The 122,118-nt window shown below is 45.5% G+C and overlaps 5 protein-coding genes and 1 pseudogene across 11 annotated transcripts; 3 read left to right on the forward strand and 3 right to left on the reverse strand.

The window, feature by feature from the left end:
- The first annotated feature begins 1,144 nt into the window (after positions 1-1,144).
- On the forward strand, positions 1,145-26,638 carry LOC105868823 (uncharacterized). Its single transcript, XM_012759976.2, has 6 exons — positions 1,145-1,202; positions 10,114-10,209; positions 10,446-10,572; positions 10,829-10,942; positions 12,943-13,005; positions 20,481-26,638. Exons 2-6 carry the CDS (start codon positions 10,168-10,170, stop codon positions 21,803-21,805), a joined length of 1,671 nt encoding a protein of 556 aa, XP_012615430.1. The 5' UTR covers positions 1,145-1,202; positions 10,114-10,167; the 3' UTR covers positions 21,806-26,638.
- On the forward strand, positions 26,636-31,477 carry LOC142871913 (cyclin-dependent kinases regulatory subunit 2 pseudogene; annotated as a pseudogene).
- A 3,222-nt stretch (positions 31,478-34,699) lies between these two features.
- LOC105868822 (uncharacterized) lies at positions 34,700-48,345 on the reverse strand. 3 transcript variants are annotated; one of them, XM_076004898.1, is made up of 7 exons: positions 48,271-48,332; positions 46,828-46,872; positions 43,814-43,862; positions 43,173-43,259; positions 42,822-42,948; positions 42,240-42,359; positions 34,700-39,833 (listed from the first exon to the last, which is right to left on the reverse strand). In XM_076004898.1, the coding sequence occupies exons 4-7, from the start codon at positions 43,203-43,205 to the stop codon at positions 38,467-38,469; spliced, it is 1,647 nt and encodes a 548-aa protein (XP_075861013.1). In that variant the 5' UTR covers positions 43,206-43,259; positions 43,814-43,862; positions 46,828-46,872; positions 48,271-48,332; the 3' UTR covers positions 34,700-38,466. The 3 variants fall into 3 exon arrangements, with proteins under 3 accessions (XP_075861013.1, XP_075861014.1, XP_075861012.1); XM_076004899.1 differs by lacking the exon at positions 48,271-48,332 and adding an exon at positions 47,909-48,225; XM_076004897.1 differs by lacking the exon at positions 46,828-46,872 and having other exon boundaries at positions 48,271-48,345.
- Positions 48,346-50,710: 2,365 nt separating this feature from the next.
- On the reverse strand, positions 50,711-53,640 carry RPL8 (ribosomal protein L8). Its single transcript, XM_012759973.2, has 6 exons — positions 53,531-53,640; positions 53,159-53,306; positions 52,937-53,078; positions 52,460-52,678; positions 51,100-51,215; positions 50,711-50,904 (listed from the first exon to the last, which is right to left on the reverse strand). The coding sequence occupies exons 2-6, from the start codon at positions 53,294-53,296 to the stop codon at positions 50,746-50,748; spliced, it is 774 nt and encodes a 257-aa protein (XP_012615427.1). The 5' UTR covers positions 53,297-53,306; positions 53,531-53,640; the 3' UTR covers positions 50,711-50,745.
- A 28-nt stretch (positions 53,641-53,668) lies between these two features.
- ZNF517 (zinc finger protein 517) lies at positions 53,669-67,112 on the forward strand. Of its 4 annotated transcripts, none has more exons than XM_012759967.3 (5): positions 53,669-53,719; positions 61,322-61,401; positions 62,135-62,261; positions 62,638-62,751; positions 63,633-67,112. In XM_012759967.3, the coding sequence occupies exons 2-5, from the start codon at positions 61,369-61,371 to the stop codon at positions 64,847-64,849; spliced, it is 1,491 nt and encodes a 496-aa protein (XP_012615421.2). In that variant the 5' UTR covers positions 53,669-53,719; positions 61,322-61,368; the 3' UTR covers positions 64,850-67,112. The 4 variants fall into 4 exon arrangements, with proteins under 4 accessions (XP_012615421.2, XP_075861015.1, XP_012615417.2 ...); XM_012759963.2 differs by lacking the exon at positions 53,669-53,719 and adding an exon at positions 58,340-58,666; XM_076004900.1 differs by lacking the exons at positions 53,669-53,719; positions 62,638-62,751 and adding an exon at positions 58,338-58,666.
- A 14,556-nt stretch (positions 67,113-81,668) lies between these two features.
- Positions 81,669-87,031, reverse strand: LOC105868818 (nuclear pore membrane glycoprotein 210-like). Of its 2 annotated transcripts, none has more exons than XM_076004662.1 (4): positions 86,921-87,031; positions 86,488-86,592; positions 86,284-86,385; positions 81,669-82,743 (listed from the first exon to the last, which is right to left on the reverse strand). In XM_076004662.1, exons 2-4 carry the CDS (start codon positions 86,530-86,532, stop codon positions 82,645-82,647), a joined length of 246 nt encoding a protein of 81 aa, XP_075860777.1. In that variant the 5' UTR covers positions 86,533-86,592; positions 86,921-87,031; the 3' UTR covers positions 81,669-82,644. The 2 variants fall into 2 exon arrangements, 1 of the variants encoding a protein (XP_075860777.1); XR_012920021.1 differs by lacking the exon at positions 81,669-82,743 and adding an exon at positions 85,414-85,577.
- Between the last annotated feature and the right edge of the window lie 35,087 nt (positions 87,032-122,118).

Here is a 122,118-nt window from a genome sequence, read left to right on the forward strand (position 1 = left end):
CACTCCACAAAGTGGGAAACCCTTCCCCTAATTGCTGTTAAGACTCATGGAAGCACCAGCACAGGGCTTGGCACTTACCTGGTGCATGGTAATTACAGGATTGTCACCACATCCTCCAGTTTCCCTGCTCAAATATAGGCTCTCCAACACCACAGTCACAGCACCCAGGGTCAAGCCCACACACCTTCCCTGTTGCCCCCAGCCCAGTTCTAGTTCTTCCTGAGATATTCTGAGCTCCAGGCCACACGTGCCAGATGGACAGTACAGTACACTGACCTGTGCTTCACGATGGGGAGGGGTGTGTAAAATATCAGAAAGTAGACAAGATAGCCAACTTTCTCTGCTCCCCTATCCCTACTGCAAACCAGCCCTAGGGCATTCTGGTCCTTGGCTGTGCCTGAAGCCTCTTTTTGTAGTGCGGGTGCGTCTGCCTCCCTGTGACTCTCCCCCGGGTGCATGGTTTAAACACAACCAAAAGGCCCGTAGACACCAGTGCAGAGTGGACGACGGAGGCAGCTATTGCTCATAAACTGACAACCACATACCAGGGCCATGCTGAGTCCCAGGGTACAGCAAAAAGCGAGACCGAGCCTCTGTCCTTGCAGCGCCCACCGTCCTAAGAGAGCGGAAATAACCATACTCAAGTAACCAAACATGAGCATTTCAGAGTGTCATGATAAAGGAAAGGGGCCTCTGAGATGACAGTTGAGGTGACAGCAGGGACAAGGTAGGCGGGGTCAGTGGAAGATCGTTTCTGGCAGCGGGGACAGCAAGGACAAAAGTTAGGAAGCGAAAACGAGCTCAGACGGCTCTAGGACAGCCAATACCAAGCGCGAACCGAACAAACAGGGATGATCTTCGGCTTCCGCCAATTCGCCCGGAAGTGCGTCTGGGGACGCGCGGGCTGGCCTACTCCAGAGCCCAGTGTGGCCCCTCTAGGATCCGCGGAGGCCTGGGCTCTTGGTGGCTTCGGAGAGCTGCCCAGCAGTCTGTCACAGCTAAAACCTCCTGGAGGGATAGGCGGGGCCGACAACCGCCGCTAGCGGGCGTCGCGCTCCAGGATTGGTGGCCCAGGTGGTGGGGCGGGGACTTAGGGGCAGGGCCCCCAGGGATTGGCGACTGCGCAGACGGGGCGGGGCGGCCCCTTTGTCTGAGGCGCTGCAGGCTGTCGCCCCTTCACGCACGAGCCGGCTGAGTGGACGGTGAGTGGGGTGCGTGTCGGCGCCAGGCCGGCCGGGACCCTCTCCCCTCACGGACACCACCCGGGCGAGCGCGTCCTCCACACCGATGGGACGCTTCCCCGCGGGCACGCGCTGCCGGCTTCGCTAGCGCTGGTCCCCTTCTCTCACGGACACGCAGCGGCCTCCTCCCCTTGGCCAAGGCCGCGCCCTCTGGCCCGCTCGGGGTCCCCACTCTTTCCCTTCGCCACGCCCCGTACCCCCGCGGGCCCTGGTGCACCCCTAGCCCCCTCCGACCCTCCCGCGCCTCCTCCTGGCTCGGACCCCCTAAGACCTTCTCGCGCCCCGTTCTCCTTCCCCCGGCGCGGTGGGTCATCTGGAGTCCCAGGCGCGCGGGCCGGGTCTCCCAGGCCGCCTTTCAGGCCGCGTTCGGCAGGATCTGGAGGGAGAGGATGGGGCGCCATGGCCCCTGGCGGGAGGGCTTCCTCAAAATGTGAAAAAGGAGGTTTTCTGCTACATGCACAACCTCTGGGGCCCCACAAGGACCCGGAGCGCCTCTATTTAGCAATAAAAACGTTTTCCCGCGTGAAAAGAAGGGTTAGCTGCTTTCGTCTCAGCAGTTGTCGGCCGAGGGTACTACTTCCCAAATTTCTTACCTTCTTCCATCATTCCACTGGTGCTGTCTTTTTCCTATTACTTTGTAAGAACCCTATTTTAATCAATGAGACCGACCAACGTTTTTGCAACATAGCAAATATTTTCCTTATCATTGGCTTTTTAATTTTTTGTTTGTTTGAGGCAGAGCCTCGCTCTGTCGCCCGGGCTAGAGTGCCGTGGCGTCAGCCTAGCTCACAGCAACCTCAAACTCCTGGGCTCAAGCAATCCTACTGCCTTAGCCTCCTGAGTAGCTGGAACTTCAGGCGAGCACCACCAAACCCGGCTAATTTTTTCTATTTTTAGTAGAGACGGGGGTCTTGCTCTTGCTAAGGCTGGTCTCTAGCTCCTGAGCTCAAGAGATCTTCACGCCTCGGCCTCCCAGAGTGCTAGGAGTACAGGCGTGAGCCACTGTGCCCTGCTCGGCTTTTTAATTTTTAAATAGAAAATAATATGCAATAGCATGTCATAAAAATGTAGAAGTCACTCTCCAACAACACCCCGCCAGTGTACGCAGAGGTAAGCACTGTGGACAGTTCTGTAGAACCTTTTCTGAATTTTTCTGTGCAATTTACAGCTCTGCACGCACGCGCGCACACCCTTTTTTCTGTTATTAACATAAAAGGTGAACTCTCGGACAGCAGAGGGCGCAGAACTTGCCCCCTGCCCGGTAGATACTTGCAGATTTTTCAGTTACTAGTTCAGTTTCCTGTTCCCTGGGCTCTGCACGCCCTGGGTTTCTCTGTTCTGGTGTTGCCATCGACCTCTCCACCCGGTATAGGGCTAGAGTCCATGCGGTCTTGCCAGGTCGACGTCTTAATTTCCGTTCTAGATTATTGGTGAAGTTGAAATCTCTTCGTTTGTGTTTTAGCCATTTGTATTTCTTTGTGACTTGCCAGCTTGTATTATTTTCCATATATGTTAAAAACATACTTATCAGTTTATCCGTTTGACTCCAATTATGTTGCTTTGCCCTGGTTTGGTTTTTTTTTTTAGATAAAAGATTTTAAGTTTTTAATGGTCAAAAATTTTTCCTAAAGACTTTGAGCTTTGTGCTGCGTTTTAAAGGGCTTTCCTCATTCCAGGATTATTTTTAAAATAAACTCTTGTTTTTCTCCAGTACTTGTAAAATGTTGGATACATCTGGAATTTATTTTGGTGTGGAGTGAGTTTGGAATCTAGTTTCATGTTTTTCTTTAAATCATAGCCATTTCTAACGCCACCTATTGAATAATTCTTCTCTCCATTGATTTGCAAAACTATTTCATATACTTGAATTTTAATGTCTTTAGGTCCATTTCTGGAGTTTGTGGTGGCTTTGATGTGCATAAAGTTTTGATTTATAAGCTGCAGATCTGTGGATCTCTGTCCCCAAGATTTCTGCTTTTGGTATTTTGGTTAGAAAGGCCCTTCCCACATAAAATGATAAAAATTTACCTGTATTTTTTAAAAAATTCTTTCTTTATTGACACATAATAATTGTATATATTTACAGAGTAAACAAGTCATATTTTGATACATGCATACAATGTGTAATGATCAAATGAGGTAATTGGGACATCCATCACCACAAACATTTATCATTTTTTTGTGTTGGGAACATTTCAAATCTTCTGTTTTGAAATATACAATAAATTATTGTTAATTATAGTCACCCTGCTATGCAATCGAACTCTAGAATTTATTCCTTCTATCTAACTGTATGTTTGTATCCATTAACCAACCTCTCTTCATCCCCCAGCCCCACCCTTCTCAGCCTCTGGTAACCATCATTCTACTCTCTGTCTCCAAGAGATCAATTTTTTAGTTCTCACACGTGAGTGAGAACATATGATATTTGCCTTTCTGTACCTGGCTTATTTCACTTAACATAATGACCTCTAGTTCCATCCATGTTGCTGCAAATGACAGGATTCCTTCTTTTTATGGCTGAATAGTATTCCATTGTGTGTATGTACCATATATATATATTTTTTTTTTGAGACAGAGTCTCACTTTGTTGCCCAGGCTAAAGTGAGTGCTATGGTGTCAGCCTAGCTCACAGCAACCTCAAACTCCTGGGCTCAAGCAATCCTTCTGCCTCAGCCTCCCGAGTAGCTGGAACTACAGTCATGCACCACCATGCCCAGCTAATTTTTTCTATATATATTAGTTGGCCAGTTAATTTCAAGACAGGGTCTCACTGTAGCTCAGGCTGGTTTTGAACTCCTGACCTTGAGCAATCCACCCACCTCGGCCTCCCAGAGTGCTAGGATTATAGGCGTGAGCCACCACGCCTGGCCTATTAAATATTTTTAATTTTTTAGGAACCTCCATACTGTTTCCCGTACTATTATAGTTGTACTATTATAGTTTACATTTCTGCCAGGAGTGTACTAGCATCCCCCTTTCTCCATATCCTCACCAGCATTTTGTTATTTTTTATTTATTTATTTATTTTTTTGAGACAGAGTCTCACTCTGTTCCCCAGGCTAGAGTGCTGTGGCGTCAGCCTAGCTCACAGCAACCTCAAACTCCTGGGCTCAAGCAATCCTTATGTCTCAGTGTCCTGAGTAGCTGGGACTACAGGCATGTACCACTATGCCCGGCTAATTTTTATTTTTTATTTTATTTTATTTTTTTTTTTGAGACAGAGTCTCACTTTGTTGCCCAGGCTAGAGTGAGTGCTGTGGCATCAGCCTAGCTCACAGCAACCTCAATCTTCTGGGCTCAAGCGATCCTACTGCCTCAGCCTCCCGAGTAGCTGGGACTACAGGGATGCACCACCATGCCTGGCTAATATTTTGTATATATATTTTTAGTTGGTCAATTAATTTCTTTCTATTTTTAGTAGAGATGGGGTCTCACTCAGGCTGGTTTTGCACTCCTGACCTTGAGCAATCTGCCCGCCTCGGCCTCCCAGAGTGGTCTCCAAGAGATCAAAAAACTATATTTTTAGTTGTCCAGCTAATCTCTTTTTATTTTTAGTAGAGACAGGGTCTTGCTCTTGCTCAGGCTGGTCTCGAACTACTGAGCCCAAGCAGTCCTCCTGCCTCGGCCTCCCAGAGTGCTAGGATTACAGGCGTGAGCCGCCCCGCCTGGCCCTAGATAGATTCTTGTTATCAGCCCTTTATTGGATGTGTAGAGAGCAAATATCTTCTCCCATTCTGTAGGCTGTCTATTCACTCTAATGATAGTTTCCTTGGCTGTGCAAAAGCTTTTTAATTTGATCAGATCCCATTTATTTATTTTTATTGCTGGTGTGATTGCTTTGGGGGTCTTCTTCAAAAATTCTTTTCCTAGGCTGATGTCTGAAAGGGTCTTCCCCACATCCTCTAGAATTCTTAAGGTTTCATGCTTTAGGTTTAAGTCTGTTATCCATCTTGAATTGATTTTTGTGATAGGTGAGAGGTGGGGATCCAGTTTTCTCAGCACCATTTATTGAAAAGAGATTCTTTTCCCAGTGTATATTTTTGTCTGTTTTGTCAAATATTAGATTACCATATGTGGATGGTTTCATCTCTGGATTCTCAGTCTGTTCCAAAGGTCTATGTCTCTGTTCTTGTGCCAGTACCATGCTGTTTTAATTACTATAGCCTTGTAGAACAGCTTGAAGTCTGATAGACTGATACCGCCCAGTTTGTTCTTTTTACTTAAGATTGCTTTGGCTATACAAGGTCTTCTCTGGTTCCATACAAAGCACAGAATTATTTTTTCTAGATCTGTATTGAATTTGTTTCTTGATGCTACTTATCAGTAGAGTCTTTTTATCCTTTCATATTTTCTGATTGTTGTTGATGTATGGGAAGGCTATCAATTTGGATAACTATTTCTGATCATTTTCTCTGGGGAGGTTTTAGGTGGTCAAGTTTAACAATGTTTTGCTTTGCACTCACAGGTGGCTCAGAAGCTGCCTCCTTTAGAGTGCTTCCACCCTGGAGGGCAGGGGCTTCATGGTGGAGCAGGGCGTCTTAGCAGAAAGTTGAAGGAGTGAGGAGGAAGGGACAGCAGTGGCTCTGGGGGAGATCCTGGCAGTTCATCCTATACCAGGAGACTCAGAATGTGCCTGTCTCCGTGTGTCACCATGTGCAGGGTCCTCTGGAAGGACAGGCATGGTTGCTTTGTCACATCAAGACTGTCAGGAATTCCAAAAAGAGCTATAGGTTTCTAATGGTTAGCTTACAAAACAAAAAATTAATAAATGTTAAATTCTAACCTCTTTGTGTAATTGTGGTCCCTTTTTAGTTCCTGACCCTGTGATCCTGCTTCACAGTGATCAAGAGAGCCAGACCCCTGCTTGGCAGAGAGTATCTCACTGCAATGCAGCTTCTTTCAGTTTTCTTTAAATGACCTTGCTGCTGAGAACATTGATCTATTCTTGTTTTTGTTTTGGGTTATTCCCTAGGGAGATTGATTGCCAAAAACTGAAATTCCTGAGTCTGAAGAAGAATCTTCAGTTTGATGCCTTTGTCACCTGTGGGTGGGTGGGGTCATTGCTCAACCATGGCCCTGGGTGGGTACTCTTTGTATTTGCCCAAGTGTTAGGGTGTGGCCTAGCTTCATGAGGGGGCTCCTCAAACTCCATTTCTGGTACTCTATAGTGGTGATCCCTGGCCTGTCCCAGCCCCTGGCCCTGGGGCCCAGCATCTGTACAGCGCTTATTATAACCCATCTGTACAGGGCTTATTATAAGTCTTTAATTTTTAAAAACTGTCCACACCATTCTCCTTTCCTGCCTGAACTCCTATGTTCTTCTCATGGAGCAAAGCCTGGAAGTAGGCCTCAGAATTCTGGGTGCCTGGGGGGACAGGTTAAAAGCCAGTTTCTGGTGCCCCAAATAGCTCTCCTTTCCTGCATATGAGTGTGAAAGGTTTAAGTTGAGGCCCACAATGTTTGCATATGTTTGCATCCTTGTCACAGGCTTGTTCCAGGAGACCCAGACCTTTATCTGCCAAAGTGCAAGTAAAGAAAAATTTATCTGTACCAAAGGTATGAGAAGAAAAAAGTAAAACAAATATAAAAAAAGAAAAATTTAAAACTAGTTAGTACCACTTTTTATTTATCTTGTTCATTTTTCACCAGACTACAACCATACTTTTTTTTCACTTGTCGATATGGGAAGGTCATCCCTAGGTAAAGACTTTACCTGATGTCGCCTTTTGTTTTTATGCATTTCTAAGACTCACCCCAGGTGGCAGTCTTTCTCTTTCTCTGTCTTCTTGCCACACATATTGACAGCCTGATACTGTCCTTTGGAGTTTTTCCCTGTGTGTTAATTTAATCAAATCAGATAACACCACCTCATCCAGCTACAGCAGACTCTGAGCCAGGCCTGTTCTGAGCACTCTCCTCTCCCTAACCATGTCATCTTTGAGGCCCTCAGAGGAATGTGGAATGTGTCATCTCCCAGATTTACAGGTGGGTCCTTAGTGCAGCTGGCAGAGGATAAAGCAGGCAGGCCAGTCCTAGGTCCCTAAGACACAAATACCCTTGGGGGGTTGGGGTTATAGTTTACAGAGTGAGAGCATTATCCACACACTGACCTCATTCTACATTTTCACTCACTCGTCTGGCAGCCTGGCATAGTATAAATCTTTCTCTTCAGCAGGTGCATGACCTGTGTGTGGAAGGACCAAGGTGGCATTTGCCAAGGCACCATCCTTAAGTCTTCCCTTACCTGCATTCACCCCTATAGACCACTGTCCAATGGCATATCTGATTCACCTAAATACTGCCAGATGGCCTTCCTGAGAATGAGTATGAGAAACTCCACTTTCTCATCCCTGCCAGTGGCAGGTGTTGATTCCTTACATGTTGCTCTTCCAAAGGGTATAAAGTGTGGTCTCATTGCTCCTTTCATTTCATTTATTTATTTAGCAAACAGTTAACCACTGGCTGCTCTGGGCCTGCTTCATGGCTTGCTGGTGCAGCAGGAAGGGATAGAGTGAGAGCTGGGTGGGGGCACAGGCCAAGGGGTAAGGGGCTGTAGGGCTCTGAGGAAGATCAGAAACATCAGGGCAGCCTTGTAGGAGCTGGTGGGGGTCTGGAAGGACCTTGAAGCAGAGGACAGTCACCATATTCCAGTGAGAGGGCAGATAGGAGGGCTGGGCAGACAGCTCAGGAATGTGCCAAGGGCCACCAAACAGCTAGGGGTGGTGGCCACAGGGCAGGGAGTGTGGGGTGAGCAACACGGTCAGGTTCTGGATGTGCTTGGAAGGTGGATGAAAAGTGGGGTGTGAGAGTGAGGAGGAAAGGAAGCTTATGTGCAGGTTTGCAGACTGAGCTGAGGGCAGAAATGATGGTGGTGGCGGTATTCAGTTTTGGATGTTAAGAGTCTGAGATGCTACAAGACATGTACATGGAGATGTTGAGTCAGAGGGAAGGGGATTGCCAGCTCAATGGCACCAAAAAGGAGCCTCTTGGGCTCAAGTGAATATTCAGACTCACAGGACGACCACACCTGGTGCTGGGCTCATGGAAAAAAGCTGGCCGTGCCCTGCAGGCATCCAGGAGTACTTGGGTGCACAGACACAAGATGCAGACAGGAGCAGGAACCAGCCTGGCCCAAAGCCTCTTGGTCACCCAAGCCAACACCTCCTGTGTTAGCAGTATGGGGTGCAAGACCTGCTCAGGAGGCTCTGAATATGATTCCTGTGGGTGTTCATCATTGGGTTCTGCCCAGGTGTGATGGGGGCTATAGTGTGAATGACTGTCCACCTCTGCCAGGTTTCCAGGAGACCAGAGCTACATTCACCAAAGGTCAAGTTCATATGCAGGCAAATATGGAAGGGTTACCCAGCAATGTGGATGAGGAGGGGAGTGGTAGAGGAAGGCACACCGAGAAAACGCCGCTGAGAGAGAGCAGTGCTCAGGGGACCAACTGTGTCTGTGTCTCCACTGCTGAGAGTAACAAGGACTGAGGATTAACATTGGATTTGGCCACATGGAGATCAAAGGAGACCCTAACCCAGGGCTACTTCCTGGCTGAGAGAGGGTGACATCCTATGAAGATGTTGTACCCCGCAGAGGAGAAGAAGGGAATCGAGATCACAGGGGAGAGTTCTCCTCTCCCACAGGGAGATAGCTGGACAAAGTGTGGTCCCCAAATGGCAGGTCTGTGTGCTGGTGGGTGACGCATACAGAGGGGTAGGGTGTGGCAGTAGAGAAGGCTCTGCTGCACCTCCAGGGTGGGCACATGTGGGATACAGGGACTGGGAGGGCAGGAGGCAGAGAACCTGAGGCCACTGTTACCGTTCACACTTAATCTTTACTTAATTCAGAATTGGTTATTGCATATCCCATCTGGATACACAAAAGTTGCTAAATGAATGATTGGTTTCCCACTGAACTGATATTTATAGCTTTTGACATCTTTTAATTTCCCACACATGCCTGTCTGGCCTCATCTGTTCTGGCAGCTTGCTGGTTTGATTATAGCAGCTTCCTTACTGTCTTTGGTTCTGATATCAGGCGGTCCCCACTCTGTTCTTTCAAATTTCTTTCTGGTCTCTTCTCCAGCATCCATTGTTCATGTAAATTCTAAGGTAGTTTTATTTACTCCTTTAAAAGACTTCCACTGGAATTCTAATTGCACTGCACTTACACATGGAAACGTGCATACACACATTTGGGGGGAATAGACATTTTTGGAGAACAACAGGACAGGCAGGTTGGGAGTCAGCCTCTCTCCACACCCAATCCCCCTGTTGTATTCTTCATAAGCAGCCATTTTTAGTTTATTATGTTCTTCCCAAAAGTTGTCCATCCAAATAAATGCACATATCTGATGTTTTATAAAGACAGTGGGAAGTAGTATGCACCTGTAGACCCAGCTGCTCAGGAAGCTGAGGCAGAAGGATCAATTGAGCCCAGGAGTTTGAGGTTGCTGTAAGCTATAATGATGCCACTGCACTCTAGCCCAGAGCCCTTGCTGGCTTCCCCCACAGAGGTGTGATCAGCCAACCATGAGGACTCCAGGTGTCTGGATAGTATAAAGGCTTGGGACCTTGAGCCTTCAGCGGACAGCAGGTGCCCTGCACTTGGTGTTCAGAGTCCCTTGGCACTTGTTAAATGGGACCTTCTTGGGATAGCCCGAGAGCCCAAGAACCATGTGGTTCCAGATCAGAGTTCCACAGGGAGGGGAGGGCAGAGCAGGGCTGTGGTGTCTGCTGCTCCTTGGGTGTGCGGCATGGCCCTCACTGACTCTCTGCAGGAGGCCCAGGGATCCCTGAGGCTCCCCCAAGAAGTCAGGGTCTGCCAGGGGCAAGGTCAGGCCCCTCATGTGCCCCCTTCTCTTCCTCAGCTCCACAGGCTCCTCTGATTTCCGTGGTTCTCAGAGGCCCCAGGAGACCGGGTAATGGCAGCAGCTAGGCTCCTGCCTCGGCCGGCAGGACCCCAGGTGAGCTATCCCCAAGGTCTTTGCAGTGCTCCAACTAGAGCCCCTGTGGCCCCTCCCACACCCAGGGCTCCCAGCAGCAGCCTGAGCATTACTGCATCTCCTGAACTCTGTGGCCCTTTCCATTGCCCTCTCAGTTCACAGGGCCCTCCATTCCCAACTGCCCATATTGCACACGCCCACTCCCCTTCACAGACATAGCAATTCAGTCTTACCTGCAGCAGCCCTTGTCATTCCAGGCTGAGGTGACCTTCGAGGATGTGGCTGTGCTCCTCTCTCAGGAGGAGTGGAACCGCCTGGGCCCTGCTCAAAGGGGCCTCTACCGAAACGTGATGATGGAGACCTATGGGAACGTGGTCTCGCTGGGTAAGCCCCTCTGCAGGCCTGGTCTGTGTATGTGTGAGTTGGACTGGGGTGGGGCTTCCCAGGGAAGGGGCTCCTCTCCCAGGTGGGGGCCTGGGGCTGCCTGGTACTAGAGACTCGCTCATCACTCCTTGGGTGCTCAACTCCAGTAAGAGGTCAGTCCTGTCTATCTTCATGTCCCCATAGGTGGCATGAGCAGGGGTATCAGGGCTTGCTGATAAATGTTATATAAACAAAGGACTTCCCTCCCCATGATCAGGACTTCCAGGATCCAAGCCCCAAGTGATCTGCCAGCTGGAACGAGGGGAAGAGCCATGGGTCCTGGACAGGAAGGGAGCGAAGAAAAGCCAGGGCCTGGGGAGTGGCCACTCAGGTGAGTGAGGGGAGCTGGCCCCTGCTTCACTGAGGGCTGAGCAGGTTCTGAGCACAGCTCTGGGCCTAATTCAGACTGTGCGACTGATAGGGAGTAGCTTCCACCTGGGGTGAGACCAGTAAGGCCTCACCTGGCGAAGGAATCTGTAGGCTGAGGTTGCTCAGTCGGGCAGCAGTCTGTGGCAGGAAGTGAATGTAGCAATGAATCTCAACAGAGCCATGCAGAGGTGAGACTGGGGCACGGCTATAGATTTTGTTCCTGACCAGAGGGACAAAGACTGGTTAAGCAGGTTCGGACGTTCAGATTATCTGAGGGTTACCTGATTAATTTAGAAAACAAGAACAAAGCCTCCTAATTGTAGAAGGGAAGTTTCTCAACCTGATACTCAAGGTGAAGGGCTAAAAACTCACTGTTTCCGGTCAAGAACAAGACTAAGGACCCTGATGTCCTCACATCCATATAACATTGTACTGGGGGTACCGTGTGTGAAATAAGGAAAAATAAACGAAGCAACAAAACTAGAGCTATAAGAATTGGAAAGGAAAAGAAAAGTGTTGTTTTCAGTTCATGTGATTGTCAACTTAAAGATTGATTAGAATTCACAAGAGAGGCTGAGTTTCTGGCTCACACCTATAATCCCAGCACTTTGGGGGGTGGAGGCAGGAGGATCACTTGAGGCTAGGAATTGGAGACCAGCCTGGGCAACATACAAGACCCTGTCTCTGCAAAAGATTAAAAAAAAAAAATTAGCCAGGCTTGGTGGCATGCAAGGTAGAAGTTGCAGCTACTTGGTAGTCGCAACTACTCAGGGAGGCTGAGGCAGGAGGATTGCTTGAGCCCAGGATTTTGAGGCTGCAGTAAGCTTGGTCATGCCATTGCACTCCAGTCTTGGTGCCAGAGTGAGGGCCTGTTTCTTAAAAAAAAATTCATAAGCGAAATTACCAGTGTTGCTAGATACAAAATCAGTCATATTTCTATTTCTCAGCATCAAGCAAAGGTGTAATTTTTAAAAAGATAATAGTATCAGGAATATAAAGCATCTAGGAATTAATCTAACAAAAGATGGGCAAGACCTTTATGGAGAAAATTATATTTAATAAAAGGGAAGATGGCATAGGTACGCATAGATCCTACCCTAAAGACTGTGCTCATGGTTGCTTTAGGCAAAGAACCTCTGACTCCAGAAAGGTGACCTCAGTCAGCCTGTCCAGCCAGAACATACCCCCCACACCCCGAGGTGGGTGGGAATGGCACTGGCAACACCTCCATTGGCTGATTGGCTTCAGCATCTCAGATGTGGTTGTTTTCTCCTTTAACGCTCTCCTTGTTTCTAGAGAAACAGGAACAAGGACACCAGGTGTTAATCAGATATCCTGAGAGGAACAATGGATATACTAGCCCCTCAGATGAATTTAATTTTCCAGTGGCCATGAACAAGAAGACACAACATCATGTTGTGGAAATCTCGCATAGTACTTCTGTTTGTTGACTGCAGCCATAGGAGGCAAGAAAACATGGAGAGTGTTTTGCAGCCAGTGCCAAACCAGACCTGGGCTCCCTGGTGGCCAGCTGTGCACTCACGTGATGGAGAGCGTAAATTCCCTTTAAGTGCCCTTTGAATTTGTTGCCAAACAGACTGTGAACTTCTCTGAGAACATGGTAGGTTGGAGATGAGAAGTTTTTGCACAGAAGCACCTGGTCACCCCACCTCCAGCACAGGCCACCAAGACAGATGAGACTGAGTGAGCTTTAGATTAATGATGTGAATAGGTAGCAGAAGCCTTATGCCTCACCGCTGCTGATATCAGAGCCATCCAGGAGCAGAGTGTGCCAGGTCATTGTCCTGGCAGTTCCTCAGGATAGATAAGTGTCTGCACCAGCCCCACCTCTGCTGTTTTTAACTCAAGTGAATTGCACTTACATGTTATAATGGTAGTGAAAGGATTTTTCTTCTCAAAGAGGTGTTTTGTTATCACTTCAACTCTGTGTTCCTCTTACAGACATCCTCAAATGTGACCGAACTACAGCCTGCATGCAACAAGACAGTTTATCTGATCCATGGGGTAAGTGTATGTCTGATCTTTTAAATTCAGAACAATCCCTGAAGGTGTTAATGCTCATGTGTCACCAGAATGTAGAGATTCCCCAGGGTGCTATGAAGCTTACTATATGACTCACACAATCCCTAGAAAACACTAGGGAGGGTTTTTGTTTTTAATTAAAAATCTATTTCAATGGAATCACTTTTTCTCCCTTTATTTATTTTGTCATGCTTAAAACATACTTCCCTACTCTATACTTAAAACAACAACTGAAGCCATCATTCTAAAAGCAAGTGGCTCTTGGCTCAAGCCCAGCTTCTGTATAGCATGGATGCAAGGTGCAGGCAGGTATGGCCTGCCGCCAGACTTCACAGCAGGTTGAGTCTATCTTGCAAACAGTCATATAATGCTTTTGTGCCATGGATAATTAAGTAACCTCTTATACCGTTAATTAATTAATTAATTAATTAATTAATTTTTTAAAGACAGAGTCTCATTCTTTGCCAGGGGTAGAGTGCCATGGCGTCAGCCTAGCTCACAGCAACCTCAAATTCCTGGGCTCAAGAGATCCTCCTGCCTCAGCCTCCCGAGTAGCTGGGACTATAGGCATGTGCCACCATGCCTGGCTAATTTTTTCTGTATATTTTTAGTTGTCCAGCTAATTTCTTTCTGTTTTTAGTAGAGACAGGTCTTGCTCTTGCTCAGGCTGGTCTCAAACTCCTGAGCTCAAATGATCCGCCCACCTCAGCCTCCCAGAGTGCTAGGATTATAGGTGTGAGTCACCGCACTGGGCCAAGTAAAATTATTTAGAGATAAAACAATTTTTTTAAAAAAGAGCATCTACTTCCAGTCAAGATGGAGCATCAGGGACCAGAGTAACCCTGCCTCTTAAAACAACTGAAAAACTGGGCAAGAGATATGAAACCATAGATCTCAACATGTTGGCCATTAGAAATCAGTCAACAAAAGAAAGAGATCCCTGAGAGACAGAAAACAAAGTGAGCCCTACAATTGTCTCAACTCATGGCTTAAAGAAAGTTGAGGTACAGGGAGGGGGAACCCTGGCAGAGCTTATTAGTCTTCCTTGAATTGAAAAGACAGCTGAGAGGTACATGGAGGAGTAATAAAGAAATCGGTTTAACAAAGAGAATTCTCGGCCGGGCGCTGTGGCTCACGCCTGTAATCCTAGCTCTTGGGAGGCCGAGGCAGGTGGATTGCTCAAGGTCAGGAGTTCAAAACCAGCCTGAGCAAGAGCGAGACCCCGTCTCTACTATAAATAGAAAGAAATTAATTGGCCAACTGATATATATATAAAAAAAATTAGCCGGGCATGGTGGCGCATGCCTGTAGTCCCAGCTACTCGGGAGGCTGAGGCAGGAGGATCGCTTGAGCCCAGGAGTTTGAGGTTGCTGTGAGCTAGGCTGACGCCACGGCACTCACTCTAGCCTGGACAACAAAGTGAGACTCTGTCTCAAAAAAAAAAAAAAAAAAAAAAAAAAGAATTCTGGAGATCTGCAGAGTCTCCCTCAAATATTTAGTTGAGTACTGATTAGCACATGCATGTCAGGAAATTATCCAAGGACAAGAAAGAGCCACCAGTCCAGGCATGGTGGCTCACACCTATAATCCCAGCACTCCAGGAGGCCAAGGCACAAGGATCGCTTGAGGCCAGGAGTTTGGACGAGCCTGGGCAACATAGTGAGACTCCATCTCTACAAAAAATAAATAAATAAATTAGCTCTGCATGTTGACGCACACCTATAGTCCCAGCTACTTGGAAAGCTAAGGCAGGAGGATCACTTGAGCTGAGGAGTTGAAGGCTGCAATGAGCTGTGATTATGCCACTGCACTCCATCCCGGCCAACAGAGCAAGACTCTGTCTTTTAAAAAAAAGGAGAGTTCTTTAAATCTGAATCTAAAGGTCAGAGACAGAGGAGTCAGAAGTTCAAAGCATTAGAAGGACTTGATGCATCATTTCTACCTTGAAGATAGAAGGGGATATGTGGCAAGAAATGGGGGCAGCATTTAGAAGCTGAGAGTGGTCCAGCTGACATCCAGCAGCAAGGAAACAGTCACCCTGGTCTTACAGCTACAAGAAGCTAAATTTTGCCAACAGTAAGAATGAGCTTAGAATTGGATTTATCCCCTGAGCCTCCACATAAGAACTGAGACTGGCAAACGCTTTATTTCAGCTTCATGAAACCCTGAGCAGAGTACTTAGTTATGCCATATGGAATTCTGGCCAACAGAGCTATGAGCTAAAAAATAGGTGTTGTTTTAAACTGCTAAATTTGTGGTAATTTGTAACACAGTAATAGCAAACTAATACAGTGCCCCGAGCTCACACAAGCCTGGTAATATTGTCTGTTCCTAACAGCCAGAGTGGAAAACCACATAATTCACAAGGCATTAGAGTACTGAGAAGGGTCTTGCCTCAGTAGTGGGAAAAACAGCCCCCACTACTCTCTGCTCCTACTTAACACAGCTTATGAAACAAGACCCAAAAGAACCGTACTATTACCAAGTAACTTAACTGCATATTAGAACAAGATCAAGAAGATAGGAATACAAAAATACCAAGTATGGGACTGCAAACTAGTTCAACCTCTGTGGAAAGCAATATGGAGATAACTTAAAGCTATACAAGTAGATCTACCATTTGATCCAGCAATCCCATTACTGGGCATCTACCCAAAAGAACAAAAGTCACTCTATGAAAAAGACATCTGCACTCGAATGTTTATAGCAGCTCAATTCACAATTGCAAGATGTGGAAATAATTGAAGTGCCCTTCAGTACATGAATGGATTAATAAAATGTGGTATGTGTATACCATGGAGTACTATTCAGCTATACAAAACAACAGTGATATAGCACCTCTTATATATTCCTGGATAGAGCTGGAACGCATTCTATTAAGTGAACTATCCCAAGAATGGAAAAACAAGCACCACATGTACTCACCAGCAAATTGGTATTAACTGATCAACATATAAGTGGACATATAGGAATAACATCTATCGGGTGTCAGGCAGGTGGGGGAAGGGAATGGGTATATACATACATAACAAGTGTGATGTGCACAGACTGGGGGATGGACACGCTTGAAGCTTTGACTTGAGGGGGGAGGAGGGTCAAGGGAAATATACGTAACCTTAACATTTATACCCCCATAATATTGCTGGAAAAAAAAGAAAAAAAATTCAATAAACAGTTATAACCTTAAAAAAAAAATACCAAGCAAGAAAAAATCTACAGTGTCAGGTATCTAATACAAAATTCTAAGGCATGCAAAGAAGCAAGAAAATACAACCATAATTAGAAGAAAAACTAATCAAGTGAAACTGACTGGAAATAGAAAAAATGGTAGAATTAGAAGACAAAGACATTGAAAGAGAATAAATTTACTCCTATGTTCAAGGAGCTAAAGGAAATATTGAACATACTAAGTAGAAACTTGGAAGATATTTTAAAAGACTTAAATATAATTAGGTCTTTATTTGAAAGACAGAAAAAATTCACTAGACAGAATTAATGGCAGGTTAGACATTGCATAAGAAAATATTAGTGAACTTGAAGACAAAGCAACAGGAACTTCAAAAAGGTTGGGGATTGCTGATCTACAAAATATGTACACATGGCTGGGTGCGGTGGCTCACGCCTATAATCCTAGCACTCTGGGAGGCCAAGGCGGGCAGATTGCTCAAGGTCAGGAGTCCAAAACCACCCTGAGTAAGAGAGAGACCCCCATCTCTACTAAAAATAGAAAGAAAATTAATTGGCCAACTAAAATATATAGAAAAAATTAGCCGGGCATGGTGGCACATGCCTGTAGTCCCAGCTACTCAGGAGGCTGAGGCAGTAGGATTGCCTGAGCCCAGAAATTTGAGGTTGCTGTGAGCTAGGCTGATGCCACTGCACTCTAGCCTGGACAACAAAGTGAGACTCTGTCTCAAAAAAAAAAAAAAAATGTACACCTAACATAACAGTTAATGGTAAAATATTGAATGCTTTCTCCCTAAAATTGGGTATATGAGTGTTCATTCTATCATTCTATCTTTTTATTTTTTTAAAACTTTTATTTTTGTTTTTCTTTTTGCTTCAAAGTAAAAGTCATTGAAACATTATATCTTTTTTTTTTTTTTTTTTTTTTTTTTGAGACAGAGTCTCGCTTTGTTGTCCAGGCTAGAGTGAGTGCCGTGGCGTCAGCCTAGCTCACAGCAACCTCAAACTCCTGGGCTCGAGCGATCCTTCTGCCTCAGCCTCCCGAGTAGCTGGGACTACAGGCATGAGCCACCATGCCCGGCTAATTTTTTATATATAAATCAGTTGGCCAATTAATTTATTTCTATTTATAGTAGAGACGGGGTCTCGCTCTTGCTCAGGCTGGTTTTGAACTCCTGACCTTGAGCAATCCGCCCGCCTCGGCCTCCCAAGAGCTAGGATTACAGGCGTGAGCCACCGCGCCCGGCCCATTATATCTTTTTAAAACTGAAAAATAAGAAAACACTGCTTAAGATATATTTACATACCATACACTTCACCCATTTAAAGTGTACCATTAAATGGTTTCTAGTATATTCAGAGTTGTACAACCATCACCACAATCAACTTTAGAACATCTTAGCTGTGCATGGTGGCTCATACCTGTAGTCCCAGCACTTTGGGAGGTTGAGGCAAGAGGATTGCTAGGTGATGGATTCAAGAAAAGTAAGGATTTTGTAGATTGTCTGGCTTTTTTCTATTGTTGGCATGGAAGTGATGCTCTTTCCAGCTTTCTACCTCCTTGGGGAAGCAAGTTAATATATAATTAATAACAATAATAACATTATTTTACATCATATATAATACAATAATAAAAGGGATACAGGATGTGCAAGTGAATTGTTCAATGCAGCCACAAGGTGTTGCACACCAAGTTGGCGGTTGTGTGCTTCTGTTGGTCGTGGTGAGGAGCCATTCAGTGCCTATGACTGACCAGGTAATATTGAGGATGAGAATAATATTGACTGGATGGACAACAGTATGCCATAGGCTGGTGGTCTGGTGACAGAAACAAGGGCCTAGATGCTGGTGTGGGAAAAGAGGGAGATAAGGAGTCAGAAGAGAGAGGCAAATTCTGAAGGCCCACCAGCTACAGGAGGAGGGGCTTGTTCTAGAAGGAGGGAAGAGGTTCCTTTCAGATGGAGAGGTCTGGCAGAGCACAGAGGACCCTGAGACCTGGAGAGCAATGGGTGTTGCCATGTTGAGAGGAAAGCTAAAGCTTGCAGTGGGTGTGGTGAAGTAGGTTAATCAGGCCTAGAATGGGACCCCAGCCTTGTCACCACCACCATGGGAGTCCCTTGCCCTCAGTATTATTTCTGGACAGTATCCTTGAGGAAGTTTCCCCACACACACACCTGCTTTCCCAGATGAACCTTCACTGAGGGCTTGCAGCAGTCTGTCCCACTTCCATCCTTTTGCAAGAAGTGTTAGCATTTGGTATGTCCTAGTCTCTCCAAGGTAACCATTCCTTGGATGTCAAAAGACATCACAGATCAAATCAAACATGGGTTTTATTTATTAGCCACCTTCGCTCAAATCTTTCTCCAAACACCTCAGTCATAAAGCACTTCATGGATGTTTCTGTCCATCTTAGAAGGTCCCTTGTCATTTCGGATGGACTTCTTAGATTCTGAGTCTCTTATTTTACAAGTGTGTTTTTGGAGTTTGAGGAGGCCCATTATACACCACTTGTCTTCCCAAAGCAAGTTCTGAACCAATAAAAAAGTAAAGCTTATATCTCATGAAAGCTGTTACCAAACACACATATACACAAAGGCTGATGGGACATGAAAATATCATTTACAGATTAAGCACAACTGGAAAATGTGATTTATTGCCACTCAAATGTGCTTCCCAATACAGAACTCCAGAATAAGACAGACTCAACACCAGGTTCAAGCAGTGAGGGATTACCATATGCTCCCCGGTATTGGGAGCCTGCCTCTCTAGGTCTTTGAATGTAGGCTCACGAGAGCCAGGCTAGTCCCCTGAAGTGGCTGAGCTGAGACTGCTCAGTTCTTACTCAAACTAACCAAAAAAGTTAGTCCACCTCCCCTGGAGATAGGGAATGGGAAAGAAATGATCCCCTATACACATACACACACACACACACACACACACACACACACACACACACACACACACACACACGCACACGCATGCTTTGATGCTGCGTAGCCAATGATCTCTTGTTTCTGAGCCAGAGTTTGCTAAATCTGCACTTTCCCACAGGGGTTGTTGACCCCACTGGCACCTACAACAGACCCCAGGAGTATCCTTCAACAAGAGAAAAGAAAGAATTGCCTTCTTGGATCTTTCTCTACCACGGGACTTCTCATCCTGCAATGTTACTTGAGTATGACAGTTCATTCAGGGAAGTCCCCAGCAGAGGCTTCAGAGGTGAAGCATTGAGGGTAGGGCTGGTGTCCTGAGCCCCAGGGCTGAGATTGGGCCCCCCTGTGCACCCTAGAGCCTGTGGCACTGGAGGCTTGGCTGTCAGCCTCTGCTATAGAAGAGGCCCACGGCCCTTTTGCCCTCAGGAAACAGAGGGGCCTAACACATCCTGTTGCCATGTGGGTTCAGCCTCTTCCTCTGCCCTGAGGTGGGACCAGGTCCACATATTGAATGTCCTTGATGGAGTGCACTCCCTGAGAATAGCCTGTCTTCTCAAAACAGCACCTGTCTCCATGTGAAGTCTTGATCTGGGTGGCATTTTGTCATTTCAGTGGCTCAGTCTACAAGATTTAAAACTATTGTCTTCCTCCACTCACATAGACTCCTTGACTTAATCCAAAAACATCTCTACCTCCACCTTTCCCACCATCTGTGCTCCCCTCCCCACAGGCCCCATCTCTGCCCTGAACCTGGCAGCAGATTCTCATCACATTCCCCTGTGCCTTCAGTCTTGCCCTTCCCACCCATGCCCCTGCTAGTGCATTCTCCACTAGAAATTGTCTTCCACAAAGAGGTCACAGCACCCCCACATACAAGTTTATTAGCCCCTAGACAGCACCTCCCACTGTTCACAAGAGCTCATTTGTCCCTGCCTGCCCTGCAGGGCTCCCACAGTCACAGTGTGGTCCTGCACTTTTTCCTGCTCCACATGGCCTCTCTGGATGCTCAGTCTACATGAGGACTCTGGGGAGGGCAGGGCTCAGGCAGCACTGGGCTGTGTCCCTGCTGCTGTGTGCACTCCATGCAGGGTTATGACCTCAGACTGCATTTACACCTTTCTCTTAAACCTCGCTATTAGCCTTCACATGTTCCTGTTTGGAAACATGTCTTCTGAGTTCTAGTTTGACATTGTTGTGACATTGTCCGGTCCCTCTGCAGCTCACACGGCCATGTGCATTCAGGGACCACACCTTAATCAGCAAAGCCAGTTTCAGGGTTGCACTTGCTCTTCAGTTTTGAGTGGTGTTAACCTTTTCATTTTGGATTTCTTCTTTCAGAATATGAAATCAAGGGAGAAAAGCAAAATGCAGACTTGAGTCTGAAGCCATTAATTTCAGAGGAAATAACAGCGATTCTGGGGAAAACACCCTTGGGGAGGATTGATCAAGAAAACAATGAAACGAAGCAAAACTTCTGTCTGAATTCAAACCCTGCCTGCCACACTGAAGTTCAGGCCTTAAGCCAGACGGTGCCACTCACTCAGCATCAGGCCGTTCCTAGTGGAGAGAGACCCTACATGTGCATCGAGTGTGGGAAGTGCTTTGGTCGGAGCTCCCATCTCCTTCAGCATCAGCGTATCCACACTGGAGAGAAGCCCTACGTGTGCGGTGTATGCGGGAAGGCATTTAGCCAGAGCTCAGTCCTTAGTAAACACAGGAGAATTCACACAGGTGAGAAGCCCTACGAGTGTAACGAGTGCGGAAAAGCCTTCAGAGTGAGCTCAGATCTTGCTCAGCATCACAAGATACACACGGGAGAGAAGCCTCACGAATGTCTCGAGTGTCGGAAAGCCTTCACTCAGCTCTCTCACCTCATTCAGCATCAGCGGATCCACACGGGAGAAAGGCCGTATGTGTGTCCTTTGTGCGGGAAAGCCTTCAACCACAGCACCGTCCTGCGGAGCCACCAGAGGGTGCACACAGGGGAGAAGCCTCACGGGTGCACCGAGTGTGGGAAAACCTTCAGTGTGAAGAGGACGCTTCTGCAGCACCAGAGGGTCCACACTGGCGAGAAGCCCTATGCGTGCAGCGAGTGCGGGAAGGCCTTCAGCGACCGCTCGGTGCTCATCCAGCACCACAACGTGCACACTGGGGAGAAGCCCTACGAATGCGGCGAGTGCGGGAAGACCTTCAGCCACCGCTCCACCCTGATGAACCACGAGCGGATCCACACGGAAGAGAAGCCCTATGCGTGCTACGAGTGCGGGAAGGCCTTTGTTCAGCACTCACACCTGATCCAGCACCAGAGGGTACACACCGGGGAGAAGCCCTACGTGTGCGGCGAGTGCGGGCACGCCTTCAGCGCGCGCCGGTCTCTGATCCAGCACGAGAGGATCCACACGGGCGAGAAGCCCTTCCAGTGCACGGAGTGTGGCAAAGCCTTCAGCCTGAAAGCGACTCTGATTGTGCACCTGAGGACCCATACGGGCGAGAAGCCCTACGAGTGCAACAGCTGTGGGAAGGCCTTCAGCCAGTACTCGGTGCTTATCCAGCACCAGCGGATCCACACGGGCGAGAAGCCCTACGAGTGCGGTGAGTGTGGGCGCGCCTTCAACCAGCACGGGCACCTGATCCAGCACCAGAAAGTGCACAGGAAGCTGTGACTTGCGACTGACACAGAATCTACCCTCTCAGAAACTGCACATGGAACCACAGGTAGCCTCCAGCCCAGAAGCACCTTTGACCTCTACAGGAGGCCCTTCTGTGGTGAGTCAGCGTCACCAAGTAACTGGAAAAAGAAGCACTGGGCATGTTCTTCCCATGGAAAAACTTCAGAGAATGCCTGTTTGATTTAACTCAATATCTTGAGGTTATATTGGAGAGCAATCATACAATTATAGTGAATTTTGGTAAAGACAGCATATTTCTTTAACATTACATAGTTTATTTGAAGTAAGTAACTAAGGGAAGTTGAGGCATAAGAACTAGTGTCCCCAAAAAACTTTCTTATATTTGAGATAAAATTCTTTTTCCTAGGAAACTACATGCCTTTCCTAAATACAATTAATTATTCTAATTATTGCACTTAGAATGTTGACTATTTTCAGTATTATGTTAAAACACTCAAGTGCTATGTGGATGAAGTGATATAAAAAGAGATTGTCACCAAGTATCATGTAAAATGGCTGGAAATCCTAAGTATGTGGAAACATCAGTTTTGTATGAAGTAAAGGAAGAAGTCTGAATATATGTTAGTGAGTAATGATGTAAATTTAGAAAGCTTTTTTTTTTTAGACAGAGGCTCAATGTGTTGCCCTGGCTAGAGTACAGTGGTGTCGTCAGAGCTCACTGTGACCTCAAACTCCTGGGCTCAAAGGATCCTCCTGCCTCAATGTCCCGAGTGCGCACCACCGCATCTGGCTAATTTTTTCTATATGTAGTAGAGACAGGGTCTTGCTCTTGCTCAGGCTGGTCTCGAACTCCTGACCTCAAGTGATTCTCTTGCCTCAGTCTCCCAGAGTGCTAGGATAACAGGTGTGAGCCACTGCACCCAGCCCAGAAAACCCTTTGGTGCTTTAACTTTATCCAAGATCAGAAGGAGTATCTTAAGTTTTTAGTAAAAATTCAACTTAAAAATGAGTATTTTACTGAAAACCTGCCCTTATAACCTACAGATCCTGTGCCCCAGAGACTGTAGGATGTCTCAGATCTGTAGGTCCCACACAGGCCTAGGAGGGAAGCTCCACACTCAGAGCAGACCTCATAGCTGCTACACACAAGTGGGTGCCTCTTTACACCTGTGATTTTTTTTTTCATTTTCTAGTCACCATATTTGTTAAAGGTATTTTTTTTTAATTACTAAAAATATTTCTCTCATGCTTTTGTGTGTGTGTGTGTGTGTGTGTGTGTGCGTGTGTGTATGAGACAAGTTCTCACTCTGTCACCCAGGCCAGAGCACAGTGGTGGGATGGATTCAAGCGATCCTCCCCGTGGCCTCGCAAAGTGCTGGAATTACAGGTGCGAGGCACTATGACTGGCCTGATGCACATTTTTACAACATAAAGTTCTCAAATTCAGATACCTCTTTTTGACTATCTCTAATATTTCTATCCCTATATTTGAGGGTTTTTTGTTTCATTTTTTTCACTCCTGGTTCAAGAGAATCTAGTATCAATTGCATATTACTGTGATGAATCTTGTTTATTCATAATTAAAAATTTGTGTTTAACTTATTCAAAATTATTTGTTCTAAGGATACAGTTCTTGAAGGTGAATTTGTATCAGAGCCATATCTAGTAGCATCCAGTTGCAAAGGAAACACATTGTATGAGATTCAAGCCATTTCAAACCCTCTTAAACATGTTAAGTGCCTGAGAGAGAGCAGGATTCTGTCCACCCACCCCATCCTAATGTCTATCCACTTCTTGGGGAAAAACAGGCACTAGGGCATTGATCCTTAAGTCCATAGCATTACACCATGATGCAGATAAAAGCATCTCCCCATTTCTGTGTAGACACTGGTCTAAGGAACTGATAACATTAATGTATTATTAACTTCAGAGAAGAACTGGTCACTGATGTGTTGAGAAGGGAGCTGGGATCACTGCTGTTTTATTAAATACTTCAGAGCAGCTGAAACAACTGAAGTGAAACTCCAGAGGAACTAGTATCAATGAAGTGTTAATTCAGAAAGACAATTATGGTGTTACTTCAGAGGATCTCAGGTGTTTCATCAAAGAGGAGACGAAATCACTGAGTGTTACTTCTGAAAAGGGACTGACATCACTAAAGTGTACTTCAGAGTAGTTATGACCACTGAGGTTTACTTCAGAGGAGCTGAAACAACCAAAGTGGGATCACCAAGCTGTCACTAGAGATTAGATCACTGAGGTCGTTCTTCAGGGAGAGGTTGAGATTACTGAGCATGATACTTTAGAGAGGAGCTGTGATCACTGAGATATTACTTCAGTATGGAGCTGAGGTCACTTGGTGAAAGTTCAGAGAGGTGCTGAGGTCACTGATGTGATACTTCAGAGAAGTTGAGGTCACTGAAGTGAAAGTCCAAAAAGCTGAGATCACTGAGATGTTCCTTCAGAGAGGAAATGGGACTAGTGTTATCTCATAAATTCCCCATGAAGGGAAGTTACCAACTCTTGCTGGTTGAGTCCACAGCTGACTCAGTGGCATCTGCTCAGAGCCCACTACTACTCAGGTCACAATTTCTAATCATGTTTGAAAATTAGAGACAAAGTCATGCTCCAATCAAGGTGAGAATAAGAATTCAATTAAATTCAATATACAGGAATATTTGTTTAGAAAGATTATATGTATCATAGCATACGTTACACAGTACAAGTTGTTCTGGATTGCTAAGTCCTCCAATAACCTAGGATTTTCAGGGAAATCTTTCCAAAATGTATAGTTTGCTTTCCTGCTTTCTTTGTTTTTGTTTTTGGTTTTTTTTTTTTTTTTTTTTTGAGAAAGAGTCTGGCTCTGTTGCCAGGGCTAGAGTGCCGTGGTGTCAGCCTAGCTCACAGCAACCTCAAACTCCTGGGCTCAAGCAATCCTTCTGCCTCAGCCTCCCAAATAGCTGGGACTACAGGCATGTGCCACCATGCCTGGCTAATTTTTTCTATATATTTTTAGTTGGCCAAATAATTTCTTTCTATTTTTAGTAGAGACAGGGGTCTTGCTCTTGCTCAAGCTGGTCTCGAACTCCAGACCTTGAGCAATCCGCCCACTTCTGTCTCCCAGAGTGCTAGGATTACAGGCCCGAGCCACAACACTTGGCCTCCTTTCTTTAAATGCCTGTTCTTGCTGTGTATGGCTGCCTCGGCCTCACTGATAGGCATGCAGGCCCCAGGTATTCCTGGAGCCAGGAAGTGGGTGTCGATGCCCCTATCCTGGAGAAGATTCCCAGGCTATGTATTCTTGCACTCACTTCCTTCTCTCCAAGGAGCAGGAAGCAGCATATGACCTACTGGAACAAATGAGCTGCCTGCCTTTTTGAGAGATGACATCAGAGGCCAAAATGACCTTTGGGGTCCCCTTCATGCTGATAATAGCCTTCTCAGTCATTAGTATCTGCCTCTGACTTGTCAGCAGCATTCCACATTTATTTTGTATTTTTAATTTTATTCAGTAGTCTCTATATTTATGTATTTAAATATTTCTCTTTATATTATTTCTCCTAACAGCTACTAAGAATTTGAAACTTAGTTCTCTTCAAATTTTCTATTATTTTAGAAAACATTTAATTCAACCTGGAATTTATTTCTGTGTACTGTATATAATCTGACACTTTCCAATAAAGGCAATAACTGGAACAAATGTTTGGAGTAAAAGAAGATCAATAACTTTGGCATAAATATCTCCTACAAATCAGTGACTATAGGACATGAGCAGGCAATTCCCAATAAGGGAAAATACAACCATAGAAGCCTGGAAAAGGCTCATGTGTGCCAATTCTAAAACAAACAAAACCATGCCATCCGCTAATCAGTTAGTAAAGATTATCCTGCAATGACCAGGGCTGTGAGGGTATGGAAAAATGGGTGCTTTCATGCATTGCTGGTGACTGTAATTAATACAATCTTTTTCCTCATGTAACATGCAAACTTTACCAAACAAAAGTAGAAAGCTATAGCTACACAAAACTTTTCCCTAGAATTTCTCTGGGCCAGAAAGTGGTTTCTGCTGTGCGGGCCTATGTCAGGTGTGAGGAGTCACTTGTGGGACCCATCCCATCCCTGGAGGAAGATGACAGCACACCAGCACTTGACTTGGCAGGTGCAGGTTTTTCCGTGCAAAAGCCATTGACTTTTCCTGCACCTAACACAACACCTCAACAGGACTATTACAAGGATACCAGAGACTATACATAGCAATACACACTTAATGGCATCAAAGTGAGTTATAGATTGGAAAAAACATGATAACCATTTAACAAAGCCAGAACATGCATTTGTGTATTCTTTTATTAATTGTATTATTTCCTCCCTTTTTGTACCCATATTTATTAAAGCCTTTTTCATGAAAAGGAATTTTGGCTAGAGTTGATTGTAAATGGTTTTAGAGAAGAATTTAAAATAACTGGAAGACAAAAGTTTAGAATAGTCATGGTTAAAGTTTGATAAAAGTTCCCAACTGAGGCCGGGCGCTGTGGCTCACGCCTGTAATCCTAGCTCTTGGGAGGCCAAGGCGGGCGGATTGCTCAAGGTCAGGAGTTCGAAACCAGCCTGAGCAAGAGCGAGACCCCGTCTCTACTATAAATAGAAAGAAATTAATTGGCCAACTGATATATATATAAAAAATTAGCCGGGCATGGTGGCGCATGCCTGTAGTCCCAGCTACCCGGGAGGCTGAGGCAGAAGGATCACTCGAGCCCAGGAGTTTGAGGTTGCTGTGAGCTAGGCTGACGCCACGGCACTCACTCTAGCCTGGGCAACAAAGCGAGACTCTGTCTCAAAAAAAAAAAAAAAAAAAAAAAAAAAAGAAAAAGTTCCCAACTGATGAAAAATTTTGGTTATTTCTATTACATGTAGTATTTTAAGATAATAACCAAAATCGTGATGGTCTGTATTATATCAGCATCATCAGACTTTTATAAATTTCATATATTTATAATACCCCAATTAATACAATATTCATACAAATATAACTTTAGAAAGTATTTAATATAATCACAATTAGACTGATAACGTATTAGATTTTAATGAATTTATATGTTTTAGAACATTTATATGAATAACATACCCATAAATGTAACCAAAAGAAAATCTAGTATCATTTATCATTTGATAAAACTTCCCCATATAATTTACCAAATAAGCCTAATCATTTAATCCAAAAAGACTTAATTTAGGATTGTGATCCTGGGGTGTTCAAGGCAGTGAGAAGATATACACAAACCTATGCCCAAAGGCTGAAGAAGGTGAGAGGCTGAAGAAAGAAGCTGACAGATCCTGTTTCTCAGAAGGGAACATTTAATAAGGACTTATTAACAGAAGGCATGTCCTGGGTGAGACAAGATGAGAGGATGGATCCCTGCGCCATTACCTCCCAGACCTAGGGCTTATATACCACAGGGAAGGATTGTGCTTATATACCACAGGGAAGGACAATTGATGTCAATGCCTTAGGGAAGGACGAGTGCGGTGGCTCACGCCTGTAATCCTAGCACTCTGGGAGGCCGAGGCAGGAGGATCACTCAAGGTCAGGAGTTTGAAACCAGTCTGACCAAGACCCCGTCTCTACTAAAAATAGAATAAACTAATTGGCCAACTAAAAATATATAGAAAAAGTTAGCTGGGCTTGGTGGTGCGTGCCTGTAGTCCCAGTTACTTGGGAGGCTGAGGCGGAGGAGAATCGCCTGAGCCCAGGAGTTTGAGGTTTCCCAAGGCAACAGAGACTCGGACTAAAAAAAAAAAAAAACCTCCTTAGGGAAAGGCAAGAATGCTAAATGCTGTGTGAATCTGCCCAAGGGCAGGGTTTATAGTCAAGGTTGTTTTGACCTAAGGGCAGGATTTATAGTAACAGTACATAAAGTAGAAATCTTAGGGCATTCTCAAAATAGGGATTAATCAGAAGTCAACAGGGCAGATAAGCATCCAGGATGGAGTTGCTTTATCCTCCACATGGGGAGACCTGCCATAGATGTCGAAGTGGACGGATGGTGGCCCAGTGTGGCCCTTTGCCTTGTGCTCCCTTTCTGCCTCTCTTCCTCGCATCCCTAGGTGGGTGCTAAGGTTTGAATGTTTCTGTCTCCTCCAAAATTCACATCAAAAGGAAATCCCCAATCCAACAATATAAAAGGTGAGGCCTTTAGGAGGCGATTAGTCAAGAGGGCTCTACTTTAATGGATGCGACTAATGCCTTATAAAAGGGCTTGAGGGAGCTACTTCATCTCTTCCATCTTTTCATCTATGTGAGTTCACCTAGATGGTGTCATCTATGAGGGACAGGCCCTCACCAGACGCCAAATCAACTGGCATTTTAATCTTGGACATTCTAGCCTCTAGAACTATGAGAAATAAATTCCTGTTGTTTATAAATTACCCAGCCTATATTTTGTTACAGCAGCATGATCAGACTAAGACAATGGGATTAACACTTGACACCTGTGAGAGCGTGCCACCAACTCATGCTACCATGAGCCCTCTTGTGCCAAACCCAAACAGCCAAGAGAACTTTGTCAGTCATATGTTCTATAGTCTGCATTATAAAAACCAACATATCTTTCTTTTTTCATCTATACTATACCACTGAATATGCTTCTTCATATTGCACACCCTCCCATGCCCCTTCCCTGCCTTTTCAGCCCTGCTGTCCAGGGTTTTTAGGACTCCCTTCAAGGAGGCCACAGTTCCTTGGGGTGCCACCAGCTCAGGACCTCCATCCTGACAGAATGGAGGGACTCCCCAAGAGCCAGGGTTCTTATCAAACAACCCAGTGAAGGAGCATCTGGGCCACAAGTGGTGAGGGTGAAGGACATAAAGGGAAAGGTGATTCCCACTGAAACCAACACAGAGAAATGTGAGATTCCTGATGAATCAGATAGTAAAATGCACCACCAGTCATGGAGGCATGCCTATTCAATTATCAAGCAGAGGTTAAAATTACAGTGTCCAGTTCTGGGAAGCTGGGAGGCAATCGGAATGTCCACACCACTCCATTCAATTTTTTTTTCTTTTAAAAAAAACTTATTATTTTTTTTCTTTTATTTTTAAGAAAATGAGACTTTGTGGAACACTCCATTCAATTTTGCTTCCTGGCAGGCAGGTAGGTAAATAGCTTTTCAATAAATCAGTGCTTGTAACATAATATATTGGTACAACCACTCTGGAAACCATTTGTGTGAGTGTGTGTGTGTATCTATGTCCTTAAAAAATGTTTGTTCCATTCCTGGGAATGTATCCTATGGACATAATTTAAAATAACAAGTGGCTGGGCATAGTAGTTCTCACCTATTATCCTAGCACTTTGGGAGGCTGAGGTGGGAAGATCGCTTGAGGCCAGTTCAAAACCAGCCTGAGCAATATAGCAAGACCCTGTCTCTACAAAAGATACAAAAATTAGCCAGGCATGATGGTACACACCCATAGTCCCAGCTACGCAGGAGGCTGAGGCAGGAGGATAGCTTAAGCACAGGAATTTGAGGTTGTAGTGAGCTATGATGATGCCACCACACTTTAGCCTGGATGACAGAGCGAGAACCTGTCTCAAAAAGAACAAAAACAAAAATTAATTAATGCCCTGAAATTAGTCACTGGGAATAATATATATCCAACTAATATGTCTTATATACAAAAATATGCCAATCAGATAGAAATTGTATTGTTGTTATAAAGGAAATTATCAGGGAATGATGTCATGGAAAATGACAGAGTAGTAAGCCCATGAATCTGTCCCTCCACCTAAACAGCTATTAAGCTCCACCTAAAGAGCTATTAACTTGTTTGGAATTCTTGGGTCTAGTCAAAAATTTGCAGCATCTAGGGTAAAGCTTGATGAAGAGGGTGGTAAATTCCAGCAAATTTCAGTGAACTTCAATATTTATCATAGCAGCTACTATGCCCCATTCCATAGTCCCATGGTATGCAGCTATATGCAAGGTGGCCTGCATTCTTGCTACAGCTTGCTGAAGCCAGGGTGAGGAATAAGGATCTTGTCCTTCAAATACTAGAGTTGTAATTTTCTTTTTTTTGAGACAAGGTCTCACTCTTTTGCCCAGAGTGGAGTGACATGATCATAGCTCACTACAGCCTTGAAATCTCAGGCTCAAGTGATCCTTCTGCCCCAGCTTCCCAAATAGCTGGTGTATGCCACCATGCCAGGCTAATTTTTCTTAGTTTTTATAGATGGGGTCTTGCTGTGTTGTCCAGACTGGTCTCAAACTCTTGGCCTCAATCAATCCTCACACCTCAGCCTCCCAAGTTGCTGGGATTACCGGTGTGAACCACCATACCCGGCTTGGGGTTGTGTGTTTTGATGGTTGATTGTTACTTTTGATCACTGAAGGGCTGGCATAGATGCTGGCTGTCATTTTAATCCTAGTGGGTTAAAGCAATTTCCATGGAAAATAAAAAGACAATACTTCTTGTTTTCCGTTTGGGAAGCCAAACATTTAAGAAAATATTTCTCAGGTACTGGCTGGCCACATACATCAAAACATACACACTTTTGAGTCAAATCATTGCCTAGGCTGGACACACACATGCAACCTGGTGTGCCCTCTCATTCCCTGCCATGCTGTGTGCAAGATGGCCCACAAACACATCTACTACTTGAACAAGTGCTTTGACAAGCACTGCGAGTACTACCATGTCATGTTAACCTGAGCACTTTCCAAACAAGTACCCAAAACCCATCTGATAATCTGAAGAGTGGAGAAGACTTGGTGTCCAACAGAGTTTAGGCTGGGTTCATTATATGACTGATGAGCCGGAACCACGTATTTTTTTCCTTTGAATGACCTCTTCCAAAAGATCAACAAAAATGAAGTATATCTGGGGATCTTCAATGAAGTCTTTTTCAAATTTAATGTATATGTGTATATAAGATAGTATTCAGTGAATACCTGAAAAAATTTACAAATCATTCATCCATACCTATAAATGAGCTGTATTCTTTATAGCAACAGAGCTCAGTTAAATGCAACTGCAAATAGGTTACTGTCAGGTGTTTAAAATTTCCTCTAGTCAGTTGTTCCTGTCTGACTTTACCTGTTTTATCTACCTTACTTTATCTACTTTACCTTACTTTATCTACCTTTGTTAGATAAAGTTTGTATGTTGCATTAAAAAAATACACTTTGCAAAAATGATTTGGAAATGTCACAGACAGCTCCATCCCTCAACAAGCAAGAATCAGCAATCCCTGAGGAATGGGAAACTTAAAATTCCAGAGTTACCACAACATAATACTCAAAGTGTCCAGTTCCCAACAAAAAATTACAAAAAATATTAATACAAAGAGATAAGAAAGTACAACACATTCACAGGCAAAAAAGAATTTGGTAAAAGCTATTCATGAAGAAGTCCAGACATTGGAATTATTAGTCAAAGATGTTAAATAAACTATCTTAAATATGTTCAGTAAGCTAAAAGAAACCATGGACAGAAAACTAAAAGAAATCAAGAAAACTGTATATTATGAACAAAATAAAATATCAACAAGGAAAGAGAACTTATAAAAAGTAATCAGGCCGGGCGTGGTGGCTCACGCTTGTAATCCTAGCACTCTGGGAGGCCGAGGCGGGCGGATTGCTCAAGGTCAGGAGTTCAAAACCAGCCTGAGCGAGACCCTGTTTCTACTATAAAAATAGAAAGAAATTAATTGGCCAACTAATATATATATAAAATTAGCCGGGCATGGTGGCGCGTGCCTGTAGTACCAGCTACTCGGGAGGCTGAGGCAGTAGGATCGCTTGAGCCCAGGAGTTTGAGGTTGCTGTGAGCGAGGCTGACGCCACGGCACTCACTCTAGCCTGGGCAACAAGCGAGACTCTGTCTCAAAAACCAAAAAAAAAAAAAAAAAAGTAATCAAACTAATTCTGGAGATGTCCCAACATACACGTTATAGGATTCAAAGAAGATAAGGGGTCAGGAAAGATATTTGAAGGAATAAAGGCCCAAAACTAGGCCGGGTGCGGTGGCTCACGCCTGTAATCCTAGCTCTTGGGAGGCCAAGGCGGGCGGATTGCTCAAGGTCAGGAGTTCAAAACCAGCCTGAGCAAGAGCAAGACCTCGTCTCTACTATAAATAGAAAGAAATTAATTGGCCAACTGATATATATATAAAAAATTAGCTGGGCATGGTGGCGCATGCCTGTAGTCCCAGCTACTCGGGAGGCTGAGGCAGAAGGATTGCTTGAGCCAGGAGTTTGAGGTTGCTGTGAGCTAGGCTGACGCCACGGCACTCACTCTAGCCTGGACAACAAAGCGAGACTCTATCTCAAAAAAATAAAAAATAAATAAAAAATAAAAAAAATAAAAAAGGCCCAAAACTTCTGAAATTTAAGGGAAGATGTGAATATACACTTCCAAGGAACTAAACAAACTCCAAACAAGATAAACTGAAAGAGATCCACAGAGATGCAATCTAGTCAAATTGTTAACACCCAAAGACAGCACATTGTGAAAGCAGCAACAGAAAAGCAATGTCTCACATATAAGGGAGTCTCATAAGACTAATAGCAGATTTCTTCTTAGAAACTATGGAAGCCAGAAGGAAGAGGGATGGCATATTTACAGGCCAGGAAGGGGAAAAAAAACTTTCAAATAAGGAATTTACTATCCAGCAAAACTATCCTTCGAGAATGAATTAGAAATAAAGACATGTCCCAATAAAAAGCTGAGAGAGTTCATTACCACTAGACCTGTTCTACATGAAATACTGAAGGAAGTCCTTCATGCTCAAATGAAAGGACATTAGACAGTAACTCAAAATCATAAGAAAAAATAAAGAACACTGGTAAAGATAACTACATAGATAAACATAAAAGCCATCCCTCCATTCTCTACAATTTGTTTAAAGAATAAAGTCCAAAGTCAAATCTGAAAAAAAAAAAAAGGCCAGTATTACTGTACTTTTGCGATGGTTGTAACTTCTTTTTCCTATTGATTTAGTAAGCAAGTGCATAAAACAATAACCATAAATCTATGTTAATGGGATACAATGTACAAAGATGTGGTCTGTGACAATAGCAATAAAAAGGGGGAAGAATGGGGATATATAGGAGCAAATTGTTTATACTTTTAAAATTAAGCCGAGATTATTCAAACTAGGTTGTTATAGGTTTAAGATGTTATTTGTAATCCTCAAAGTAACCACTGAGAAAATAACTAAAACTATACAGAAAAGGAAAAAAGGGAATTAAACTGGTACACTATAAGAAAAATTGACTAAATACCTAAAAAAGGCAGTAATGGACAAATTTTTTTTTTTTTTTTTTTTTTTTCTTCCCAAAGTAAATTCCAATTAATGGACAAATTGATAACCAAAAAATATATAAGACATAAAGAAAACAAATAGATTAAAATGGCAGAAGTAAATCCTTTACCAGTAATCACAAAAAATGTAAATGGATAAAACTATTCTATTAAAAGGCAGATATTGGCACATTGGGTTAAAAAATCAGAATCTAGCCGGGCGCGGTGGCTCACGCCTGTAATCCTACCACTCTGGGAGGCTGAGGCGGGCGGATTGCTCGAGGTCAGGAGTTCGAAACCAGCCTGAGCAAGAGCAAGACCCCGTCTCTACTATAAATAGAAAGAAATTAATTGGCCAACTAATATATATATAAAATTAGCCAGGCATGGTGGCGCATGCCTGTAGTCCCAGCTACTCGGGAGGCTGAGGCAGAAGGATTGCTTGAGCCCAAGAGTTTGAGGTTGCCGTGAGCTAGGCTGACCCCACGGCACTCACTCTAGCCTCGGCAACAAAGTGAGACTCTGTCTCAAAAATAAATAAATAAATAAATAACAGAAGGGAAATTGGAAAATTAAAATAAGACACTCTTAACTAAGCAATGGATCAAAGAAGAAATCACAAGGGAATACAGAAAATATCTAGTGACAAATGAAAATGAAAACACAACAAAACTTACAGGATGCAATGAAAGCAATGATTAGAGAAACATTTATAGCTGCAAACACATACATTAAAATAGAAGAATGTCCTAAAATCACTAACTGTATACTTTAAGGAACTAGAAAAAGAAAACCAATGAAACCCAAAGAAATCAGAAGGAAATAATAAAGGTTAAAGTGGGGATACACGAAATTAAAAAATAGAGAAAATTGACAAAACCAAAAGTTAGTTTTTTGAAAACACCAACAAAATTGACAAACCTTTAGCTAGATGACTAAGAATAAAATAGAAGATTGAAATTACTGAAATCAGAGATGGAAACAGGGACATTAATGCCAACCTTATAAAAATAAAAAGGATTATAAGAGAATACTATAAATACTTGTACAATGAAAACTAGATAACCTAGACAAATGGAAAAATTCCTAAAAAACACAAGCTACCAAAACTGAATCATGAAGAAATACAAAATATGTGCATTGGTTCTGTGCCTATGAAAAAAGAAAGAAAGAAAGAAACGAAGAGAAGAAAGAGAGAGACAGACAGACATTGAGGACATTGAGGGGGGTGATAAAAAGAAAAAAAAATTAAAAATAAAGTAATAGAAAATATTAGTATGGAGATTCTATCACTAATCAAAAACCTCCCAACAAAGTAAAGTCCTGGACCAGATGATTTCATTGGTAAATTTTACCAACAATTAAAAAAGGACACCAATCCTTCTAAAACTCTTCCAAAAAATTATCTGGGGGATAGACATGCTTGAAGCTCTGACCTGAGGGGGAGGGGGCACAAGGGCAATATACGTAACCTTAACATTTATACCCCCATAATATGCTGAAATAAATAATAAAAGAAAATTGAATAAAGCGCTCAAATAGTAAAAAAAAAAAAAAAAAAAAGAATTTAGCTATAAAAAATAAATAAAAAATAAAACTCTGAGAAACAAAGACACTGCAAGAAAAGTACAGACCAATATCCTTTATGAATACTGATGTAAAAACTCTCAACAAAATACTAGCAAAATAAATTCAAAAGCATATTAACAGGATTATAGACCATGACCATGTGGGATTTATTCCTGGAATACAAGTATGGTCAACAGATGAAAATCAGTGTAACACATCACATTAACAGAATGAAGAAAAAACCCACTTGATCATCTCAATTAATGCCAAAAAAGCATTTGACAAAATTTAACACTGTCCCATGATTAAAAAGAAAAAAAAACAACAATTCAATAAACTAGGACTGGAAGGAAACTTCCTCAACAGGATAAAGGCTACATATGAAAAAGCTAACATCATACACAATGGGGAAAGACAGAAAGCTTTAAAATTAGGAACAAGGATGCCCACTTTTGCTACATCTATTCAGCACAGTAATGGAAGGTTCTAACCAGAGCAGTTAGGCAAGAAAGAGAAATAGAAGGCATCCAAACTGAAATAGAAGAAATAAAATTAACTTGGTTCACAGGTGGCATGATCTTATATGTAGAAAACCCTAAAGACTGCACCAAAAAACTGTAAGAACAAATGAATTCAGCAAAGTTGCAGTATACAAAATCAAGACACAAAAATCAGTTGCATCTCTATACATTACCAATGAACAATCCAAAAAGAAAATAATTTCATTCACAATAACATTAAAATGAATAGAATACTTAAGAATAAATTTAACCAAGAGGCAAAAGCCTCATACACTGAAAACTACAAAAGACTGCTGAAAGAAGTTAAAGAACACATACATAAATGGGAATACACTCCATATTCATAGATTGGAAGACTTAATACTGTTACAATGACAATATTACCCAAAGTGATCTACAGAATTGATGCAATTCTGGGGCAGGTGGACCCAATGGTGTTTCTGTAGATATATAAAACCATCCTAAACTTCATATGGAATCTCAAGTGACCTCAAATAGCCACAACAATCTTGAAAAGGAAAAAAGTTGGAGGACTCATACTTCCTGAGTTCAAAACTTACTACAAAGCTATAATATCAAAACAATGTGGTACTGGCATAATGATAGGCAAATAGAATAGAATACAATAGTCTAGAAATAAACCCTTAAATAGAGATCAGCAAAGATGTCAAGATCATTTGTTACAGACTGAATGTTTGTCTCCCACCAAAATTTGTATGTGAAGCCCAAACTCCCAAAGGTACTACATCTAGATAGCACCTTTGAGGTAATAAAGTTAAATGAGGTCATAACAGTGGAACACTTATAAGAGGTTGAGACACCAGAGATATCCCTGTCTACCATATGAGGACAAAATAAGAAGACAGCCATCTGCAAGCCAGGAAGAGAATCCTCACCAGGAACTTAATAGGCTGATATCCTATCTTAGACTTCCCAGCCTTTGGAACTGTGAGAAATAAATTTCTGGGTGGGCTTGGTGGCTCACACCTGTATTCCCAGCACTTTGGGAAGCCAAGGCAGGAAGACTGCTTAAGGCCAGGAGTTTGAGACTAGCCTGGCCAACATAGCAAGATCCCATCCCTAAAAAAAAAAAAAAAAGTCCTAGCTACTCAGGAGGCTGAGGCAGGAGGATTGCTTGAGCCCATAAGTTCAAGGCTGCAGTGAGCTATGAGAATGCCACTGCATTCTAGCCTGGGCAACAGTGAAAAGAAGGAAGGGAGAAAAGGAAGGAAAGGGGAAAGGAAAAAGGGAACAGAAGAAAGGAAGAAAGTAAGAAAAGAAGAAAAATTTCTGTTGTTTAAGCCACCCAGTGTGTGGTATTTTGTTGTCAGCCCAAGCTCACTAATATACCATTCAATTGGAAAAGGAAAGTCTATTCAACAGATATTGCTGGGTAAACTGGATATCTACATGCAAAGGATGAAGCTGAACCCATACCTCAAAACTTACATAAAAAATAGTTCAAAATGGATCAAAGACCAAAATGTAAGATTTAAAACTATAAAACGCTTTGAAGAAAATATAATCAAAAAGCTTCATGCCCTTGGACTTGGCAATGATTTCTCACACATGCCACCCAATACAAAGGCAACAAAGAAAATGATAAACTATACTTCATCAAAATTGAAAATTTTAAGCCAGGCATGGTGGTGTGTGCCTGTAGTCCCAGCTACTCGGGAGGCTGAGGCAGGAGGAGTGCTTGAGCCCAGGAGTTTGAGGTTGCTGTGAACTAGGCTGACGCCATGGCACTCTAGCCCGGGCAACAGAGTGAGACTTTGACTCAAAAAAAAAAAAAAAAAAAGGAAAATTTGTACTTCAAAGAACACTATCATGAGAGTAAAAAGAGAAGCCACAGGATGGCAGAAAATATTTTTAAATCATATATCTGAAAAGGAATTAACATCCAAAATATATAAAGAACTCCTACAACTCAACAACAAAAACCAAAAAATCCAATTAAAAAATGCGCAAAGGACTTGAATAGAAATTTCTCCAAAGAATATATACAAATAGTCAATAAGCACCTGAAAAGATGCTCAACATCCATACTCATTAGAAAAATGCAGATCAAAACCATAAAACAATACCACTTCACACCCACTGGGATAGCTATCAGAAAAGCAGTAAATAAGTGTTGACAAGGATGCAGAAAAATTAGAATCCTTGTGCACTGCTGTTGGGGATGTGAAATAGTGCAGCTGCTGTGGAATACAGTGTGACCATTTCTCAAAAAGTTAAACAAATAATCACTGTATGATCCAACAATTTCATTCCTAGGTACAGACCCAAAAGCACTTAAAGTAGGGATTCAAATATATTTTCAACCAATGTTCATACCAGCATCATTCACAATGGTCAAAAGGTAGAAACACCCCAGTGTCCAACAACAGATAGATGGATAAACAAAATGTGGTATATACATACAATAGACTATTATTTAGTCATAAAAAGGGATGGAGTTCTGATACAGCATGGACAAACCTTGAAAATATTATGGTAAGTGAATTAAGCCAGACATAAAAGGATACATATCATGAGTCCACTCACATATGAAGTTCCTTGAATATGTAAGTTCAGAGACAGAAAATAGAATTGAGGTAACCAGCAGCAGGGAGAAGTGGGGGGTTAAGAGTTATTGTTATTGGGTACATTATAGTTATTGTTTAATGGGTACAAAGTGTCTGTTTAGCATAATAAAACAGTTCTCAAAATAAATAGTAGTAATCATCATACAACATTATGAATGTACTTAATGCCATTGAGTTCTATACTTAAAAATGGTTAAAATGGTAAATTTTATGTTATGTATATTTTACCACAATAAAAAAGGCAACTTCAACCCTATTAAATGACACAGAAAAGAATGATGTTAATTGTTTTTATTTACAGTATGTAAAAATATGCCAATATGTGTGGTTTTCTCCAGTGTGAATTTTCTAGTACTGAAGAAACAGCAAAGGTGAAGAACCTAAGTGCTGCAATGACAGGCATAACAGTACTTGCTTTTAAAAATGCTCTCCAATATGTTTGAAAGGAAACATTCTAAATCAGCAGCAAATGAATCCTTTTTCTAAGTGGGAGAGATTATATAGGAGCTTCTTTTTTCCTCACTTTTCTCTCAACTTCTCTAAAATGTGCATACACTGCTTTTGGTTTCAGAAAAGAGGTTTCTTTAATTAGACACAAATACTTTTCACCTGTGAAAACACTGCGTGGACAATAAATAGAGGGAAGGGGTGGGATGCTGGGGGTGCATGGAGGAAGTGCACAATAGGACTTTGCCCTCACAGACCCTGCTCCACCATCACATGGGGAAGTCCTCCCGGAGGTGAATCCTCTGATGCTGACACATGTTGGAACTGTGCCTGAAAGCCTTCCCACACTCGCTGCACTTGTAGGGCTTCTCCCCAGTGTGGATCCTCCGGTGCTGAATCAGGTAAGTGCTCTGGCTGAAGGCTTTCTTGCAATCATTGCATTTGTAAGGCTTCTCTCCATGGTGTGATCTTTGGTGGTGAATGAGTCTAGAACTGTTGTGAAAGGCCTTCCCACACTCACTGCATTTGTAGGGCTTCTCTCCCGTGTGTATTCTCTGATGTTGGATGAGGTGAGTACTCTGGCTGAAAACTTTGCCACAGTCATTACATTCATAGGGCTTCTCTCCAGTGTGGCTTCTCTGATGTTCAACAAGTTTGGTTTTTTGTATGAAGGCTTTCTCACATTCATTACATTTATAGGGTTTCTCTCCAGTATGAATTCTCTGATGTTGGATAAGGTTAGAACTTTGGGTAAAGCCTTTGCCACATTCTTTACACTCAAATGGCTTCTCTCCAGTGTGAGTCCGACGATGACGGATAAGGATTGAGCCATCACTGAAGGCTTTCCCACAGTCGTTACATTTATAGGGTTTCTCTCCAGTGTGGATTCTCTGGTGATAAATAAGGGAAGAGTAAGCGCTAAAGTGTTTCCCACACTCACCACACTTGTAGGGTTTCTCCCCAGTGTGAATCCTTTGATGCTTCATGAGGTTGGGCCTCCGGTTAAATGTCTTCCCACACTCATCACACCGGTAGGGGATCTCCCCAGAATGCATCCTTCGGTGATTGATGAACTCACAGCTCTGGCTGAAAGCTTTTCCACACTCATCACACTTGTAGGGCTTTTCTTCACTATGAAGCCGCTGATGCTTGACAAGGTTGGCACTGTATCTGAATGTTTTCCCACAGTAACCACAATAATGCAATTTTTTCCCAGCAAGAATTTTCTGATCTTCTTTAACAATTAAGTTTGCATTGAAGATTTCCCCAGAATCATGAAGTATGTTTGGGTTTTTTGACCTATGTACACGCTTATGGTTGTTGAGGTATGATCTCTGTTCAAAACTTTGCTCACATATATCACATTTGTGAGGTCTCTGATCAGGGACAGGGCTTGACCTCAACCTGAGGCTTCCCCCAGACTCCCAGCTATTCTCCCTGATGGTCAGTGTGACTGGCCTGGAGCCTCTGTGTTCCACTGACTTGTCCAGGCTCCCCTCCGACTCCCTGACGTGGTCATGGGCTTCTTCTCCTGGCTCAGGTCCCTGGGGAAAAGTCCCCCTGAGTTGGTCCAGTTCTTCCCCATCAAATGTCTCCCCTGAAGTCAATTCCTTGTACTGAGTCCTGGTCCCACGAGCTGAAACAACAAACATAAGATCTAAGGGCCTCCTGTTCTGACTTTGGAAGGAAGACATAAAGATGCTGTTGATCACTTGCAGAGGACCAATTCAACCATCTCTAATGTCACAATAGCCTTCAAGAGATGAGAATCTGGAGCTCAGAGGCTTAAAGACCATACCCAGGGCCACAGAGCAAATATTTAAACATAGGGCCAACAAACTCTAACATCCACACCCTTCCTGCCTGCCTGAGTGAGACTGTAGGATGCCTGTCCTCACTATTGCCAAAGGGACAAAAGACAGAGGCTTCCCAATGCTATGAAAACCAGAGACAGGAGGGACCCCAAAAGTCAAGGAGGACAGTGTCAAAGAAACTAAGACCAAGCAAGTCTAAGCCACCTCAAAACCCATGGCTGGAAAACCAGCTGCTTTCCTCAGAGGGCTGAGGGCCAAATTCACGCCAACCATGTAAGAAGATGAAGCACACACAGGCTGGGCACCCTGGCTCTGCCTAGCAGGATACATTTTGGGATACCAGGGCTCTCCCTGAGGGCCTGAGGGACCACCTCGGTGAACCATCAGCAATTTAAACTCAGGACACCTAGGTGGAATGCTTCCTGATGCCTTTAAACATCCATTCTTTCCTTCCTTCTTGCCTTTAAACACCAAGGTCTCCTGGGTAGCCACTCCCCAAGAGTGAATGGACGGTGACAAGTACCCAAGGGAGGTCCTGCCACGTGACTCCTCAGCAACTGACACCAGCAGCCATACTCAGAATTGATCAATCCTGGCCCCCACTTGCCAGCTGAGTGACCTGAGGTAAATTACCTACCCTTCTGAGCCTGAGTTTCCCCATCTGAAAAACAGGGGTATAGGACTGGCATAAGAATGAATTAAACAACAGACTGACCATCAAGCACTCAGCCCAGCACCCAGCACAGTGAGTCTCAGACACAAACAGCTCATGATGGCCACTTTCATCACTGCTTTCTTCCCAGTCCTGAGACAGCTACTTGGTACGACACATAAACAGGTGCTGAATACCAGTATCTCCCAGGATGTGCAGCAAACAGAGCTAGCTCACTGCAGCAGGAGTGTATGCTTGAGCCACTGCTTTGGAAGACGGTTTGGCAACACAGTCTAAAGCTGATCTATGAACATTCATTCTATGATCCAGAGACTCCACTCCCCTGTACATACCTACCACAATTGCATTATATATGCCAGAAAGATACGCTCATGAGGATGTCCACAGCAGTTCCTGCACAACAACTGCAAATTGGGGACAAGCGAATGTCCTCTACAAGTAAAAGGGAAAATAAACCGTATTCACACACTAGAAGTGTGTGAATGACAAACTGCTATTCCTTCAAACATGAGCAATTCTTACAATGTTTAGCAAAAGATGTCCTGCAAGAGTCCAGAAAAAAAAAAACCCAAAGGGGCCAAACAGCCTCTTATGATAGGAGTCAGAAAGAAGGCCCCTGTGGGGAGCAGTGGGAAACAACAGAAGAGGCCTAGGCGGCTGGCTCCAGGGGAGCCAAAAAGTCTATTTTGATCTGGAGGATGGTTTATAACAGAAATTCACTAAGCTGTAAACCTAGGGTTTGTCCCATCTCTTTAAGTATTTATATCCAAATAAGCAAATTTACGAAAGAAAAATTAAGTCCTTAGAGCCAGAAATTCCCTCCTAAGACCTCATTGGACACATACAAAAAGATGACTATCAGAGCTGTCCATGCAGTGACATTAGATAACAACCTTCTGGTTGGCACTTCCACTGAAAGCATGATCAAGATTCATGTGCACAGAAATGGAAACAAATTCAGTGAAAAGTCGGTGGCACGGCAGAGCACAAGGATCATTCCTGAAAAGCAGTGGTATCCATATATGGGTATGGAAAGGTCAGCAGTAGAAAAGGAACAGCAGGGAACATACGAGAATACAACTATGTCTGGGTGGGTGATGCATGTTTTCTGACTTTCTCATAATAGGTTAATTCAAAAGAAGCAGGGAATGAAGCGATATCTCCATCACTGCCCTTGTCGTCTGACCCTCCCGGCAGGGCATAAGCTCCGGAGGGCAGGGCTCTTTGGGGTCCTGCAGGCCCTAACCATTTCTCACAGCACTTCTGGTATGCATCCACTCACCATCCTCTACACCAGCCCCGCCTGGAACGACCTTCCCTAGTCTCCTCTGCAACACTGCCCCCCCCTTTCTAGAAAATTCTGCTCAAGAATCTCCCCACTAAGGTGCCCAGGCTGATAGAGGTGACCCAGGCGTCAACCAAGGCTACTCCCAGGCCTTCCAAGCTAGTCCTGATGCATCTTCTCCCCAAAATCCTGAGTCATTAACCAGACATCTTGGAACCCAACAAATGCTCACTCAGTGAGTCAGTTGGGGGAGCAGATCCCCTCACGCACCTGAGCTGTTGCCTCTCAGGCGCCCTCTCCCCGAGATGCCCTGCACGTCCAGGACCCATGGCTCGTCCCCTCGCTCCAACTGCGAGATCACCCCAGGCTTGGGACCTGCAGGTCCTGTTCCTGGGAAGGAGAAAATGCCTGGGGTTGGTACCAAAGACACAAAGCTGCACCCAGGCTGTCTTGCCCTGGGGCTACAGAGGGAGGGGAAAGGCAGAGGGGTGATGGAAGTCTGGACTCCCTCTGGAGGGGGCTGATACGTGGCTGGCATGGCCATGAAGATGAAGGTCTGAGCACAGGGAACAAGAGCTCAGGGGCTTCCTCTGCTAGGAGGTATGGAACTCCCCCTGGGAATGGGTCTACCTCAGACCTGGGGGCAGGCGGGGCCTGTCTCCTCTGGAAGCTCAGAGGAGAGAAGGGCTGACTGAGGAAGGTCCCCTCCTCTTCTGAGACCAGGTGCCTGCCAGGGAAAAGGGTTAGCATTGCCCGACTCTGGGCCCAGGGGGTGAGGCCCCCAGCCCAGCCTCTGCTGAGCCCTCAGTCTCTGGGAGGGACTGTTCCCAGAGTCCTGGCAAGGGGCCTTACCCAGTGAGACTAGGTTTCCATAGGTCTCCAGCATCACATCCCTGTAGAGGCCCCTCTGAGCAGGGCCCAGACGGCCCCACTCCTCCCGGGAGAGGAGCACGGCCACGTCCTCGAAGGTCACCTCGGCCTGCAACAACAGGAGCTGCTGCAGCCCAGGTGTGGCCCAGGGTGAGCATTGGGGGACAGGGGACAGCAAAAGGACGCTGAGGGCAGCAGCACAGGAAGGGGCTGCAGGGGGCTCGGAAAGTCACCCCTCCTCTATTGTCAGCACCCCATACCAAAGACATCTGACAGTGTTTGCCAAGAAAAGCCTTGGGTGGAGACCTCACACTTCCCAGGACAGAAACTCACCTGGGGCGGGACAGACAGGAACAAGGCTGCCATTGTCTGTGCCCTGGGCTTTCTGGGGGCAGTGGGCAGGAGCTGGTCACTCAGGTGCTGAGGGAACAGAAAGGAGCATGTGGAAGCCCAGCCTGGTCCCTTCATCCACAATTCGAGCCACTTGGTGCTGCCATAAACAGTCCTGCCTGTCATACCCTCACTGGCCCTGCCCCACCCACCACAACAGGGGCAATGGTGGCTTCCCAAACACAGACTCCATTCTCTGCCTAGGGCCGCTTTCCCCAGCCCCACCCCCACTGCCCTCAGGTCATCTATCCTGCCCCTCCTCCCTGGCATAATTAAGTTGTCTCAATCAGGAGGAAAATGACAATAATCATTCACTTTGGTTTTTTTTTCCATCTGGAAAAACTAGCAACACAATCATTCACTTTGTATGTTTGAAAAAGACAAAATGTTAAGGGTTAAGGAAGAAAAGGAGATTAAAAACAATGGAAGTCATATAGCAAAGACAATGTATAGAATACAAATCCTTTTTTCACACTGAAAGCTTATTAAAAAGAAAAAAAAGAAGAAAATAAAAAGAATACAAACCCCACAAAACTACCTGAAATTAGCCCAAATAAATGAATAAGAAATAAGAGTAAACTCACCTGTTAGAAGCACATGCCTCATTAGATACACACGACATACGTATGCGGCCTAAAATAAAATAACACATAAAGGCTGAATATAATAAAGACAGACCAGATAAACACTAATTAAAATAAAGCTGTTGTAGCTATATACCCCTCTGTAACTTTACAGCCTGGCATCTTCCCCTCAGTGTGGTGTTTGTGGGTTTTATACATACTGCTGCATGAGGTTCAGCTACATTTATACCAATCAAAACAGAATTAAAAGCAAAAATCACTAATACGAACAAAAAACAACAATGTATATATATATTTTTTATTTTTGAAACAGAGTCTTGCTCTGTTGCCCGGGATAGAGTGCCATGGCATCAGCCTAGCTCACAGCAACCTCAAACTCCTGGGCTCAAGCAATCCTTCTGCCTCAGCCTCCCGAGTAGCTGGGACTATAAGCATGCATCACCATACCCAGCTAATTTTTTATATATATTTTTAGTTGTGCAGATAATATCTTTCTATTTTTAGTAGAGACGAGGGTCTCCCTCTTGCTCAGGCTGGTCTCAAATTCCTGACCTTGATTGATCCTCCCACCTCAGCCTCCCAGAGTGCTAGGATTGTAGGCGTGAGCCACCATGCCCAGCCCAACAATGTATGTTAATAAAAGGAAAACTCCAGCAAAACGTCATAATAATTATAAGTAAATGTGTGTATCTACCAAAGAGGAACTGACAAATCCTCCTCTTTAAAAAAGTGATTTTTTTTTTAGACAGGGTCTCACTCTGTCACCCAGGCTGGGGTGCAATGGCATGATCATAGCTCACTGTTACTTTGAATTCCTGGGCTCAAGCCATCCTCCTGCCTCAGCCTCCCAAGTAGCTGGAACTACAAGTGCACACTACTATGCCCAGCTAACTTTGTTTTCCTTTTTCTTTTTGTAGAAATGGGGTCTCACTATGTTGTGCAGGCTGGTCTTGAACTCCTGGCTTCAAGCAATCCTCTGCACCCAACCAAGAGAATCTTGTACTTAAAACATACAGCATACACATTTTCAACATACCCATTGAATATTACAAAAAACACCACAGGCCTGGTGTGGTGGTTCACACCTATAATCCTAGCACTCTGGGAGGCCAAGTCAGGAGGACTGCTTGAGCTCAGGAGTTTGAGACCAGCTTGAGCAAAGTGAGACCCCATCTCTACTAAAAATACAAAAAATTAGTCAGGCGTGGTAGTACACCCCTGTAGTCCCAACTACTCAGGAGGCTAAGAGATCACCTAAGGCCAGCAGTTTGAGGTTGCAGTGAGCTATGATGATGCTACTGTACTCTACCCAGAGCAGAGTAAGACTCTGTCTCAAAACAAACAAACAAACAAAAACACCACACACCAGGCAACAAAGAAAGTTTCAACAAATCCAAAAGGCTGATGCCATTTGGCAAAAAACATCTCTGACCATACTGTGGTTATATCAGAAATATATGACAAAGCATGGTGGTGTGCATCTATAGTCCCAGCTATGTGGGAGCTAAAGCAGGAGGTTTGCTTAAACCCAGGAATTTAAGGCTACAATGAGTTATGATTTCGCCACTGTATCCAGCCCGGTGACAGAGTGACTCCTCATCCCCACTCCCCACAAAAAAGAAAGAAAAATATATATATGATAAAAATATACCCTCCAAAAATACATAGAAATGAAAACTAAAGTGGAAGTAGAACCCAGACTACCTAAAGAAAAATGTGCATCCTTAATGTACTTTCTCAACATCCGTTCTTTGAGTATGCTAATAAAATATATAAACATCTGGCAAAATCAAAGCAAGAAAAAGAGATGATAAAGGAAATACTATTATGAACAAGAAAGGGCCAGACTCTGTGGCTCATGCCTATAACCTAGCACTCTGGGAGACTGAGGTGGGAGGATTGCTTGAGGCCAGGAGTTCAAGACCAGCCTGAGTAAGAGTAAGACCCTGTCACTACAAAAAACAGAAAAATTAGCAAGGAGGCATGGTGTGCGCTGTGTAGTTTCGGTTCAGTAGCTGAGTAGTCCCAGCTACTCAGGAGGATAGCTTGAGCCAGGAATTTGAGGCTGCAGTGAACTGTGATGACAACACTGCACTCCAGCATTGATGACAGAAAAAGACTGTCTCAAAAAAAAAGAAGGAAAAACAAAAAAGGAGACATGAAATTGATACAATACAACAGCGGTTCTCACAGTGTGGCCCAGGGACTCTGGGGTTCCATGCACTTAAGTCTGTGTTCATAACAACACTAAAATGACATATTAGAAGTACCTGTAGTTGAGGCAGTGACAAGCTATTAAACATTGCAGTCAATGCATTAAGTCACGGAAAAAAGAAATACATGCTACATAAAATTGCCATTATTTGAGAATGATAAAATTGTCTACATAAAAAATCTAATAGTATCAATCCACTGTTGGGATTACAAGAGTTCAACAGCATTGCTATACACAACAAGGTCAATAAAGACTAACAGATACCACTTCTGTATATAAGCAATCAGCAACCAAAAACTAACATTCACAACAGCTACAAAAACTATACAGTATCTAAAAAGTCTAACAACAAATATGTACTTTCTAGATAAAATGATAAAACTTTACTGAAGGACCTCATGAAGAATCAGACAACATGTACATTACAGGAGGACTCAATATCATAAAGATGTCAATTCTCCCCAAATTAATTTATTCTGTGCAATTATAATAAAAATTTCAACAGGACATATAAAATCTGACCAAAATGACTCCAAATATCACTTGAAGAGTAATAATCTAAGATTAATCAAGCCAATGCCAAAGAAGAACCAAAGGAACCAGGGGTGTGCCCTACCAAATATCAAGACTTAGGCTTATTAATAAAACTCAAGGTTTAAATACAGGAAAAAAGATGGTGGAAGATATTCCTGCATATGTTAACGACATATTGCAATGTTAATTACAGTGGACAAGGATGTACTATTCAAAAAACAGCATTGGCAGTACTGCTTTTCCATAGGAAAATAAAATTAGATACCTGCTTTCTACGGTACATAAATATGTATTTCAGGCCAGATGAGACCTAAATGTTAAAAAAAAAAAAAAAAAAAGGTTTATAAAGAAAAAGATTTTTAATTTGAATCCATCAAAAAGTAAAAGCCTTGGCCGGGCACAGTGGCTCAAGCATATAATCCTAGCCCTTTGGGAGGGGGAGGGGGAGGAGGAGGGAGAGGGGAAGGATCACTTGAGGCCAGGAGTTGGAGACTGCTGTGAGCTATGATTGTGCCAATGCACTCCAGCCTGGGTGACGGAGAGACTCCGTCAAAAAAAAAAAAAGAAAAGAGGCTGGGAGTGGTGGCTCACGCCTGTAATCCTAACACTCTGGGAGGCCAAGGCAGGCGGACTGCTCGAGGTCAGGAGTTCAAAACCAACCTGAGCAAGAGCAAGACCCTGTCTCTACTATAAATCGAAACAAATTAATTGGCCAACTAATATATATAGAAAAAATCAGCCAGGCATAGTGACGCAAGCCTATAGTCCTAGCTACTTGGGAGGCTGAGGCAGGAGGATTGCTTGAGCCCGGGAGTTTGAGGTTGCTGTGAGCTAGGCTGATGCCATGGCACTCACTCTAGCCTGGACAACAAAGTGAGACTCTGTCTCAAAAAAAAAAAAAAAAAAAAGAAGCGAAGGAAAGGAAAGGAAGAAGGGAAGAGAAGAGAAGGGAAGGGTAGGGAGGAGGAAGAGGAGGGGAGGGGAGGAGAGGGCTGGGTGAGGCCGAGGTGGGAGGATGGCTTGAGGTCGGGAGTTCAAGACCAGCCTGAGCAAGAGCGAGACCCCGTCTCTACTAAAAATAGAAAAAAAATTAGCCAGTCAACTAAAAATAGAAACAAATAATTAGCCTGGCAGATAATAATTAGGTGGCTCGCGCCTGTAGTGGCAGCTACTTGGGAGGCTGAGGCAGAAGGATCTCTTGAGCCCAGGAGTTTGAGGTTGCTGTGAGCGCCAAAGCCCACTCATTCTAGCCTGGACAACAAAGTGAGACTCTGTCTCAAAAAAAAAAAAAAAAAGTTTACAGGAAAGAGGAGTGGGAGACCTGGAAGGGGAGGGCCTGTGCTCACCAGAAGAAAGGGGTCCGGAACATCCCGAGACTCAGAAGCGGCCCTGTGGGGCTGAGGACCGGCATGGAATGTGTGAGGGGAAACTCTAGAGCGGGGAAGAAGCCGGGTAAGAAACGACCCCGGGCCAGGGGGAGGTGGGCGGAGATGGAGGTAACCAGAGTGTGGGGGACAGGAAGACCAGTCAGGGCTTGGGGCCTGTGGGGACCCCAGAGCGGGAGGTTTATCTTTCATAACTGGGCGAATCCCGAACCGGAGCTTCGCAGGAGGGCCGAGCGTTGGGACAGATCGTGGGGAAAGGTCTGCCCTCCAAACCCGGAGGCTCTGCAGCCGCTGCCACCCACGCCCCCGTCAGGACCACTCACCTTAACGTAGCGGACTAGCGGCCGCCCGACCTAGACCCGTCCGCCTGCCGGCCCAGCCAATCGAGCCCGAGCAGGAAGTGACGTCAGGCCGACCCCCTGCGTCCGATCCCCGCAGCTCCGTTCGGGCCGCTCTGGGAAGCGAGCACGGCGCGTCTCTATTGTCCGCTTTTCTGGCGCGAGGTAGCTCCGGGGGAACTCGGCGATGCTGCAAATCGGCAAAGCCGCCACTAGGTGGCAGTCTGAAGCCGACCCCGAGACCTCAGAACCCAGGCAACCAGTCAAAGGTTAACGAACGGGTTACTGTATTTCCCCTTTTCTGAGAAATTCTCTTCCTAATGAGCCACAAAAGGCTCCACAAACAAGAAAGGATCAGGCTCTTTAAAGAGAAAGGCAGGGGGAATCTCACTCTTTCTCAGGGCCAAAAGCATGCTAACTAGTCCAAGAAACCTGTTTTAGGAATTAACCCATTGCCCCCCACCCCTAACCTCCGTAAAAGGGGCCCAGTGTTCACTCTAACTATAGAGAGGGTCTTCTCAGGTGTCTGAGCAGCTTCTGGAGCAAGCCCTCTCTGATGGCCTGTCCCTAGACCAAGGCCCGAACCCACTTTGCCCAGAAGGGAGCAGATAATCAGTGGCATCTTATGGCTGAGGCGACCACGTCTCATGCCATCCCAACACCTTTCTAGATACCCCACCATCCTTCAGGAGGAAATGTTGCCTTCCTGCTTTACCTGTAACCTGGGACCCTAGACCAGCCCTGCAAACAACAGATCAAAACCGCGTCACTGCCTAGCTATGGTGGGTACCCAAGAACAGGTAGGGCCCACACTAGCAGGACCAGGACAACAAGACCAAGAACTAGGGGGTAAGAATGGCTGTGGACCATGAGAGCAAGGAGCCACCCAGCAGCCAGTGAGGCCTCATAGTGATTCCACCTACAGCCACACACAGCTTTAGTTAATGAGTTCTCACTTGCGAAGCACTCTCCAACCAATCTTCAGGGAGGGAGCACCCCACTTCAGCCTGCCTACTCCAGTCCTGCCATCTATCCCTGTGTAACACTGTCCCCATACCCCACAGGACTGGTATGTTAGGAAGTGAACTGCAGCTCCTGCAATTGCCAGTGAAAAGTAAACTTCAGTCTAAAAGCACTGATGAAGCTCACATCTGATGCTGCCTGGAGGTCACACAGCCTGTTGTGTCTAAGGGACAAGGACCCACAGATAATGGCAAAACAGGGAGCCCACCTATCATGCCTTGTTCTCCCATAGCTTCCCTGGTTTCTCAGGAATCTGACAGCAGGGAAAGGTCATGACCACTCTCGCCTACTCTCTCCAAGTGCTCAAAAGTAGTTAATGAATGTAAGTCTGAGGCCTGTTCCTGGTGAGTTTCTCTATTGTCAGTGTAGGGACAGCCATGTGCTATACGGTGTGGGATTCAGGGGTTCCAGGGCTCAAAAAGTGGATTGATCTAGTGGAAGGGCTAAGTGCCAGCTCCCTTAAGTCCAATGTGGGACTCTAGGTAGGTGGATGGACTCACAGGTGGCCTGGGACTCCCATACATACACTGCATTTGTCCACTGTTCAGCAAAGTCAGCCATTCCAATGTGTACTGGGACCAGAAAGCCCACACCATTACCAGCCTCAGCCTCAACTGTCACTACCAGGCTAGACAAAGAGGAAGGACATGAAGCTCAACCCAGAGTAAAAGGTAATCAAACCTTTCACTTTGGCAGTGCCCACTCACTCCTCATCATGGGTGAGGGAGATATGCATGTGGCCTGTTCCCAGCGACCAGGCCAGACAGTTTTCCTGGCCTGAACATGTCTGTCCCACTTTCCTCCAAGCCCCACCCTCAAAGCTCTCCCTGCAAAGTAGGTTGACTGACCCTCCCACAAGGTTGGTACCTGCAAGCCAAGCACCCTAGACAGTGACTTTACACAAGACCACACTGACTTAGGGACTGTACCCTATTTCAAGAGGGGACGGGAATTGCCTGCAGACCCTGAACAAAAGACAGGTTCAGGGAGTTCAGCAGGTTACCAGCGAGCCTGGCAAGAGTCACCTGGTGTGAGCCTCCTTACCGAGGCAGAATAAAGTTGAGTTCAAAGTACCAGGCTCAGCATTGGGTTCTAATCTAGTTCCCATTCTTCAGTTTCCTTATCTGTGAAATGGACTCTTATATCTGCAGGTAGGCCAGAGTCACCCACCTAAATGCCAGGTCCAGGATGCCAACTTCTTGGTCCCCTCCATGGGAAAGCAAGCCTCTGGCCCAGGGTAATTGCACCTCTTTCTCCAACCATGGACTTTCCCTTTGGAGCTTCCATTACTCACTGTGGTCTACTGCATCTTCCTCCTCCCTGTCTGTAACAACCAGGGGGCTCCCTGGCAGTACTCCCAGCTGAGACCCCCCCCTCTGAAACCATGGGGCACACAGCCTAATGGTGTAAGAACAAGCTTTATTGAGCCCCTCTACCCTAGTTCTCTTTCTCCTGAACAGTCTTGGTTCCCCGGAGACGTCCAGTCCGGCGGGCAGCAATGAGACCCACTTTTCGGCCAGCAGGGGCATCTCTGCGGATGGTGGAGGGCTTGCCAATGTGTTGGTGGTTACCACCTCCAAAAGGATGCTCCACGGGCTGTAGGCAGAGGAGGACACAGTTAGAATGGGAACATCCCCACCTGTTTCAGGAGGGCTGGAGCAGGATCAACAGCTCTGAGACTAGAAATACCTCTATTGTATCAGAAAGGAACAACCCTGGAAGGGACTTGCCTACCCAGATGTGTGGCCACTGTACCTTGAATACCTCACCACACATTTCTGGGATACTCACATTCATGGCTACACCCCGCACACGTGGCCAGCAGTTCCTCTTTGCCTTGTATTTGTGGTAAGCTCGGCCAGCCTTCAGGATGGGCTTGTCAATTCGGCCACCTCCGGCCACCACACCTGTAGAAGTTCAGGTACCTCAGGGATGGACCATCCCCAGCACTGCAGGACCCTTCTGTCAGTCAGACCACAACCACCTCCCATCCTTGCCAGCTACCCACCCCCTGTACCAATCACCCATTTACCACCAAGTCATAAGCATCAACAACTACCAAGCAAATAACCCACCATCCTCCACCATAAGAAACACCTTGCACCCTGTGAGCTGACATCCAAGCTTCTTCAAGTTCCAGTGAACAGACAAACCAAGGCTCTAACCCACATCATCTTTCCACTATGTCTTAGACACCAGGCAGGTCACTCAACCTCTGAATGTCGCCCTGCCCCAGAACAGCTGACCCAGCTTACCACACCTCAACTTTGCTTATTCTGTGAACAAAACCTCAAGAGTCTCCCTTGTGTGAGGCTTGGTTTGGCACAGGGATTCTAAGATGTTGCCAAACAGCAAAGTGAACTAACCTGGGTTCAAATCCTTTTTCACTCACTAAGTGTTTTTGAAAAAGTCACAGATTTTCTGACCCTGTCTTCTCTGAAATGGCTGTTAACCAACTGGATGCTGAAAGCTCAGGTTATGCTAGAACTGCAGTCCCCAGTGCCCATCTGTGGCCTGTTAGGATGCCAGCCACACAACAGGAGTTGAGTAGGCAAGCCAGTGAGGCTTCATCTGTATTTACAGCAGCTCTCCATCACTCAGATCACCACATAAGCTCCACCTCGTGTCAGATCAGCAACAGCACTAGATTCTCATAGGAGTGACAACCCTACTGTAAACTGCACATGCGAGGGATCTGAGTCGTGTGCCCCTTATGAGAATGTAATGTCTGATGATCTGAGGTAAAGCTGAGGCGGTGATGCCACTGCTGGGGAGCAGCTGCAAATACAGATCGTTAGCAGAGAAATTTGACTGAACAATAAATGTAATGCGCTTGAACCATCCTGAACCCATGCCCCCCACGGAAAAACTGTCTTGCATGAAACCGGTCCCTGGTGCCAAAATGGTTGGGGACCGCTGAGCAGACAATTCACCTGACAAATCCTGGTGACTTAATCACAGTCTCGCCCCAACTCCACAACAACAGTAAGTACCATTGTGCCCATTTTACATCTATGACAACTAAACTATTTTAAAAAGCTCAAACTTTAGAGAAATAGATAATCAGATTCTAGACACTAGGTCTAGCTGCTGGCAAGCCACAGCCTGCCCACCCACAGCCCTGAGCATTCAACTGCTGCCAGGCACTCACCAACAACCGCTCTGTTAGCTGAAGAGATGACTTTCTTGGAGCCAGAGGGCAGCTTCACACGGGTCTTCTTAGTCTCCGGATTATGGGAGATAACAGTGGCATAGTTCCCTGAGGCCCGAGCCAGCTTGCCACGGTCCCCAGGCTTCTCTTCCAGGCAGCACACAATCGTACCCTCAGGCATGGTGCCCACAGGGAGAACATTGCCAATGTTGAGCTGGGCTGCAAGGGGATGTAGCACAGGGCGATTACCGCAGCCAAAGGCAATGAGAACTCACTCGCTCCAGGCAGCTCCCAAAGTAGGGAGCGCTTCCGCCTCCTACATTTCTCCGGACACCCACTGGGCAGCTCGTCTGACCACGCGCATCTCCCCACGTGAGCCTTCTACCTAAAATGCTCCTGACTCGACTTGGGTGAGCTTCTCAGGCAGCCCTCCAGCACCTCCCCAACTCGACCTTTCTTCCCAGTCTCGAGACTAACCTTTCTTGCCACAGTACACGAACTGGCCCGTATGAATGCCCTCAGCAGCGATAAAGAGCTCTGTCCGCTTCTTAAACCGGTATGGATCTCGGAAGACTACCTTTGCGAGGGGCGCGCCGCGGCCTGGGTCGTGGATGATATCCTGCGGGCCGGGGCGGCGTGAGCGTGGGGTCCCGATAAGACGCCCGATCCCCCCCACCCGCCTTGGCTGGCGCCCCGCACCTTCACGATGCCTTTGATGTAGCCGTGCCGCTCCGCGAAGTCCACGGCGCGCAGTCGTGCGGCGCCCTTGCGGTGCTTCACGTGTGCGCGGAAGACAGAGCCGGCGCCCTTCCTCTGTCCACGGATCACGCGGCCCATGGCGGCGGGTCTAAAGGGGGCTCACGGTCAGCGCCGGGACAGCCAGACACCCACTAGCCCAGATTCCTGGGCCCCCGCCCCAGAGACCGCGCGTGCTTTCCCGCCCCCGACTCTCTTCGCGGTCGCGCGCGTCATCGTCCTCTCAGGAGAATCGGCCAGGGACCCCGGCAAGCCCCCAGGGTCGCGGATGGCAGCCGATGATGCAGACACCGAAGCTTCTTGGGGACAACCTACCTGTAGACTAACGCGGCCGAAAGAGGAAACGCGCGCCCGCGAGCCGCCTTATCTTCCGGGGCGGGGCCCAGAGCCGCACCAGCTTCCGGTCGTGCCGCAGCTGGCCGAGCGCGGTGCACGCTGGGGCTCGTAGTCCACCTAGGGGAGCGGCGCTTCTCTGGCGTTGGGGCCTCCGCGCAGGGTTACTGGGTAGGGTGTTGACCCGGGGTTGGTAGGGGGCGCGGCCCAGGGGAGAGGCTGGAGGTGGCTGTAGGGGCTGCAGACCCTTGCAGAGGTCTCCTAAGGCTGGGTTATCGTCCCTTGAGCTGCCCAGGCGGCACTGAGAGATTGAGTGACTTGTTCGGGGTGACACAGAACCACCCATTCCAGGCCACGCCATTCCAGGCCACGGGGTCCGGGGCTCCCGGCTTGGCCTGGTAAGGGGCTCCCGCTGGTGCAAGGCAGAAGGTGGGCGTACTGGTTTACGGAGCGAGAGGACAGGAATCTGGGCGCCAGGTGACAAATGTCCGTCTCCTTCCGGAATGGGCACTTCTGAACTCAGAGACTTTGTCCTCTACTGGGCCCTCGGAGGGTTGGGTTTCGGGGAGAGGAGCTGGAGAATTCTGGTCTCTGCTTGGAAGCACCAGGGAGGGCAGTAATGGGCGTCGAGGTGGGAACAGGGTTGTGGGAGTCCGTGCTAGGATGGGGCTCCCCTACCGAGGGAGCAAGAGCGCGTCCCCCCCCCTTCTCCGCACAGCATGGGAGGAGGAGCAGCCAGCCCAGGAAGTAGCTAGGGCCTAGCTTGCGTCTCAGGGGCGAGGAAGGAGGAGATGGGATGAACAAGGTCACACACTGCTGAGAGGGTGAATGAAGGAACAGGGGGACTGGACCCTGTCCATAAAGAACCCTTTCCTGGAGAGGTGGATGAGGGTTCTGAGCCAGAGACAGTCGACCCATCTGGGACTCCACATGTGTTATTAAAGAGTTGAAAGTAAGACAGTTTTGTTTTATGAAAGAGATCCTCTTTCACAATAAGGGCATGGTACAGGATTTAGGCGCACAACTTTTGGATACCCAAGTTCATCAGGATATCCACATTGTCTGAAATGTGAGCTGAAGACCTGAGGGGAGATATGGTTCCTCCCCCCAAAGTGGTTGTGGCTGTCTGGACAAAGCAAGCACTCACAAGTTGCCACCTCTGCCCTGCCTAGCCTGTGCCTCACTCCTGTCAAGGGAATAGAAGCTAAATTCTGTAAAATAATTTTAAAGAGATTTATTCTGAGCCAAATTTAAGGACCATTATCCAGAACCACACCCAAGAAACCTTGCGCAAATGGACTGCTTGCTGTGGTTGGGTTACAGTTTGCTTTTATACATTTCAGAGAGACAGGGGTTACAAGTAAAGTCATAAATCAATACATGGAAGGCATACATTGGTTTGGCCCAAAAAGGTCAGCCATCTTGAAGGGGGAAGGGATTACAGGTTATAGGTGGGTTTAAGGACTCTGATTTATAATCAGCTAAAGATGTGAACCTTTGTCTAAAGGCTTGGGATGGCCAGGCGTGGTGGTTCACGCCTGTAATCCTAGCACTCTGGGAGGCTGAGGCTGGTGGATCCTTTGAGGTCTGGAGTTCCAGACCAGCCTGAGCAAGAGCGAGACCCCATCTCTACCAAAAATAGAAAAAATTAGCTGGGCATGGTGGGCCTGTAGTCCCAGCTACTCAGGAGGCAGAAGGATCACTTGAGCCCATGAGTTTGATGTTGTGAGGTAGACTGACACCACAGCACTCTAGCCTAGGCAACAGAGTGAGACTCTGTCTCAAAAATAAATAAATAAATAAATAAATAAAGGCTTGGGATGTTGGAGGTCTGTTAATCAGAGACAAGCCATTGGACATACATTTGTTGTGTAAATTGAGGACAGGTTTGTCCTTAGGCCTGTTATTGGGTTATAAAGAATATCTCCAAGAAGGGATGGGGCATGTCTGACCTCCCTCCTTGAGGCAGGCAATTTAGTTTTAGGATATCCCCTTGGCCAAGAGGGGTCCATTCAGTCAGCTAGTTGCCGGGGAGCCTTAAGATTTTATTTTAGTTCACACCCCTGAGCAAGTGTGCTCTTGCCAGTGTGAGTGCAGAAGGTAACCCTGGACCCCAAGGAGTCTGAAGGGTCCAGGGGCATCTAAACATCCAGTCCTGGGACATTATACAAGTTTAGCACTACCCACAACAACACTCTGCGTAGCCTACGTAAGGAGGCAATCCCGACTCAAGTTCCCCTCCTGGCCTAGGTTCCTCTGTCCTTGTGAAAAGACATGAAATGATGGTTCCTGGTCTTGTGCCCAAATCTGACCTGGCTCCTGACCAGCTGTGGACCTGGGCAAATCCATTCCCTTCTCTGAGCCTCAGGCCTCCTCCCAGGATCAGGCCATAATTTGTTAGGTAGCTAGTGAGGGATTCTGGGTCTCCTAGGGGGGAGAGTGCATGCTGTTGCCCCCATCTTAGTCCTGCCCCACCCTAATTCTCCATACCTGGGTGAGGAGGGAATACTCTACGAATCTGCCAAGTAGAACTTGGTACACCAGCTGCAAAAGAATACAGAGGATTTTCTAGCCCACAGGCCAAGCAGCTTGGAAACCATAAAGTCAGGAAAGTGACCTAGAACCCACGTGTGTAAAGCTCAGGTCATGTGACTCCCAACTGTCCAATCAAAGTGGTTCCATGGGAGGTCCTTATCCCTGCACTATAAAATATGATGCAGACCATATCTACCTTCTTTTGGCACTCTAACCTTGGCAACAGGATGAGACTCTGTCTCAAAAAAAATAAAGGATGCAAGGAAGAAGTTTATTTTACTTTACCAGGAGTAGGAAAGGGCTGAACATGAGAGAGAATGGAAAAGTGTATCGGCCTAGAAAAACCTGCTACTCAGAGCTTTTATGTGGAGATGTAAAAAACAGGATGAAAGATGATTTATGGTCATAGTCAAATTAATAGGATGTTGTGAATTGCCATATCCCTCCTTCTAAACTGCAAGCAGATAATAGAATGGCTGTGTGAGAGTTTGGCATTTGTTTCTTTTCTTTGGCAATAGATAGCAGGAATGGCTGTTAGAGATCTTGGCACTGACCTTTCCCTCAAGATATGAGTTTGGGCTGGATTTGAGATTTGAAGTTTGTCCCCCCTGTTGTCATCCAGGAGCTTGTCAGGAACTAATCCAGGCTATAGAAGCATACTAAAAGTCATTAGGTACTGGGCCATAACAGTTTGCAAACCAAGAAAAAAGAATAAAAGAATTTTGTAAATATTTAAAAAAATTTTATAAAAGTCATTAGGTCTAGGCCGGGCGCGGTGGCTCACACCTGTATTCCTAGCACTCTGGGAGGCCGAGGCAGGCGGATTGCTCGAGGTCAGAAGTTCGAAACCAGCCTGAGCAAGAGCAAAACCCGTCTCTACTATAAATAGAAAGAAATTAATTGGCCAACTAATATATATATCTAAAAATTAGCCGGGCATGGTGGCGCATGCCTGTAGTCCCAGCTACTCGGGAGGCTGAGGCAGAAGGATCACTTGGGCCCAGGAGTTTGAGGTTGCTGTGAGCTAGGCTGACGCCACGGCACTCACTATAGCCTGGGCAACAAGCGAGACTCTGTCTCAAAAAAAAAAAAAAAGTCATTAGGTCTAGCAACTGTAAAAAATTTATATTTCCATTTTGGGCTCTTTTCAGGTGTTTTGTTTTGTTTTGTTTGAGACAGAGTCTTACTCTGTTGGCTGGACTAGAGTACCATGGCATCTGCCTAGCTCACAGCAACCTCAAATTCCTGGGCTCAAGGAATCCTACTGCCTCAGCCTCCCAAGTAACTGGGACTACAGGCATGCACCACCATGCCTGGCTAAATTTTTTTTCTATGTAAAAAATAACTTTTTTATCTTCTTTTTGGTTGGTCAACAAAAGAAAAAAAAATACATTTGAAGGATTATAATACAAAGACCAGAATTGAAAATACCTTGAGCAAAGAGCACAATAATATATTTTTAGTCAATTAATTTCTTTCTATTTATAGTAGGGACAGGGTGTCCCTCTTGCTCCGGCTGGCTTCGCACTCCTGACCTTGAGTGATCTGCCTGCCCTAGGCCTACCAGAGTGCTAGGATTACAGGTGTGAGCCACCGCACCCGGCCCCCATCTACATTTTAACTTGAATTTTGGTTGATCTGTTTCTGAGAGGAGTGTTCAAATCTCAAGCCACAACTGTTGGACGGTCCAAGTCAATGCAAGGAAAAAAGAAAAACAACTGTTGGACAGTCTGTTTCTCTCTGTGGTTCTGTCAGTTGTTGGTTTTGGTATTTTGAGGCTGTATTAGGTGTGTGGTACATGTTTCTGTTTGTACAGCTTCCTTCTTTGCTTATAAATTTTGATCTTAATCCTTTTTTATCTTTGATTTCTACTTGGTATGATATTAACATTGCTACCCCAGCTTTCTGGTTCATATCTACCTAGTATAGCAAGGCAAACTACTGGTTCCTTACCAGTATCTACTCTCACATTATTTGATGATAAGAATTTTGATTTTTATCCGGCATGTTGCTCCCAGTGTAGACTACATTTTAAAGCCTATCTTAAAGTTCTTTCCAGGAGTGCATAACACCCTGAAAAATCATATCAAACGATAACTAAGTGTATATGTATATAACAACCCCCAGGCCTGGCACTGCCCCAAGCCCTGCTCGCTTTGCCGCCCAGTGGGTCCGGGGATTGCTGCGACCCGGCTCCGACCTCCGCAGCCCACCCGGGCCTGGCAGGCGGGGTGCAGGGAGTGAGCACGAGTAATGGAAATTCGCCCCCTCGGATCCCCAGTGGGAACGGAGCACTGAGGACGCGTACACCCCTCTGTCTTTCAGCGCCCATCGGGCCTCTCCAGATACTTAGCCCCTCAAGCCTGGGGGTCACCGCACGCAGCCCCAGCCCTCAGCCGCTCTCGCGATAGCCCTCCCCGGGAGCCCGAGAGCGCCGAGACTACAGGGCGCCACCGAGGTGCGTAGTCCTCCGAGTCTCCCAGAGCGGCGTCGCGGCCCGTTTCTGGGGCGGGTCAGAATCTGGAGTTCTGTGCGCCCGGCTTCCTACGCTCCCCTCGTTGCTGTCCCGGGCGGCCGGCCAGGGTGAGTCGGCCCCGGCCGCGGGGCGGGGACTGTTGAGGGGCTCGGTCCTCCGATCCCGGCCCGGCTGAGGCTGTGGCCCGCGCAGAGGCCGCGCTGAGCACGGTGGGGAGGTGATTCGCGGACGGCGATGCCACCTCGCTTCTCCTTTGGTCCAGAGGACCTTGGGGAGTGTCCGGGCAGGCGAAGGGCCCGGGGTCCCAGTTCCTCTCGGCTGCGATGGGAGGCGTGCGGGGCTCCCGCTGCACCCGGCATCCCGGAGTCAAGTTGTTTGCGCAGAGCTGAGGCTGCAGGGTAGGGAGGCCTGGTGAGGTGGGGGCTTCCCCTGGGAGAACCAGGCTCTGTCCGAGTTTGCACCTCCCTCGGACTCACGCCTGCAGGCGTCCGAGCGAACCAGCTCCGGAGCGACAGGCTCTGGCTGGAGGATTTCCCCACTTCCCTGGCGCGCCTTCTCCCCTGCACACTTTTTTTTTCCGGCGGACACCCTTTTCCTCCCCCATTTACCCCGTGCAGCTTTTGCTACTCCCGGGATTAAGGCATCGGTTGGGCAACAGTCATTTTGTAAGTAGTTTTGTAAATAGAGTGCTTACTGTGTCCAGAGGATTCTTCTAGTGCTGGGGACACCGCAGTGAACAAGAAACGGCCCCCACCTCTTGGAGCATGTATTGCAATAGAGATGAGGCATTAATGTAATAGACACAATAAACAAACAAATAATTTTTAATCGTGACAAGGGGTACGCAGAAAAAAACCCAAAGAGATAAAATTGCTAGAGATGAGGGAGTTAGGGTAGCCCTGGTAGTCAGGGAAGGCCTCTCCAAAGAGTTAACATTTGAACTGAAACCTGATGGCTAGAGGGAGCAGCCTTGCCTATCCCTAAGAAGAAACTTCCAGCCCGAGGGTACAGAGGCTTCGGCTGGTTTGAGTGACAGAGAAGGCTCCATGGCTGCAGAGTAGTGAGCAAGGTGCCCCGGGCCTCTGAGGAATAGAGTTTTATTCTAGGGTTGGAGGGAGGTGACCCTTCCTGGTTGTCAGACCCCAATTACATGTTATTTCCCACAAGAAGCCCTCCCTGACCCTTCATCTAAATTAGCACTTCTCCTACCTTGATATTTTCTCTGTTAGCACAATGAGCAAGAGCTTGACCTATTTTGTCATCATATCCCTGCTCCATTCTTTAACCCCAGCACTGTTTAATCTGATTAAAAGCTTGTTTTCTGATTCCAAAGGTAGAACTAAAAGCAGATTTTTTCCCTCTCTAACCAGTAGCCCCTCCCTGAGGACATGCACTCCCCAGACATGAGCAAACAAAAACCAGCAGTGGTAACTTGTCCCCCTCCTAGCCCTGGGTTACAGTTCTCTCCACAGTGGAGAGTGGTATGTGTTGAGGGGTAGGGTGGCTCGTGTCTTTGGCAACCTTTTCCCCTGAGATACGCTGGTTGCCTTGTTTGAGTGAGTAGGACAACAGATCTGGCAATAGCAATGGCCCAGGTGGGTCCTGCCCACAGATTGCCCTGGATAGATAGCTGATTAGGGGCTGGATGGGGGTGGGGTGGCTCTGCTCTTCCATGCATTTGCAGTCTGTGCTGTTCAGGCACAGGTGACTCACAAGCCTGTCCAATCTTCCCCCATAGCCCTTCATACTCTTAACATGTCAAAAAGGCTCTGCTGCCAAATGTCACCTCACAGCATTGTAACCAAGCAACCAGCCTGCTTCTACCCATACACATTTTGTTAACTGATGCCTGAAGAGGAACATCTCTTTACAAAGTGGCAGCTACTTACAGGGCTCAAGCCCCACAGAAAAGGATATCCTCAAAGACCTCCACCCAAACACAAGAACTCACATGTCTGTTGAAGGGAAGAGTGAGGAGAGCAAGGCCTCATGCCTACTGTGTGTATATCTTGTCAGAGCAGAATTATATTTATTGTTTTTTAAATAACTTTTCCTTTGAGTCAGGGCTATAAGAATGAAAAATAAAATCGATAGGAAAGAACTAATAAAAAATTAACTTTTCCACAACCAGAAAGTTAAAACATGTTGGTACATAATAAAATAAGTCTTGAAGAAATTAGAAAAATAGAAGAAAAACAAGAACTACCCATAATTCTATGTCCCAGAAAGAACTGGGTGAATATTCTGGGGTTTATGTTGCCAGGTTTATTTTTCTGCTTGTTTTGTGTAGTAATATAGCAAGAATGTTTTCTGGTGTTCCACAACATGGTTTTACTGGTCGCAGAGTCATCCACGTCAGGGATCCCTTTGTTCATTTCACAAATCCTTATTGAGTGTTTGCTGTGTGCCAGGCCCTGGGGATAGAAACTGGAGGCCTTGTCTCTTGGGGGAAGGCAGATAAGAAGCAAGTAAGCTAACTTGTCTTATGGTCAGATGACAGAGAGCTGTGGAAAAAAACCAAAGAATAAGGAATTCTGGTAGAAGGGGAGGCAGCAGTTTTAAATAGTATCATTCAGCAAACATTGGAAGGAGTGTAGGTGAGCAGGTCTTGGGTGCAGCTTCTTCTTGGGACATGAGGGAAGTGGCTAATGTGCTTGCCTCAGCATCTCACTATTTCCTGCTGTCTTCTGGATCTGGGGGGTCCTGGGGTCGTAGGGCCTCTGGCCTGGGCTCCTTCCACTCATGGCTGTGTGTTCCCCCAGCATGTACCATCTCTAGCACCTGCTCCGCTCCCACTGGCTACCCTGGAATGGTGATGGCACTCCCAATGCCTGGACCCCAGGTAAGTATTCTCTCTGGGCCTATCTGCTGCCCCAGGGTTCTGCCTTTGCCCCCAGCCTCAGCTCTTCAGCCCTGAGCATCTTCCCAGGGAGCCTCAGGCCCACTCACATCACAGAATGGAGCCTGCAAGCTGAGGGCAGCCTCCTCCCTCTATGGCCAAGCCTCACACGAGGCTCTGTTGACTCCTTCCTGATGCTTTGGGCAAAAGTGGGCTGCCTGGGGCCCCCTGTAGCCCCTGAACATCTGTCTAGGGTCAGCCAGCACCCATCCTCCCCAGTGCCTGCCTTCGTCCTGGTGTGAATGGTCGGTGCCACTCTCCCGACTCTGACTTCACTGCTGGTGTTGGAAACTAAGTCCCAGAGGGCAGAATGTTCACCCCCAGTGTGGAGGCTCAGCCACTAGTATCTCTGGGGTGCTCCTTCCCCAAAATCCCTGATGGCCCATTCAAGAGGGATGGAACCAAGGTTGAGATCCCCTTCTTAGCAGAATCTCTCTCCCTTCCTCAATTTCACCTTCCCCCTCTTACCTTCTGGGGTTTCTGCTGAGGAGGAGGCTACTCTCTTGGGGAATGTTGGGGTGCTCCCTCTGTGATGGGCCCTGGGTATACAGCAGTGACAGAAGCCTCAACTTCCAGAGCCAGACAGATCACCCAAATGTTCCTAATGTGGCCTCTCCATCTCCTGGGTCCTTGCTGAGGCCTCAACTGCCCAGGACAGCAGGGTTTGTGGTTGCAGGAGTCCATTGTGTTTGAGGATGTGGCTGTGTACTTCACGAGGATAGAGTGGAGTTGCCTGGCCCCCGATCAGCGGGCACTCTACAGGGACGTGATGCTGGAGAACTATGGGAACCTGGCCGCACTGGGTGAGGGCTTCTTTCTTCGGTCCTGGGTCTGGGAGGTGTTTCTGCGTTAGGCTCAGAGATGACCCTGCCTCGTCCACCAGGCCTTGGGGAATTGGTTCCTTTCCAAATGCGAAATCTGACATGTTTGGAGGGGAAGCTGGAGGCTCCCCAGGAGTCCCTTCCTGCTTCCCATTGGGCATCCACTGTGCAGCCTTGGCCTGCCCGGGCTTCTCTCTAGGGCAGCCCTCCTCCCCTTGACCACCCATCTGCCCCTCCTGGGATGGTGAGTTTTCCTGACCCTCGCAGCATTCTGTGCTCCCAAGACCTCCAGCAGGCAGCTGGGCATCTTTCCTTTCCCTGCGCCCAGTCACATGCTGCTTTCCCTCCCTGTGCTCAGGCTTTCTTATCACCAAACCAGCACTGATCTCCCTCTTGGAGCAAGGGGAGGAGCCAGGGGCCTTGATTCTGCAGGTGGCTGAGGAGAGAGGAACCAAGGCCAGCCTGTGCACAGGTGAGTGTGAGGCACAGGGTAGCCAGGGCTGCTGGAGCATCACAGGGTATGTCATGCAGCTCCCAGCTTGGCCTGGGCTTTGTGCAGCTCCATGCAGGCCGCTTCCTGCACAATGGGAGGTGTGCATGTTTAGCTTCTCACAATGAGCCAAAGTCCTATGGAATGCTGTGGTTGTAGGTCTAAGGTCACCCAAGACTAACTTGTGCATGAGTTCTTTGTCTTGGTGTCCCCACAGTGTCAGGGGCCAGGTCCGTGAGTACAGCGGGCACTACCCTTCGGTGTCTTTGATTTTTCCCAGTTCCCATGTCCCATGTGCCAGGGACTGGGCTCAGGGCAACAGAGGCTACAGAGAGGACTTTGAGATGGGGAGGAGGCCCCTAGTTCTGGAGTTCTGCAGAGGCAGGGCCCCCGACAAGTTTGCTGAGTGAATGGACTGTGGGTGATCCCTCTGAAGGAGAGAGGAGCAAAGAACAGGGCTGTGGGACAAGAGGGGCACTCCATGCCCAGCATCCGTGTCTTCCTGCCAGGCCTTGAGCCTCCCTGTGGGCTCCCCACCTACCAGCCTCCCATGGTGCTTAAGCCTTTCTTAGCCTCCCTTTTTGTTCCCCTTTCTCACCTGAACCATGATTTTAAAACTTCTTGCAAGAATTTCTCAAACCTCCCTATACCTTTGACATAAAGGTTCTATCTTCACTTGATTGCATTAATTTCACAATGTATATATAGTATACCTTGAATATATATAATTTTAGTCATTTATACTTCAGTAAAGCTGGGGGGAAGAGACTTGGAAAAACAAAAGATTCTGTCTTCAAATCAATAAGTTCCTTTTGTGAGTGTAGCGGCTAGATCATCCTTGAATTTTGTGTTTATTCTCTTAGATTCCGGGATGGAGGCTGGTATGGCAGAATCTCCTCCGAAGAGGGAGATCTCTAGGCAGGCTGGACTGTCAGGAACGGTTTGGGGGTGCCTCCCCAGGAGGGACCCCAAGCTATCTGACCTGAATGGCAGTACTGAGGACAGATCAGATAAACAACGTCTCCTCCCCTGGGCTCAGGCTGAGGAGTTAAGCATCTCCCCAGGGGCTCTGCAAGAAGAATGGGGCAGCCGGCCTGCAAGGAGCTCTGCTGCCAGCGGGCAGAGAGGCTACAGGTGCGAGTGCGGCAAGGTGTTCAAGTACAACTCTCTGCTGCTCAGGCACCAGATCATCCACACAGGGGCCAAGCCCTACCAGTGCACCGAGTGTGGGAAGGCCTTCAAGCAGAGCTCCATCCTGCTGCGGCACCAGCTGATCCATACTGAGGAGAAGCCCTTCCAGTGCAGCGAGTGTGGGAAGGCCTTCCGGCAGAGCACGCAGCTGGTGTCCCACCACCGGGTCCACACCCGGGAGCGGCCCTATGAGTGCAGTGAGTGTGGCAAGACATTTACTCGCAGCTCCCGGCTCCTGCAGCACCAGAAGTTCCACACAGGGGAGAAGGCCTATGAGTGCGGTGAGTGTGGCAAGGCCTTCTGCCGCCGGTTCACCCTCAATGAGCACTGCCGCATCCACAGCGGGGAGCGGCCCTACAGCTGCCTACGGTGTGGGCAGCGCTTCATTCGAGGGTCGTCACTCTTGAAACACCACAGGCTGCATGCCGAGGAGAACCCCCAGGACAATGGTGGAGGTCAGAGCCCCTTGCTTGGTGCAGCACAGAAGGCCCATGCCGGGGACAAGTTCTACAAGTGCTCTGTGTGCCAGAAGCCCTTCAGACACAACTCTCTGCTCCTTCTGCACCAGCGGCTTCACACGGGTGAGAAGCCGTTTGAATGCTCGGAGTGTGGCAAGGCCTTCAGTCGCAAGTCCAACCTCACTCTGCACCAGAAGATCCACACCAAGGAGAAGCCCTTCACATGCACGGAGTGCGGCAAGGCTTTCCGCAGGAGCTACACACTGAACGAGCACTACCGGCTCCACAGTGGCGAGAGGCCATACAGGTGCCAGGCCTGCGGGAGGGCCTGTAGCCAGCTGTCCACCCTCATCCAGCACCAGAAGATCCATGGCCGGGAGCATCGGCAGGGTGGGGGTGGCAGGCGGGTGCCCCGCTGGACTGCCCGTTGACAATTACAATAGGCAGAAGATTTACCCACCCCAGAGGTGCCCCAGCACAGAAAGCTGTAAACCCACACCCTGAGGGTACAGCAAAGGAAGGGGCCAGGGAGGGTCTGTCCCAGGGTCAAGCATAAGGAGCACAAGAGGGAGATGAGCAGGACAGGGAGGAGGGTGTGCCTGGAGTGAGTCCCTGCTGGCCCTCAGAGTGGCAAGGCTGCATGTGGGTGTGCCAGGACAGCAGCTTTCTGAGCCCAGATAAGTCTGTCCTGATGCACACACAAGCTCCAGCAAACCAAACGGAGATTGTGGGTGGGGCATTTTTCTTTCTTTTTTGAGACAGTGTCACTCTTTCACCCCAGCTAGAGTTGTAGTGGCGTCATCATAGCTCACTGCAACCTCAAACGCCTGGGCTCAAGCGATTCTCCTGCCTTAGCCTCCCAAGTAGCTGGGCGCGTGCTACTGCAGCCAGCTAATTTTTCTATTTTTAGTAGAGGTGGGCTCACACTGTTTCTCAGTCTGGTCTCAACTCCTGAGCTCAAGAGATTCTCCCACCTCAGCCACCCAGAGTGCTAGGATTACAGGCGTGAACTGCTCTTCCTGGCCTATCTTTTTGCACTTGTTTATTTTCTAAATGTTGACTTGTGATCAGAAAAAAAAAGGGGTGGGTGAGTGGGTATTGTTGGTTTGGCCATTCACTTAATTAAGATTGGCTAGGAAGATCAGAGGCTACTTGAAGGGGCAGGGACATGGGACATTCCTAAGTCACAGGTGGACTGAGGGTGCAGACGTACCAGGGGCAGAGGCCAGGAGCTGAGGTGGGGCCTGCAGGCTCCTTGTGGCCTTCGGAGCCTCTAGGCAGGCTGTGACTGCGGGGACCTGCCTTCACTGGGCCTGTCCACAGAGGGTCTTACTGGAGAAGCCTCTGATGACCTGCTGGCAAGTGAGCAAGTCTTGGTGACCCCTCCTCACCATTAGTTCCCAAGCCCCAAGAATGCAGGCAGCTTCCTGAGCACCTTACAAACATGGGCTAGAAAGGAAGACGCCAGCCCAGACCCCAGCTAAGGACCTGACCTGTGACTGTGTATTTTCTAATTAACATGTTTTTTTCTAAATATAAAATCATTAGAGAACATTTGGAAAATGTAAAAATTTATTTGTAAAAAATTGCCCTCCTCTCTGGAGATAGCTACTATTAATGTTTTGGTGTGTTTTCATAGTCTCTAATGCATATATACAGATATTTATTTTACAGAATTTGGTCAGTTGTGCATATAATTTTGTCCCTCATTGGATAATAGCTCCTCTGTACCTCTGCCACTTTGTGTGGACCTTGATTTACTTAGTAGTTACCTTATTGCCAGATCTTTTTTACATATTTTCACTATAATAGCTGAGCACACAGTGGACATATACAAGTTTGCACATGTCCATGGTGACCCCATTGGAGTCAGAGGTGGACTTTTTAGGTCCACAGTTGTTGGAGATGGAGAGGGACTGTTGTTTAAGCATTTCATTAATCATGAAAAATATCACTCTTGATTTAATTTGCATTTTTTGGCCTTCTGATGGGTGAATTCCCTGTAAACTTTTGCACCCATTTTTCTTGGGTTTTTAAGACCTCTGTTAGGGTTCAAATCCCTTTTCCCTGATATCTCTGTTTCCTCAATTGTGATACAAACCATTAGCTATTTGGTTTTTTGCCTTTTGGCAAGGAGTAGGTGGATGGGGGATAAAGTGCATCTTAGACTTGAGGAAATGATACATTACAAATATTTCCTTAATTCTTTGCTTTTAATTATGAGGTGTTTGATATAAAAAAATGCATTTCCCTGAGCCGGTGTGGCAGCTTAGGCCTGTAATACTAGCACTCTGGGAGGCTGAGGTGAGAGGATTGCTTGAGCTCAGGAGTTTGAGACCAACCTGAACAAGTGTGAGACCCCGTCTCTACTAAAAATAGAAAAATTAGACAGGTGGTGGTGGCACACGCCTGTAGTCCCAGCTACTCAGGAGGCTGAGGCAGGAGATCACCTGAGCCCAGGAGTTTGCGGTTGCTGTGAGCTAGAGCACAGCACTCTAGCCCGGGTGACAGAGTTAGTTTCTGTCTCATTAAAAAAAAAAGCATTTCCCCTGTGTCAAAACTATCAGTTCTGAATGATTAGAAAGGGCTTCTCTACTCCAAGATTTTATAAAACATTTTCTTGTACTTTGGTAAAATCACTGAAGTAATATAGTAAAAACAAAAAAACAGTAAAACCTCAATATTGACACAGGAGGTAGAAGCCCCCTCTCCCTTCTCCTTACCCCACACTCCCCCTTATTCCCATACATACCCCTGTTAACAGGTTCAGGTAGGTCATTCCAGATCTTTTTCTCTGCATTTCATGTGTGCCAAGAGGGCACATGCGTTTACAAACGGGATTACTGTATATGTGGTTGTGATGGCTTTTGATGTGTCCACTTGCTGGGCTAAACTGCAGCCTTCAGAATCCCCTTTCAGGGATGATTCTGGCGAGGCAGACTACAAGGGGGTCTTCTTTTGGGAGAGAGAGAGGAAGGAAGGGAGGCAGCTGATGTTTTGTGGTTTGCACACACCTCGAGGTTGTTCAAACACTAACCTAGGTGCAGCTGTGCAGAGATTTTGCAGATGGGATTAATGTACCTAATCGACTTTAATCAAAGGGAGATTATCCTGGCAGGCTTAACATATTAGTTAGAAGGCCTTTAAAAGCTTAGGCCTCCCTGAGCCTCTTGCTTGTGGATGAGGTTTAGTTCATGCCCCTGAGTCCCAGCCTGCTGGTGGCCTTCTCTCCTGACTGCCTGCTCCGGAAACTTTGGGTTTCCTCAGCAGCTCCCACAATTTCAAGCTACTTGTCCCTTATTAGTTCTGCTTCTCAGGTGGACCCCTGAATGATGGGAGAACTTTTTGTAACTTGGCTTTTCTTTTTTCTTTTTTTTGAGACAGAGTCTTGCTTTGTTGCCCAGGCTAGAGTAAGTGCCGTGGCGTCAGCCTAGCTCACAGCAACCTCAAACTCCTGGGTTCAAGTGATCCTCCTGCCTTAGCCTCCCAAGTAGCTGGGACTACAGGCATGTGCCACCATGCCCGGCCAATTTTTTTCTATATATATTAGTTGGCCAATTAATTTCTTTCTATTTATAGTAGAGACGGGGGTCTCACTCTTGCTCAGGCTGGTTTTGAACTCCTGACCTCGAGCAATCCGCCCACCTCGGCCTCCCAGAGAGCTAGGATTACAGGCGTGAGCCACTGCGCCCGGTCTGTAACTTGGCTTTTCTAACTGGCACTTGACTGCGTCCTTCCACACAGGCACAGGCAGAACTACCTTGTTCTCTGCCCACCATGTGCCATTGGTGATTATTCGTTCCATGATACACAATGCATTGCTGCCCATCCCATGTGCATACAACGCTGCAGTGAGATCCTTTACATAAATAATGGCTGTCACCTTTTCCCATTAGTTTGTGAGCCACATCCCAAAGCTTTAGACACTGGTGCTCTCACAGAACTAGAGGCTTTGCTGGGCTTCTATTTCCAGATAATCCCAGATCCCTGACCTCCCACCTCCAGTCTCCTGCCAGGGCTGCCCATTGGCCAAATCACCTGGAAGCCAGAGGTCATGAAAATCCACTGGCTGGGTGGACATAGGAGACCTGGGCAGGGACCAGAGGCAGAGGTGGGGAGGGTTGGCCTTGCCTGACCTGGGTGTTCTTCCTAACGCTTGCTGCCAGCAGTCACTCTGCACCATGAAAGTCAATCCTTGGCCCATCGGCTGTCCTTAGGCTAAGAGCCCAAACAAAACATTAAGAAAAGAGAAGTCTGGTTTTTCTGGTGCCATATTGTTAGGCCTATCTCAATGTTCCCTGGTCCTCGGTTGGTTCCCAGTGTCAAAAGTAATTACTGGTATCAACTTGAGCTGGTGACGCAGTGATCACAAATACAAAGCAATCCCACACAAACAATTTATTACAGAAAAGAAACTATACAAAGTGAAAGGAAGGAAGGAAGCTACCCAAAGTGAAAATACGTTCCAGAGAAAGGAACAGGTTAGTCTCTACAAGTGGAGAAATAGGTTGAGGACTCCCAGGTGGTTTCCTTTTACTGCCCTGGTCCAGAGGAGGGCTTTCAGGAGGTGTGGGATGTTAGCAAATGATTGTCAGGTGTTCTGCGTTTTCCTACAGTCCCTTCCCCTGATTGGTCCCTTGCTTCTCCACTCCTAGGAGCCACCCTCTAGGCCTACACCCATCACCTGCAGATTTGATCTCTACCTAACAATATGAAAGATCCCTTAGGCTGTCTGATGTTCCCCAGGTTCCTGCACTCCACAGGGGACCTGAGCGGGACCCCTGCCGGAGGGAGGTGGGACATGCGCAGCCGAGTTTAATTTCCTGAGTCTAGCACCCCTTGCTTCTTACACCCTCAGTCAGGCTGCTGAAGTCAGCAGTGTGGTCACTCATACACGATGTAATGTGGGGCCTGGACTTGTCACCAGGTGGCTGCATCCTCAGGGCTCTTTACAAAAGGTCCAGAGCAAAGAGGACTAGGGCAAGTCTATGCGAGAGCTGAGTGGAGAGAACTGATCCTTGGGTGTGTGGTCATGCGGCACACGTGGCTCCGGGAGAGTGAAGTTCTCATCTCTCGTCCCACTCAGAAGAGAAGTGCTTTAGGCACTGGCATCACCTCATCCCATCCCGCCAGCAGCTCAGCCAGGTGGGGTCTCTCAGTTGTTCTGTCCCCACACTTACCTGCGAGCCTGTCTATGGTTGCAGTTAAAACCAGCAATGAGGGCCGGGCGCAGTGGCTCACGCCTGTAATCCTAGCACTCTGGGAGGCCGAGGCGGGCGGATTGCTGGAGGTCAGGAGTTCGAAGCCCGCCTGAGCAAGAGCGAGACCCCCGTCTCTCCAAAAATAGAAATTAATTGACCAACTAAAAATATATATAGAAAAAATTAGCCGGGCATGGTGGCGCATGCCTGTAGTCCCAGCTACTGGGGAGGCTGAGGCAGGAGGATCGCTTGAGCCCAGGAGTTGAGGTTGCTGTGAGCTAGGCTGACGAGACAGCACTCACTCTAACCTGGGCAACAAAGCCAGACTCTGTTTCAAAAAACCAGCAATGACCTCTTCACCTTTCTCTGCCCCATGATTCCAGACAGTTGGTTTCAGAACCTGTTCCTCACAGGCACCATAAAACTGGAGCCTCTCACAGAAGCTGTGCAGTTCTGCAGACAAAGTCTCAGATTTCATTTGGTATCAGCATTCTTAAAAGTTGTTTCTCCATAAACCATATTTCCTGGGCTTCTCCCCACAAAAGCATTTGAATGTGTTGCAAAGAATGACACCAGTCTCACATCCATCCCCCTGTGTCTCGTGTCCTGCAGATGGTGGATACTTGTGTTATTCTTACTGCTTGGAAAGAACTCTGGCTGTGCTGTAGCAGATTCCCCCACTGAGACCTGACCTCACCTTCTCACACTTTAGCAAACAGAGGCTCATTCCCTTTAGAGCCTTTCTGCACCGGCTGCACAGGTGCAGCACCTGTGTGGCCCCTGTGGATGCTCCAGTCTGCAGCCCCTGCTCTGGTGTCTGGTGCTGTGACCCACAAAGCCCAGGTGGGCCCCCTTTCAGAAGACAAATCTCCCAGGCCTGGCTGGGCTTCCTCCCCTCTCCCTCCCCTTCACCTGATCCGGAAGTATAACCCGGAAATTCTGGAGGGAGAAGGCCACACTTGTCCCATAGATAAATCAAGGGGGAGAAGATCAAATCAGACTCTGGACAAAGTTCAAGTCGGGCCCTGCTGCCCCACTTCAGGGTTCCTTTCCAATCTCCCTGGCTTGTGGTTCTGGGGGACTGGATCAGCCAGCACCCTGGGGGCACCCCTGTCATTTGAAGAGGGCTTAATAAAGGGGCACTTTAGAAAGGTGTGGGCAGGAGCAGGGAAACCTCAAAAGAGGGTGCAGCTCCCCACGGCAAGCAAAAGCAGGGACTCCCTCACTACCACCCCTAGCCCTGAAGGGCATGGGAAGAGGGGACGGTTTCCAGAGAGCTGTGTGGAGAGGACCCCTGACAGGAGCTGTCACCTGTGGTCCAGGCATGAAGCCAGCCCAGGTGACCCTGAGAGAGGGATTTGGGAGACTAAGTACCCTAACATCTCTCCCCCTCACTCTACATCCTGCAGGGCTCCCCACTGGGCAGACCTAACAGAAGCCAGAGGGTAAGGGAGTCCAGTGACAGCCATACAGGCCTCCTCCCCAGACACACAGCAGGCTGGAGGACGGTGGTCAGCAGATCTTGGGGACAAATGGCCAACATCTGGCACAGCGGACCTGCCTCCCTGTGCCTCGCTCACCCATGGGGGCCACACTCTTAGACCCCAAGCCAGGGCTAACCAAGCCCTGCAAAGTGTCCGAAGGCTTAGTTCCACCTCAACAGCTGTAAGTCAGCACTGGGCGCCCAGCACGGACCCTTCCCCAGCCGCCCTGTGCTGCTCAGGTGGCCTGAGCCTGAGCTTTCTGCTCGGTCCTCCAGCGCCCACCTCCCACCTGGAGCCCAGTCCGATACCCCCAGCTCCCTGGACGCGGTGTCCATCGAAGGAAGAGGTCAGCCAGGATGCTTGGAGCCGTCCCTCCCGGGAGCCAGGCCGAGCTGCACCACCCGCCGCGCCCGCCTGGTGTCGCCCGAGCGCGCTGGAGAGGCCGCAGCGCCCGCACACGGGGCGCTCGGAGGCCCAAGGGCTGCGCTGCGCAGGCAACCGGGCCCCAGCCCGCTCTGGCTGCGGGCTGACAGCGGGACCCCGGAAGAGGCTGCCCGCGCCCCTCGAATCGATAAGAATGGGCAGGAATAGGCTGAGCCAGTTACACCCGCTCTGCCAGCAGCTCCGCGGAAGGGGGCGCGCTCCCCTGAAGCTGGACTCAGAAGCCTGGGTGGGGCACTAGGGTGCGCTCTACCACCCCCAGATCCCCGATCTGGACGGGGCCGGGCCAGCAGGCCAAGGCACGAGGGCTGTGGGCCCTGTCTGATCCCCTCCACCCGAGGGCAGCCTCTGCACACCCGCTCGCCCCGCGATGCTCCTTGGTGACGGGTGAGTGCGAGCGGGCTTTCACCTAGCCCAGACCCGCGCTGAGCTCCACCTCCTGCACGATCAGCACAGCCCGGCCCGCGCGCTGCCCGGCTGCCAACGTTGACTCCGAGCCGGAAAGCACGGCGCTGCCTGGGCCACCTCTTTCTCAGCCTGGGCATGGTGTACCTCAGAATCCGGTACCGGCCGCTTGTGCACCCTCCCCACGTGTCTAGGCAACGTTGGCACGCCGGGAGGGAGGTGTGCCGCCCGCCAGCTGCTGCCGGCCACCAGCTTGCTCAGCCTCTCCCAGAGGCCCAATGGGCGCACAAAGGCCTCCGGCAGGCAGACGCCCCAGGAGTTTCCGGCAGGGGCCACCGGCCATCCGAAGAACACGTGAATGTAGAAGCCCCCAGAACATGAGACAGCCAGCAGGGACGCTCCAGCCTGGGGGACTCTGAGAGGGCCAGCTGCTGGCAAGGGTCAGTCTATCCCAAGGACCCTTCAGACCGGGCCTAGGGACACCAGGTCCAGCAGGAATACCAAGCTAGGACCACAGCCACGCGCTTCCCTCCCATTTGTGTGCCCGGCTACAACTGTCCCAGTTGGCCAGAGAAGGCGCTCTGAGAGTCTGAGGGTCCCTGGAAAGTGAATGGTGCTAGACCTCTAAGCAGCAGTTTATGCTTTTGCCAGCAAATGTCTTCCCTCAGAGTACCTGTTCCCTGTTTGCACAGACCAGCCCTGCCTGCCACCTGGGGACTGTCCAGTCTCTAGGAGCACCAGTGTCCCTGCCTCCGTGTGCAGAGTTCCTCTCTGGGTCTGGGAACTGAGCTCCCCGGGAGTGGCTCAAGAACTTGGGCAGGACACACTGGGGTTGATACACAGGCAACTGTCCACAAAGTCTCAGCTGGGCAGACTCGAAGGCCAGCATGACTTGATAATGGGCTGCCAGGATCATCTGGGGGCACATTCACTCACATGCCTGGCACTCAGGCTGGGTGACCCCAATGCTGAACTCCCCTGGGACTGTGGACCGGAGCGCTGACACAGGGCCCCTACCTATGCCTGGGCATGGGTGCATGTGGCAGAGCCTGGCTCTTCCACCTCTACCTCCTGCTACCTGAGTGCCTTCCTCCAGGTCTCAGCCTTTGTGAGCCTCAGTTTCCAGATATGTGAAATGGACATGATGATTCCTGTCCACAGGGCTGTTTATAGAAAGTTCGAACAAACTGATGTGTGTGGCAGGACCTGCCATGCTGCCTTGGCACATCATAGGGATGCCCCAAAAGTCCACGGATGCATTGTATGCATTTGGGGGGCACCTGCTATGTAATAGGTACTCAGCCTGAGTAACATCTTTGAAGTGCCACAATCCATTCATTCAGGAGCCCTTTATGAACCAGCAGTCAGCCTCCCTGCACTCAAAGAGCTCACAGTCTCATGAGGAAGGCAGGCGATAAACAAGTGAGCACTCAAGTTAAAAACAACACTCATATTAAAACATTTCAGAAGACCATGAATAACCAAGAGTATCAAGGAAACAGAACAGAGACTGTGACAGGAAGTTATTAGGGTGGGGAGGGGAGGGAAGTTCCCTTAGCTGGGATGGTCAGAGAGGAGACCCTTGAGGTCATGTGTATGACAGCAAGAAGCCAACCTGGTGATGATGAGGGGCTGAGAGAGCTTCCAGGGACAGGGCCAGCCAGGACAACGGGCCTATGGCTGGGAGAAGGCTGCTGTGTGGCAGGAGCCCAAGGAAACAAGGCAGTAGCGGTCAGGTGTGCACTTGGAGGGCAGTGGGTCCACGTCACCTCCAGGTCATTGACACAGGGGAGCCCTGCCCTGACAAATTCCAATTCCAGAACAGCTTCCCGCAGTGGAGACCCAGGGTGAGGTGCTTGCCCTGTGGCTGGCAGTGGCCCCCAGTAAGCGGAAGCTCCTGTTATTATAACCAAAGTGAGGCATTAGGGGAGGGGTCTTCTCTTTAAAAATTCTCTTGATGAACTTTTGGGGGTATCTTCACATTAGAAATGGCACCACCAGCAGGCTGGAGGCCCAGGAGTGATGCTGATGCCTCTCTTTCCCTTGCACCTTCTGCATCCCTCCCTGTCCATCAGGCCACTGGCTCTACCTGTAGCCATCCCCACCACTGCCACCAGGCCAAGCCACCACCACCTGTAGTCCGCCTGCTCTCCTGTTCCTGCTCTGGCACCCAGTCCTTTCCCACAGGGAGCAGGGGCCACTGGGCCATGTCGGTGTCCTGCTGACAGCCCTTCAGTGATGCTGCCGATGCACCTGAGAACATTTCAGCCTTGAGCCATCTGCTTTCCCCAGGCCCTTGCCCTTCTCCAGCCCACGTTTCACATCAGCCTACACGGCCTCTTTCTGGGAATGACTGGCTAAGAAGGATTAACTCTTGGGGTGAGGATCTGGGCTGTGCTCTTTGCCTTTTGGAGCTCTGGTCCTCAAGTCCTGACTTTGACCAACAGGACACACCATCTGTCCTTGAAGAGACTGGTAGAAGCTCCACCCTTCACTTCTACTTACATCTCATTGGCCAGAACTTAGTCACATGGCCACACCTAGCTGCATGGGATGCTGGGAAATGTAGTCTTTTAGTCAGAGTACCTGCAAGACCAGCTAAAGCTCTGGGATTGAGGAGGAAGGGCTCTCCACCCCATGCTGAGAAATAAAGACTCATCCTCAACCCCTGCCTCAGCCTCCAGTGAGGTCCCCAGCTCTGCTTGTGCTTGGCGGCCTTGTCTCCCCTCTGAGTGTTCTGGTTTTCCTGCATAGATCTGAGGAGCAGGCCATGGGCTTGCAGGGGGCAGGGCCCCCTTGGGTGCTAGAAACTGACACCCAGTTCAAGGTGTATCAGGTGAAAGGGGGACTTTATGGAGGCCTGAGGAACCAGGAAGCCAGGAGATGTTCTGGACCAGAGGCAGTGTTGGCTTCCAGCAACTCCAGGGTCACCTCTCGGGGCAGCAGGATGGCCATTGCAGGTCCAGGGCTACTTCCAAGTTCAAGTCCCCCCCCCCCAGAAAGAGCCTTGGCCTTTCCCCAGCGGCATGTGCAAACGTCCTGAGGTTCACTCTGATTGAACCAGCTAATGAGGCTTGACTTTTTGTGGTGTGTCCATCCCAAAACCATCATAGTGGTCAGCAACTGTGCCTTTGCTGGCCTGGGAGCCCCATCCAGCCATCTCTCAGGAGAGAGGACTGGTCACATGATTCAGACTGGGCTTCAGGCCAGGTGTTCCCACCCCATCTGCGCAAAGATGGGGACCCCTCTGAGACCTCCAGCAAGGTCTCTGCCGGGCTTCTCAAACTTTAGTGTGTACACGAATCCCGTGGGTAGTGTGGAAATGCAGCTTCCGATTCCGTGTGTGGGGCTGGGGCGGCACCTGAGAGTCTGCAATTCCAGTCAGTTCCCAGGTGATACGGATGCTGCCGCTCCAGGAAACACTTTGAGCACCCCGGACTCTGACTGGCGCTGTGCAATTGAAATATTGTACAATACAAGCCACACATGTAATATGACATTTCCTAGTTGCCATATGGAAAAGGTAGAAATTAATATTTTATTTAATCGAATTTATCTCAAATAATATTATTTTAATATGTAATCAATATAAAATGCTGACGTATTTTACATTTTTTCTGTAATAAGTCTTTGAAATCTGGCTTTTGTTTTACACTTATAGCACATCACAGTTCAGACTAGTGAAATTTCAAGCACTCATGTGGCTGATGGCTCCCGGTTTGGAGGGTACAGATCTAAATCTGGCTTGAATACCTCTGGTGATAGGGAGCTCACTACGTTCTGGGAAGTTCACACAATGGCTGTATGATCTGAGTTGGGAGTTGACCATACGGCTAGCCAGTTGACCATAGAGGAGACCCAGCTTCACTCTCTGGGTCCCCAAGCCAACTGGCATTCTCTGTGAGCCAAGTACCTCACATCCTCTGCCTCAGGTACCCCACAGCAGCTCTGAGATTTATTCTGTGGTTGTTCTTAATCTCCACTTTTCTTGTTGAAGAATCTGGCTCAGAGATTCTGAGTGATATTGTCAGGGAGACCCAGCCAGGAGGTAGCAGGTGTGGGACTTGAAGTCAGGACTTTGGAACCTCTTCTCCCTCTGCTGTAAGAGGCGCTGGTTCCTTCAGTGTGACATGGTTTCAGAAGACCTTCCATGTCCACTCATGCTCCTGCAGACACACTTACTTATATTTGTGTGGTGAATTACATTTATCAATTTGTGTATGTTGAACCATCCCTGCATCTCTGGGATGAAGCCCACTTAGTTGTGATTGATTTTTTTTTTATAATCACCTGAATTTGATTTGCTAGGATTTTACTGAGAATTTTTGCATGTATATTCATAATAGATGGTCTGTAGTTTTTGTTGTTGTTGTTGTTGAGTCCTTTCTTGGCTTTGGTATCAGGGTAATGTTGGCTTTGTAATATGTATTGGAGAAGATTCCTTCTTTCTCGATATTGTGGAATAATTTCTGCAGTAGGCACTAGTTCTTCTTTGGAGGTCTGGTAGAATCCCGGTGTGAAACCATCTGGTCTGGGATTTTTCTTTTTAGGAAGGGTTTTTATTGCTACTTCAATTTTGGTACTTGATATTGTTTTGTTCATGAATTCTATATCTTCCTGATTTTGCCTGGGGAAGCTGTGTGTTTCTAAGAATTTGTCCATTTTCTCTACGTTTTCTGGTTTATGTTTGTAGAGATTTTTACAGTATTCATAGATGATATTTTGTATTTCTATGGTATCAGTTGAAATTTCTCCTTTTTTATTCCTGATTGAGCTCATTAGTGTCCTTTCTTTTCTGCCTCTGGTTAATCTAGAGAAAGGCATGCCAATTTTGTTTATATTTTCAAAGAACCAATTTTTCTATTTTTTGACATAGAGAGAGTCTTACCCTGTCGCCTGGGCTAGAGTACCATGGAGTCCACCTAGCTCACAGCAACCTCAAACTCCTGGGCTCAAATGATCCTCCTGCCTCAGCCTTCCAAATAGCTGGGACTACAGGCACTAACTACCACACCAGGCTAATTTTTTGTTTCTATTTTTAGTTGTTCAGCTAATTTTTCCTGTTTTTAGTAGAGACAGGATCTTGCTCTTGCTCAGGCTGGTCTTGAACTCCTGACCTCAAGCAGTCCACTGACCTCAACCTCTCAGAGTGCTAGGATTAGAGACATGAGCCACCATGCTCTGGCCCAGAATCAATTTTTTATTTTATTACTCTTCCATATAGTTTTTTGTTATCAATTTCTGTTAGTTCTGCTCTGATCTTGGTTACTTCTTTTATTCTTCTGGGTTTGGGATTGGTTTGCTCATCCTTTCCCAGTTCTTTGAGATTGTTCCAGCAAGTGTTATAGATAGTGTGTACAGCGCTTGACTGGGGAAAGAACCGAACGGCACACAGAGGGTCAGAGAATCCTTTATTTCTTCAGCAGGCTCAGCCAACTTCTGACTTCTGACCCCCCCTTCCTTATTCTCCTCCTGTTTTCATACCCTTGGTAGGACTCAAAAAGTGTCCAATCAGCAACAAGCTTTAACATCCAATCAGCAACAAGCTTTAATATCCAATCAGCAACAGTGGGATTGATTCAAAAAGTATCCAATCAAGATCGCACAGCCAGCGTGGCTAGAGGACGTGAGCAGGCGGCCGAGCACCGAGCGCAGGCCCGGACAGATGCAAAGCCTGGCCCCAGCAGTGCTGGGGGGTGGGGGGTGGTGAGCAGCCATGTCCCAGCGCCCTACGGTTTTTCCCTGTCATTCCCCCATTTTGATGCCCTTATCAGTTTACACAGAGGCATCAACCTCTCTATGAACATATTAACTGCATTGGGCAAGCGGGGTCCCATGGTTATCATAGCCCTTTGACTTTGGTAGTTACAATTAACAGCATTTGAGCCCCAACCAAAAACAACACAGAAGCAGCCCATGTAGACCCAGAAAAAGATTACCAAGAAACAAATTAGTCCAGTCTCTTGGGGTGAAGGCCCTGAGTCCAATTACCAAGAAGACTGTCACTAAGAGTCCAAGCCAGTGGTCCCATTCAGTTCAGCCATATTCAGGGGCAACCTGTAGCAGATAGGGGTCTGAGCCAGATCTTCAGCGGGTCCTGTTGAATTTGTTGCACCATCCAATGACTGGTCGCATCATCCATCTCAGCTCATTTCACCCAGGAATGGTGGATCCATGGGGTGACACCTGAAACTTTGACAGCAGTGGGGGTAACCAATATCACAGTATAGGGTCCCTTCCAGGTTGGCTCTAGGGGTTCCTTCTTCCAATCCCTTACCCAGACTAGGTCCCCAGGTTGATGGGGGTGCACTAGGAGTCCCAGTCCAATTTGGTTTCTTTTGAACAGTCTGTTGTATAGTGGCCATGCTTTTAGCCAAGGCCTGGAGCTGTTAGTCTAGGTTTAATTCTCCCAACTGCCTAGTGTCCCCTCTCAGGAATTTGATGATGGGGGGTGGCCTGCCATATAGGATCTCAAAGGGTGAGTACCCAGTGGGGTCAGGGGTGCATCTTACCAGGGGCCAGTAGGACGATGCTTAACATATCTACCCAGGGTAGTTGTTTCTCTTGACAGAGTTTGGCCAATCTAACCTTGAGGGTTCAGTTCACGTGCTCCACTTTCCCTGAGCTCTGCAGCCTATAGGCCATGCATAACTTCCACTGAATACCTAATGCCTTGGAGAGGATCTGTGTAACTTCTGGAGTGAAGCTGGGTCCGTTATCGCTGCCGATGGAGAGAGGCAAACCATACTGGGGGATGACCTCTCTCAGCAAGAGCTTCACTACTTCTCTGGCCTTCCCAGTTTGAGTGGGGACAGCCTCAATCCAACCTGAGAAAGTACATATCATAACCAGCAAGTACTTGTATCCCCAGCTTGGTTTGATTTCTGTGAAATCCACTTCCACATCCTTGAACGGGGACACCCCAGTGTGCTGAATTCCTGGGGCTGGCCTTGGTTTAGCCACTGCATTGTTCCTGGCACAGGTCTGGCACCAGGTGCTAACTATCATTGCTACTGAGGGGAGTTTGGTTATATAATAGTACTGGGCAAGCAGCTGGGTGAGGGCTGTTTTTCCTAGATGATTTAGATTATGATACCAGACACAATGGGATAGGCCAGCTTTCCCAGGATGAAGACGGTTTGGTTGGGCAACTGCCACCATCCATCTGCGTTTTTCTTGGTCTGTTCCTGCTCTGCCCATTGGTCTTCCTCTGGCGTGTACCTGGGTTTCTCTGGCCACTCGGGGGCCAGGAGGATCTGGCATCTGGTGGGATTCTCTGGTTGTCCCATACTGGCTACCTGCCTTGCTGCCTGGTCTGCCAGACGGTTACTGTCGGTGACTGAGTCTGTGCTCTTCTGGTGGCCCCTGCAATGAATGACTGCAATCTCCTTCTGTTGGGGACTGACATTATACTTTCCTGGTTTAAGAATTAAATTTAGTGAGTAATGTACATGACCTGCCCAGAACTTTTAAGAGTAATGTGCTCCGGACAAGGTTGCTGCCTAGAGGCATAACAATAGGCCTGAGTTTTTGCATTGAGGAAAGAGCTGCCCAGCCCCACGGTAAGTGGAGGCCTGGAGGCTACACAATAAGCACATTGTTCCTACGATTGCTGCTTGGCCCTGTAAGATGGCTAGATAGTCAATGACAGGTAGTCAATGACAGGTAAGATTCCTCGAGGAGGAACAACCTAAGACAGACACAGCCGCCAGGGGGCCAGCCAGGAAGAACTGGGGACAGAAAGTGCCCCCTGTGGCTGCCTTGCTAACCTTTGCTTATCTCAGTCTGTAATCTGTACCTGGCGCAACTGCCTGGAAACCTTGAGTCAGGGGATATCTGTGTCCTTAGGCTACGTGTTCCGGAATGTATGGCCATTGCTGCAATGCCTGGGTGGTCATGTACAAGGAAGTAACTTTGATTTTTTAGGGTATAAAGATAAAACGACTGGTGCATTTGGCACTGCAGTCTCGTACCGTCTTTGTGTGTGTCTGTGTCTTTCTTTTTGTGTCTCTTTTTTCTGTGTTCATCCTCTGACCTGCAAACGGGCACAGCATCCTTCAGTGCCCATACTGCTTCCAATAGTTGAAGAATTTCTTCCTTATTTTTGATTTCTTTTCCACCCACGGTCAATAGCCCTCTCCTTGTAGATTGCCCCAGGTACGTGCACCGTAGTGAAGGCATATTTGGAGTCTGTACATACATTGGCCCTTTTGTCTTGGGCATAACTAAGGGCTTGGATGAGCGCCTATAACTTTGCCCTCTGGGCTGACCATCCCTGAGGCAGAGGGGCTGACATGATGACTTTGCTCCCTGTGGTGACTGTGTAGCCAGCCAACTGTTTGCCATTCTGGATGTAGCTGATGCTGTCTGTGTAGAGCTCCAGGTCGGGCACTGGCAATGGACCATCTTTCAAGCCTGGCTGGCTTTCATAGACCTCCTCCACTGCCTCGGCACAGTCATGGTCCAGGGGCCCTGGTTCAGTAGGAAGGAAGGTGGCAGTGTTTAAAGTCTGCACAGTCTTGATGGTGACTCATGCGTTTTCACACAGCAGTCCCTGGTACTGCGCCAGCCTAGTGCTAGATAGCCATTGGTGCCCAGATGTATTCATCAAAGCCACTATCACATGCAGGACCTACACACGGATGTTTTGCCCAAGTGTAAGCTTGTCCGCCTCCTTGATTAGCAAGACGGCTGCTGCCAGTGCTTGCAGGCAAGGCGGCCATCCCGACGCTACTGAGTCCAGCTGTTTGGACAGATAGGTTACTAGTCTCTGCCAGGGGCCCACAATCAGCGTCAGTACCCCCATAGCTACCTGCTTCTTCTCGTGCACGAACAGGTTGAAGTCCTTGATGAGGTCTGGCAAGCCCAACATGGGGGCCTTCTTAAGCAACTCTTTCTGTTCTTGAAAAGCCTCCTCCTGGCTTTCGGTCCATTCTAGTTCCCCACTGTCAGGTTCCCATAATGCCTCATACAACGGCTTAGCTTTCAGGGAGAAACCTGGTATCCATATGTGACAGAATCCTGCCGCCCCGAGGCACTCCCGCAGCTGCCTCTGCTTTGTCGGCCTTGGGATGGTGCAGATGGCGTGCTTGTGCTCATGTCCCAGTGTGTGGTGCCCATGGGTGATGTGGAAGCCTAGATACTTGACCTGCTGTCTGCAAATCTGTGTCTTCTTCCAGGGAACCTTTTATCCTTTATCTGTGAGTAGCTGCAAGAGACAGCGGGTCCCTTGTTCATAGTCCTCCTTAGTTACTCCTGCTAGGAGAAGGTCATCAATGTATTGCAGCAGTGCACAGAGAGCCTCTTCTTGTGGGAAGGGGTCTAGGTCTGTAGCCAAGGCTTCTCCAAACAGGGTTGGTGAATTCTTGAACCTTTGTGGCAGCTGTGTCCAGGTGAATTGGGTCTTTCTTCCTGTCTGGGGGTCTTCCCATTCAAAAGCAAATAGCAGTTGGCTCATTGGAGCCAGTCACAGGCAAAAGAATGCCTCTTTTAGGTATAGACAGGAGAAACAGGTGGCATCTGGTGGGATGAGTCCCAGGAGGATGTACAGGCTCAGGACTACCAGGTGGAGGGTCACCATGGCCTCGTTGACTGACCAATTGCAGGTCCTGGATAGGATGATACCCTCCTCCATTTGGCTTCTTGACAGGCAGGAGCAGCGTGTTCCAAGGAGACTGGCACTCCACCAAGATCCCTTCCTGCCTAAGCCTCTCAATGTGTTCCCATATCCCTTCTCATGCCTCCTTGGAGAGGGGGTACTGCATTTTCCTGACTGGCTGGGTACCAGGCTTCACCTCAATCACTAGAGGGACATGTTGGTGTGCAAGGCCCGGGGGGTTATCTTCTGCCCAGACCAGCGGGAAACGTTGCTGGAATTCAGTGGGATTTTGCTCCTCCGTGGCCTCCTCATATAACCTCCACTCCGCCTCTCATGGCAGGGTGACTGCCATTACAAGGGCCATCCCCGGGGTGCTGAGCCTGAGACTCGCAGCTCCTTCAGGATGGAAGGTGATCTGTGCCCCAAGTTTGCTCAGTAAGGCCTGTCCCAAGAGAGGCACCGGACAGTCTGGGATGTAGAGGTACTCATGGCTTATCTGATGGCCCCCCATTTGGCATACCTGGGACTGGCAGAAGGGTCTGGCTACCCGGGTCCCGGTAGCTCCAACTATAATTGTTTCTTGCTTTGCAAGCAGGGCCACGGGGGTTGTCACAACTGAGTGTTCTGCTCCAGTGTCCACCATGAATGGTTTTTCCCTGTCAAGATGATTCATTAGATTATTGATTTTTGATTTGGCATACCTGGGACTGGCAGAAGGGTCTGCAGCCAGCGCAGCGGTAAGACGGGAGCAGGAGGCTGAGCACCGAGCAAGGCCCAGACAGACTTGAGGCCCGGCCCCAGCAGCGTGCACCCGCCGCGGCCTCCAGCTGGCCCAGAGCAGCGCCAGCCTGCAGGGACGCGGAGCACCACGGAGGCGGCCCCTGGCTGCCTCCCGGTGCCCAACGGTTTTTCCCTGTCAAGATAATTCGTTAAATTGTTGATTTGTGATCTTTCTATCTTTTGGGTGTAGGAATTTATCACTATAGGTTTTCCTCTCAGGACTGCTTTAGCTGTGCCCCACAGATTTTGATAACTGCATCCCCTTTTTCATTTAGTTCAAAGAATGTTTTGATTTCCATCTTAATTTCCTCCTTGACTCAATAAACTTCAGTGGTAGGTTGTTTATTTTCCATGACTTTCTGTAGAGATGAGTGATTCTGTTTATTTTCCATGACTTTCTGTAGAGATGAGTGATTCTGTTAAGATATAGATTTTTATTACCACAAAGATACATGACAACTTCAACTATCTAAAGGCCTTAATCAAGCCTGTGGCTTCACAATACCCAGCCCTTCATGTCAGGTGTTGATGACAGTCACCCAATAGCTACATTTTGGTTTAGGGTATTTGTGAAGTCAAATTCTGACTGCGTTTTAGAAGAAACCTATAGCCATGACAAAGAGGAGTCAGTTTCTATCTCTAGTACTATCTGTTCAATAAAAATTCACAGAATCCCAATTTGAAATTATTTGTGCCTTGATTTAGCAAAGCAGAGCAGAGCCCCAGCATGAGATAGTGCTGAACTCAGCATGAGCCCTGGGCCTAATCAGGCTTGTCAAGAGACCCAGCTGGGCTCCTAAGGGTCTATTCACATGGGAATCCAAGGAGCTTTGCTGGGAGGTTAGAGGGTGTGAGTCATTATAGGAGGATAATGTTGGAATTTGGTACTTTCTTAATTATTCTCACAGGTAGTTGGAGCACAAGGAGGCTTGAGTTCCCCAGAAGCTGGGGCAGGATTCAGTGGTCAGAGCAGGCAAAGAGTAGCAGGCGTAAGGTAAAGGGGAAATGTAAGCCAAATACCAATAGACCTAACCTCAGAAAGCAAGAAGAGTCTCCGGTAAGTAAGTCCAAAGTGAAGGGGCTTAAAGAGAAGTTAAATACAGCATGGAATGAAAATGTGCTCAACCTCGTTAGTCAGACACACAATGAGACACCACCACAACACAATGCAGTGGCTCAAATTAAAATCTAGCAGTTCCAGGAGCTAGTGGGTATGTGGAGGAACTGGAACTCTTACACACTACTGAATGTGAAGTGGCACAACCACTTTGGAAAATTCCTTCGCAGCACTGTAAAAATATGCACACACCTCATGATCACACAGTGTCATCCTTAGGTGGCAAAAATAAGTGCATATTCCAGTTTCCGGTCCAAGGAGCTTGGGAGTCATCACTCTATCTAAGGAAGAGTCAAAAGCTGAATAAACAAAAACAAACAACTGTTCTTGGACCGGGCAGAGAAGTGAGGTGACAGGGCAAAGTGTTGCCTCCAAAATTGGAGACAGACAGACAGGCAAATGCAGAGATCACAAGTTCCCAGAACAGACCGAAGAGCAGACACCTCCCCAGGAACCAGGACCGGGTCAGGAAAACCCAACCTGCAGCTGACACGTCACTGGAGGCTCCGTGTGGACAAGTCTGAGAGTTCCACACTCCAAGGAGGCCCAGTCAGAGTGGAACCCACTCTTTTGTGAGTTTACCTCTAGGAGTCCTACCAGGTTCTTATAGGGACTATTGGAGAAAAATCCTCCTGGTGCCCCTCACAGGGGGAAGGGAAATAAGCCAGAGCGCTCTGTCCTTCCGCACAAGGCTGCTCATGAGAAACTATTTAACCATGGCCTGGAATCATATAGAATGATTAATTAAAACTTCAAAAGGCAGAAAAGGAAGTGAATTCAGAAAGAATAGCGAAGAACCAGGGCAATGAAAAGAAAACAGTAGCAAATGTAGCAAATATTAATCCAACTCTATCAATGATTACTTTAAATGTTAATGGTTAAAATATAGGACAAAGATTGTCAGACTGCATCAAAAAACAAGACCTGACTGCAGGTTGTCTACCAGAAACCCACTTTAAATACAAAGACACATCACATAAAAGGTAAATGGGCCGGGCGTGGTGGCTCACGCCTGTAATCCTAGCACTCAGGGAGGCCGAGGCGGGCGGATTGCTTGAGGTCAGGAGTTCAAAACCAGCCTGAGCAAGAGCGAGATCCCGTCTCTACTATAAAATAGAAAGAAATTAATTGGTCAAATAATATATATAGAAAAAATTAGCTGGGCATGGTGGCGCATGCCTGTAGTCCCAGCTACTCGGGAGGATGAGGCAGAAGGATTGCTTGAGCCCAGGAGTTTGAGGTTGCTGTGAGCTAGGCTGACGCCACGGCACTCACTCTAGCCTGGGCAACAAAGCGAGACTCTGTTGCAAAGAAAAAAAAATGGTAAATGGATGGAGAGGAATACATCACACTAACATTAATCAGAAGAAAGCAGGGATCACAGCAGAGTTCAGAGCAAGAACAGTTGTCAGGGATGTAGCAAGAGCATTCCCTAATGAGGCAGGAGTCAGTGTGGCTGACAATGATGTGTCAGTGCAGGTTCCTTGAGTGGAACAAACGTACCTCTCTGGTGGGAGATGTGGGTAGTGGGGGAGGCTGTGTGTTTGTCAGGGGAGGGGGATGTGGGAACTCTGGACTCACACAGCTCAATTTTGCTGTAAACCTATAACTGTATAATCTACATAAATGAAGCCTATTTGTTTCAAAAAGCGCACATCCCCACAAAATGACACATTTTGTAATGACCAAAGCAAAGGAATGGAAACATCAGTGGTAACATTCGCAAGGAATGGAACACTGCACAGCAATGAAATAGAACAAACTACAGCTGCATGTGACAACATGGGTGAGTCTCACACAGAAAAGACATAAGAAGGTACATGTTGTACTGTGCCGCTGACACAGAGTTTAGGAACAGGCACAGCTAATCCATGAGGGTGGACATCAGCATGATCATTACTTTTGGGTTCAGGGAAGTTGTGGCTAGGAGGAAGAATGGTAGAATCTTCTGGGTGCTCAAAATGTTTAATATTTGACCTAGATTGTGGTTGCACATGGTGTTTTCATATATTAAATTCATCAAGCACTTTTGTGCACTTTGCTGTACAGCATAGACTTTTTCTGTCAGGTTGTCCTTCAGCCTGGTCCCCATCGCACGGGTGGAGGTCACTGCTGAGCCTGGGCATTCATGACCTACGGGAGTGGTTGTACTACACATTCAATGGTAAGCACTGCCATCACAAACAAGTTCAATTTTCATGGCTGCTCAGTAACACATCATGCAGATGTGCGGACATGTTGGACACTGGCGTTTGTTTGTTTTTGCTCTTTTTATCCTATGCTTTGCTATATTTAAAAAAAAAAAGTGTTTTTAAAAATCCACATGCTTCACAAAAGGAGAACAGCTAAAGTACAAATGACTGCAGAAAATAATCACCTAGCCTATATTGCAACAGGGAAAAATACAAAATCTTAGGATAACATAATCAAAAATACAGAATGCTAAATTCTGACCCCCAACACAGGCATAGCTAAGTCAGTACTTGCAAGGATAGGGAGAAGGTCAAGAAAGAAATATGGGAAAAATCTTAATAGAAAAAGCTGATGCATCCTCTAAAAATGCTTTTCTTTATGGTTGTTATAGTGCTGCTTATGAAATAATGTTTCAGTGTTAATTAAGAGATGGATTGAAAGGAAACCATTAGATAACTAATAGCACGAGTAGTGTGTGGATGTGGAGTAAAACCCACAGGGGCAGCACGGCAACTAAAGTTGCTGAGTGAAGCAGACAATCTAAAGGCCCTGCTAATTCTAGCTGGTGTGACTAAGTGCCAGCTCTTCAAATAGTGAATCCACTTAACCACACAGTGTCCCAGATGAGGAACTAAAGTGAACTCACCACGGTGACTGTCCTGGCCTCCCGGGATGCCACCCTGATGATGTCTGTGGTGCTTGTGTTGAGGAAGAAGTATCCGGAGCCTCCTCTGAGGGGCAGGTCCGCCTGCAGGATGGAGAGGCAGGGAGGGGCCAGGCTGCGTGTCAGAGGTGAGGGGCCCCCAGTGAGTCTCACCCCTGCACGGCTGTGGCAGGGCTAGGGCCATACCTGGATGCCAGGGTGGTTGCAGATGGTCACCTCTTCTGGACTCATCCCCACACCCTCCACCAGGATGAGCTCTATGGAGGCTGACACAGGCACGGGAGGGTCGTGCTGAAGGGACAAGGCCAACACCATCAGATCCAGGAGGCCATGGCCAACTGCAGGCCAACACCACACCTACCCGCAGGCCATCCCTGGGGAAGAGCAGGCCTAGAAGCCACAGGTCCTGGCCATTAATTACATCCAAGACACAAACCCTAATAAAACCATGGTGCTCCTGAGCCCTGCTGAATGGCCACGTCGCCTTTGAGGCCTCCCTCAACCAAGGCAGAGGGAGTTGCCGGCTCCTCCACTCCAGAAAGAGGCTGGGTGAGCTACAGTCCTGCTCAGACGCCAGCCCCACCCCACCCTGCCAGGCCCCACAGGGTGGGTGACTCACACACACTCCCAATCGTAGGTGAAGGTGTTCTAGTTCCTACCCCAGGATTCCTTCGGCCACTTGGGACCCAATTTGCGAAGGGGCGGGGCGAATCAGGGTGGAAAAACGGTCAGGCACTGAAGGGGCGGAGCCAGCATCTGATTGACAACCCAGAAGCCAATTAGAGAAGAAACGGCTGCTCAAGGAACGCGCTGCCTACTGTTAAACTGTCACGGGCTCATAGGAGTTCATTGTAAAGGGTTTTACCTGTCAGTTCTTCTTCATGCGGCTCGGTTCAGCCAAGCGCTTTCAAAACTTACCTTCTCTGGTGATTTCCACACCGTTTTGGGGACACCATCACCCGTCTTGTCTAGAGCACTTTGGTGAGCGCTGTTACCCATGTCAATCTTACAGATGCGGCAACTCAGGCTTCCAGATGCTAACCTCCACTTATAAAACCTCCACTTATAAAAGGCACTTAAGAGCTCAAGGGAAAAGATGTGATCCAAAGGACAGGTTGAGATCCTGAAATTTGATACCTAATAGCACATAATCTCACCGCTTTTGATTCTCATGCTAATTTTTATTATACTTATTTTACATATGAAGAAATAGAGGCCCTAAAATTTAAGCAGATTGCCTAAGGAAGTGTTGTAGGAAGATGCAAAGTCTGTGTCTGGAGCCAAACTTACCTCTTCTGATTCTTAAGCCTTATTCTTTCCATGTTTTCACCATCCATGATGAAATACCCTAAGAAAATAACCATATTCAGAAGAAGAGAAACCCTGCTCTTTATTCTTTACAGAAATATTGACAGTCATGTGTACCTCATTCTCCTGAGAGGGCTTGGAGTCCTGAAAGGGACTTGGAATTTGATGCCTCAGATGTGCCCAAGCACAGCTTTGTGGGTTTACTCCAAGCGGCTGCTGAGGTAAGGATAGCTTTGACACCTTTCTGGCTCCACCCAAGGTTGGACACCTCCATCCACATAGCTGGCTGGGCACCTACCCAGCAAAGCTTCCTGTGAGCACAGCATGACTTGGTCCAGTTCATTCACAGCTCCAGGTCTGGTTCCCATGTCCTTTGAGTGACCCAGAACTTCTCCACCCCCACAACCACTGATCCAGCTTTAATCGTCTTTGTATACTCACTCCTCCTCTTTCTTTCTCTGCTGGAGATTGCCATTCTTTTTATTATTTCCTTTCTTCTTGAGTGCCCTCTCTCCTCTTAGTTTATGCAGACAACTCTTATACACCCTCAAGTTGCCACAAGTCAAAATCTTAAATGACAAGCTGTGATGTGCATAGTGCCAGACAGTGGCAGATACCACCGTCACCTAGCTGCAGACAGTGATGAGGAGCTCTTGCCTCTAGGCTGGGGAAAAGGAGAGAAAGGACCCCAGATCTGAGCCAGGAGTTCTCTTTTGGTGGGTGATGACATTTGGAACCAAGTGGGACCTGGGATATGAGTGCCTCAAGTTTCTAAACAGTGTGATTGAGCCTATACCTTCTACCCTGAGCACACCTGAAGAAATGTGCCCTAGGCAGATGGAAGACACAGTAACGGAGTGAAGGGGCAAGCCAAGGGCTGAGGAAACTGAGATCGATAATGGGAGGGATTTGGGTTATTGATCTCAGCATCTGACCTGGTTCTCAGACTGTGTCCTAAACCTCCTCTTGGGATACTGTAGGCAGTCACCTTTGTTATTGTGACTTAAATAATAGTCCCAATAAATTTTCTAACCTGTTTAAGTCCACTCACCTGCCTGCTAGCCCAGCTCTACACTGAATGTCTACGACATCTACCTGTCTATCCAGCCATATTCTTTTGCACTTACTTTCCTGACACTGAGCTAATCTGTTGTCTTATTTTCCTAGTTAACTACTACCAGGAGGTACCCTTCTTCCAGTTTACCTGCCTTCCCCTGGCACAGTTGTCTTCCGACCTAGACCTCTGATCTCCCAGGGACTTTCTCAAGTTGCTTCCACAACTTCCACCCACCTTCCTGATGGTTCATTCACAGTTGCAGGGGACACTCTGTTCAGGGGACCCCTGTTCACTCACAGTTGCAGGGGAGGCTCTGGAACCTCCAGTCCCCACCCTCACCCCAACACACAAGCCGGAGACATTGCAGGCCAAGAGCTTGTCCCTCCTTGTCTGCTTGTCCTCTTGTACATTCAAGGACGCTCTTGGCCTTCAGCACTGGGAAGGTGAATGTTGGATGGGTGGGGGTGGAGGTGAGTGAGCTCCTGGCCTCTTGAGAGAAGAGAATCACTTACTGATCAAAGCTGATTCTCATAAGTCTGGGGACTTGTCCTGGGGATGAGCCTGGGAACAGTTGGTCCTTCTCTTCCCAGGAGCCTCAAGGAGAAGTGGAGGACATGTGTACCTTGGTCCTAGTGGCTCTGGGTTCCGGCAGCCCAGGAATGATAATCAATTCACTGTTGTATGAATCAAAGGAGGATAGATTGTCCCCAAAGAGCCTCCTGGCCTCAGCCCAGGTCTGGACCCTGTGATGGCAGAGTCCATGGGAGAAGAGGATGGGGCAGAAGGAGAGGGGGTGCCATGTGGAGTCTTGATTCTCCTCATTCTTCTCATGGGACAGCTCCACTTGGGCCATGATGGGGTGGCGATGTGGACAAACCAGGATGCCTGCGGGCCTGATAGGGACTCAGGAGGAGTTCCTGGGGACGAAGAATGTCTCAGAAGGAAGAGTATGAGAGTTTGAGAGACTGGGCTGGGGAGAAGACTGAGGAACAAAGATGGAGCAGAAGGCAGAACAGAAAGCAGAGAGAACAGAGTCGTGAGCCCCATGTGCCGTCATCCAGCTTCAAAGGTCAGTCCTGCCCCATCTTATTTTACTTATACTCCTCACATTCCCCAACTTCTTTACCCCTGAATTATTTTGAGGCAAATTCCATACCATTTGATCCATAAATATCTTAGTATGTTGATCAAATATAAGAATCTATTAAAATATATGTGTGCTGTCATTATTATATTTAAAATGTAACTTTAATTTCTTAATGTCATAAATATTCAGACAATGTTTAATTTGGCCTGATGGTCTCACAAATATATATATTTTAAAAATCTGCTCACTTGAATCAGGTCCTAAATAGGTGCATAGATTCCCATTGGTTGGTTGCTTAAGTCTCTTCATCTATAGATTCCCCTTCTGTCACTTTTTCCTTGAAATATATTTGTTGAAGAAACCAAGTAATTTCTTCTGTAAATGCTCCACATTGTGGGTTGCACTCATTCCATTCTTTTAGGGTCATTTAACAAATTCTTTTGTCCCAGTATTTCCTATAGATTATTAGATCTAGAGGCTTGAACAGATTCAGAATTAATTTTTAGCAAGGTTACTTCACAGGTAGTCCTGTTGTATCACTTGAATTTAAAATGAATTTTAAAATATTTGATGTATTTGAATCAATGAGAGCTATTTTTCTTATTACGCTTCAATTGTCTCATCTTTTGTCAGTGACAGCCTCTTCAAGTTGGCTCCTGAGTCCTTTTAACATGACTCGGAATCTCGAAGAGTTTCCTTGCTTTCCACTGTAATATTTTGTGTCTTTTCCTTCCTTGGCCAGAAATCAACTGTTTTTTCAAGGAGCTGTGGTTCCTTTTTATGGAAAATGGTATGTAGAATCACAGTCTTTGCTTGCATATTTCATCACAGTCTGGCATAAGAACATATTGCAGAGCTCCACTGGAGTGCCTCCTGTCTTCAGGAAGGGTGTTTTTTGTTTGGTTGTTTTTAACTGATGTAGCATCAATATTCTCTGGAGTTGGAATTGGTTGTGGATTTTTTTCATCTGTTGCTTTTCTTCATTTTCAGTTATAAGTTGCCTTTTGTTTATCTGCATCATTGTCAGAGTAGTGGCTATGGGTTGACATGGAGTAAGTGATGTGTATTTGGATCAGTGGTATTTAGGTATTTAGGGCCTGTAATTTACCAGTGGTGGGACATTACACATTGTGTTGCAAATAGGAACAATCCATAACTATATTTCTCCAACAAACTTGTGTATAACTCACCACTGAATGTGTGAATACAGTTGACACTTCTTTGTTGTTACCAAGTGCTTTTTCTACTGAAGAATGGGAAGAGGTGGCTAGGGGAACTGTGGGGTTTGTTGACCCATTGAAGTGAGCCATGGTCAATATCATTTGAGAGTCGCTGCTTACACCTGGAAGAAAGAGGCGCTAGTGGAGAGATTTCTAGCACCCAGAGAAGGGGAAAATTGGGGGCTGGGAAAATGTGCCAGACCTACATAGAATGTGCCTCTAGGCCAAAGAAATCCTGCTCTCAGAAGTATGGCTCTGATTCTGTGCAGAAGCCAGCCTCAAGGTTCCCTTTCTACCCTCTGGGATCCAGCTAATTGGGCCTCTGCTTTCATCATCTTCTCCTTTCAGCTTTTAGAGACATGGCTGGATTCCCAGAAGGACCATAAGCAGGAACAGGCCATGTGGTGTGCTACCCTAACCCTAATTCTAACCCAAGTTAGGGGTCAGAGGTCAGGGGTCAGAGTGGTGCCAGGGACACTGGGGAAGTGGTTCCCCCTTGTCAGGTCTATGACCCATGTGTGGAAAGATTGGGAGCTGGACAGAAGGTCCCAGCATGGATGGTCATGTGCATAGGATACCACTCCTTCAAACGCAGCTGCCAGTACCAACGGCACTACCTCCAAAGCAAAACTGAAGGTCACCACCATCAGGTTTATGAAAAGAAAAGGACGAAAAGATGAACAAGGTGTTATGCCCTGGGTTGAATTCCTGTGCCAGCAAGTTGGGGACGGTTCTCAGACCTGGTAGCTGGGTCTGCTCTGCTGCTGACGAGAAGTCATGACTCTATGGCCCCCTCTCCAATTGCCCGTCCCCTCACCCCCTCACCCGGACCCTCCTCCAACCACAGAGTCCTATGAAAGACACCACAGGGATGTCCTAGTGGCGGTTTCCAAATGCTGCTCTCGCACCTCACCTCCACACCTAATCAGTGTCTCTCCTTTATTGGCTTCTTAGTTTTCATTTTCATTTCATATTTCATTGGAATCAAATGTGCTGAGGTTAAAAAATAGTATGACAAACACTTATTTAGGAGTCCAGCCCCCATCTCCCTGGTGAGAAAACTAAATTCCAGTAGGGACTTGCACAAGATGGGGCAGCTAGTGAGGAAGTGAAGTGAAGGCAGAGGCCAACCAGGCTGATTCAAATGGCCAACCCTGAGTGCAGAGGCTGACACAGTCTTGGCCCCGTCATCTGCCATCCTAGGATGGGATGACTGCAGCAGTGTGCAATTGCCCTTTTTTTTTTTTTTTTTTTTTTTTTTTTTTTTGTGACAGAGTCTCATTCTGTTGCCTGAGGCTAGAGTGCCATGGTGTCAGTCTGGCTCACAGCAACTTCAAACTCTTGGGCTCAAGCAATCCTCGTGCCTCAGCCTCCCAAGCAAGTAGCTAGGACTACAGGCATGTGCCACCATGCCTGGCTAATTTTATATATTGTAGAGAGGGAGAGAGAGAGAGTTATTCACCTAATTTCTTTCTATTTTTGTTTTTTAGTAGAGATGAGTATTAACTCTTCGAGGTCAGTGCAACCTAAAGTCACCAGGAGAAAAGCCAGTAAGTTTGGTTGGGAGGGGGCAGCAGTAAATGCAGTTAAGTGTGTATGCTCAGTGTGCTAGCCCATGTGCATTTTGATTCTGGAAGGGGAAGAGAGAGAGTGAGAGATGGTGTCTGGGGTATCCCTTCCATCTGTCCATCTAGAGGCTCTGTCTGCTGCTCTCCATGCTCCTCCATGTGTCCTAGAAGGATGCCCTCTCCCACCAGCTCCCAGGCCCTCAGCTTCCTGTTGGGTTCCCTGATGGGAGATCAGTGGGCAGGATGCCCTCAAGACACAAGCAGGCTAAAAGGAGATGAGAGAGGGATGATGCAACGTGGCATCTCCAGGCAATACGGGTGGTCATGGGGAAAACCCTCAGGACTGTGAGCATACAGAGGAGTATCCCCAACTCAGTGTGGAGGGAATATGGATGGCTTCCTGGAGGTGGTGACATCTCAGCTGAGCCCTGAAGGATATAAAGAGTTCAGGCAGGCAAAGAGGGGAAGAAGGATCCAGGCAGAAAGAATTACTCATGTAAAGGCAGAAAGGTCTGGAATGCCCTTCCTCCATGTCCCTGCTTATTCCAGCCCTCTGCAGGCAGCTCCAGGTGACCCAGGGTTGCTGCATGGGGCCAAAGTATGACTTGGGAATTTGGTTCCCATTCCTGCTGCAAACAGAGCCAAGCTTGGGTGTCCTGAGGAGGACTGCCCACAGTCCCCCAAGTTCTGTGCCTCCTGTAGCCAGCCTTCAGGCATAGGAAGAGGGCCTAGGTCCTAGTCCTGGAGATCCAGCCCTTACGCTGTGCCTGGTCTGAGGCACAGTGGGCAGAGAGCCAAGGATGTACACCTGCCCCGTCAGAGCATGCAGAGCACCTGCACAGAGCTGCCCGAGCACGTGTGAAATGAAATGTGCTGTGCAGACACAGTCAAGGAGGAAGCAAAGCGGGAAGACAGAAAGAGAGAAAGAGAGGGAAAGAAGGAACAGATAAATGAAGAACCCAACCTAGACTCACAGTTATATAGGACAATGTTCTTTGGAGGTGCATGCTGAAGTCTTTAGGGGTGAAGTATCATGATTCTAATAACTTATTCCTTAGCAAAAAAGCATGTAAATAAGTACTTAATTGAATGTTCATAGTAGCAGGCTGAAACGTGATATTGCTGTTTTTGTAGGTTGAAATTGTTGCATATTGACGATGTGATATGGGTCAACTTAAAGCTCTTTTTCAATTTCTCTCTCTGAAAATGTTTGTAATATGATGTTAGAAAAGAAAGAATTCCACCTTGAAAAACGAAACCTCAAAGAACATAATGAAATTTCCTCATCATTGTTTCCCACTCTAGAACAACTTAATAAGAACCCCATTTGAAGAGCTCAAAAATTAGAAGATTAAAAAAAAAAAAGAATCAGGATGAGATGAAAAAGGAGATTGGAGACCTATGGAAAGAATTGAGAATCAAAGCAGTATTATCAAGGAGCTAATGAATAAATTAGGAACACTGAGGAATAGAATATATCCTGCAGAAATTGGAAAAAAAAGTCAGAAAGGATAGACTCTACCACCCAGGATGCAGCTGAAAGAGCGAGCTGGTTGGTAAAATTGAGTAAAGGAAACCACGTGGCACTGAGGAAAACACGATGACCACCTGAGCACAAGTAGTGCTCCTGAAGCCGGAAGGCTGACAGTCACACCGAAGATGCCTATTTCTGAACTGGAAATGCAATTTCAGCCCTAGGGCACCAGAGCAATGCAAGCCACAATTTACCACCACTAACCCCAGAAACTAATGACTTAGTAAAACTAGTTGCTGATTTTTATTTTTATAATTACTCTCCCAAGTCGTGCATAGCACATTTAACCCCATCCTCTGCCCGTGACAGCCCTGGACGGCAGTCGCCAGAAATAAATAAGCCAATACAGGCTGTTTCTCTAAAACCACTTACCTGATAGAATTCAATGCCACTGTTGTTGTTCTGATGCATGGGGCAGCTTTATCGTTTCATGGTAGCCTCTCCTTTCCTGCCTCAGTGCGAGGGGACAGCACTCTGCTGTTGCCGAGTGACACCCAGTGTACTGGTGAAGAACCGGTGCCCTCCTAATGTGCAGTCAGTGTGCCTTCGTCCCCTGCCGACAGGGACAGGAGACACGCACTGGTGGACTGGCCTGTCTGCCGTGACCGTGGAAGCACGCTCTAGAACAAATGCTGAAATTCGTATCTGAAACTCCCCATGATTCAGAATGACCCCCTCCTCTGTGTGGTTTATCCTTGGCATTTATCAACTGTGACTCCATCTTTAAGCTCTGGACAGCCCTGGGGCCCTGCGTGGAAGGCAGGTGACTCTTTTAGACTGCTTTCATTCTGGGGTTTTGGGTCTCGTGGGCCTGGGTGTGGTGGGTGGCAAGCCTGGCCACATCCTTTCACTCCCTCCCCCTCTCTAGGTGAGTGCTCCCTGGCCCAGATGGGAGTCACTGAGGTCTTGCACCCAGAGTCACTCCTTGGCTGGCAGCGGCAGTTCCAGCAAGCTGTCTCTGAATACCCAGCACGTGATGTTTTCACTGAGGAGCCAGGCTTCGATGCTGCTCTGGGTAAGTTTGCCAGGATTTGCAAGGGCCTTGCAGACAGTCTTTTCCTCATGGACATCTCGGGTCTGCTGTGCGTTCAGCTCACAGCGGCCACCTGTCCCGAGGAGCAGAGGTTGTTGAGAGCCCAGCCCAGGAATCGACACCAGGGCCCTGGCCTCTGTGGCTCCAAGTGGCCACCAGGAGGGGTTGGCCTTCCTGAGCGGGGTCACCGCGGTTCTCAGCACCACCTACAGCCATCAGAAAGGATGCAGAGTTCAGAGTGCAAACCCCTGGTCGGGTCGGAGTCCTCTGCTGTTCCTGCTGTTCTGCCTGCGGGGGTGGAGGCTGCTCCCTCCAAGCCTCCTGTCGTGAAATGGGGAGGATGGGGCCTGGCCCTGCCTGCGCGGAGCAAGTGAGAGGTGGCCAAAGTGTCCTTAGTAAAGAGTCAAGGGCTGTTCCGTGGGCCGGAGCGTAACTGCTGCGCGGCTGGGAGACCAGCGCGGTGGAGCTGAGGCCGCACCGTGGGCTGTGGTCAGTGTCCAGGAGATGCGTCCTGTGGGCACACTCAGCGCTGGGCCCCAGCTCTGGGCCTGGCACACAGTGGGCCCTCAGTTGGTGGTCCCGCTGCCCTATTTCATCCCTAAATCTGCCCCAGGAGGGCTATGGTGTTATCCCTCTGGACCAAGAGAAACCGAGGGCCAGCAAGGACACAAGAGCGCTAGTGTGACATTGCAAGGGACTCCAATTTGGCACCCAGGTTCCAGGTGTGCCGGGCCCCTAGGCCCTGCTCAGCAGAGCTCACCTAACTCAGGGCAAGGAGGCCGGGACAGGAACCAGAGCAGTTCGAGTCCGTGTCTTCATGGAACCTCCCGCTGCACCTGGGTCGCAGCCATCCCGCCTCAGCCCTGGCTCCACCTGCAGCCCAGTGCTGGGTTGTGGTGTCTGCCACTTCTTCTCCCTCATTCCGGGCCAGGCTGGCTGGGGCCTGAGGTGCAGAGCTGGCCCGGACACGCTTCTCCCTGCACCAGGAATGTCACTTAGAGGAGGATCATGTCAGCTATGTCGTAGCATCACCCTGACACCAATCAGAATTTAAAGAAAAAGAAATTGAGTACTTCAAGTATAGACATTATGAGGTCTTTGAAAGCCTAAAGTTATTACAGATTTTCAGACTATAAATGGAAAGGTCCATGAAGCATTGCACAGGTTTAAATTTCTAATAAACTATATCTCAATCTCTATAACCATGTGAACAAAAAACACTTGTTTTCTTTAAAGAGGAAAATGTGCTTGTGACAAAAAAAGGAAAAAGCCACTGTGGGTTCTACCCAGCCCTGATTGGCCCATTTCCTGCTCTGACCTCATAAAGAGCCATTGTGACCAACTTACCAACACCTGTGTAAGCCCCTGGCTGGGCCTAGGATTTCCGTCCATATTGCCCAGGAAGCTGCTTTTTGGTGACCTGTGGAGTTTGACCACAGTGAGACTGCTGTTTCCTTGTTAATTAGCATTGTTAATTAGCATTGTTAATGTAGTTAGCATAGTTAACATTGTTTGCTAGTTGTGTTAGTGTAGGATAGTTAGTAGTTTGTTAGTTTTGTTACCACACTATAGTTTGTTTTGTTTGTTGGTTTTGTTACCATACTATAGTTAGTTTTGTTTGTTAGTAGTCTTAGCATAGAGTAGTTAATATTATTTTTTATTAGTGTTAGGATAGTATCCTTAGTATTGTATTTTTGTAGTATTAGTGTAATTAGTATTGTTATCCTGTTTAGCATTATTTATTAGTATTTTTAGTGTAGTTCATATAGTTAGTATTGTCAGAGTAGTTAGTATAGTTAGTACTGTTAGTAATCTTAGCCAAGTTAGTATAGGTGGCAGTGCTCATTAGCTAGTTAGCATCATTAGTATAGAATTAGTGTCATTAGAGGCGACCATGGAGCAGGCCTTGCCTCCAGTTCATCCACTGAGGCATTTAACAGTTATAAACTCCTCAAAACAATTGGCTTGGGTAGCTTTGACAAGGCGATGCTGGCCCAGCATCCTCCTACTGGGACCCAGGTGACCATGAAAACTATGTCCAAGCAGGCTGGGCACGGTGGCTCACACCTGTAATCCTAGCACTCTGGGAGGCCAAGGCAGGCGGATTGCTCAAGGTCAGGAGTTCGAAACCAGCCTGAACAAGAGTGAGACCCCGTCTCTACTATAAATAGAAACAAATTAATTGGCCAACTAATATATATAGAAAAAATTAGCCGGGCATGGTGGCACATGCCTGTAGTCCCAGCTACTTGGGCGGCTGAGGCAGAAGGATTGCTTGAGCCCAGGAGTTTGAGGTTGCTGTGAGCCAGGCTGACGCCACGGCACTCTAACCCAGGCAACAAAACAAGACTCTGTCTCAAAAAAAAAAAAAAGAAAACTATGTCCAAGAAGACCCTCCCCAGCCTGGAAAGTGTCAATATGGAGGTCAAAACCATGAGGGCCCTGAATCATCCAAACATCCTTAAGCTTCTGGATGTCATCAGGAATGAAGACACCCCTCTGTTTAGTAACAGAGTACACCAGTGACAGGGACCTTTTCTGGCACATAGTGAGAAACCGCCACCGGAATGAGAAGGAGGCCCGGGCCAAATTCCACCAGATCCTGGCTGCTGAGCAGTACTGCCACGAGAACCACATTGCCCACTGGGACCTGAAGCACCCAATGTTCTACTTGATGAGAATGAGAACATCCAGCAAGTGGATTTCAGACTTGCCATGACATTTAATGAGGGGAAGAAGCTGGGCACCTTCTATGGAACTCCTTTTTGTGCCCCAGAAATGTTCCTTGGTGAAGAATACCTGTGACTGGAGGTGGATGTGTGGAACCTCGGTCTTGTCCTCCACACCATGACAGCTGGGCATCTTCCATTTCATGGTGACAACTGGGAGAAACTGAAAACTAACACCACTCATGGAAGGTATGAGACACCTGCTTTCTTTTCTGAAGAATTGAAAACATTTTTGAAGGAGTTCCTGACCATTGACCCCCCCACCCCAAGGAGAAGCCAACCCTTCCTGAAATTATGAGGGACATTTGGATCAAGGGGCAAGAGACACCAGAGGAGACCAGGAAACCCACAGTGCCTGCCAGTCCTCTACCCAGCCTACAGAGGCATCCTGGTGTCAGCACAGCCCTCCAGCGTGGCCCCGTGGCCTCCACCTCCACCCACAGCACCAGCAGCTGTGGGTAAGTGCAAGGAGGAGACACCTGTTCCCAGGAAACATCCAGGGAAGCCAACTGTCTCCAGCCTGGGCAGCCAGATGGGAAGACCTCAATCTCACCCTCTGAAGACGGCCAGGGCCAGAATACGCTCACTAGGAGACTTGCCAAGTTTATGTTAAGAATGTGCTGTGTCCTGCCAGCCTGAAAGATGTGCCACAGATGGTTGAACAAAGTGGAGCCAGAGAATGTGGACAGCTAAAGCACAAAGAGCAAGTACGTGGGGCGGTCCAGCCCCGCTTCCTGCATCTTATTTTATTTATTATGGTTTTGCTGATATTATTTTTAATAGAAAAGTCATAGTTGCAGACACTTATGGGGTACAATGTGAAGTTTATATATGTGCACTATGTGGATTGTGACATAAAGCTAATTAACATATCCATCACCTCAGAAAGGCAAATGCAGCATAATGTCACTTCCCTCTTGAATCTGCAAAGCTGACATCATAGAAGCAGGGTAGTTTGATGAGAGGCTGGGGGTGGCAGAGGGAGGGCATGGGTAGTTGGTCACAGGGCACAGAGTTTCAGACAGACAGGAGGAAGAAGCCCTGACATTTGTTGCACAGCAGGGTGCAAGAGACAATGAGAATGTCTTGCACATTGCAAAATACCTGACAGTCTCCTTCACATGTGTCCTTGCCTTTAGAGTGGAGAGCAAGAAGACCCTGAGCTCCCTGGATCCTGATAACGCAGGTCAGCCAGGTGTGGACTCTCAGCTCTGGGTGGGAGCTGGCTAGAAGCAGCCCGTGGCCTACAGAGGCTTCTGAGTGAGTTGCAGCCAGGCCTGGAGCCTGGAGAGAAGAGGGCCCCTCTGCCCCCACTGGGTCCCCTTTGTTCCCCAGTGTGGATTTTCTTTGTGCTTAACAGCCCAGTGAGTGGTCACCCAGTGCTGCTGTCCCTAAAATCCATCCCTGGCTCTCACACCTTCAGCAATGCCTTCGTTTTTTTTTTGTTTTGTTTTGTTTTGTTTTATGTCATCACACATAATGATCCAAATATAGGAAATTCAAATACATTTGAATTATTTCGTGAAGTAACTTTATGTCTAGGTACCCATAGTTCTAATTCTCTGGAAGCCATCATCCTTCTAAGCTCTTCTATACTTGCAGGCTCCTTATTAGTTTGGCTGAGCTGCGTTCCTGGCTCATGTTTACCTCAAGGTCTCAATAGATCATTTTGTTAAGGAGATAGAATATTCCAGATTGGTATTCTACTGCCTTTCAGTTCTTTGTTAAGAACACATGGATGTTGAAAGATCATTCAAACCTGTCTTGGCTTACTAGTTAACTTTCTGCTGTTTTCAGAGCAAAGGACACAGAGTAGAACCTGAATAGCAATGTCCTAGATGCCAAAGTTTCTAGTTACGAATCCCTGTGCCAACCAGGAGAAAAAGATGAGGGGAGAACTGACTATAATTTAGTCTATTGCTTTATTTTATATTGTTTTTATACACTGAACACTTTTTTTTTTTTTTTTTGAGACAAAGTCTCCCTCTGTTGCCCGGGCTAGAGTGCCATGGCGTTAGCCTAGCTCACAGCAACCTCAAACTCCTGGTCCCAAGAGATCCTCCTGCCTCAGCCTCCTGAATATCTTGGACTATAGGCATGCACCACCATGCCCAGCTAATTTTTTTTCTATATATTTTTAGTTGTCTAGATAATTTCTTTCTATTTTCAGTAGAGACAGAGTCTCACTCTTGCTCAGGCTGGTCTTGAACTCCAGACCTTGAGCGATCCTCCCGCCTCGGCCTCCCAGAGTGGTAGGATTGCAGGCGTGAGCCACAGCACCCAGCCTACTGATCACTTTCGAAGGGCATATTCTATTTGGTTTAGTGACAAGTAGTGCAAGCATTCCCTGTCATCTAGGGTAATAACAGATTTGTTCAGAAGGTTATTCCTGTGAAATCTTGTATCATTGCTATAAGTTTTTCTGATTCCAGAAGAGGCAAAGGGAAGATTTGGAGGAGGAGAATCTTAAAGTTTGAAAATGGTAACTTTTTCTGTTGTTTTGGCTTTGGTATTAATTTAATATTTATATATGTGGAGATAGATATGTACAAAATAATAACATAGATGTTGAGAGTAAGGGTTTCCTTGAGTAAAATAAGAGAAAACTACAATGGATGATGGGATTGACTTATATTTCCTATTGAAAAATTTATTGTGATAGCAAATTATAACATTTTTTTTAACACTAAAAGAGTTGTACTTAAAATTGGGAAACCTCAGATTGGGATTATCAAAAAGGCAAAATGAGAATTTTCTCAAGGCTTAGTCTGATTAGTTTAGTTGATTTTGATGCCAATCAAAAGGCACATTGATTTATGCTGTTTATATTTTTTTAAAAGAGCAACTGAAACAAAATGTGACTTTCTAGACTTTGGATATTGGGCTCTATAGATTCTTAGGTTCAGCAGGTCTAAATCTTTAAAAAAATCAAAATACATGAAAACAAAACAGGAACCCTGGCATCCAAATATTTTTCTAGCTCGTTTTTTCTACAGATGCATGACTGATTTGGAGTAGGAGAGTTCTGGCTTTATCCATCATTCATCACAGTACATATACAATATAGTGAGAACAGTTATAATAGCAAAAAATTAATAGCCATCTAAATTTGTCCCTGAAATCAGAATTGAAATATTCTCTTAGTTCCCAACCTCTGTTCTTATCTTTGTGTTTATAGGAAAATTTGGAAATACTTTACTTCTAACTAATTTGATTTTCACCCTAGGAGGTTATCTTTTGTATTTTAAATGCTCCCGTGGCAATTTTATTCTATGTGGGAATAGCTCCCTGAAGAACAGACCCTTTACTGCCTTGAAATCAGATTTGGTCTCAGTTCCACTACCTATGAACATGGGCAGGTTGCTTAATATTTGGTTTGTGAAACAGGCAAGTAATAGCTGCCTTACTTGATAATGATTGGAAAATCACTGTGGAAACTTACAGAAATGGTAGGTATTCTTTTTAAGGGTAGCATTTTAAAATAAAGGGAGAAAGAAGAAATTACATTGGACTCTCTACCAAATGCCATAGCTTTGTCAGGCATTTAACATATATATATATTAGCTCCTATAATCCTCTGGCATAGGCACTGTGGTCTTCATTCTATAAATTAGAAAACTGTGATTCAAAGATATAAACTATGACTTGTGTTATAGTTCAGCTCTAGTAAATGGTGGCACCTGGGTTTGAATTTAACTTTAATTCCAAAGCTTATATCCTTTCCACCATTATGTGCTGTTCAATATTTTATAAAATATTTGATACAAGTTAGATTTCTGTTATGTTCAGTGATCTGAAATACACATTGGAAGTTAGGTTTTGAGAAACCTTAAAAGTGGCCCTCCAAAGGTTATGAAGGGATTATGTGCCTTCTGCAACTGATACCCACAGACTTCTGGCCCCCAAATAAACTATAGGGCTATACCTTTGGGGACTATATCACATCCAGAAGTTCCCTTATTTGTTCAATGAGAGGGCTAGATGACATGATTTCTGAAGTTTTACTAAGTTGCAGCATACCGATGGTAAGAAGGAAATAAAACACGCATATAAATTCTTTCCTTCCTTCCTTCCTTCCTTCCTTCCTTCCTTCCTTCCTTCCTTCCTTCCTTCCTTCCTTCCTTCCTTCCTTCCTTCCTTCCTCCCTCCCTCCCTCCCTCCCTCCTTCCCTTCTTTCCTTTCTTCATCCTTTTCTCTGTCCCTTTCAGAAGTATGAAGTGAACACCTCTTGTACATCATGCACTAAGCACTATCATCAAGCTCAAGAAATATATTTGCTAGATGAATTTTCTTAATTTTTCCAATGTGGAGTACATTTAAGAGCCTGGAGTACCAGAACTTCTTAGAGGAAGAGATATTACATTTCCCATTTAACCTTCCTCCTAACCCTCATGAACTTGCTTCTAAACATATTATAAAATTAAGTTTAGAGTTATGAATCTAAACTTTAAAAAAAGGAAATAAAAATATGAATGAGGATAATCAAGGAAGAAGTAGTACTTTTAACAAAATATGATATAATTGTTGTGAACATTAGCATAATAGTGCTGGTAATATTCTGAAATTTCAGATCTTATAAATGCAGAATTTCTACTGTCACTCCCTTTTCTCCACCTATATAAGCCATGAACACTTAGAACTAGTTACATCTCCATTATACAAAGGTTTGTGGTATAGAACCAAATTCTATTCTGGCAAAGGAAAACCAAATGTATACTTTTACAGTATTGCATTTGTTGATATAGTAAAAACAAAACAAGCACCCTGGAAGTTTTTTTGTCTTCTTTGAAAAATAATATCCTGAAGAGCGAGCGTTAAACGTGTTTTCCAGTATGTACAAATCCTGCATCTTTGCTGGTTTACAAACTAAACTCCTAACCTGTTTTGCAGCCTTTGTGGAGTTTGATTAGAATGATTAAATAATGTTTTAAAGAACACTGAAAACCTCCCAGATCAACCCCACACAGCACAGCTAATGTGTTTCTTCCATGTGTAATCTCAGAAGAGAATTTCAGTTTACATGTAAGACTGGCCTGAACAACCAAGGAGCAAATTTGCTTTTAACAAGTCCAAAAGATAATCATGATATTTTGCTCTTTAGTTAATGATGTGAATCTTATTTCTCAATAGGCTTATTGTAAGTGAGATGCTCATTTAAAAGTTATCTCATTTGCAGGGCTTTCTCTCTCTTTGAGAGATTTGCTTTGTCTGACTTTGAAATGCAGTGACACCCTTTTAGGAATAAAAGCCCTCTCTTCAGTAGATTTTAGATACACCCAGATCATATCATGGCCCCTGAATTGTAACAACTGTACAGAAAAATCCTGGTGTAGCACCATTAGCCTTTCAGGTCAAAAGCCTCCTCCCCTCAGCCCCACCTACCGCCCCCCTTCCCATTGCGAAGGATTTCTATCTTCCATGTTTGTGTAATTTACTACTGGGTAAACTGTGCAATCTTGCAATTGCCCCCACAGATTAAATCAGATGCTGCTTCCATACTAGAGAATTTTGTACTCATAGAACTCACTACGCACCATCCAAAGGGTTTCTTAAAAGCTTCAGTCTAAAGGTGATGGATGGAGTGGAATATTTGCATTTTCAGAACCTTCTGTGAGCTGGTGCTAACTTGAAGAAACACTTTCCCTTGAAGAGTTTCATCTTGTCAGGAGTGAGGGAATATCTATGGCAGGCACTTCTGAGTACCTGGATGACTCCTCCCGGGGTTGTTATTTTACAGATGAAACCAGAGTGAGGAAAGTCATCAAGCTAAGATGGCAGAGCAGGAATTTGAACCTGAGCTTTCCTGAGCAGAGTCTGTGATCCTCTTGGGACCCTCCTCCTCTCCTTGCAGCAACACTCTGAAAGACGGTGTGGCTCACTGGGCACTCCTAGCTTTCACTTAATTCATGCTCATGTGACTGGAGTAAGACAATGCCACTAACCCCTGACAATAAATCATTCCTTTTTGGAGCCACTCAAAAGTAGTAAGCAACAATTCATAGTGCCCAAGTCTGATGGTTGGATAGAGCTCCTGAAGGCTACCAGGTTTCCTTTTGTTTGGAAGCTTAGCTGAATCAGTGACGATTTTAGTTTCCTAAAATATTTTCTATGGTAGCAAATGCTTGTGTACTAAGGGCTGGTAACATTGTTAAGAGCGTAGGAGCCAGTCATTAGAGTCCCCCAGAGCTGGGTGCAAATCCCAGGTCTAACACTTACTGTCTGCTGTGTGACTTTGAGTGAGTTATATACAGAACCTATGTAAAACTTAGTTGTGCATCTGCAACACGAGAAAAATAACTACACCCACTTGATAAGGCTGCTGTGAGGATTAAAGTAACACAAGACTGACTTAGCCCAGTGCCAGGGCTATTTTTAATGCTCAATAAATGTGAGCTAATATTACATCCTTATAGAGTTTGGGTTAATTCATGGGACCTGTTACATAGTAATGCCAGAGCAGGGAGATATTATTTGGTGGGAAATCTTACATCTTATTATACCTATTATCTACCTGCCTATCAACTATCATCTATAGCCATCTATTTTTTACTAAGCAGATGGAAGAGAGAAAGAGGAAAGTTTCATTTGGCAGTGAAGACAGTTAAAACATGTCATTTTAGTGTCCCTGTACCCACTGTACCCCTGTACCCACTGTACCCCTGTACCCACTATACCCCTGTACCCCTGTACCAAGTGCCCACTGACTGGTAACCCAGAGGACAAAAGTAAAAGGCAAAGCAAGTCTTGCTGGCTCAGGTTACCTACAGTTCTGTGTTGAGGTAGCCTTGGGAAGATTCTCATACACAGAACAATATATACTAGGTTTTCTTTATCCTGAAAAGTATAAACACATGTTTTCCTAGAAGGTATATATGGTGTGTGTGGGGGGTGTATTCATGTGTTTTTATTGTGTTGAGGGGTTGGAGTAAGGTTGACAAAACAGAAAAAGCTAATTATTAATACTTGATAGATAACGTTAAACTTTGATTCAAAAGGAAAAAAATAACTGTGCTACCAGAAAAATCTGTGAGGTTAAGCAATGAAACAAATTCTCAAGATAACGGGAAATATGTTCATGTTAGGTCTGTGTTGAGTATGGAATTATAATGAATAATGTATATTTTTAGACACTCATAGTTTCCATCTCTTGAAAGAGCATTGATGATTTCTGCCAGCTTTTTTTCCCTCTGCCTTAGTTGAACTGATTGACAGGTGATTATTTTTTGGCAAGAATCAGGAAATTGACGAAGTAAAAGTGCCAAAATATTTTTATTTTGAATCATTACTAGAATGGTTATGCATTCCTTTCTACATTTAGACTTGCTTTTGGCTGCCAATATAGGTTATAAGTGCTTTGTAAAGTGAAAAGCAATATATCAACTTTAATTTTTTTTACCTTCAGTTGTGAAATGAAAAGAAAATCTTGATCATTTGAAAAACATTAGTTCCCTAAAATACTAATTGATGTAATTATGGAATGTGGTGATAATTTTTTTTTATTATTATGGACAGAAATAAGGGCAAAATAGCTTTTTAAAAAGCATTTTCATGCATTTCAGATGAGATCTGTCCAGGGGAATCTTTTAGGGATAGGGGTTGCATAGATAACTCTTTACATCATGCAGTGATAAAAAATAGAGAAGAAGAATATGCTAAAATAATTTAAAACAAGATGAGCCTTAGAGAAGAACGACGTTGTTAAAATAATCTACTTACCTCAGCTGCAAACCAGAACTTTTTATTTGAAACGTGCCCTGTAGTGCAATGCACACAAATAATGTCAGGTAGGAAACTCTAGTGACTTCCTTTTTTCATGTTGCAGAAAGCAGAAGCCACTGGAGATCAATGGCCAAGAGGTAGACCTAAATGAGTGAGTGATAAGATGTCATTTATATGTGTTCTTTTTTTGTGAAGAAATATTTCTGGTTTTTTAATGAGAAAAGTTGTATTCATAACTTCATGGATTTCTATCTTCTGGTTTGATGAATCTTTGAAAGGGTTAAGGCAAGTGACAAAGTGTCACCACTTCTTACCATTAGGCTTCAGAACACTCTCCTCTTTTGAGGTGACTCCTTTTTCTTTCTCTTATCCACATTGAGAGAGTCTCCACTCTTCCTTCAAATGGGGCAACGGTGAGATGACTTGTTTAGTAGGTTGAATAACTATAGTTAAAGGGTGTTTTGAAGTCTTGGAAATCAATTACACAGGGTGATAAAATTGAGATGAAATGTGTATGAGACAACTTAATGTTTTCTTTCTTTCCCACTGCCCCCCATTGCTTTGTTTTGGACACAGCTCACAGGTGGCTTGTGTTTTCTTTTTCACATTGCTGTGGTTAGGAAGCAAGGGTTTCATTTGCAGTTTTCGTGCTTCCCTTAGTAATCACTCTCTGGGTACTGACATTGGAAACAGCTGCATCCATGAAGCTGCACTTAGTGCCATAGGCACACAGGTCCTGTATCTTTTGAAGCCAAAAATTCAGTGATTACTGCAAAACTTTACCAATTTTACCACTCGTACCTTGTTCTCTTGCTAAATAGCTAAATGTCCCACATGCTTCTGGTCTGTCTTGCTCACTGACAAGGAGAAAAGAGTCAACAATGAATAAAACCATTTCTCAAGAAGGGTAAAGGTACCTTTTATACCCACTGTTTTCCATGATGGGTTCTTTGGTTTTCCTTTTCCCTCTTCCACAGTTTCTTCTTCACATTTTTTTTAAGTTTCTTTCCTGTTATGCTGGATGATATTTTCTTGTTAGTTTGCCATTCCTTTCTCCTCTAGAGTTCTGTATCACTTTGTATTTATACTTTGGTATTGCCTTTTGTTTAATTTGTTTATCTAGTAGTTTTCCTCTGCTTGACATGAACTGGGGTTAGACTTCTTGCACAAGGAAATGGGATGATATTTTGATTAAAAAATTTCAGTGTTACAGTTGTGAACTAAAATAAAATCATCAGCTCCCCCCAACAATGGCTGACTGAATGGACTCCTTCTTGGCCAAGGAGATACCCTAAAACTAAATTGCCTGCCAGGAGTAGGGAGGTCAGACATGCCTCGTCATGCTCCCTTCCTTCCTGGAGATATCCTTTGTAACCCATTAACAGGCCTAAGGACAAACCTGCAGGTCCTCAATTTACACAATAAATATATGTCCACTGGCTTGTTTCTGATTTATAGGCTTACTTAACATTCCAAGCCTTTAGACAAAAGCTCATGTCTTTAATTAATTACAAGTCAAAGAGTCTTGAAACCCACCTACCCCCAAAGCCTTTCCCACCTTGAGATGGCCCACATTTCTGGGCCAAAACAAATGTATGCCTTCCACATATTGACTTACGACCTTACTTGTAACCCCTGTCTCCCTGAAATGTAGAAAAGCAAACTGTAACCCGAGCACATTAAGTCCACTTCCTGAAGGCTCCTTGGGCATGACTCCTTGTCATGGTCCTCAAATTTGGCTCAGAATAAACCTCTTTAAATTATTTTGCACTTTGGGTTCTTTTCTGTTGACAAGATTGGCGCCCAACATGGGGCTCAAAGAAGACTCAGGATCCCTGAAGGAATAGCCCAAACTCTGCACCAGGTACTGGCACGGCCCTTTTGTCACCCCTGACTCTGAGCTTCTCCTATGGTGGAACTGGTAAGTCCTCCTGAGCTCTGGCCCTCCTGTTTTTTGGTTGATGGTCTTGGTTTACTCAGAGCTGTTTCTTTTCCTAGGAATTATTGTTTGGGATCCTAATTTAGTTTGGAGGTGCATTCTAAAGTGTCTTCTCCATTGTATTTTTATCCTAAAAGTAATCTTAATTGGCGTTTCTATGCATTTGTGAAAGAGGAAACAGGACTGTGTTCCTCAGCTCTGAGGAAGAAAGGGCATTTTACTTTTCCTAGCCATTATGTACTTCTGGGTGCCCGTGGTGCTGCGCGTGAGTTGTGTGGGGTGATTCCATTAGGCTTGCGTGGCCTTATAGGGAACCCCCAAACAAATAAATTAAAAGAAGGCTCTTCAAGGAAAGGCATATGAGATCTCATCACTTGGCATTTTGAGCCCTCTGAGAGGTACTAGACACTCAAGAGAGAAACTGAGACACGTAAGAGGGTGAGGCCGACTCAGTGGTGGAACATTGAAGAATACCACCCACAATCAGCACACTTTGATCCATGACACAAAACCCTAGAATACAGTTCAGTTGCTTCTTTCAAAGCAAAATGGGAAACAGATCCTTTAAAAATGAGGAAAGACAAAGAGAACGACCTCTTAGGCACCCCAGTTAGTTTATGGCACCAGTACTTGCAAGTTTTGTGTAAATGGAAAGGTTCAAAGGCATGCCAGGTTTTCTAGGGCTCAGCTGGTTATAGCCAATTCTTGTGCACAAGTTTTTAGGAAAGGGCAAATCACATCAAGGAAAATTCGAAGCTCAAATGGTAGACCTACCAATATAGAATTAAAATGTCTCTCATGCTTTCTTCTGGCTTCTAAAATACCTGCTAACTTTTTATGTTGATATTCAGATAATTCATTGATTATGGTATTTGCAATTGAAAGGCTATCTGCAGACTCTGCAGCCAGTTCTACCTAAAATGTAACTTGAAAACTCATTGTCAACTAAAGAGGAACCCCTCCCCCCAAAAAAACAGCTGAAGACATTTTTATAATCAAACTGCCATGGAAACTGTTTTACCCCAAATTTTGATCCACAGGCATAACGAAGTTACTAATCAGGGCAACTAAAGTTTGCCATGTAAATAAGTTCCAGTTTTGTCAGAAGACATTTGGATCCAATTGTCTTTTTTACACACTGGTGAGTTGTGTTACCATCTTATGGCTAGAGTTTTAGGATAAAACCTATTAGAACTATGTGTGTGTGTGTGTGTTTGTGTGTGTGTATGAGTGTATATGTTTAGGTATGCTTTGTGTATGTCCATTATTACATGCTTGGGCTTACGTGGTTCTGGACTATCTTAAAAATAAGGGAATGCTCATAAATTAAACCCTAATGGTTCATGTGAAGTTAATAATCTTTGGTAAAGAAGCTGAATTATTACTATTTTTAAAAAGGGTATTATTGGTAAAATAATAGTAAAAATGTTTTGAAATTGTCAGCATACATATGATTTTGACTAGGTTTTACTGGACATTTTTATGTTCTTGAGGTGTTGAGATTTGACATAAAGATTATGAAACTATAAACTCATCAAAAGACAAAATGGGCCGGGCGTGGTGGCTCACGCCTGTAATCCTAGCACTCTGGGAGGTCGAGGTGGGCGGATTGCTTGAGGTCCAGAGTTTGAAACTAGCCTGAGTAAGACCCTGTCTCTACCATAAATAGAAAGAAATTAATTGGCCAACTAATATATACAGAAATAAAATTAGCCGGGCATGGTGGCGCATGCCTGTAGTCCCAGCTACTCTGGAGGCTGAGGCAGCAGGATCACTTGAGCCCAGGAGTTTGAGGTTGCTGTGAGCTAGGCTGCCGCCATGGCACTCACTCTAGCCTGGGCAACAAAGCGAGACTCAAAAAAAAAAAGACAAAATGATCTGTGTATGTATGATTTTTAATAAATAATTGAAATTTAATATTGTTGGTGTAATAATAGCTAAATCTCCTGAGTTATACACGAAAAAATACATGTTTCATTTTAAGGTAAAAATGACATATGCCTAAGTATCAGCAAATTAGAATAAATAAAACACCAAGTAGATAGAGCAAAAAACCAGAAACTTATGGTCAAACGTTTATGAAACTAGTTTGGTTTTGGTGTTTTAATCCTAACTACAGATACAGTTTATTTCCACTGATTTCAACGTGTGTGGAAAGGTACACAAATGTGTTTCTAACTCACCCTTTCTGTCATCTGAGATTAACAGTACTGTTAGGGATTCACAGCTGTCCTAGAAGTTGTAGCTACAGGAGCTTAAATTGGAAGCTTTAGTTTTCCCTTGGTCTAGTCCACTTTTTGTCCTACTCTTTACAAGCTGGCAGGTTCGGAGTACATATGTGGCTATAAGACAGATTCTGCCTAGGAGAAAAGTTCCTAAACAGTTAACTTTTCTATAGTAATTTATTTAAAAAAGAAGAAATAAATGATTGTTAAAATCGAAAGAAAATCTCAAAATAGTCTTACTCTTTAGAAATAGTGCACGTACTCAAGTTTATGCCCAAGTTGAGAAAAAATGTTTTGAGACTATTTAGATTGTTTTTAAAACAGCTTAATCTCGATCCACATGTAAAACAAAACTGTTACAGCTTTCTTTTTTTTTTTTTTTTGAGACAGAGTCTCACTTTGTTGTCCAGGCTAGAGTGAGTGCCCTGGCGTCAGCCTAGCTCACAGCAACCTCAATCTCCTGGGCTTGAGTGATCCTTCTGCCTCAGCCTCCCGAGTAGCTGGGACTACAGGCATGCGCCACCATGCTCGGCTAATTTTTTTATATATATATCAGTTGGCCAATTAATTTCTTTCTATTTATAGTAGAGACGGGGTCTCGCTCTTGCTCAGGCTGGTTTTGAACTCCTGACCTTGAGCAATCCGCCCGCCTCGGCCTCCCAAGAGCTAGGATTACAGGCGTGAGCCACAGCACCCGGCCTGTTACAGCTATTTATTCTGTGTGAGGTGTTAAAAATTGCTGCTGAAGGTTTTTTTCAGTCTGAAGTCAGGTAATATCATGATGATGGGTCTCAGAAAAATATACTAAAATGAGGGCTTCTGATGCAAAAATTCTCTAACCCTGCCTGGTCTGCCTCCTGCTTCTTCCAATTTTTCCCTGAAGCTAGCCACAGAAATCAAAATCTCTCTTCTCCAAGGCAGGACATAAAAGGCCAGAACCCCTTTTTCTGAAAGATAGCCATAAAACCTTAAAATTATTCCATGTAAAAACTGTCCATAAAGTAATTATCTGACCTACTTTGTTTAACTGTAAGACTCCCATTGCAGGAAGGGCCCTGCCTTACACCCGGAAGGAAGGAAGGCACACTCAGAAGAGGCCACACAAAATCCAGACAGAAGGGCCTTGCTGGGTTCCACTCAGCCTGTTAGAAGTAGCTCACGCCCTTTTTGTCAAATGATATTTCTACACAGCTGTCCATACTTTAAACATAAAAATGAACGATTTCCCCTGCATCTTTGAGTGTTCATCTTCAAGGCCTCCATGTAAAAGTTTGTAATTTTGCCCTATTAATCTTAATGTCAGTAAAATTTTGAGCAAATCTTTATGGGAACACTGGCCTTTGCTCCCCACAGTTTGCCTAAACTTTGGCAGCCAGGGACACTTTGATCCCCATGAAATCTATAAATTTTGTTTTGGGATGTGGTGTTTTGGAAGGATTCAATTAACTAATACCTATTAAACAGAATATATTCTAAAATGTCTACTATGTTTTTAAAATTTAAAAATGATATTACGTTGTTTAAAATAACAAGTCTTATTAAAATACTTATGTTTTTCTTGGTTAATATTTATGAGCTAAGAGAAACAACTAAAACTATATTGATCCCTGCGCTCTGTACTATGTATCTAATTTATAGGGTATAAAAATAGTTAAATAATAACTTAAAGTAATAACTGGAATCTAAGTGAACTACTAAAATAAATAAATTAGATAAATATGAATGGGAAAATAGAAGTAAAATTTTCATATAATTTCAAATCTTAAAGCCATGTTAAGATGATCATGAAATGTCTGAGTCATTTATTAAATTCTAAAACATTTCAAACATAAGTTTAAATTTAAATACCTTGATATTTTATTTTCAAATATAGATACGAATACTAATAAAATTGGTGACTGATAACATTTCAAAGTTACTTTACTTTCCTCAGAGTTGATATTATGATATATGGAATTGAAACTTGTAGATGGAAGGGAAACAATTCTATATGAAAAAATTTTTTTAATAAAAAGGTTATAAGACATAAATATTAATAGTTTTGGTAAAAATATAATTTCGTCTAATTCATTGTTTTTACAACTGCTTTAAATTAACTAAATGATAATTAAAATTCAATGGAGGCCAGGCGCAGTAGCTCACGCCTGTAATCCTAGCACTCTGGGAAGCCGAGGCGGGAGGATTGCTCGAAGTCAGGAGTTTGAAACCAGCCTGAGCAAGAGTGAGACCCCCCCCATCTCTACTATAAATAGAAATTAATTGGCCAACTAATATACATAGAAAAAAATAGCCGGGCATGGTGGCGCATGCCTGTAGTCCCAGCTACTCGGGAGGCTGAAGCAGAAGGATCACTTGAGCCCAGGAGTTTGAGGTTGCTGTGAGCTAGGCTGACGCCATGGCACTCACTCTAGCCTGGGCAACAAAGCGAGACTCATTCTCAAAAAAAAAAAAAAATTAAATGGATATAAAAGTTAAAGGTAATAAAGGTTTATAAAAATGTTAACTTACCATCAAATTCATTAAAATTAGATGGATTTGTTTATAAGATTTTATTGAAATTAACTTTATAATTAATATACTAATAGAATGAAAAATTTAGTTTTCCCTTTTGATCTAGATTTTCATATGATAAGAGGAATAATAAATGATTTTAGAAATAACAAAATATTATTTTGTTTACCTTTTGAATAAACTACAAAAGGAGGGCAGGATAGAAATAGACAGATTCAGCCTCCTCATTTTTTTTTGTTGTTGTTGTTTTTTTTTTTGAGACAGAGTCTCGCTTTGTTGCCCAGGCTAGAGTGAGTGCTGTGGCGTCAGCCTAGCTCACAGCAACCTCAAACTCCTGGGCTCGAGTGATCCTTCTGCCTCAGCCTCCTGGGTAGCTGGGACTACAGGCATGCGCCACCATGCCCGGCTAATTTTTTTTTATATATATATCAGTTGGCCAATTAATTTCTTTCTATTTATAGTAGAGACGGGGTCTCGCTGTTGCTCAGGCTGGTTTTGAACTCCTGACCTTGAGCAATCCGCCCGCCTCGGCCTCCCAAGAGCTAGGATTACAGGCGTGAGCCACAGCGCCCCGGCCTTCAGCCTCCTCATTAACTTGTACTGCAGTCTGTCTATTAGGTCTTATACTTGTTTGAGAAACTGAGTCTCTTTTATATCAAAGAATAGGATTTCTGCATTTTAAAAATATTTAAATTATCAGTTTGCTAAGCAAGTGTCTATAATTTTATAATAACCTACAATCTTATTTCATGACAACTGTATTGTGATAAGCAATTCATAACCTCCTGCTCTTTAAGCTTCCTCTCACATTTAAAGTCACTAAAAGTAAAAATTCTAGTCAATACATGTGATTGTATATATAACGTGTCCCAAAGAATACAATGTTTTTAAAAAGAAAAATTACAAACAAGTGTAAAATGTGTTCTTATTAAAATATATATAATTTTGTCTAATTCTGAGGTTACTTGAAGGTTAAATCAAAATATAGATTTAGAAAGAAAATAAAACCACAATAAAAAGTAACTTGTGGCCAGGGCATGGTGGCTCATGCTTGTAATCCTAGCACTCTGGGAGGCCGAGGCGAGAGGATTCCTTCAGCTCAGGAGTTCGAGACCAGCCTGAGCAAGAACGAGACCCCGTCTCTAGTGAAAAATAGAAAGAAATTAACTGGACAACTAAAAGTATACGTAGAAAAAATTAACCAAGCATGGTGGCACATGCCTATAGTTCCAGCTACTTGGGAGGCTGAGGCAGGAGAATCTCTTGAGCCCAGGAGTTTGAGGTTGCTGGGAGCTAGGCTGACGCCACGGCACTCTAGCCCAGGCAACACAGTGAGACTATGTCTCAAAAAAATAAAAATAAAAAAATGAAAAGTAACTCGTGACTAACAAAAATGTAAAAAAGACAATGAATATAATTTTTTTTTTATATAAGAAAGATGAAATTGAAAGTTTTTAGGCATGTTTTATGGCTAGGCTATAATCCGTGCAGAGTGGGATAGTTTCTAAAGGTAATTTATTAAGAAATTTTGTATGTGGTCCAGTTAGTTACAATTAAAAAGAAATTTGGTTAAGATAAGTTTTCTGTAAATATTAATTTGCTGTTAATAAAATGACATAATGTACTCATTTTAATTCTATAACCTGTTTCCCTTTAATTTTTTTTTTTTAATGGCACTACAGAAAGTTATTCTTTACTGTTCAGGAACTGGCCTAAAAAAAAAAACACAAAAATTTCATACTTTATCAAGATAATCCCTGTACTCTCTTTATTAGTTTTGGACTAACTGAAAAAACTAAACTTTAAAGGGATTAAAGTTCCACCCACCTAACTTAATTTAATCACCTTAGAATATTTAGATGACTGTCTCTCTTGGTTAAGTAAATGACCCTTATTTTATAGTGGCTTGTGATTTTGCATTTAAACAAATGTTTTAAGCCTCGACTATTTGACAGACTTTCCAAAACCCAAATTCTAAATGCCGCCTTTTGATTTTAAACTAACTTTTTTTGTATTAGAGACATTGAAAGGCTGACACAAACATATTAAATGTATGTTGCATATGAAAACCGTACACAAAACATTAGGAAATATAAAATGGTGTTACCTTTCTTTGGGTTATATTTGTATATTATTTATATAAATTCCAGTATTGTAAAATGTTAATATGTCTCAGTGTATGTTATCAGTAATAATCACATCTATTATGTTAAATAACTATATACCACAATAATAACCAACTTTGTCAATTGTCTCTTTAACCAACTGGTCTAAGAGACTTTTAATTTACTTTAATTCTTCTGAAAAAGTGATTGTTTTTTTTTTCAACTAGGTAAATACAAAGTTTACATGACAGAAAATCATGGAAAGAACTGACAAGTTCTCTCGAATACTAGCTTCTAATAACTTTATAGATTATATATATCATTGAACTAAAACAAAACAAGCTTCAAAGACTTTAACTAAAAATCTAATATGTCGAGCTTGTGTGAGAACCTCTAACCAAGGCACTTCCCTGAGCATATGCTGTGCTCAGGGCGCAGCGGGAGGCAGAGGTCTAGACCGATGTCTCGCAGGCCTTGCGATGTGGTGCACAGGCTGCCCCGACTACAGGACCGTGCTCCAGTTTATCTCCAGTTCTCTTGCCTTCTGGAGGAGAGTGAACTCGGAGGTGGAGGGAGTGCAGCCTCTGAAGTTTTTGGAAGGTGATGCCAGATTAAAAACTGTACAGGGAGTTGTGACAAGGTTCTTTGGTGGTTATGGCTTGATTGATGAGTCGATCTACTTTAGTAGTGATGTTGTGACTGGCAGTGTGCCTCTGAAAGTTGGACAAAAAGTTACTGCAGTTGTGGAAGAAGATAAAACATCTCATGGATTGAATGCAATCAAAGTAGATGCTTTCTGTGATAATTGCAATGATGATGGACGATCAGACTCTTATAGAAGAGTTTCATCGGGCTGTGTTACCTCTCTAATGGATAGGGCTGACTACATTAATCACACAGCTTACCTCTCTCTAGATGTTGTTTGTAAAGGTTTTGAGCCTTATCAAGGTGACCGGATAGAAATTGAGTTTTACATCCATCCAGACACACAGAGCAGGAAGGCCCTCTCAGTGAAGCCTCTGAGACATAAGCATGTACATGAGGTTTATGTTACTAGCCTCCATGGAAGAAACGGGGTGATAGATGATACTATCTTTTTTACCTTGGATTCTCTGAAACTTCCTGATGGATTCATACCTCAAAGATATGATGTTGTCAATGCCGTCGTGTCGTGGTGGAGAGCATTCAGTTGTGTTATACTTGGAGAGCAGTTTCTGTGACCCCAGTGCAAAGGTCGTAATAACAAAACATTTTTATTCCCTGTACATCTTTTCTTATATAGACAGTACAGGGCCTGGTTCAAATGCGTTTTGAAAAAACTACATTCATAAACCTCAGAAATTATTTCAAATACAACTTTTCAAATCCTCAGTAGGTTGGTTAAATGGAATGTGTCTTCCGGAGAGTGTTTGGTATTTCTCATGATTGATTAAAGCCATTTTAATCCCTTATAAAAAAAAAAATCTAATATGTCCCTGAGTATCTCTCACTCAACCTCATAAGACTGAACTAAATTTTTATAAAAAGACTTTTTAAAATCATTACTGATACTCTTGCTTTGTTTTCCATAGTCCTGACAAATTTTAAGTAAATAACAAGTTTACCTGATATCTACAAGACCTAAAACTACTGAATCTGCCAAGGCCCTGTTCAAATATTCTCCCTCTAGGCCCAGAGACTATCAGGGAAGAAGGGGCCTGTGAGACTATAAGGGCCAGTTCCAGGGATGGAATTAGCTTAAGCCCTGCAGATCAAAGAGGGGCACACTAAAGTCTAAACAAATACTAACTGAAAACCTTTGTTTTTTCAGGCCATGTGGTGCAGATGACCATCCCAATGATAAATTTTATTCCCTACTTATAGATTTAACTTCCTGAGTATAATTGTTCTGTTATGGGGTTATGCAAAAGGAAATATAACAACCAATTTATCAGCCACCTTAGGACAAATTACTAAAGAGACTAAAATAATGAAACACAAACAAGAATCTATAATTCCTTAGCTTAAATGGTTAACAATGCTTATGTTTTCTACAAGCTTACAACTAAAGCCCCCAAAATATAGTAGTACAACACTTGTAGATAAATTAATTTTATAGTCTTGCCTTTGGCATTTTTGTTTTTACTCTAATATTACCTAAAATGCTTTAAAGGATTAATGAGTGTCTCTCTACCTCCAATTATGTCTGACCTAAAACTTTAATTGGCTGCAAGCCCTTGTGGTTATTCAGTCCTCTTGTCCACAAGGGTCCCACTGAAGGGTTGAATGGACCCAGAGCAGGTAGCCAGTCACACCACCAAGGCAATGGATAGGACAAAATAAGAGTTTGGCCATAGATGCTGCCTCTGGCAAATCTTGGCCAAAGGGAGGGACTTGTGAACTAAAATAAAATCTTAAGTCTTTGCCTGCCATCAGCTGACCGAATGGACCCCCTCTTGACTAAGGGGATATCCTAGGACTAAATTGCCTGCCACAAGCAGAGGCCAGACATGCCTCCTCATGTTCCACTCTGTTCTTGCAGCATCCTTTGTAACTCATTTGCAGGCCTAAGAGCTATGCCAAACAAGCCTGCAGGCCCTCAATTTACAGAACAAATATATGTCTGGTGACTTGTTTTTGTTTAACAGACTTCCTTATCTTAAAGCATTCAAATCCTTTAGAGAAAGCTTCATTTCTTTATCCAATTACAAATTGAAGAATCTTTAAACCCACCTATAACCTGTAAGCCCCTACTTCAAGTTGGCCCAACTTTTGGGCCAAACCAATGTATGCCTTACATGTATTGATTTATGACTTCACCTGTAACCCCTGTCTCCCTGAAAAGTATAAAACCAAACTATAACACAGCCATGGTGAGTCCAATAGCTTAAGGCTTCTTGGGCATGGTCTGGGACATGGTCCTCAAATTTGGCTCAGAATAAACCTCTTTAAATTATTTACAGAGTTTAGTTTCTTTTCTGTAAACATATTCAAACCATAAAAGAGAACAAAGAGTATGTGTTAATCATCCTCAAATATGTGAATGGCCATCATGAGTGAAAGTGAAAAGAATAGCCGGCATATTCCCCTGAGAGAGGCCAAGAGACAGTGGGTAGGACTTACAGGGAGTCAGAAGAATTATCTAATGTTCAGAGCTTTCCAGAAAGGAAGATACAGCCTTAATAGATAGTGAGTTATGGCTAAAGGATGATCATCTGTGAGTACATTTATAGAGAATGTATTTATTGAAGAGAAGGTTGAGTAAAATACCCTTACTGTAAGGTTATACTGTGTCAATGGAAAAGAAGCCAGACTCTGTAAAATAACTTTCTTTTTTTTCCTGAAGCAGGAAGTCTGTTAAACAAAAACAAGTCACCAGACATATATTTGTTCTGTAAATTGAGGGCCTGCAGGCTTGTTTGGCATAGCTCTTAGGCCTGCAAATGAGTTACAAAGGATGCTGCAAGAACAGAGTGGAACATGAGGAGGCATGTCTGGCCTCTGCTTGTGGCAGGCAATTTAGTCCTAGGATATCCCCTTAGTCAAGAGGGGGTCCATTCGGTCAGCTGATGGCAGGCAAAGACTTAAGATTTTATTTTAGTTCACAAGTCCCTCCCTTTGGCCAAGATTTGCCAGAGGCAGCATCTATGGCCAAACTCTTATTTTGTCCTATCCATTGCCTTGGTGGTGTGACTGGCTACCTGCTCTGGGTCCATTCAACCCTTCAGTGGGACCCTTGTGGACAAGAGGACTGAATAACCACAAGGGCTTGCAGCCAATTAAAGTTTTAGGTCAGACATAATTGGAGGTAGAGAGACACTCATTAATCCTTTAAAGCATTTTAGGTAATATTAGAGTAAAAACAAAAATGCCAAAGGCAAGACTATAAAATTAATTTATCTACAAGTGTTGTACTACTATATTTTGGGGGCTTTAGTTGTAAGCTTGTAGAAAACATAAGCATTGTTAACCATTTAAGCTAAGGAATTATAGATTCTTGTTTGTGTTTCATTATTTTAGTCTCTTTAGTAATTTGTCCTAAGGTGGCTGATAAATTGGTTGTTATATTTCCTTTTGCATAACCCCATAACAGAACAATTATACTCAGGAAGTTAAATCTATAAGTAGGGAATAAAATTTATCATTGGGATGGTCATCTGCACCACATGGCCTGAAAAAACAAAGGTTTTCAGTTAGTATTTGTTTAGACTTTAGTGTGCCCCTCTTTGATCTGCAGGGCTTAAGCTAATTCCATCCCTGGAACTGGCCCTTATAGTCTCACAGGCCCCTTCTTCCCTGATAGTCTCTGGGCCTAGAGGGAGAATGTTTGAACAGGGCCTTGGCAGATTCAGTAGTTTTAGGTCTTGTAGATATCAGGTAAACTTGTTATTTACTTAAAATTTGTCAGGACTATGGAAAACAAAGCAAGAGTATCAGTAATGATTTTAAAAAGTCTTTTTATAAAAATTTAGTTCAGTCTTATGAGGTTGAGTGAGAGATACTCAGGAACATATTAGATTTTTTTTTTTATAAGGGATTAAAATGGCTTTAATCAATCATGAGAAATACCAAACACTCTCCGGAAGACACATTCCATTTAACCAACCTACTGAGGATTTGAAAAGTTGTATTTGAAATAATTTCTGAGGTTTATGAATGTAGTTTTTTCAAAACGCATTTGAACCAGGCCCTGTACTGTCTATATAAGAAAAGATGTGGCCGGGCGCTGTGGCTCACGCCTGTAATCCTAGCTCTTGGGAGGCCGAGGCGGGTGGATTGCTCAAGGTCAGGAGTTCAAAACCAGCCTGAGCAAGAGTGAGACCCCGTCTCTACTATAAAAATAGAAAGAAATTAATTGGCCAACTGATATATATATAAAAAATTAGCCGGGCATGGTGGCGCATGCCTGTAGTCCCAGCTACTCGGGAGGCTGAGGCAGGAGGATCGCTTGAGCCCAGGAGTTTGAGGTTGCTGTGAGCTAGGCTGACGCCACGGCACTCACTCTAACCTGGACAACAAAGTGAGACTCTGTCTCAAAAAAAAAAAAAAAAAAAAAAAAAAAAAAGAAAAGATGTACAGGGAATAAAAATGTTTTGTTATTACGACCTTTGCACTGGGGTCACAGAAACTGCTCTCCAAGTATAACACAACTGAATGCTCTCCACCACGACACGACGGCATTGACGACACATATTTTTGAGGTATGTATCCATCAGGAAGTTTCAGAGAATCCAAGGTAAAAAAGATAGTATCATCTATCACCCCGTTTCTTCCATGGAGGCTAGTAACATAAACCTCATGTACATGCTTATGTCTCAGAGGCTTCACTGAGAGGGCCTTCCTGCTCTGTGTGTCTGGATGGATGTAAAACTCAATTTCTATCCGGTCACCTTGATAAGGCTCAAAACCTTTACAAACAACATCTAGAGAGAGGTAAGCTGTGTGATTAATGTAGTCAGCCCTATCCATTAGAGAGGTAACACAGCCCGATGAAACTCTTCTATAAGAGTCTGATCGTCCATCATCATTGCAATTATCACAGAAAGCATCTATTTTGATTGCATTCAATCCATGAGATGTTTTATCTTCTTCCACAACTGCAGTAACTTTTTGTCCAACTTTCAGAGGCACACTGCCAGTCACAACATCACTACTAAAGTAGATCGACTCATCAATCAAGCCATAACCACCAAAGAACCTTGTCACAACTCCCTGTACAGTTTTTAATCTGGCATCACCTTCCAAAAACTTCAGAGGCTGCACTCCCTCCACCTCCGAGTTCACTCTCCTCCAGAAGAAGGCAAGAGAACTGGAGATAAACTGGAGCACGGTCCTGTAGTCGGGGCAGCCTGCGCACCACATCGCAAGGCCTGCGAGACACCGGTCTAGACCTCTGCCTCCCGCTGCGCCCTGAGCACAGCATATGCTCAGGGAAGTGCCTTGGTTAGAGGTTCTCACACAAGCTCGACATATTAGATTTTTAGTTAAAGTCTTTGAAGCTTGTTTTGTTTTAGTTCAATGATATATATAATCTATAAAGTTATTAGAAGCTAGTATTCGAGAGAACTTGTCAGTTCTTTCCATGATTTTCTGTCATGTAAACTTTGTATTTACCTAGTTGAAAAAAAAAACAATCACTTTTTCAGAAGAATTAAAGTAAATTAAAAGTCTCTTAGACCAGTTGGTTAAAGAGACAATTGACAAAGTTGGTTATTATTGTGGTATATAGTTATTTAACATAATAGATGTGATTATTACTGATAACATACACTGAGACATATTAACATTTTACAATACTGGAATTTATATAAATAATATACAAATATAACCCAAAGAAAGGTAAACACCATTTTATATTTCCTAATGTTTTGTGTACGGTTTTCATATGCAACATACATTTAATATGTTTGTGTCAGCCTTTCAATGTCTCTAATATAAAAAAAGTTAGTTTAAAATCAAAAGGCGGCCTTTAGAATTTGGGTTTTGGAAAGTCTGTCAAATATTCGAGGCTTAAAACATTTGTTTAAATGCAAAATCACAAGCCACTATAAAATAAGGGTCATTTACTTAACCAAGAGAGACAGTCATCTAAATATTCTAAGGTGATTAAATTAAGTTAGGTGGGTGGAACTTTAATCCCTTTAAAGTTTAGTTTTTTCAGTTAGTCCAAAACTAATAAAGAGAGTACAGGGATTATCTTGATAAAGTATGAAATTTTTGTGTTTTTTTTTTTAGGCCAATTCCTGAACAGTAAAGAATAACTTTCTGTAGTGCCATTAAAAAAAAAAAATTAAAGGGAAACAGGTTATAGAATTAAAATGAGTACATTATGCCATTTTATTAAGAGCAAATTAATATTTACAGAAAACTTATCTTAACCAAATTTCCTTTTTTTTTTTTTTTTTTTTTTTTTTTGAGACAGAGTCTCGCTTTGTTGCCCCGGCTAGAGTGAGTGCCATGGTGTCAGCCTATCTCACAGCAACCTCAAACTCCTGGTCTCAAGCAATCCTTCTGCCTCAGCCTCCCAAGTAGCTGGGACTACAGGCATGCGCCACCATGCCCGGCTAATTTTTTCTATATATATTAGTTGGCCAATTAATTTGTTTCTATTTATAGTGGAGACGGGGTCTCGCTCTTGCTCAGGGTGGTTTCGAACTCCTGACCTTGAGCAATCCACCCGCCTCGGCCTCCCAGAGTGCTAGGATTACAGGCATGAGCCACCGCGCCCAGCCCTAAATTTCTTTTTAATTGTAACTAACTGGACCACATACAAAATTTCTTAATAAATTACCTTTAGAAACTATCCCATTCTGCACGGATTATAGCCTAGCCATAAAACATGCCTAAAAACTTTCAATTTCATCTTTCTTATATAAAAAAAAATTATATTCATTGTCTTTTTTACATTTTTGTTAGTCACGAGTTACTTTTCATTTTTTTATTTTTATTTTTTTGAGACATAGTCTCACTGTGTTGCCTGGGCTAGAGTGCCGTGGCGTCAGCCTAGCTCCCAGCAACCTCAAACTCCTGGGCTCAAGAGATTCTCTTGCCTCAGCCTCCCAAGTAGCTGGAACTATAGGCATGTGCCACCATGCTTGGTTAATTTTTTCTACGTATACTTTTAGTTGTCCAGTTAATTTCTTTCTATTTTTCACTAGAGACGGGGTCTCGTTCTTGCTCAGGCTGGTCTCGAACTCCTGAGCTGAAGGAATCCTCTCGCCTCGGCCTCCCAGAGTGCTAGGATTACAAGCATGAGCCACCATGCCCTGGCCACAAGTTACTTTTTATTGTGGTTTTATTTTC

This window comes from Microcebus murinus, chromosome 7, assembly GCF_040939455.1.
Source record: "Microcebus murinus isolate Inina chromosome 7, M.murinus_Inina_mat1.0, whole genome shotgun sequence".
Classification (NCBI taxonomy): domain Eukaryota; kingdom Metazoa; phylum Chordata; class Mammalia; order Primates; family Cheirogaleidae; genus Microcebus; species Microcebus murinus.

What these genes read in the sequence shown, in the direction of transcription:
- LOC105868823 (XM_012759976.2), top strand. Translation starts at nt 10,168, where the DNA reads ATGGCAGCAGCTAGGCTCCTGCCTCGGCCGGCAGGACCCCAG. An exon ending in CCTGGGGAGTGGCCACTCAG is followed by an intron (nt 10,943 to 12,942) that starts GTGAGTGAGGGG and finishes TTCCTCTTACAG; the next exon opens with ACATCCTCAAATGTGACCGA. An exon ending in CAGTTTATCTGATCCATGGG is followed by an intron (nt 13,006 to 20,480) that starts GTAAGTGTATGT and finishes TTCTTCTTTCAG; the next exon opens with AATATGAAATCAAGGGAGAA.
- LOC105868822 (XM_076004897.1), bottom strand. Translation starts at nt 43,205, where the DNA reads ATGGCAGCCTTGTTCCTGTCTGTCCCGCCCCAG. An exon ending in TGGAAACCTAGTCTCACTGG is followed by an intron (nt 42,360 to 42,821) that starts GTAAGGCCCCTT and finishes TCTCCTTCCCAG; the next exon opens with GAACAGGACCTGCAGGTCCC. An exon ending in CCTGAGAGGCAACAGCTCAG is followed by an intron (nt 39,834 to 42,239) that starts GTGCGTGAGGGG and finishes TTGTTGTTTCAG; the next exon opens with CTCGTGGGACCAGGACTCAG.
- RPL8 (XM_012759973.2), bottom strand. Translation starts at nt 53,296, where the DNA reads ATGGGCCGCGTGATCCGTGGACAGAGGAAGGGCGCCGGCTCTGTCTTC. An exon ending in AGCTAACAGAGCGGTTGTTG is followed by an intron (nt 51,216 to 52,459) that starts GTGAGTGCCTGG and finishes GAACTTCTACAG; the next exon opens with GTGTGGTGGCCGGAGGTGGC. An exon ending in TGCGGGGTGTAGCCATGAAT is followed by an intron (nt 50,905 to 51,099) that starts GTGAGTATCCCA and finishes CTCTGCCTACAG; the next exon opens with CCCGTGGAGCATCCTTTTGG.
- ZNF517 (XM_012759967.3), top strand. Translation starts at nt 61,369, where the DNA reads ATGGTGATGGCACTCCCAATGCCTGGACCCCAG. An exon ending in TCCCAATGCCTGGACCCCAG is followed by an intron (nt 61,402 to 62,134) that starts GTAAGTATTCTC and finishes TTGTGGTTGCAG; the next exon opens with GAGTCCATTGTGTTTGAGGA. An exon ending in TGGGAACCTGGCCGCACTGG is followed by an intron (nt 62,262 to 62,637) that starts GTGAGGGCTTCT and finishes CCCTGTGCTCAG; the next exon opens with GCTTTCTTATCACCAAACCA.
- LOC105868818 (XM_076004662.1), bottom strand. Translation starts at nt 86,532, where the DNA reads ATGAGTCCAGAAGAGGTGACCATCTGCAACCACCCTGGCATCCAG. An exon ending in GCAACCACCCTGGCATCCAG is followed by an intron (nt 86,386 to 86,487) that starts GTATGGCCCTAG and finishes TCCATCCTGCAG; the next exon opens with GCGGACCTGCCCCTCAGAGG. An exon ending in AGGCCAGGACAGTCACCGTG is followed by an intron (nt 82,744 to 86,283) that starts GTGAGTTCACTT and finishes ATATCTTAACAG; the next exon opens with AATCACTCATCTCTACAGAA.